Consider the following 128,602-nt stretch of genomic DNA (forward strand, 5'->3'; position numbering starts at 1 on the left):
CTCTTCACCAGCCAAACCTCGTTGCGATGTCCGTAGGGCTTCATGGGAGGGTCATACCCAGTGCAGAAGTAGAAGTCAGTCTGGTACTTGGCTGTGCTCTCCAGGGCGGACCGCAGCTGGATGGCTTGGGCAGCGTAATCAGCTGCCTTAGCATAACCACCAAACTGCGTGGAATAGACAGTGATGCCTTCCCTGTCTTCGATCTTAATGCTGTCATCGCTGGGAGCTGGTGGGTCGCTTTGAAACTTGTTTGGAATCCAGAACCAGACTTTTAATTTCTTCTGTAGGTCCCCATCGTCACTGGGGAACACAGCAAAGGAAATAGGAACTGTCATCCCCATTCCGAGTCCCTTATCATTGGAGCCTCCCACATACTTCATGACTTTCGGCATTGCCTCCCTCAGAGCCTCATCCACAGGCTTATCTGTCACTTCCACTGTGGCAAACTTCCCGCCTTCACAGGCCCTCTCCTCATAGAAGACATCTCCCTTGCTCCCTTTGCTCAGGACCTGCCAAGGCCAAGTCTCTACGCTCCCGAACAGCGAGTTCTTGATCATGCCCAACATGGTGTCGCCGTGGTGCTCAGGACACACGGGAAACACGGGGTAGGGGAAAAGGGTCCATGTCCAGTTCTAACTGTTGCTTTCTGACCTGCATACAGGTTTCTCAAGAGGCAGGTCAGGTGGTCTGGTATTCCCATCTCTTGAAGAATTTTCCACAGTTTATTGTCATCCACACAGTCAAAGGCTTTGGCATAGTCAATAAAGCAGAAATAGATGTTTTCCTGGAACTCTCTTGCTTTTTTGATGATCCAGTGAATGTTGGCAATTTGATCTCTGGTTCCTCTGCTTTTTCTAAAACCAGCTTGAACATCTGGAAGTTCATGGTTCACATATTGCTGAGGCCTGGCTTGGAGAATTTTGAGCATTACTTTACTAGCATGTGAGATGAGTGCAATAGTTTGAACATTCTTTGGCACTGCCTCTCTTTGGGATTGGAATGAAAACTGACCTTTATTAGTCTTGTGGCCACTGCTGAGTTTTCCAAATTTGCTGGCATACTGAGTGCAGCACTTTCACAGTATCATCTTTTAGGATTTGAAATAGCTCAACTGGAATTCAGTCACCTCCACTGGCTTTGTTCATAGTGATGCTTCCTAAGGCCCACTTGACTTCACACTCCAGGATGTCTGACTCTAGGTGAGTGATCACACCATGATTATCTGGGCCATGATTATTAATGTCTGTAGGTAATATAATTGTCCAGGACTAATAGAACAAATTCAGCTGAAGCAGTGCTGTATAAATTGGGCTTTATAGCTAAATCTTTTGTGTAAACCTATGGCAGTAGGAAATTTACTAAGAGAAAAGAATTACACTGTATTTTCCCCTATCTATAGAAAGAAACACTTCAGTTATCTTAAACGCTAATACACCTGTAGTTAATCAATAAATTAGTCCTTGAACAAAATACTTTTATTGTTTGCAAGGTTCCAAACACTGTGACGGGTGTGTCGTACAGGACACAGAGAAATCTGTGATCTAATCACAGTTCTCTAAGACCCAACAACATAGACAGGAGAAATAATCCCACAAATCTAAATACAATAAAGATTGGAAAAGCATGTAAGGCAGTAATAGAAATATGTGCTAATGTCATACTAGATAATTTGCAAAATGAATGGTTTAGTTTAAAATTTTTATAGAAAAAATAAATAATTTCTGGCTACAGCAGTAGTAGACATTTCTCAGAGAGGAAGAGGGGAGTGGGTAGAAACTGAAGGTAGAAATAAGTTAATTATATCATTACATATGATATATCTTAGATGATTACACATGTAGAAGAATGTGTATGTGAAAACTGTTAGTAAGAAGAGCTGGATAACTTAGAAAATGTAAACAGTGATTGTTGTTTTGTTCAGTCACTGAGTTGTGTCTGTCTCTTTGCAACACCATAGACTGCAGCCCACCAGGCTTTCCTGTCCTTCACTATTTCCTGGAATTTGCTCAAACTCATGTCCATTGAGTCCATGATGCCATCCAACCACCTCATCCTCTGTTGTCCCCTTATCCTCCTGCCCTCAATCTTTCCCAGCATTAGTCTTTTCCAATGAGTCAGCTCTTCGCATCAGGTGGCCAAAGTTTTCGAGTTTTAACTTCAGTATCAGTCCTTCCAATGAATATCCAGGTTTAATTTCCTTTAGGATTGATTCGTTTAATCTCCTGCAGTCCAAGGGACTCTCAGGGGTCTTCTCCAGCACCACAGTTAGAAAGCATCAATTCTTAGGCACTCAGCCTTTTTTCTGGTCCTACTCTCACATCTGTACATGACTACTGGAAAGACCATAGTTTTGACTATACAGACCTTTGTCAGCTAAGTGGTGTGTCTGCTTTTTACTATTCTGTCTAGTTTTGTCATAGCTTTTCTTCCAAAGAACAAGCGTCTTTTAATATGACTGCAGTCACCACCTGCAGTGATTTTGGAGCCTTAGAAAATGCAGATTTGGTAGTGTTTCACTATTTTTATGAAAGACTTTATATTTGAAATTATTTTTTTAATTGTTTACAGGAGTTGACACATAAAATCATCAGACTTGAAGATTTTTGTTGTTTGTTCTGTTTTGTAAGGGAAGATTTTTGATGACAATTTCAAGTTTTTTAAAAGATATAAGGCAATTTTCTGTGACATTTTAAATTGCAATTTCAAGGATTTTGGCCATTTCATTGGAATTGCTAAATTTGTTGGCTCATTAAATGTTTTTATTATCCTTTTCATGTCTACAAGATATGCAATAATAGTTACTCTTTCATTCCTGACATTGAAGACATGAGGGCAACCAGCAAAAAAGAGAAATAAATATGCAAATGTATATTATATTCTATAATATCTAACCTTTCACTTCTACTGAGATGAAGTGAATGTGATTTGTCAGTGGGAATTTGCTGGAAACTTGAGAGCATTTCTGTTTTCTCCACTCAGGCCATTGTTATTGGCATATCTTTTGAAATAACCTTCTCTTCTCTTCTTAGTTCTTACACTTCTTCCTGCCTGGAGATAACTCATGTTCTAGTTACTAGAGTATTTTTTTTCAGGTTCTTCAAAAATCTTTGGTAATTTGAATATTTTAGCCTAGATGTTGCATATCTCTGAGAAAGTCTATTCCAGATAATTTGGGCAATTCCTCTTTATCAGGGAGTATCAAATCTATACTAATTAAATTTTAGCAATTTTAACTGTACCTCAATTTTATTAACTTTACAATGAAATAATATTTATACTTATCACATAAAGTAGTTGCAAAAAAATAGCTTATACATGTAAAACACTTATAATAGTGCATGGCTTAAAGTTGGTGCTTAACAAATGTGAGCTGTTATACCTCACTGATCTTTTATAATCCAATTGCTGGCAAAGAACTGATATCATCATAATTATGGAGACCAGTTAGGATTTATTTTCTGAGTTAAAAAATGGTAGCCACTGCCTCCTGAAACACCAGGGCTACATGGAAGAGCCTATTGATTCTGATTGCTGTAAGGATGGATGAAGTGAGGAATTGTCTATGGGCTGGTAAACCATAACGATCTGAAGTGATTACTGCAAAATATTTATCAAAAAGAAATCTTTTCTGTTTATCTTCGTGTTCAAGTCTGGAACTTTACGTTCCTAGCTTACGTTTATCTTAGTTTCCTAACAGGAAATTTTAAAACCACACCAGGTAACTAGAAAAAAATTTAAAGCACTATTGTCCAAACACCATAGACATTTTCTATAGCAGAGAATTTAAGGAAATGGGTGGGGAGCAACAAAACCAGATAAAAGGAACCAAAATAAGGATAGTTCATATCAGTAATACAAGCCAGAAACTGAGAGGTTTAACATGTCTTGTGATACAAGTGGTAGACCCTTAGGTAGGAAATCACAAATGGATGATTCATTTAGCAAATATTTAATGAGCACCTACGTTATGCATAACACTGAAATAGGTCCTTGGGATACAGAATTGGCAAAGCAACCATGACACCTATGCTTATAAAGAGTACACAGACTGTCAAGTAAGGCAGATATTTAGTAATTTAGTTTTGTCTCTTTTACTCATTGTAGTCAAAGTTTTAATATGTTCCTGATTATAAAAGACCCTTCTGGTATCACTGATTTTTCTCTATTGTTTTCCTATTCTCCATTTCTTCTCATATTTCATTATTTCCTTCTATCATCTTGCTGTAGATTTGGTTGGCTGCTCTATTTCTAATATCTTCTGGGTGAAAGTTAGGTTATTGAGTTGGATCTCTCTTCTTTTTTTTACTATAGGTGTTTACATCACTACATTTCCCTCTCAGTTCAGTTCATTCAGTTCAGTCACTCAGTTGTGTCCGACTCTTTGCGACCGCATGAATCGCAGCACGCCAGGCCTCCCTGTCCATCACCACCTCCTGGAGTTCACTCAAACTCATGTCCATGGAGTCGGTGATCCCATCCAGCCATTTCATCTTCTGTTGTCCCCTTCTCTTCCTGGCCCCAATCCCTCCCAGCATCAGACTCTTTTCCAATGAGTCAACTCTTCGCATGAGGTGGCCAAAGTACTGGAGTTTCAGCTTTAGCATCATTCCTTCCAAAGAACACCCAGGGATGATCTCCCTTAGAATGGACTGGTTGGATCTCCTTGCAGTCCAAGGGATTCTCAAGAGTCTTCTCCAACACCACAGTTCAAAAGCATCAATTCTTCGGCGCTCAGCCTTCTTCACAGTCCAAGTTTCTCAAGAGGCAGGTCAGGTGGTCTGGATTGCCCATCTCTTGAAGAATTTTCCACAGTTTATTGTGATCCACACAGTCAAAGGCTTTGGCATAGTCAATAAAACAGAAATAGATGTTTTTCTGGAACTCTCTTGCTTTTTCCATGATCTAGTGGATGTTGGCAATTTGATCTCTGGTTCTTCAGCCTTTTCTAAAACCAGCTTGAACATCTGGAAGTTCACAGTTCACGTATTGCTGAGGCCTGGCTTGGAGAATTTTGAGCATTACTTTACTAGCGTGTGAGATGAGTGCAATTGTGTGGTAGTATGAGAATTCTTTGGCATTGCCTTTCTTTGGGATTGGGATGAAAATGGACCTTTTCCAGTCCTGTGGCCATTGCTGAGTTTTCCAAATTTGCTGGCATATTGAGTGAAGCACTTTCACAGCATCATCTTTCAGGACTGGAAATAGCTCAACTGGAATTCCATCACCTCCACTAGCTTTGTTCATAGTGATACTTTCTAAGGCCCACTTGACTTCACATTCCAGGATGTCTGGCTCTAGGTGAGTGATCATACCATCGTGATTATCTTGGTCATGAAAATCTTTTCTATACAGTTCTTCTGTGTATTCTTGCCACGTCTTGTTAATATCTCCTGCCTCTGTTAGGTCCATACCATTTCTGTTCTTTATTGAGCCCATATTTGCATGAAATGTCCCTTTGGTATTTCTAAAATGAAGAGATCTTTCTTGAAGAGATCTCTAGTCTTTCCCATTCTGTTGTTTTCCTCTATTTCTTTGCACTGATCACTGAGGAAGGCTTTCTTATCTCTTTTTGCTATTCTTTGGAACTCTACATTCAGATGCTTATATCTTTCCTTTTCTCCTTTGCTTTTTGCTTCTCTTCTTTTCACACCTATTTGTAAGGCCTCCCCAGACAACCATTTTGCTTTTTTGCATTTCTTTTCCATGGGGATGGTCTTGATCCCTGTCTCCTGTACAATGTCATGAACCTCAGTCCATAGTTCATCAAGCACTCTATCTATCAGGTCTACTCCCTTAAATCTATTTCTCACTTCCACTGTATAATCATAAGGGATTTGATTTAGGTCATACCTGAATGGTCTAGTGGGTTTTCCCTACTTTCTTCAATTTAAGTCTGAACTTGGCAATAAGGAGTTCATGATCTGAGCCACAGTCAGCTCCCAGTCTTGTTTTTGCTGACTGTATAGAGCTTCTCCATCTTTGGCTGCAAAGAATATAATCAATCTGATTTTGGTGTTGATCTGCCTCTTGAGAAATTTGTATGCAGGTCAGGAAGCAACAGTTAGAACTGGACATGGAACAACAGACTGGTTCCAAATAGGAAAAGGAGTTCATCAAGGCTGTATATTGTCACCCTGCTGATTTAACTTATATGCAGAGTACATCATGAGAAATGCTGGACTGGAAGAAACACAAGCTGGAATCAAGATTGCTGGGAGAAATATCAGTTACCTCAGATATGCAGATGACACCACCCTTATGGCAGAAAGTGAAGAGGAACTAAAAAGCCTCTTGATGAAAGTGAAAGAAGAAAGTGAAAAAGTTGGCTTAAAGTTCAACATTAAGAAAACGAAGATCATGGCATTTGGTCCCATCACTTCATGGGAAATAGATGGGGAAACAGTGGAAAGAGTGTCAGTCTTTGTTTTTCTGGGCTCCAAAATCACTACAGATTGTGAGTGCAGCCATGAAATTAAAAGATGCTTACTCCTTGGAAGGAAAGTTATGACCAACCTAGATAGCATATTGAAAAGCAAAGATACTACTTTGCCAAAAAAGGTTCATCTAGTCAAGGCTATGTTTTTTCCAGTGGTCATGTATGGATGTGAGAGTTGGACTGTGAAGAAGGTTGAGCGCTGAAGAATTGATACTTTTGAACTGTGGTGTTGGAGAAGACTCTTGAGAATCCCTTGGACTACAAGGAGATCCAACCAGTCCATTCTAAAGGAGATCAGCCCTGGGATTTCTTTGGAAGGAATGATGCTAATGCTGAAACTCCAGTACTTTGGCCACCTCATGCAAAGAGTTGATTCATTGGAAAAGACCTTGATGCTGGGAGGGATTGGGGGCAGGAGGAGAAGGGGATGACAGAGGATGAGATGGCTGGATGGCATCACTGACTCGATGGACGTGAGTCTCAGTGAACTCCGGGAGTTGATGATGGACAGGGAGGCCTGGCGTACTGCGATTCATGGGGTCACAAAGAGTCAGACACGACTGAGCCATTGATCTGATCTGATCTGATCTGGTGATGTCCATAACTTGTTCCAGTATATCCTGGTGAGTGGTGGCTGCACGGTGCTGGGGTGGCCAGTGGCTGAGAGGAGATACCCCATGTCCACGGTCAGGAGTGGCGGTTGTGAGAGATACCCCACATTCAAGGTAAGAGAAAGCCCGGTAAGACAGTAAGTGCTGAAAGAGGACATCAGGGGTCAGACAGGCTGAAACCACAATCACAAAAACTACCCAATCTGATCACATGGATCACAGCCTTGTCTAACTCAATGAAACTAAGCCATGCTGTTTAGGGGCACCCAAGATGGACAGGTCATAGTGGAGAGTTCTGACAAAATGTGGTCCACTGGGGAAGGGAATGGCAAGCCAATTCAGTATTCTTGCCTTGAGAACCCCATGAATAGTATGAAAATGCAAAAAGATAGGACACTTAAAGATGAACTCCCTGGTCAGTAAGTACCCGATATGCTACCAGAGATCAGTGGAGAAATAACTCCAGAAAGAATGAAAGGACAGAACCAAAGCAAAAATACCACCCAGTTGTGGATGTGACTGGTGAAAGAAGCAAGGTCCGATGTTGTAAAGAGCAATATTGCATAGAACCTGAAATGTTAGGTCCATGAATCAAAGCAAATTGGAAGTAATCAAACAGGAGATGGCAAGGGTAAATGTCGACACTCTAGGAATCAGCAAGTTAAAATGGACTGGAATGGGTGAATTTAACTTAGATGACCATTATATCTACTACTGTGGGCAGGGATCCCTTAGAAGAAATGGAGTAGCCATCATAGTCAACAAAAGAGTCCAATACTTGGATGCATTCTCTGTTTATTTTCAAGGCAAACCATTCAATATCATGGTAATCCAAATCTATGCCCAGATCACTAATGCTGAAGTGCAATGGTTCTATGAAGACCTACAAGACCTTTCAAAACTAACACCCAAAAAAGATGTCCTTTTCATTATAGGAGACTGGAATGCAAAAGTAGGAAGTCAAGAAACACCTGCAGTAATAGGCAAATTTGGCCTTGGAGTACAGAATGAAGCAGGGCAAAGGCTAATAGAGTTTTGTCAAGAGAACACACTGGTCATAGCAAACACCCTCTTCCAACAACACAAGAGAAGACTCTACACATGGACATCACCAGATGGTCAACACTGAAATCAGATTGATTATATTCTTTGCAGCCAAAGATGGAGAAGCTCTATACAGTCAGCAAAAACAAGACCAGGAGCTGACTGTGGCTCAGATCACGAGCTCCTTATTGCCAAATTCAGACTTAAATTGAAGGAAGTGGGAAAACCACTATACCATTCAGCTATGACCTAAATCATATCCCTTATGATTATACTGTGGAAGTGACAAATAGATTTAAAGGACTAGATCTGATAGACAGAGTGCCTGATTATCTACAGACAGAGGTTTGTGGCACTGTACAGGAGACAGGGATCAAGACAAATCCCAAGAAAAAGAAATTCCAAAAAGCAAAATGGCTGTCTGAGGAGGACTTACAAATATCTGTGAAAAGAAGAGAAGCAAAAAGCAAAGGAGAAAAGGAAAGATATACCAATTTTAATGCAGAGTTACAAAGAATAGCAAGGAGAGATAAGAAAGCTTTCCTCAGTGATCAGTGCAAAAAAATACAGGAAAACAATAGAGTGGGAAAGACTAGAGATCTATTCAAGAAAATTAGATACCATCATGTAAAGATGGGCTCAATAAAGGACAGAAATGGGATGGACCTAACAGAAGCAGAAGATAGTAAGAAGAGGTGGCAAGAATACACAGAAGAACTATACAAAAAAAGATCTTCACGACCCAGATAATCATGATGGTGTGACCACTCACCTAGAGCCAGACATACTGGAATGTGAAGTCAAGTGGGCCTTAGGAAGCATCACTATGAACAAAGCTAGTGGAGGTGATGGAATTGCAGTTGAGCTATTTCAAATCCTAAAAGATGATACTGTGAAAATGCTGCACTCAGTATGTCAGCAAATTTGGAAAACTCAGCAGTGGCCACAAGACTAATAAAGCTCAGTTTTCATTCCAATCCCAAAGAAAGACAATGCCCAAGAATGTTCAAACTACTGCACAGTTGCCCTCATCTTACATGCTAGCAAAGTAATGCTCAAAATTCTCCCAGCCAGGCTTCAACAATACATGAACCGTGAATTTACAGATGTTTAAGCTAGTTTTAAAAAAGGCAGAGGAACCAGAGATCAAATTGCCAACATCCACTGGATCATGGAAAAAGCAAGAGATTTCCAGAAAAATATCTATTTCTGCTTTATTGACTATGCTAAAGCCTTTGACTGTGTGGATCACAACAAACTGGAAAATTCTTCAAGAGATGGGAATACCAGACTACCTGACCTGCCTCTTGAGAAACCTGTATGCAGGTTAGGAAGCAACAGTTAGAACTGGACATGGAACAACAGACTGGTTCCAAATAGGAAAAGGAGTACATCAAGGCTGTATATTGTCACCTGCATATTTAACTTATATGCAGAGTACATCATGAGAAATGCCAGGCTGGATGAAGCACAAGCTGGAGAAAAGATTGCTGGGAGAAATATCAATGACCTCAGATATGCAGATGACACCACCCTTATGTCAGAAAGTGAAGAAGAACTAGAGAGCCCCTTCATGAAAGTGAAAGAGGATAGTGAAAAAGTTGGCTTAAAGCTCAACAGTCAGAAAACTAAGACCATGGCATCTGGTCCCATCACTTCATGGCAAATGGATTGTGAAACAGTGGAAACAGTAGCTGACTTTATTTTGGGGGCCTCCAAAATCACTGCAGATGGTGATTGCAGCCATGAAATCAAAAGACGCTTACTCCTTGGAAGGAAAGTTATGACCAACCTAGACAGCATATTAAAAAGCAGAGACAATACTTTGCCAATAAAGGTCTGTCTAGTCAGCGCTATTGTTTTTCCAGTAGTCATTTATGGATGTGAGATTTGGACTATAAAGAAAACTGAGCCCAGAAGAATTGATGCTTTTGAATTGTGGTGTTGGAGAAGACTCTTGAGAGTCCCTTGGACTGCAAGGAGATCCAACCAGTCCATCCGAAAGGAGATCAGTCCTGAGTGTTCATTGGAAGGACTGATGCTGAAGCTGAAAGTCCAATACTTTGGCCACCTGATGCGAAGAGCTGACTCATTTGAAAAGACCCTGATGCTGGGAAAGATTGAGGGCAGAAGGAGAAAGTGATGACAGAGCATGAGATGGTTGGATGGCATCACTGACTCAGTGGACATGGGTTTGGGTGGACTCCATGACGTGGGTTTGATGGACAGGGAGGCCTGGAATGCTGTGGTTCATGGGGCCGCAAAGAGTCAGACATGACTGAGCAATGCTATATATAGAAAAACCCTAAAAATTCCACCTCCAAATCCTGCTAGAAGTAGTAAGTGAATTTGGCAAAGTTACAGGATACAGAATCAATATATAGAAATGTCTGGCATTTTTACATACTAATAACAAGCTATCCAAAAGAGAAAATAAGTTCCATTTCAACTACCCAGAAAGAATAAAAGACCTAGGAACAAACTTATCCAAGTAGGTAAAAGGTTTGTACTTAAAGCTATAAGGTATTGGTGAAAGAAATTGAAGAAAACACAAATAAATGGAAAATATTCTGTGCTCATAGATTGGGAACTAATATTGTTAAAATGTCTGTAACCCAAAAAGTGAAGTCGCTCAGTCATGTCCAACTCTTTGTGACCCCATGGACTATAGCCTCCCAGGCTCCTCAGTCCATGGCATTTTCCAGGCAAGAGTGCTGGAGTGAGTTGCCATTTCCTTCTCCAGGGGATCTTCCCAACCCAGGGATCGAACCTGGGTCTCCAGCACTGCAGCCAGACGCTTTACCGTCTGAGCCACCAGGGAAGCCAAAAACAGACTACAACTACAATGCAGTGCTTATCAAGATACTCATGACATTTTTCACAAAACTGGAACAAATAATTCTAAAGTTTGTATGGAATCAAAAAGACCATGAATAGTCAAAGCAATCTTGAGAAAGAACAACAATGCTGAAAATATTACTCAGCCTGATGTTGAACCATACTACAAAACAATGAGAAACTGCTATATATACTATAGTTATATAGTGTGGTACCAACACAAAAAGAGACACAGAGATTGCCCAAACAGAACTGAGAGGCCAGAAATAAACATCTACATATGTGGGCATTAGCCTGAGTGAAACATTCAGAGGTAGAAAGACAAATATCATATGATTTCACTTATATGTGGAATCAAAAAAATTTAGCAACAAACAAAAATAAACAAAAACAAACTTATAGGTATAGCAGTCAGATTATTGGTTACCAGAGGGGAAGGTGATGGTGGGATGGGTTAAATGACTGAAGAAGGGCAACTGCATGATGATGGTTAGTATTTAGTGATCACTCTGTTGTGTACATATACATTGAATTATAATGCTGTACACCTGAAATTTATGTAATTATAATTAAAAACTTTCTACTCCTTTCCATCCCTCCCCCTCTGGTGCTCCTATATGCCTACATAGATTTGCTTGTTAGTGTTCCAAACCTCTGTGAGGTTTTTCTTCTTTTTTTTCTTCTCTTTCCCAGACTGGATACTCTCAGTCAATTTACTCTCAAGTTCATTGATTCTTTAGCCAAAACCACTGTTATGCCCTGCTAGTCAGTTTTTAGTTTCACTTCTTGTAATTTTCAACTCCAGAAATTCTATTTGTTTCTTTTGTGTATTTTTGTTTCTCTGTATCTTTACTGAGATTTTCTACTTGCTAAGACATTATTCTCATACATGCTTGAGAGCATGGTTGCCTTATTCCTTTGAAAATATTTAAAATAGCCAACTGAAAAGCTTTGTGTTAATATTTGTATAGAGCCTTGTCAGTCAGAAGTGAGAATTTAGTGCCTTATCACGTCTTTCTTGAACATGTTCACAGCCTTATACTTGAATGTCACTTTCCATATTTCTAAAAGCATGTTAAATTTTTCAAAGCCTTCTATGACAGTCGTATCCCCCAAGTTTCTCTCTTAAACTACCTTTATCAGACTTTTCTTTGCCCCAACACTTACTTCCACATCAGGAAGGTATAATTTTCAACAACTGGTACTGATAGTTTTTGACAAATGTCTTTGGGGAAAAAGCTGGCTTCACTGAGCAAGCTCTGTTTGACTGTTTCAGGTCAAGTAAAAATTTACCCTACAGGTGGGAATTACCAGGGAAGTGCCAGCTGGTTCAAATAATGACTACTCTGATAATCAGTTTTGAGGACCTCCAAATTGTTAATGTCCTTTCCAGTTCCTGTTCGGTCACTGGTTTTCACAGCTACTGTAGTTGCAAGACTGTTGGGTTCCAAGTCTACTATGTGGCTGAGAAGAAACGGATGACAAAGTGAAAACTCCCCTGAAGTCCCTGTTCTTAAGGAGATGCAGCTGTTTTCTTGAATAAGTTGTAGTAGATTTTTGCAAGTCTTTGTGAATTTCCAGTGTCCTAAGAAAATTCATTTTGATAATTTAGTTAATATTCTTGTTGACTTTATAAAGGGATAACTTTCTGTAGGTCATAACTCCATTTCCACTGATGTTTGGCCAGACAAACACATAATTAAAAATAAAGAGAGCTAACCAGTATTCCTACCTGGAGAATCTCCATGGACAGAAGAGCTTAGCAGGCTACAGTCCATGGGATCACAATGACTAAGCAACTAAGCACAGCACAGCACATAGAAACATATTGGGGAGTTTACTCAAGTATGAGGATAGCGTTATGTAAAAAGTAATATTTAATATGAGGAGTAAAAGTTCACTTCATATTTAATATGTGGTAAATAAGACAGGTCCAACAGAGGTCCATCTAGTCAAAGCTATGGCTTTTCCAGTAGTCATTTATGGATGTGAGAGTTGGACTATAAAGAAAGCTGAAAGCTGAAGAATTTATGCTTTTGAACTGTGATGTTGAAGAAGACTTGAGAATCCCTTGGACTGCAAGGAGATCCAGCCAGTCCATCCTAAAGGAGATCAGTCCTGGGTGTTCATTGGAAGGACTTATGTTGAATGAAATTCTAATATTTTGGCCACCTGATGGGAAGAACTGACTCATTTGAAAAGACCCTGACACTGGGAAAGATTGAGGGCCGGAGGAGAAGGGGACAACAGAGGATCAGATGGTTGGATGGCATCACCGACTCAATGGACGTGAGTTTGAGTAAACTCCAGGAGTCAATGATGGACAGGGAAGCCTGTCATGCTTCAGTCCATGTGGTTGCAAAGAGTTGGACATGATTGAGAAACTGAACTGAACTGAACTGAACTAAACTGAAGTAAGACAGGAGAAGAGCTTTTGATTGGGACAAATAGTACAAGTCTCAAAGATGGGAGGAGGAATAGTCAATTAGAGAGACTGAAAGAAATCCAAAGGGCTTTCCTGGTGGCTCAGATAGTAAAGAATTTGCCTGCAATGTGGAAGACCCAGATTTTATTCCAGGTCAGGAAGATCCCCTGGAGAATGAAATGGCAACCCACTTCAGTATTCTTGCCTGAAGAATTCTATGGATAGAGGTGTCTGGAGAGCCACAGTCTAAGGGGTCACAGAGAGTTGGACATGACTGAGCTATACACACACATACAAAGAAATCCAATAACCAGAATAAAGTGAGACTAGAGAGTGAAGCAAAAGTTAGAGCCAAATTACAAAGGGCCAAATAAATGTTGTTAAATGGTTTAGAATTATTCTAAGTACAGTGGTAAATCTCTGCAGTGTTCTAGGTTGGCTACTAACTGGGTTCAGATATTCATTTTTAGAGGGATCACTCAGACTGACTTGTATAGGATGTACTGGAACAAACAGTTGTCTTAAAGATGTGATTGTGTTCAAGTCTAAAGTGGTGGCAGTTGAAATGAAGGAAAGTTGTTGAATTAAAGACACAATTAGTAAAGAAGTCTTTGATTAACTTGATAAAGGAATTCAAGGAGAGGAGATGCAGAAATAGAAAGTCAGATATCGTCCTTGTGTTTTGATTCAGAAGTACATATATACAATGGAATATTACTCAGCCATTAAAAAGAATACATTTGAATCAGTTCTAATGAGGTGGATGAAAGTGGAGCCTATTATACAGAGTGAAGTAAGCCAGAAAGAAAAACAATACAGTATACTAATGCATATATATGGAATTTAGAAAGATGGTAACAATAACCCTGTATATGAGACAGCAAAAAGAAACACTGATATATAGAATAGTCTTTTGGACTCAGTGGGAGAGGGAGAGGGTAGGATGATTTGGGAGAATGGCATTGAAACATGAATAATATCATATATGAAATGAGTCACCAGTCCAGGTTCGATGCACGATACTGGATGCTTGGGGCTGGTGCACTGGGACAATTCAGAGGGATGGTATGGGGAGGGAGGAGGGAGGAGGGTTCAGGATGGGGAACACATGTATACCTGTGGCAGATTCACTTTGATATATGGCAAAACCAATACAATATTGTAAAGTTAAATAAAATAAAATTAAAAAACAAAAAAACAAAAAAGAAAATTGTGTGCAGCAGGCAGTGTTCCTTAAGTAACATAGAGAATAAGACTGGACTTGGAGAGAATCAACATGATGAGGTCAGTTTCTAGACCTTGTAGGGGAGTCAACTGGGTATTTTTAATAGACATTTTAATATATGATTCTAGTCCTAAGCAAAGGATTCTAATCAAGAAAATTATATATATATATATTCTTACTTTTATGTCTTTTGGTTTAGAAAATAATTTTCTATCTGTGTTAGACGCAGTGGCATGGCCCCATCCTTGACTGAAGAATTCATTCCCTCAGTTGATAGGAATTGGTGTTTCAAAGTTTTCAGCTGAATCTCTATGGTATGGCTTTCAGCCAAAACATACCACCTTCTCAAAGGCACATTCTCCCTCAGAAATAACTGCACCAAATGATTATTCCATGCAAGACTATAAACTTGCCTTATGCCAGACCTGCCTTAAGGACCACTCAGATTCAGAGCTCCCTATGGTGGCAACTAAATGTTTTGTTTGGACTGAGTCACACAGTTCAGTTTCTCTCTACCCGGACAGAAGTTTCTCTTTCTCTCCCACAGGTGTTGATTTTGGGGTACCTCCCTAGTTAACCACCTGTATGCAAAGCTCCACCTGAGAGTTTGTTTCCTGAGGAACCTGACCTAAAACACAGTCTAAAGAAACACTGGGGGCAAAAAAAAAAAAAAAAAAAAAAAAAAAAGTAGAGTTTCATCCTTGCTCTATTTATTTTTTGGATTATCCATGTAATCTTTTCTCCCTGAGAGCAGTACTACAGGAGGAATGAGCAAATGCATAATTTTTCGATAGCCTATGTCTTGGTAATACCTGCTTTTCCAACTCTCTTGCATCTGACGTTTCAGAAGGTACTTAAGATGAATGTTTTGATTCTCCAGGAAACACATGGAAGTGCATATTTTGCATGAACTGCCTCCCCCCCACATTTGTAGAAAACATAAAAATGACTCATACAAAAGCAAAGCATACATGATTTTATTTACAGAAGTGTTAAGGTGTACAGCACAGTGATTTGACCTACATACATCATGAAATGATTCCAACAACTGGTTGACTGAATATCAGTCATCTCATATAGATACAACATAAATGACCATCGAAGAATTGATGCTTTTGAACTGTGGTGTTGGAGAAGACTCTTGAGAGTCCCTTGGACATCAAGGAGATCCAACCAGTCCATTCTAAAGGAGATCAGTCCTGGGTGTTCTTTGGAAGGAATGATACTAAAGCTGAAACTCCAGTACTTTGGCCACTTCATGCAAAGAGTTGACTCACTGGGAAAGACTCTGATGCTGGGAGGGATTGGGGGCAGGAGGAGATGGGGATGACAGAGGATGAGATGGCTGGATGGCATCACCGACTCGAAGGATATGAGTTTGGGTGAACTCCAGGAGTTGGTGATGGACAGAGAGGCCTGGCATGCTGCAATTCATGGGGTCTCAAAGAGTCGGACACAACTGAGAGACTAAACTGAATTGAACTAAAATGAAATAGAAAAATAATTTTTTTATTGAGATGAGATCTTTTAAGATTAACTTTCCTAATACTTTTCACATATAATGTAGGGTAGTGTTAATTATCATATTGTACACTACATTCCTAGTACTTATTAATCTTGCAGCTAGAGTTTGTAACTTTTAATCACCTTAATCCAATTTCCTTTCTATCCCCTTTCCTCTACCTCTGATAGCCACTAATCTGATCTCTTTTTCTATGAGTTTGTTGGTTTTAGAAGTATGGTTGACTTACACTATATTAATTCCTAATACACAACATAGTGATTCAATATTCCTCTAAATTTCAAAACATAATAAATCTAGTTTTAATCTGTCACCAAACAAGATTTTACTTAATTATTAACTATATTCCCCAGATAGTACATTTCTTTTTTTTTTCCTAATTTATTTATTTTTTAACTTTACAATATTGTATTGGTTTTGCCATATATCAACATGAATCCGCCACAGGTATCCACGTGTTCCCCATCCTGAACCCTCCTCCCTCCTCCCTCCCTGTACCATCCCTCTGAGTCGTCCCAGTGCACCAGCCCCAAGCATCCAGTATCGTTCATCGAACCTGGACTGGTGACTTGTTTCATATATGATATTATTCATGTTTCAATGCCATTCTCCCAAATCATCCCACCCTCTCCCTCTCCCATAACTGTGACTCATTTATTTTTCAACTTAAAATTTGTATCTCTTTTTAAAATTATTTTTTATTGAAGTATGGTTGATTTACAATGTTGTGTTCTTTTCTACTGTATAAAAAAAAAAAAAAAAAAAAAAAAGAAAGAACACAGACAGCATCAAAAAAAAAAAAAAAAAAGAAGAAAAGAAAGAAAAAGAAAAGTGAGGGAACTTTGTTTCTCTTAATCTTCCTTACCTATGTCCCACCCCCAACCACTCTCCTTCCCTCTGGTAACCAACTGTTCTGTGCATATTACTTGGTTTCTGTTTCATTACTTTTGTTCATTTTTCTTTTAGATCCCATTATAAGAGAAATCATACAGTATTTGTCTTTGTGTGATCTTTCACTTAGCATAATACCTTCTAGATCCATCCATGTTGTTGCAGATGGCAAGATTTCATTCTCTTTTATGGCTGACTAATATTTTATTTCATCTTCTCTATCCATCCATCTACTGATGGGCACTTAGGTTGCTTCCATTTCTTGGCTATGGTAAATAATGCTGCTGTGAACATAGGGGTGCCTACGTCTTTTCAAATTAATGTTTTGATTTTCTTCAGATAAAATGGAATTGCTGGATCATATGATTCTTTTTTAATTTTTGGAGGACTCTCCATACTATTTCCACAATGACCACACCAATTTACATTCCGGACAATAGTGCAGCAGAGTTCTCTTTTTTCTGCATCCTCACCAACACTTATTTTTTTGTTTTCTTTTTGTAACTGTTTTGTCAGATGTGAGGTGATATTTAATTGTGATTCTGACTTACATTTTCCCTGATGATTAGTTGCTGTTGAGCATCTTTTCATGTGTCTATTGGTCAGCTGCCCATTTTTAAAGTAATCACTTTAACCAAGAGAATGGTACAATCAGGTTGACAATCTCCCAAGACCACATTATGTGAGCTGAAAATTTTTCCAAAGAAATAGGAAGGAAGATGCCGAGAAGACAAAATTTATATTTATAATTATCATTCCCCTGGAGAAGGAAATGGCAAAAACCTATATATATGTATACATTTTTTCAAAGGCCAATGACTAATGGGTTTGAATGACAGGTATACTGAATTGAAGACAATTTAATGCTAAACTCAATAAACATCTAATATTCAAAAATACAATATAGCTTCAGTTCAGTTCAGTTCAGTTGCTCAGTCGTGTCCCACTCTTTGTGACCCCATGAATTGCAGCACCCCATGCCTCCCTGTCCATCACCAACTCCCGGAGTTCACTCAAACTAACGTCCTTCAAGTCGGTGATGCCATCCAGCCATCTCATCCTCTGTTGCTTATCCAATATTAAATTGATTAATAAAATAGGAAAATCCTTATTTATTGAGACTTTTAACTGCAAAACACTAGAGTACCATGCTTCTCAATATATATCAAAAAGGTAAGAACCATGAGAAGTAAAATGATGAATGCCATGGTCCTTGCCTTGAATGTCTACAGCCCAATTTGAGATATAAACCTTATAAATAAATCATTTTACCTCACACGCTAGTAAAGTAATGCTCAAAATTCTGGAAGCCAGGCTTCAACAATACATGAACTGTGAAATTCCAGATGTTCAAGCTAGTTTTAGAAAAGACAGAGGAACCAGAGATCAAATTGCCAACATCCCCTGGATCATCGAAAAAGCAAAAGAGTTCCAGAAAAAAACATCTATTTCTGCTTTATTGACTATGCCAAAGCCTTTGACTGTGTGGATCACAATCAACTGTGGAAAATTCTGAAAGAGATGGGAATACCAGACTACCTGACCTGCCTCTTGAGAAATCTGTATGCAGGTCAGGAAGCAACAGTTAGAACTGGACATGTGGAATAAACTATGGAATAGTTTAATAGTAATGGAATACCTAACTGGTAAAATACTATGTAGCCAATAAAACTTAAGTAACAATGGGAAAAAAAAAAGGAACTGGACATGAAACAATAGACTGGTTACAAATAGGAAAAGGAGTACGTCAAGGCTGTATATCGTCACCCTGCTTATTTAACTTATATGCAGAGTACATCATGAGAAACGCTGGGCTGGATGAAGCACAACTGGAATCAAGATTGCTGGAAGAAATATCAATAACCTCAGATATGCAGATGACACCACCCTTATGGCAGAAAATGGAGAACTAAAGAGCCTTTTGATGAAAGTGAAAGAGGAGAGTGGAAAAGTTGGCTTAAAGGTCAATATTCAGAAAACTAAGATCATGGCATCTGGTCCCATCACTTCATGGCAAATAGATGGAGAAACAGTGTAAACAGTGGCAGACTTTATTTTTGGGGGCTCCAAGATCACAGCAGATGGTGACTGCAGCTATGAAACTAAAAGACGCTTGCTCCTTGGAAGGAAAGTTATGATCAACCTAGTTCAGTTGAGTTCAGTTCAGTCGCTCGGCCGTGTCCGACTCTTTGCGACCCAATTAATCGCAGCACGCCAAGTCTCCCTGTCCATCACCAACTCCTGGAGTTCACTCACTAGACAGCATATTAAAAAGCAGAGACATTACTTTGCCAACAAAGGTCCATCTAGTCAAGCCTATGGCTTTTCCAGTAGTCATGTGTGAATGTGAGAGTTGGACTATAAAGAAAGCTGAACACTGAAGAATTGATGCTTTTGAATTGCAGTTTTGGAGAAGACTCTTGAGGGTCCCTTGAACTGCAAGGAGATCCAACCAGTCCATCCTAAAGGAAATCAGTCCTGAATATTCATTGGAAGGACTCACGTTGAAGCTGAAACTCCAATACTTTGTCCACCTGATGTGAAGAGCTGACTCATTTGAAAGACCCTGATGCTGGGAAAGATTGAAGGTGGGAGGAGAAGGGGACAACAGAGGATGAGATGGTTGGATGGCATCGCCGACTCAATGGGCATGAGTCTGAGTAAACTCCAGGAGTTGGTGATGGACAGGGAGGCCTGGCATGCTGCGGCCCATGGGGTCACAAAGAGTCGGATATGGCTGAGCAACTGATCAGAACTGAACCTGCAAAAGTGTAATTCTAAAATGACACAATTACATAAGTTGGTTAAAAGGAGATATTTAATAATAAATCTTGTTCATGCTCATTCGCTCCAGTCTTGTCTGACTCTGTGTGACCCCACCGACTGTAGCTCACTAGGTTTCTCTATCCATGGGATTTCCCAGGCGAGAATCCTGGAGTGGATTGCCATTCCTTTCTCCAGAGGATCTTTCTGACCCAGGGGTCAAACCCACATTTCTTATGTTTCCTGCATTGCAGACGGTTTCTTTAACACTGGGCCACTGGGAAGCCCAATAAATCTTGCAAAGGGGCTGCATAATAAATAGACAATATAGGCAACATCTTACTTTCAATGTTGGAGTAACTTTTCAATTTGCCAGGTTTTAAGAAAACTCATTTTTCACTAAAATCTCAGAATTTTTTGTACTCAAATAAAGATGTAACTCCCACACATCTGTTTCCTGTACATGTTTCTCTTGATTTCATCACAAAAGCTATGCAATTTATAGGAAGTTAATTGAACTTCTTTTCTTAGAAACAGGAAGTTACACATTTCAAGGGTATTTTTTAAAGGTAATGGAAGTTTACAATTTCAATCAAATCTTAAGAAAAAGAGGTAACTAAGGTCATAGCTTGATACTCTAAATATAACTTATTATAATGAGTCTGGTTTATAACACTTCTATAGGAAAACCCTAATACAAAACATAGGTCAAAAAAGCAAACAACTGAGTTAATTGAAAAGGATAAAATGAGAATATTAATAAGGAGTAGAAATATAGAACCTGATGTACCTTTAAATTCAGTGATGCCTATATATATATATATATTTTTTTTTTTTTCTCTCTTTAAATGTTTGTTTCTGGAGGAGCACAAATGAGATTGTAAATTTCTTTTAGTAACAGCAGAATCACTATTTCATGTTTCTTGTCACAGCTATGTGAGTTAACAAATACAATTTGGTTATTCCTCTATAATTTAATCCACTTTTGTGTCTACCTTATATCTGAAACTGAATAGATCTATCTAGCTGGAGAATAACACAAAGATTTGTTTAAACGTCTTTTTTTAAAGTATATGTAACTCTAGATTTTTTTTCTTTCCCGCACTATGTGACATGTGGGATCTTAGTTCCTTGACCAGGGATTGAACCCACATCCCCCACATTGGAATGCAGAGTCTTGGCCATTGGACTGCCAGGGGGGTTCCTATAACTCTAGATTTCTTTATTTTTCCCTCCCTCCATCTCTCCTCTCTCTCTCACTCTCTTCTCACTTTCTCTCTCTATTTGACTTACATGAAACTCTTTCTCTTTCTAAGCCACTAGATATTCCTTCTGTCTGTAGAATCCTTTCTTTTTTCTTTTGTTTCTTATAATACTCTATCTATATCAGCTTCTCAGACAAGCCCATCCAGCTCCATGGTCTAAAAACTACCTATATTCTTTCAAAACTTATTTACTTTTATTGTAGGGTAATTGCTTTACAGTATTGTGTTGGTTTCTGCCATACAGCAACATGAATCAGCCATAGGTATACATATGTCCCTTCCCATCTCCCAACCCATCCAACCCATCTAGGTTGTCACAGACCACCTGATTTGAGCTTGCTGTGTCATACAGCAAATTCCCACTGGCAGTCTAATTTTACATATGGTACTGTATATGTTTCAGTATGGACCTAACAGAAGCAGAAGATATTAAGAAAAGGTAACAAGAATACACAGAAGAACTATACAAAAAAGATTTTACTGACCCAGATAACCACCATGATGTGATCATTAACCTAGAGCCAGACATCCTGGAATGTGAGATCAAGTGGGCCTTAGGAAGCATCACTACGCACAAAGCTAGTGGAGGTGATGGAATTCCAATGGAGCTATTTCAAATCCTGAAAGATGATACTGTGAAAGGGCTGAACTCAATATGCCAGCAAATTTGGAAACCTCAGCAGTGGCCACAGGACCGGAAAAGGTCGGTTTTCATTCCAACCCCAAAGAAAGGCAATGCCAAAGAATGCTCAAACTACTGCACATTTGCGATCATCTCACATGCTAGTAAAGTAATGCTCAAAATTCTCCAAGCCAGGGTTTAACAGTACGTGAACTGAGAACTTCCAGATATTCAAGTTGGATTTAGAAAAGGCAGAGGAACAAGAGATCAAATTGCCAATATCCATTGGATCACAGAAAAAGCAAGAGAATTCCAGAAAAACATCTACTTCTGCTTTATTGGCTATGCCAAAGCCTTTGACTGTGTGGATCACAACAAACTGTGGGAAATTCTTAAAAGCGATGGAAATACCAGACCACCTTACCTGCCTTCTGAGAAATGTGTATGCAGGTCAAGGAGCAACAGTTAGAACCAGACATGGAACAATGGACTGGTTCCAAATTGGGAAAGGAGTACAGAAAGGCTGTGTATTGTCACCCTGCTTATTTAACTTATATGCAGTGTATATCATGCAAAATGCCAGACTGGATGAAGCACAAGCTGTAATCAAGATTACTGGAAGAAATATCAATAACCTCAGATATGCAGATGACACGACCCTTATGGCAGAAAGTGAAGAGGAACTGAAAAGCCTCTTGATGAAAGTGAAAGAGGAGAGTGAAAAAGTTGGCCTAAAGCTCAACATTCAAAAAACAAAGATCATGGCATCCAGTCACATCACTTCATGGCAAATAGATGGGGAAACAATGGAAACAGTGACAGACTTTATTTTCTTGGCTCCAAAATCACTGCAGATGGTGACTGCAGCCATGAAATTAAAAGACGCTTGCTCCTTGGAAGAAAAGCTATGACCAACCTAGACAGCATATTAAAAAGCAGGGACATTACTTTGCTGACAAGGTCCATCTAGTCAAGATTCTGGTTTTCCAGTAGTCATGTATGGATGCGAAAGTTGGACTATAAAGAAAGCTGAGCACCTAATAATTGATGCTTTTGAACTGTGGTTTTGGAGAAGACTCTTGAGAGTCCCTTGGACTGCAAGGAGATCAACCCAGTCTATCCTAAAGGAAATCAGTCCTAAATATTTATTGGAAGGTCTGAGGCTTAAGGTGAAGTTCCAGTAATTTGGCCACCTGATGAGAAGAACTGACTCATTAGAAATGGCCTTGATGCTGGGAAACATTGAAGGCAGGAGTAGAAGGGTATGACGGAGGGTGAGATGGTTGGATGGAATCACCGGCTCAATAGACATGAGTTTAAGCAAGCTCTGGGAATTGGTGATGGTCCGTGGGAAGCTTGGCATGCTGTAGTCCATGGGGTATCAAAGAGTCTGATATGACTGAGTGACTGAACTGAACTGAATGCATACGTTTCAGTTCTACTCTCCCATTTCATCCCACCCTCTCCTTCCCATACTATGTCCACAAGTCTATTCTTTCCATACCTGTCCATCAACTGCTTACCCAACCTTCCTACTCCATAATTAAATAAGCACCTTGTTCTCAAAATGTTCAAAACTGATCTTCAAAATTTGCCTTTCATACAAGGTTATTTTCCACTCATTCACATCTCAATTAATGTTTTTTTGAAAAAGATTTTTTGATGTGGACCATTTTTGAAGTCTTTATTGAATTTGCTATAATATTGCTTCTGTTGTTTTGGTTGTTTGGCCACAAGGCGTGTGGGATCTTAGGTCCCAGATGAGGGATTGAACCCATGCTCCCTGAATTAGAAGTTAAAGTCCCAATCACTGGACCATCAGGGAAGTCCCTCAATTAATGGTATTTTCATCCCAGTAACTCAGGCCAAAAATACCCTGAAGCATCAGTAACTCCACTTTTTGTCATAGTTACTACATCTTATCCATCTGTGAATTATTTCTTGATACATATAAAGTTTCCACCTCCACTGCGACTGCTGTATTTCAACTGACTTTTGCCTATTATTTAATTGTGATTTTTCAACTTCTTACCTTGCAGAAATTTCAAATCAACCCCAACTTTTATGTTGGAAACTTGCTTTATTTTTCATCATTGATGAGAAAAACTTGCCATTTTCTCATCAACTAAATTATTACACAGTGTTTGTTTGTTTTCTTGATCATTTCATTATTATCTCCCTCCGTTTGCATGTAAGCAGGATGAGAGCATCAGTGTTGATGTTGAATACAACAGCATGTTCAATGGTCCATCCTCAGCACCTAGCACATTGCCAGGGAGTGGATACTCAGTAATTATTTTTTGAATGAATGAATAAATAGATAAATCTGTGCATGTGATAGCAACCAAATGAGTAGATTGAGGGTGGTTGTATTAGAACAGATGGTCAGAGAGGACTTCCCTGAATCATTCTGATTTCCTCTAGGTTTCACATTTCTGTCTACAGTAGTGCCCAGGCAAGAATTAGATCCTGGAAAAGTAATGTGCATATACCAACTCTAAGAATAAGAAACAGAAGTCTTATAATTTTGAGATACCACATATCCTTTCAGTTGTATCCTGGTTTGGAAGGTGCCATGACTCTCGCTCCCCCCAAACCTCCTTATGAATGGTTCATCGCTGGTGCCTCAGGTGGTAAGGAATCCTCCCATAATGCTGGAGAACTGGGTTTGATCCCTGAGTTGGGAAGATTCCTTGGAGAAGGAAATGTAACCCACTTCAGTATTCTTGCCTGGAGAACTCCCTGGCAGGCTACAGTCCACGGGGTCACAAAGAGTCAGACACAACTGAACAACTAAGCCCACCCAGCACCTTATATACCCAACTTGAGTTTGTGGAAAAATCTCCTGTTTTCCACACACCACCACCCCCGCCCCCATCTCTCCCCCCGGCCCCATCCCCGCTCCCCAGGCAGATGACATTGGTGGTATCTTGTTAAAGAATCTAGTCTGGGTAATCAAAGTTTTTCATACAGTTTGTATTGCACTGATTTCTCTTGTATCAGGTGATCATCAAACAGTTATTGTAATTTGTTTCCATCCTTGAGACTGTTCATATCTTTGTCATAGGAGAATGATGGAAATTCAAGGAATACTGGCGTGTAGACTGCGGACATATTGTGAGGATGAACTGGTTGGACTTTGCATGAGATTCTGACAGATCTACTTGATTGACGCCTAGTCTTTATATCTAGTCTGACTAATCAAAAATTAAAAATTGAGCTGAGACCTAATACAGTGATTGTGTTTTAGCTTGGGAAGACATTAATATTATTGTTGTTTTTATTTGTAATATCTGGTAGTTGAAGATACTATAGTGTTATTTCTTCAGAAGGCAAGTAATCTTGACTTTTCCGCTGTCTGTTTCTAGATAAATCTTTTTTAAAAAAACTTAATTTATTTTAATTGGAGGATAATTACAATATTGTGGTGGTTTTTGCCATACATCAACATGAATCAGGCATGGGTGCACATGTGTCCACCCATCCTGAACCTCCTTCCCACCTCCCTCCCTCCCCCATCCCTCTGGGTTGTCCCAAAGCACTGACTTTAAGTGCCCTGTTTCACACATCGAACTTTCACTGGTCATCTAGTTTACATTTGGTAATATACATGTTTCAATACTATTCTTTCAAATCATCCCACCCTTGCCTTCTCCCACATAGTCCAAAAGTCTGTTCTTTATATCTGCAGCTTTTTTGCTGCTTTGCATATAGGATCGTCATTACCATCTTTCTAAATTCCATATATATGTGTTAATATACTGTGTTGTTTCTTTTTCTGACTTACTTCACTCTGTATAATAGGCTTCAGTTTCATCCACCTCATTAGAACTGACTCAAATATGCCCTTTTTTCTAAAGCTGAATAATATTTCATTGTGTATATATACCACAACTTCCTTACCCATTCATCTGCTGATGGACATCTAGGTTGCTACCATGTCCTGGCTATTATAAACAGTGCTGCAGTGAACATTGGGGTACATGTGTCTCTTTCAATTCTGGTTTCCTTGGTGTGTATGCCCAACAGTGGGATTGCTGGGTCATATAGAAGTTCTATTTCCAGTTTTTTAAGGAATCTCCACACTGTTCTCCAAAGTGGCTGTACCAGTTTGGATTCCCACCAGCAGTGTAACAGGGTTCCCTTTTCTCCACACCCTCTTCAACATTTATCATTTGTAGACTTTTTAATGGTGGCCATTTTGACTGGTGTGAGATGATACATCATTGTGGTTTTGATTTGGATAAATCTTAAAATCATTTTTCCAATATTGTCAAGATCATTATTGACCTACTGCTATATTCTGTATTCAGTACTCAATTTTCTTATTACTGGAATTCTCAGAAGAATTTGATACAATTGATCTTATCCTTTCCTTTACAAACTTCATTTGACTTCTAGAGAGAATAATATCATTAATATCAAAATTACCATCTTCACTACCTTTAGCACTCCCGCTGACTTCACCACTATCATTTCTCTGATATGAAATATGCATAAAATTTGTTCTTTGTCCTATATTAACTTTCTTGGATGTTTTATTTAAATTAGTCATGTTTGTAACTAATATGCAGTTACTAATATGCAGTCTGCTACATGATCTAAAATGACAGTGGACGGTTTATGTGAGATGTTATTTTCATGAGCCTGCATGGAAATTTCATACTCACTGGTGAGATTTTTGATAATTTCCTCCCATAGATATATATGTATATTTTTATGTATGAGTGATGAAAAAGAAAAAGTCCATATCTAGTTCTAATTTATTCAGGATCACAGAGTTTTAAATGTTTATTTCATCTTTTGTTTAAAAGAACTAAAAATGAGGACTCTCCCAGTAAATGGAGAAATGGAAACATAACATTTTACAGTTACATTAGAGTCTTAAGGCCTATTGAGAAGAAGGATATTTGACACAGGCTTTCCTAAAGAGATTGAGGGTATTTGAATTTAAGTGTTTGTAAGTTACTTTTTGAAAGTTTTTTTTTATATAGTTTTTTTGGTAAATAGTATTCTGAAGCAGAAACTTGCTTATTAAGCAATAAAATTTATTTGTGGTGCATATATTTTTAAATAATAAAACTGAAAAAAGAAGCATTATTACTGATTTCAGGTGAGCTGACTTTAATACAATTGCACTATTAAATCAATAGCATAGATATTTATTATTTTCAGCCATATATTTCAAATGGATATTTAGCTATTTTGTATATTACTAAATAATGTAGAAAAACCCTAAATTTAAATTAATTCATTTCATTTAAATAATTTAAATATTTTGCTAAGGAAAGTAGTCCTAAAAATTAAATTTTAAAAGAATGATCTATTTTTCTATATAATAAACTTGGAAAATGAAGGCAGATATTCAGTTCAGTTCAGTCCCTCAGTCATGTCCAACCTTTTGAGGCCACGTGGACGACAGCACATCAGGCCTCCCTGTCCATCACCAACTCCCATAGTTTACCCAAACTCATGTCCATTGAGTCAGTGATGCCATCCAACCATCTCATTCCTTGTCGTCCCCTTCTCCTCCCTCCTTCAATCTTTCCCAGCATCAGGGTCTTTTCAAATGAGTCAGCTGTTCACATCAGGTGGCCAAAGTATTGGAGTTTCAGCTTCAACATCAGTCCTTCCAATGAACACCCAGGACTGATCTCCTTTAGGATGGACTGGTTGGATCTCCTTGCAGTCCAAGGGACTCTCAAGTGTCTTCTCCAATACCACAGTTCAAAAGCATCAATTATTAGGTGCTCAGCTTTCTTTACAGTCCAACTCTCACATCCATTACATAGCAGTACTGAGTACTGAACCCAAAGACCAGATCAGTGTAGATGATCACTGAACATTAAACAAAGATAACTAGATTGATTGTCTTTGTATGTCTCAGGAAAAGAATTATATTAATAGATGCCAGGGATTCAGTGAGTTAAACACACAGCTTGAAGATTTTGTGTTTTAAATTACTGCATAGGAGTAAGGGAAATCAACAGGCTAACTTGACAATGCTGCCTTCAGCCTCTTTTTTTTTTTTTTTTTAAATTTCAACAAGGACTGTTCCAGGCGTACCTCGGTTCCTCTTATGAGTTAGTGCCCTCTAGTGGTTATGTAAGACCTTACAGAAAGAGCCTGCTACCCTGTGATTGTGAGATAAACCCATCTGGGAGGAGACTGAAGTGGAGGTTCTCGTATTGTTCTCCCTGAAAATATCTTCCTTCACCAAACAGAATATTTTCACCAAATCTTATCTTCATATCCAGTCATTTCTTCATTTGTGAGCTTTGGAAGATTTTATCTTTCAATGGCTTGGCCTACCTAATTTAGGTAATCAAGTTTGTAATCTTAACGTTGTTCATACTACTCTTGTATCATCATTTGATGTCCATGGAATCTGTAGTGATGTCTCCTACTACATTTTTTATATTAGTATATTTTGTCTTCTTCTTTTTCATAGCCCTGGCAGAGGCTTATCAGTTTTATTGGTATTTCCAAAGAGCCAGCTCTTGGTTTCATTGTCTTTCTATATTCATGTCCTGTTTTTAATGTCATTGATTTCTGCTCTATTTCTTATTAATTCTTTTCTTCTGCTTGTTTTGAGTTTTCCTTTTTTCCCCCTAGTTTTCTAGGATGGAAACTTAGATTATTGATTTTAAATTTCTCTTCTTTTCTAATGTACATGCATGCTAAGTCGTTTCAGTCTTGTCTGACTCTTTGTGATCCTATGGACTGTTGACCACCAGGCTCCTCTGTATATGGGATTATCCAGACAAGAATACTGGAGTGGGTTGCCAAGACCTCCTCCAGGGAATCTTTCAGATGCAGGGATTGAACCCATGTCTCTTAGTATCCAAAATTGGCAGGCAGATTCTTTACCACTAGAATCACCTGGGAAACCCCTTCTTTTCTAATATAAACACTAAATTATATAAACTTCCTTCTAAGGACTGGTTTTGTTCACTTCAGTCATTCAGTCATGTCCAGCACTTTGAGACCCTATGGACTGCAGCACAGCAGCTTCCCAGTTCATCACCAACTCCCAGAGCTTGATCAAATTCATGGCCATTGAGTCAATGATGACATCCAGCCATCTCATCCTCTGTCATCCACTTTTACTCCTGCCTTCAATCTTTCCCAGCATCAGGGTCTTTTCAAATGAGTTAGTTCTTCACATCAAGTGGCCAAAGTATTGGAGTTTTAGCTTCAGCATTAGTCCTTCCAATGAATATTCAGGACTGATTTCCTTTAGGATTGACTGGTTTGATCCCCTTGCAGTCCAAGGGACTCTCGTCTTCTCCAACATCACAGTTCAAAAGCATCAATTCTTCAGCGCTCAGCTTTCTTTATAGTCCAAATCCCACATCCATACATAACTACTGGAAAAACCATAGCTTTGACTAGATGGACCTTTGTTGGCAAAGTAATGTCTCTGCTTTTTAATATTCTGTCTAGGTTGGTCATAGTTTTTCTTTCAAGGAGCAGGTGTCTTTAATTTCATGGCTGCAGTTACCATCTGCAGTGATATTGGAACCCCCAAAAATGTCTGTCACTGTTTCCATTGTTTCCCCATCTATTTGCCATGAAATGATGGGACCAGATGCCATGATCTTAGTTTTCTGAATGTTGGGCTTTAAGCCAGCTTTTTCACTCTCCTCTTTCACTTTCATCAAGAGGTTCTTTAGTTCTTCTTCACTTTCTGCCATAAGAGTGGTGTCATCTGTATATCTGAGGTTATTGATATTTCTTCTGGCAATCTTGATTCCAGCTTGTGCTTCATCCAGCCCAGCAAGTCACATGATATAATCTGCATATAAGTTAAAAAAGCAGGGTGACAATATACAGCCTAGGTGTACTCCTTTCCCAACTTGGAACCAGTCTGTTGTTCCATGTCCAGTTCTAACTGTTGCTTCCTGACCTGCATACAGATTTCTCAAGAGGCAGGTCAGGTAGTCAGGTACTCTCATCTCGAAGAATATTTCATAGTTTGTGGTGAGCCACATAGTCAAAGGCTTCGACATAGTCAATTAAGCAGAAGTAGATATTTTTATGGAACTCTCTTGGCTTTTTGATGATCCAGTGGATGTTGGCAATTTGATCTCTAGTTCCTCTGACTTTTCCAAATCCAGCTTGAACATCTGGAAGTTCACAGTTCACATACTGTTGAAGCCTGGCTTGGAGAATTTTGAGCATTACTTTGCTAGCGTATGAGATGAGTGCAATTGTGTAGTAGTTTGAACATTCTTTGGCATTGCTTTTATTAGGGGTTAGAATGAAAACTGACCTTTTCTAGTCCTGTGGCCACTGCTGAGTTTTCCAAATTTGCTGGCATATTGAGTGAAGCACTTTCACAGTATCATCTTTTAGAACTTGAAATAGCTCAACTGGAATTCTATCTCCTCCACTAACTTTGTTCATAGTGATGCTTCCTTCCTAAGGCCCACTTAACTTCACATTCCAGCATGTCTGGCTCTCGGTGAATGACCACACCATTGTGAATATCTGGGTGAGTAAGATCTTTTTTGTATAGTTCTTCTGTGTATTCTTGCCGCCTCTTCTTAATATCTTCTGCTTCTGTTAAGTCCATACCATTTCTCTCCTTTATTGTGCCCATCCTTGCCTGAAATGTTCCCTTGGTATCTCTAATTTTCTTGAAAAGATCTCTAGTCTTTCCCATTCTATTTTTTTCCCTATATTTCTTTGCCTTGTTCACTGAGGAAGGCTTTTTATCTCTCTTTCCTATTCTTCAGAACTCTGCATTCAAATGGGATGTCTTTCCTTTTCTTCTTTGCCTTTTGCTTTTCTTCTTTTCTCAGCTATTTTTAAGATCTACTCAGATGACTGTCTTGCCTTTTTGCATTTCTTTTTCTTGGGGATGGTCTTCATCACTGCCTCCTGTACAATGTCACAGACCTCCATCCATAGTTCTTCAGGGACTCTGTCTATCAGATCTAATCCCTTGAATCTATTTGTCACATCCACTGTATAATCATAAGGGCTTTGATTTAGGTCATACCTGAATGGTCTAGTGGTTTTCCCTACTTTCTTCAATTTAAGTCTGAATTTGGCAGTAAGGAGTTCATGATTTGAGCCACAGTCAGCTCCTGGTCTTGTTTTTGCTGACTATATAGAGCTGTCATACAGCCATCTTTGGCTGCGAAGAAAATCATCAGTCTCATTTTGATACTGACCATCTGATGATGTCCATGTGTAGTCTTCTCTTGTGTTGTTGAAAGAGGGTGTTTGCTATGACCAGTGTGTTCTCTTGGCAAAACTCTGTTAGCCTTTGCCCTGCTTCATTTTGTGCCCCAAGGTCAAATTTGCCTGTTACTCCAGGTATCTCTTGACTTCCTATCTTTATATTCCAGTCTACTATGATGAAAAGGACATCTTTTTTGGGTGTTAGCTCTAGAAGGTCTTGTAGTTCTTCATAGAATTGCTCAATCAGCTTCTTCAGCATTATGTGTTGGAACATAGACTTGAATTACTGTGATATTGAATGGTTTGTCTTGGAAACAAAGATCATCCATCCTGATTCATTTTGGTCATTCTGATCATTCAGAATCAGAGATGATTCTGATTTTGTTACATCTCACTAGTTTTGATAACGTCTCTTTTATTTTCATTTAGTTCAAATATTTTAAATTTCTCTTGAGAGTTTTCTTTGATTCAAGTGTTATTTAGAGAAAATTGAAGCCTCCTATACAGTTGATATGAATGTAAATTGTTACAACCACTATGGAGAACCGTATGGAGGGTCCTTAAAAAACTAAAAGTGGAACTACTATATGATCCAGCAATCCCATTCCTGGGTATATATCTGGATAAAACAATAATTTGAAAGATACATGTGCCCTAATGTTCATAGCAGCACTATTTACAATAGTCAGGACATGAAAGCAACCTTAATGTCCATTGACAGAGGATGGATAAAGAAGATGTGGTGCTATATTTACAGTGAAATATTACTCAGCCATAAAAAAGAATGAAATAATGCCATTTGCAGCAACATGAGTGAACCTAGAGATTATCATACTAAGTGAAGGAAGTCAGTTGGAGGAAGGCAAATATCATATGATATCACTCATATGTAGAATGCAATTTAAAAAAAAAGAAAAGAAACAAATTGGGACTTCCCTGGTGGTCCAGAAGTTAAGAATCCACCTTCCAATGCAGGGTATGCAGGTTTGATTCCTGGTCATGGAACTAAGATCTCATATGCCGCTGGGCAACTAAACCTGTATGCCACAACTAGAGAAGTCTGCATGATGAAAGAAAGAGCCTGCATGCCACACTGAAGGCCAGCATAGCCAAAAAAAAAAAAGAGAGAGAGAGAGTGAGCGAGCGAGAGAGAAAGAAACAAATGAACTTATTTGCAGAAAAGAATCAAACTTACAGATGTTGAAAACAAACTTATGGTTACCCAAGGGGAAACATGGGGAGGAGGGGATTAATCAGTAGCTGGAATGAACACACATGCCACAATATATTATATAAGATAGACAATCAACAAGGACAAGGAGTTCTACTCAATATTCTGGGATAATCTATATAAGAAAAGAGTCTTAAAAAGAATGAATATCTGCTACACATAACTGAATCAATTTTCTGTACACCTGAAACCAGCACAACATTGTAAATCAACTATATCCTTTTCTAGTTATCTTTTTAAATGACATCTAGTTTAATTCCATTGTAGACTAAAAGCAGATACTGGATGATTGTATTCTTTGAAATTAGATTTTTTCCTAAAAAAATTAAATTCTTATTTCAAAACTAATTATTATTTTAATCTAATATTTTAAATACAATGCAACTATTTACTTTCATTTGTTTTACGACCACTGTACTTGAAAAATATCAGTTGTTGCCAAGAGCTGTGAGACAGGGAATAGGAAGCTATTACTCAGCAGGTATAAAGCTTCAATTACCCAAAATAAACATTTTACAGGTGTGCTTCACAATAGTGTAGTGTAGTTAGTACTGTATTGTGTACTTAAAATTTTGTTGAGGATAGATCTCAAGTTAAGTTTCTTTCCTCGGGGGAAAAAAAAAGAAGAAGAAGAAAGGAAGTAAAGAAATCCAGAAAAAAAATGTTTATGAGTGTTCAGAAATCGAGAAGTGAGAATTATTTGGGGTGAGTAGTCAGTGTACTTCACATGCCACCCTGCTCCTGCCCACATCCTTCCGTGATTGAAAGCAGAAGAACTTATTTTTTGCCTTAAGCCAGGTGAGAATTCTGACATATGTAGGTAGTGTTATTAGAGATTTGGAAGATTCAGACACTGGTGATTTCAGTGTGAAAGGATGTGCGATTAGAACTACATATAACCACAGAGTAAAAGTGGATATGATGAGAGTAACCAGCCCTCCCACCAACAGTAAGATTGAATCTTTTTCTTGGGTGTGGATCTTATGAAAAGGAACCAGCCATTTAGAATTCAGAAATGAAATTCACTTTAAGGTGCTTCTTGCCATGGAAAGTCAACCTTAATGAGAAGATCATGAGAGTTCAGGGTAGGAAGCAGAAAGTGACATATAGGGAGTTGTGTGGATGCAGTACCATGATTCCCAGGTAGGACTGCCAAAGGAAACACCACGTAAGGAACTGAAGAAAAAGTTCCTCAGAAGCAGAACTTCTGAAAAGTCCCCAGAAGCAATCCAAGAGAAAGAAAGAGCATTTAGAGTATCAATGTATGAATCAAAAGGAAGCATTTGAAAAAAGGGGTGAAAATGGATCATTTGTAGATGTGGGTGGACCTAGAGACTGTCCTCCAGAGTGAAGTAAGTCAGAAACAGAAAAACAGATGTTGTATATTAATGCATATCTGAGGAATCTAGAAACAAATGATATAGATGATCTTAACTGCAAAACAGAAATGGAGATATAGACATAGAGAACAAACAAAAGGACACGAAGCAGGAAAGAGGGAGAAGTGGAATGAGCTTGGAGACTGGAATTGACACATACACACTACTATGTATAAAATAGATAACAAATGAGAACCTCCTGCATAGCTCAGGGAACTCTACTCAGTGCTCTGTGGTGCCCTAAATGGGAAGAAAATCCAAAAGGGAGGGGATTTATGTATACGAAGAGCTGATTCACTTTGCTGCACAGCAGAAACTAACACAACAGTTAAAGCAACTATACTCCAGTAAAAATTAATTAAAAAATAAAACACTGGTTACAAATAAGAGTATTTAAAGTGTCTGGTCCTGCAACACTTTCCCACATATTTATCTCTACTCCCCTCATTTTCACTCATTCCTGTGGCCCCAGGTTAAGAGATACTAGAGAGAGAAGCATATCAGGAAGAGCCCGTTAAACCTGCTGGTTTCTTTGTTGGCTCCAAACCCGGAGCAGGCTCAACCTAGGTTCCATGAACCAGATGTGGAACAACAGATTGGTTCAAAATTGGGAAAAGAGTATATCAAGCTTGCATACTGTCACCCTGTTTATTTAACATATATGCAGTGTACATCATGTGAAATGCCAGGCTGGATGAATCACAAGCTGGAATCAAGATTGCTGGGAGAAATATCAAAAAACCTCAGATATACAATGGCAGAAATGTGAAGAGGAACTGAAGAGCTTTTTGATGAAAGTGAAAGACGAGAGTGAAAAAGGTGGCTTAAAACTCAATATTCAAAAAATGAAGATCATGGCATCTGTCCCATCACTTCATGGAAATAAATGGGGGGGAAAATGGAAACAGTGACAGACTTTATTTTCCTAGGCTCCAAAACCACTGAAGAAAGTGACTGCAGTCATGAAATTAAAAGATGCTTGCTCCTTGGAAGAAAAGCTATGACAAACCTAGACAGCATATTAAAAATCAGAGACATCACTTTGCTGACAATGGTCTGTCTAGTCAAAGCTATGGTTTTTCCAGGAGTCATGTATGGATGTGAGAGTTGGACCATGAAGAAGGCTGAGTGCCAAATAATTGATACTTTCAAACTGTGGTGCTGGAGAAGACTTTTAAGAGTCTCTTGGACAGAAGGAGATCAAATCAGTCAATCCTAAAGGAAATCAGTCCTAAATATTCATTGGAAGGACTGATGCTGAAGCTGAAGCTCCAATACTTTGTCTACCTGATGTGAAGAACTGACTCATTGGAAAAGACTGTGATACTGGGAAAGACTGAGGACAGGAGGAGAAGGGGAAGACAGAAAATGAGATAGTTGGGTGGCATCACTGACTCAATGGACATGAGTTTGAGCAAGCTCCAGGAGATAGTGAAGGACAAGGAAGCCTGGCGTGCTGCAGTCCATGGGGCCACAGAGAGTCAGACATGACTTAGTGACTGAACAACAATATTAATGAACATTTAGATAGCTTCCAACCTTGTTGGTATTTTTTTATTTTTGTTTTTTGGAATTTTTTTTTTTTTTTGCTGTGTCAGGTCTTAATTGTGGCATGCAGTATCTTCATTGTGTCATGCAAGGTATTTTGTTGCAGCCCAAACTCTCCAGTTGTGTTGTGTGATCTTAGTTGCTCCACAGCACATGGGATCTTAGTTCTCCAACTAGGAATCAACCCATGTTCCCTGCATTGCAGGGTGGATTCTTAACCAGTGGATCACCAGTAAAGTCCCCATCCTTGGAGTTTTAGACAGTTTTTTAGGTGCCCATTTTATAGGTTACAGGATGGCTGAAGAAAGAAGCTGACTGACATCCAAAGGGTAGATCACTTTGCCTAATTACTGATAAACATACCACAAAATTGAAGACTCATGGTGGAAAAAATGTATAATAGAGAAGCAGTAACAAAAATAACCCTGCAGTAACTGTGAAAATATTGAATTCAATAACTATTAAGCTACTGCTAAATTGAAAACGGTGCTTCCCTGGTGGCTCAGATGGTAAAGAATCTGCTTGCAATGCAGGAGACCTGGGTTTAGTCCTGGGGTTGGGAAGATCTCCCAGAGGAGGCAATATTAAATAGCAACCCACTCCAGTATTCTTGCCTAGAGAATCCCCAGGGACAGAGGAGCCTGGCAGGCTACAGCCCATGGGGTCACAAAGAGTCAAATGTGACTGAGCGACTAAGCACAGACTTGAAAAGGAAGATCATAGCAAATGTTATACCATTGGTTCCCCCTCCAGCTCTGTTCTCAACCTTCTGTATCTTAGTTTTCATCTGAGGAGACTCATCTTAGGGACAGTGTCCTGTGCCTTCTACTTGCCTTTGCACAGTTGGTGCCCAGCAGGAAAAACAGACAAATGTGCTAGGAGTCATGGCTAATGGGCCCTGGGTCCTTCTGTGAGGCCAGGATTGGCTGTGCTCCTTTCAGGATGTCTGGTGTAGTCAGCTCTCTCTCCACAGTTTTCTGTCTCACCAGTGAAGCCTCTAGGTTAAAATCTCTGGGGTTCCATTCTAGATTTGCTATGATTGTCAGAGATTTGGAATTTAGTTGCCCACATTTTAAACTCTATCTCAACTTATTAAATTAGTGTTTCCGGAACTGTAGGACTCTTTTAAGTTTGAGCTTGAGGAATGTTTTTAGAGTGATATAAAAGTTCCAAAATTGGATTTGGTGATGGTTACACACATCTATGGGCTTCCCTGGTGGCTCAGATGGTAAAGAATCCACTTGTAATGCCTGAGACCTGGGTTCGATCCCTGGGTTGGGAAGATTCCCTGGAGGAGGGCATGGCAAGCCACTCCAGTATTTTGCCTGTAGAATCCCCATGGACAGAGGAGCCTGTTGGGCTACAGTCCGTGGGGTCACAAAGAGTCAGAAACACACATCTATATATTGGTTTAAAATCATCCAGTCATGTACCAACAATGGATGGATTTCACTGTAAGTAAATTAGACCTCGCTAAAGCTAAGAGAAAAAAAAACATCTCAAATACCTGCACTATCTCATGAATATTGGGCAACCTCTTTGAATACCAGGAAAGGTCATTGGATAATATGATTTGTTTCCTAAATTCTTCTTGAAAACTTAGAAGTTTCAAATTTGTAAATTTGTTTTTTACATAAGATGAGTCTTTCAGTTCAGTTCAGTTCAGTTGCTCAGTCGTGTCTGACTCTTTGCGACCGCATGAATCGCAGCTCGCCAGGCCTCCCTTTTCATCACCATCTCCCGGAGTTCACTCAGACTCACGTCCATCGAGTCAGTGATGCCATCCAGCCATTTTATCCTCGGTCGTCCCCTTCTCCTCCTGCCCCCATTCCCTCCCAGCATCAGAGTCTTTTCCAATGAGTCAACTCTTCGCATGAGGTGGCCAAAGTACTGGAGTTTCAGCTTCAGCATCATTCCTTCCAAAGAAATCCCAGGGCTGATCTCCTTCAGAATAGACTGGTTAGATCTCCTTGCAGTCCAAGGGATCCTCAAGAGTCTTCTCCAACACCACAGTTCAAAAGCATCAATTCTTCGGTGCTCAGCCTTCTTCACAGTCCAACTCTCACATTCATACATGACCACTGGAAAAAACATAGCCTTGACTAGACGGACCTTTGTTGGCAAAGTAATGTCTCTGCTTTTCAATATGCTATCTAGGTTGGTCATAACTTTCCTTCCAAGGAGTAATCGTCTTTTAATTTCATGGCTGCAGTCACCATCTGCAGTGATTTTGGAGCTCCGCCCCCCCCCAAAAAAAAAAAAAGTCTGACACTGTTTCCACTGTTTCCTCATCTATTTCCCATGAAGTGATGGAATCAGATGCCATGATCTTTGTTTTCTGAATTTTGAGTTTTAAGCCAACTTTTTCACTCTCACCTTTCACTTTCATCAAGAGGCTTTTTAGTTTCTCTTCACTTTCTTCCATAAGGGTCTTTAGAATGCCAAAAAATATTGCCAGTGTTTTTTTCTTTAAATTATACTATTAAATTACTGGTATAATTTATAATCAGTGTTGTTTTAAGATCAGGAAAGAATTTAACTGTTGAGTAATTGCAAGCTATTATAATAAATCAAACATCCATCTATTTGGGAATATAATTGAAAACTCACCTATTTAAGCTAATGCAAAAGACCAACTAGCTATTATTAATTTGGCTCTAAGGTCAGTTTTCATTCCAATCCCAAAGAAAGGCAACACCAAAGAATGCTCAAACTACCACACATTGCACTCATCTCACACGCTAGTAAAGTAATGCTCAAAATTCTCCAAGCCAGACTTCAGCAATACGTGAACCGTGAACTTCCAGATGTTCAAGCTGGTTTTAGAAAAGGCAGAGGAACCAGACATCAAATTGCCAACATCCATTGGATCATGGAAAAAGCAAGAGAGTTCCAGAAAAACATCTATTTCTGCTTTATTGACTATGCCAAAGCCTTTGACTGTGTGGATCACAATAAACTGGAAAATTCTTCAAGAGATGGGAATACCAGACCACGTGACCTGCCTCTTGAGAAACCTATATGCAGGTCAGGAAGCAACAATTAGAACTGGACATGGAACAACACACTGGTTCCAAACAGGAAAAGGAGTACGTCATGGCTGTATATTGTCACCCTGATTATTTAACTTATATGCAGAGTACATCATGAGAAACGCTGAACTGGAAGAAACACAAGCTGGAATCAAGATTGCTGGGAGAAATATCAATAACCTCAGATATGCAGATGACACCACCCTTATGGCAGAAAGTGAAGAGGAACTCAAAAGCCTCTTGATGAAAGTGAAAGAGGAGAGTTAAAAAGTTGGCTTAAAGCTCAACATTCAGGAAATGAAGATCATGGCATCTGGTCCCATCACTTCTTGGGAAATAGATGGAAACAGTGGAAACAGTGTCAGACTTTATTTTTCTGGGCTCCAAAATCACTGCAGATGGTGACTGCAGCCATGAAATTAAAAGACGATTACTCCTTGGAAGGAAAGTTATGACCAACCTAGATAGCATATTGAAAAGCAGAGACATTACTTTGCCAACAAAGGTCTGTCTAGTCAAGGCTATGTTTTTTCCAGTGGTCATGTATGGATGTTAGAGTTGGACTGTGAAGAAGGCTGAGCACCGAAGAATTGATGCTTTTGAACTGTAGTGTTTGAGAAGACTCTTGAGGATCCCTTGGACTGCAAGGAGATCTAACCAGTCTATTCTGAAGGAGATCAGCCCTGGGATTTCTTTGGAAGGAATGATGCTAAAGCTGAAACTCCAGTACTTTGGCCACCTCATGCGAAGAGTTGACTCATTGGAAAAGACTCTGATGCTGGGAGAGATTGAGGGCAGGAGGAGAAGGGGACGACCGAGGATGAGATGGCTGGATGGCATCACTGACTCGATGGACGTGAGTCTGAGTGAACTCCGGGAGTTGGTGATGGATAGAGAGGCCTGGTGAGCTGTGATTCATGGGGTCGCAGAGTTGGACATGACTGAGCGACTGAACTGAACTGAAGAAGTGTACAATTTTCATTTCCCTGACCTTACAAATTTATCAGGAGGAAGTTTTAAAAGAAAAAAAAACATTATATTAAGTTCAATGTGTGGTGGACGGTTGAGAAATTATGTGTTATCTTTGCTCGGAAATCAAAAATAGCATTTCCTTTGAGGTTTTCGACCAGTGGATGAAACTGTGAACCTGTTGTATGTACCTTGAGTGGACCATTTGAGGCCAGTTTCTGATTAGCAGTGGGTTTATTATTCTTCTCTTATTGCATATTTAAAAAAACAAAACATAAAATTTTACATACACATCCACCCACATTTGAAGATGCAAGATGAAGAAACATACATGACCTTGAACACACAGTTGAAGAAAAGGAGTTCTATCCAAACATTTCAATTTAAATGTCAAGGTATGGAATTCAGGTTTTTTTTTTTTTTAATTGTTGTGGATTAATATGCGTGAGGATTTACTATAAGTTGATATTCATGTGCCCTTTCTTGGATCACTGCCTTGTTATGGTGAAGGGGTTTGAGAAACTTCGTAAATCTATGAGCCCTGCCATAGACATGAAGTTAAGCAAATTCTGGGAGATGGTGTGAGACAGGAAGCCTGGCATGGTGCACTCCATGGGGTTGCAATGAGTTGGACGTGCCTTGGAGATTGAACAATAATATTCATATGAATATTAATGTGGATAGAAGTTTCCATTATTGTTTTTTGTTTTTCTGTTCTTGGACTGTTTCATTTTTGTGATATTTTTCCATTGTCTGTCTCTGCGTCTATCTTTTCTCTCTTTCTCTTTATCAATATGGGACTAACAGCTATTTGCTTTGAAGTAATATTTTGCCTCATATTATTAAGGATATACCTAGGAAATATACACATCTAGTTAAAATTAATAATTAAAAAGTGAATCTTTGGTGCCAGTCATTCACCTTTTTACCATTTATAAAATAATGACATTTTAAAGTATCAACTTTTAATTCAGCATGTCAAAAATTTTTAAATATGTTTTTCATCAGGTGAAAAAACTTGTTTGGACAATAGAGATATTAACACGAAAGACCACAAAATGTAGGGGCTCTTCCGTGAAAACGTTTCTCACATTCAGTTTGTAGATGGCATCTGTAAACCAAAATGTGTCTTAGCACAGAAAAAGAGGTCAGGAAAATGTAAAATAATAAATTTGCAACTCCTAGTAATTTAAGTGGCATGTGCTAATAATCATTATTTACTAATATGTTTTGCTGGTATTTAGTAAACTTTGGTAACATTTTGTAAAATTGGGAATTAGACATGACATTTTAATCTAATCAACAATTTTATATTTCCATCTTTTTCAGTGTTTACCTAACTGTTCTCACTTGTTTATTTTCCGAATAATTTTATAATACATTTTGCAGACACTTTCATTATAAACAACAAAATAAAAAATAAAAAAGAGATGTAGTTTTATGGTATATTAAATGCTTCCTAATTTATCAATCAACTTAAGGAACATTTATCTCTGACATTTAGCCTTCAAAGCACTCATGGCTGAATTTCCACTTGTTCAAGTCTGTATTCATGATATACTGACTGTTTTGTTTGTTTGCTTTTTATTTTGGTGATGTGTCTCTGTTAAGGATGATGTTAGCTTCATTAGGCAAAGAACTATTCTCTTTAAAAAGTGCCCATCAATTTCATCTTTAATTTTTAGCATAAAGTGGTGGATATTATTTGCTTTTTACTTCTGTAAGATGATGATATATTTTACCCAAGCTCTATGAATGTGAGATGAATGGATTTCTTACTATTGAACAGCTCTTGTATTCCTAGAATAAATTCAGCATAATCATGGTATGTTTTGACTACTACTAATATGTTTAAGATTTTTGTGTGAACACTCTTAAAAATCATTGGTTTTTGCTTGTTTAAAATACATTTGTTTTTGATGGTAAAGTGCTTGTGTTCTAAGCTTCTAAGTTAAATTATACCACTTCTCAGGGTAATGAAAATGTTAGTTTCTTCATAATGCTGAATTTAACATGCCTTAAATTCATATTTTGAAAGTTATCCCATGATACTTAGGAGAAATAATTAAGTCTGAGTTGAATTTGAATAGGCTTCTACACTCTTTATCCTAACATTTTCTGATAATCATTTGTTTGATTTTTAATATAATGGCATTTTATTACATGTGTTGAAATTTATTGACTATCATTAGTACTATATCAAAATATCCAAAAGCAATCTGGGAAATGTAAAATATTCCTTAATTGAACTCTGATAAAACTTATTTTACTATTTTTGTTAATATTACTATAAGAGAAAAGGTGTGCACTAATTCCCTGAGATACTGTTCTGTGTGATTTATTACACTCTTTCCTGACCAGGATTGGCAACTTCAAAGGTAGCTTTTCTCTTCCCACCATTCTGATCATCCGGAGTAGTATCATTGCTAAATAAGATAAATATGTATTTTTCTGTTTCCTTAGATTTTATGTTGCTATTGCCTAATATTCTATGATATTCAAAATCTATATTGTGTACAACCTTGTTATTACAATTGCCATCACTTCACAGGAATGCACTTTCCAAGCTAATTTATGTGATTAATCTGTTAGACTGTTCTGTGATGTCACACCGATATAAAATCTTATTGGGGATATCTGGAGGACTAAATGGCATTCTGGTTTTGACTTTGATCACCCTGAGTCTGTTAGGTAAGTTAAATGATCTTAATTAAATAAAAAAATGAAAAATGTTTACTTGTTTCTTATTACTCTTTTCATATTCATTCATTATTCTTTACACTAACAAAGATTTAACGAGATTAAATTTAAAGATTTAATGATTTAACTATGTATAAAGCAATATATTATGCCCCACAGTAACATATTGATTAAGTATTTGAATCAGGTACATATTTTGTCCTCAAGTGGCATACAGTTTACTAGGAGAAAAGTGTATGTAAGTGTGTGTGTATGTAATGTATTTGAAATCATACTTCAGGATTTCTTAGATATCTGTGAATAGATTGAATTACATTATTTTTCTTAAAAAATTATACATTATTATTTAAGGTTGAATTCACTTTACTCTTGATTTTGTCCAAATATTTGCTGAACAATCTTTAGACTCCAAACATTGCTACAAATCCTTCAAAAAAAAAAAAAAGGAATAGTCATGGTGAGAAATCCCATATTTTAGTGGAAAAAACATTAAAAAAATTTAGGGTAGACTGGGCTAAATACAACGTATAGACTGAAGTAAGTCAGAAAGAGAAAAACAAATATTGTATATTAACATATATATATATATGAAATCTAGAAAAATGGTACTGATGAACTTATTTGCAGAGCAGGAATAGAGATGCAGATGTAGAGAACGGACTTGTGAACACAGAGTGGGAAGAGAGGGTGTGACGAATTGAGAGAGTAGCACTGGCATATGTACATGACCATGTGTAAAATAGATTGCTAGTGGGAAGCTGCTGTACAGCACAGGGAGCTCAGCTCGGTGCTCTGTGATGACCTAGAGGGGTGGGATGGCTGTGGAGAGGCTCAAGAGAGAGAGAATATATGTGTATATATATAGCTAATTCACTATGCTGTACAACAGAAGCTAACACGACATTTGTAAAGCCACCATATTCCAATAATTAAATAATGAATGAATTAATTAATGAATGAAAATGCACCTGTTGGTGCACTTAAAAAATGCATGGAAAAAAAAAAAAAAAAGAAAGCATGGAAAGAGCATGCATAACCCCTAGAACTAGAACTTTGCTGTATTTATTATTGTATGACAAATTCTTAGGACAATACCTGGCACAGAATAGATCCTAAGCAAATACAGGTGCTATACATGAATTCATTGTGTAACACTTTAATTCACTTTTCATTAAACACAAACATGTTTTAAAAGAAAATTTATCATTATCCCTTCAGTTATTTCTTGTTCCAACCATCTGAATTGTTCTGAAGAATTTGTCTCTGAGACATTGCCTAGAGAAGATGTTTTCTCAACTTTAAAATAATCCTCTTTTCAAGTTTCTCAGGAAGTGCTGCCAAAATGCCTAAAACAGTATAATTCAAACATCACCCAGCATGATGATACTGGATACTTGGAAGTCAATAGTGACACAAGAGGCAATATACATAAGAAAGATGCAGACCACTGTGTTTCTAGAGCTACAGGTCATAAAGGTATTTCTCAAGGCTTTGGCCTCTATCACTTTTAATCATTTGGATTTTCTAAGTTTGAAAAAAAAAATCCCATTGAAGAGGTATGCAGTAGACTAAATTAATGAAGACTTGATATAAATCTGCTTTTTACTCAAAACTTGATTCACATATTTTTAAATTTTTTTTGTTGTTGTTGTGGAAGGACAGCTGTAAAACAACATAAAAAGGCCCTTCCCTCTAGGAATTTAAAATCATATTGAAATATATAAACATGAAAATTAATTGTGATCGTAAGGAATGATGTAAATAACTATTTTTTGTCTCATTTATCCTTTTTTCAAATACAAAATGGATAAAAGTAATTATATCTAACAGGCTATCTGTTATGATTTTAAAGTTAGAACTTCCAACCATCCAGACTTTTGGGAAACTGTTCTTCCTACTTTCAACTTTTCTTTTAGTTTAAATTTTTAACACTTATTCTTTGAACCTTTGACTTTTATTTGATAGTTTGATATGTGAAAAAGGTACAGTTGATTTATTCTATAATTACTTGTCAAAGAATTTTTCTGAAATCCACTAGTTTACAGTTTCCTTATCCCATGTAAAAATGTCGTATGTATTATATTTACTTATTAACACTCTTTTCTTTCAGATTACTTGTCTGTTTACATGTACAAGTCCTCATCCAATTGAAATATTATAATTTTACCGCTTTTTTATACTCTGGCTATCTAATTTCCCTTTATGTAATGAAACTTTTTCAGAAGTAAGAAAGCTTTGATGGGTAAACATGGAATCAAATAGACACCATTAAGCATTCATTAAAGTCAGTCTAAATACTGCATAATTAACTATAAGAAATTAATTTCCTGTTAATTTTCTTATTCAGGTAATGTTAACAAATATAATTATTTAAAATTAAACATCAATGGTGTTATGACATTCAAATGTGCAACTATCATATCTATCTACTTCCAAAACATTTTCATCACCCTAAAGAGAAATCCCACACTCCTCTTTTCATTTTGGGGTGAGAAAACTATTTTGGAGTTAGATAGGTGTGCATCATGTTTGTACATCTTTTGGATGTTATAAAACCCATGGCTTTTGTACTTTAAAATGGTTAGCATTGTGAATTTTATGTTACATAAATTTTGTCTCAGAAAATAAAGAGATTGTAAAGGCCAGAAGTTTGAACAGTTATGTTGATCCGTGCTTATATTTTTATATTATACTACATTTTTCTTCATTGTTATTCTGAAAGTCTCAGTTTCAATTTGAGAATGCCTTAATTTAAATTTAAGAAAATCAAAGGACCTGCAATTATAAAGAGGATAAAAAATTGTTATTCATCTCAATGTTACTTAATATCAAAAAGGAAATATTAAAAACAATTTACACACATAAAGCAATGAGAAAGATTTCTAAAACATTATGTGGATAAATGCTAAGCAAATGGTATGCTGCTGCTACTGCTAAGTCACTTCAGTTGTGTCCGACTCTGTGCGATCCCATAGACGGCAGCCCACCAGGCTCCCCGGTCCCTGGGATTCTCCAGGCAAGAACACTGGAGTGGGTTGCCATTTCCTTCTCCAATGCATGAAAGTGAAAAGTGAAAGTGAAGTCGCTCAGTCGTGTCCGACTCTTAGAGACCCCATGGACTGCAGCCTACCAGGCTCCTCCATCCATGGGATTTTCCATGCAAGAGTACTGGAGTGGGGTGCCATTGCCTTCTCCGGCAAATGGTATAGATAATAGTTAATCTCTCATAGCGTTAATGCTATGTATATCTTGACTGGTACATGTTATTTTAGTAATCATATTAGGTTATGACATGAAAAAAATCCCTTTATATCTGTCTAGGTTTTGCTTCAGACTTTCCACGTGGCAATAGTGGTAAAAATCTACTGACAATGCAGGAGACATAAGAGATGCAGGTTCTATCCCTGGGTGGGGAAGATCTCCTAGAGGAGGGCATGACCACCCACTCCAGTATTCTTGCCTGAAGAATCCCGTGGACAGAGGAGCCTGGTGGGTTTCAGTCCATAGGGTGGCAAAGAGTCAGACACAACTGAAGTGACTTAGCACACACACACACAGGTTTTGCTTCATCTTACTAAATTAATTTTCTTGGGACTTCCCCTGATGGTTCAGTGGTTAGGAATCTAAGTTCCAATGCAGGTGACCTGGTTTAGACCCTTGGTTGAGGAACTAGGATCCCAGATGCCCCAGGGCAACTAGTCCAGCATGCTATAACTACTGAGCTTGCCTGCTACAACTAGAGAGAAGCTTGCATGCTGCAATGAAGAGCTGACACAGACAAAAATATAAAAGAAATATTTTAAAATAAATCAGTTTTCTTAATTTTCATGGACTCTCATTTGTATTTTGGATAACTTGTCTGAGTCTGAACACTTTGTTATGATTTTATCATAGCTCTACTCTTTTTCATACAATATGCAAGTATTTTCACTGTCAATTTGTAGGAATGTGCTCATCAGAATGGCTGAAATATCAAGAAAAGTGCTATTGGTTCTCTAATGAGATGAAAAATTGGAGTGACAGTTATAAATATTGTTTGGGGGAAAAATCTCATCTACTAATTATTCAGAACCAACTTGAACTGGTAAGTGGTTTAGTATCAAGCTTATGATACTTGCTGCTTTGCCATTAAAATGGCTTATCTCAAATTTCTTCCCACCTTTTCATTAAATTATCTTTTATCTTGGCTACTGAACTTTTGGTGCCCTTTTAAATTCTGAGCTGGAATCCAGTGCTTCCCTTGACTTGGGGTAATTATGGTCTGAATATTGATGTTTAATTTATAGGTAGTGGCAGCTCAGCTGATAAAGAATCCTCCTGCAATGCAGGAGACCGTGGTTCGATTGCGTGGTTCTATCCCTGGAGAAGGGACAGGTACCCACTCCAGTATCTTTGCATGGAAAATTCCATGGGCAGAGGAGCCTGGTGTGCTACATGGGATCGCAAAGAGTCAAACACGACTGAGCCACTTTCACTTTCACTTCACAGCGTATGTCCTGGTACATGATATATAGTGAAAGCTGCTTGGTTGTGTCCGACTCTTTGCAACTTCATGGACTATACAGCCCATGAAATTTTCTAGGCCAAAATACTGGAGTGGGTAGCCTGTTCCCTTCTCCAGGGGATCTTCCCAACCTAGGGATCAAACCCAGGTCTCCTACATTGCAGGAGGATTCTTTACCAGCTGAGCCACCAGGGAAGTCCATATGATATATAATGTATGTGTAAATAAGATGATTGACTAGGATAAAAGCCTTCATGTAGAGTGTGAGTTGTCCAGTAGAATTCTAAAATCTTATTTAGTATGTCTAAATCATTAAGCTATCCTGTTCATTTAATTACTCATCACCCACTTTTTAGGCTTTTATACAGAAAACTCTAAAACAATCAAACTATGTGTGGATTGGGCTTAACTTTACTTCCCTGAAAAGAACATGGACCTGGGTGGATGATTCTCCTTTGGATTCAAAGATGTGAGTCTTTCCCAAAAGGCAGTATGATCTATTGTCTATCAGAGAATTTATCTCCTTAAAGCATCTATAAACATATCAAAATGAACTCAAATAGTTCTTGGTACTAAAGAATTTGAAAGGATGAAAATGAATGTTGGCTGGAGTAATGACAAATTTTGGCTTGGTTTTTAAAGCAAAAGGACTTGAAAACAATAATGATTGTTCACTTATTGATTTTAAAACTCCTCACACTTTATAAGGGAAAGGTACATTGAAACAATGTAGTCTTCTGCTTTCAAAGTTCTCAATACTTTTTTAATTTTTATCTTTAAAATTAATTTTATTGGACTATAGTTACTTTATAATAGTGTGTTAGTTTCTATTGTACACCTAAGTGAATCAGCTGTACATCCTTGTTTTTGGAGTTCCTTCCCATTTAAGTCACTTCAGAACCCTGAGTAGAGTTCCTGGAGCTATACAGTAGGTTCTCATTAGCTACCTTTTTTATACATTTTATGCATGGTATCAAATAGTATATGTATGTCAGTCCCAATCTCCCAATGTCATCCTCTCCCTTTTCCTCCTTGGTTCCTTCCCTGGTATCAATGATTCTTTTAGTCATTTTTAGTAATTAAAAAAAACCTCTACATGATTTTTTTATACTGTAAGATCATCACAATGCTAAAAAAACAAATAAGAAGTACAAGACAGAACAAAATAATCCTAAATGCTCTCAGCAGCTGCAGGAGATTATTGAGATTTTGAAAATTTTATGAATGCTTTTGTGCACTTGTATTAATTTATAAAACTATATTATACTATAGTAGGACCAGCAAACTCAAATATTATCCCTATGTTGGTAGGCAAAGTAATGGTGCCCCTAAATGTTCTAATCCCCAAATTCTGTGAATGTTACCTTAAGTCTAAAAGAGAGTTCATGAGTGTGATTAAATTAATAATCTTGAGATAGAAGTGTTATGCTGGATTATTCAGGTGGGCCCAATGTAATCACAAGTCCTTATGAGAGGGAGAAAGTAGGGGCAGGCTCAGAGGAGATTTGAAGATAAATGCAGAGGTCCAAGTTGTCTGATAGCCAAGGAGTGCAGGCAACCTCTAGTACCTGCAAAAGGCAATGAGCAAGTTTTTCCCCAGTGACTGCAGCAGACAGCTCCAAAGACACTTGATTGTAGTTCTTTAAGACCAGCTTTGAGCTTCTGATATCTAGAACTGTAAGATAAAAATTTGTGCTGCTTTAAGCCACCACATTTTTGACAATTTATTACAGCAGTGAAAAGAAACATTCACTATGGTAACCAGTACTATTGGTTAATGAATACTATCGTGTTATTGTCCTTATTACTTAAGTAAGAAGTAGTTACTTATATTGATTAAGCACTTAATCAGTTATTACTTAAGTTATTAAGTAATTAAGTTATTAGTTATTAAGTAATGAAGTTATTACTTATTAAGTTATTAAGTAATTACTTAAGTTATTAAGTAATCAGTTATTACTTACTCAGTTAATACTTAATAAGTTATTACTTAAGTAATAAAGGAGTGAAGTAATAAATATTACTTACTTTCTATCTCTGGAGAAGGGAATAGCAACCTACTCCAGTATTCTTGCCTGGAGAATTCCATGGACAGAGGAGCCTGGTGAGCTGCAGTCCATGTGGTCGCAAAGAGTCGAACACGACTGAACAACACACACATTTTCTATCTCACTGCACTAAATTAATAAATCTAAGGAAGTCAACTGAAGACATTATTTGGAATGGAGAATAAAATTATGGGTGAGATCTAAGTTGTATCAATGGACATGACCTGATTGGCTACTTATGAAGATGCTAACTTAGGTTTCTTCCTTATGCCAAATCCACTAAACACTACCTTTAGGATTGAGTTTTAACTCTGGACTATGCCTAGGGATTTTTGTTCACAAACATTCAATACAAAATTCAAGCATAAACATATATAAATTCAAATGTAGGTGTATTTTCCAATATGAAAATCCAACACTTACTTTTCCGCTATTATTCTGGAAGCCTTGAAAATCATGTATATCTTTTCTGTGACCCCTTCTTAAACCTTTTTTCTAAGTTTAAATAAATTCTTAACAGACTAAATCACTAACAGTACAATATTTTATATATAACTTCATTATTGTATTCAACACATCACTTTATGGATAAGTATTACAATAAGTGTATAATTTACTTAGGGCTTACATGGATCAGTTTGTGGCAGGTGAGTTCTACCACTGAACCACCAATGCAAGCGGGTCAGTTTGTGTACTAAGTTCTTTACAAACATATAGTCATTTAACCTCTGTAACAACATAATGAGGTAAATATTTGTATCACTATTGTACAAATGGATATGAAAAACCAGGAAAGATTTAATGAGCTACTCATGTGACACTCCCAGTTTTTAATCTAAATGGATGACATGGAACAATGGAAAGAAGACTAGGATAGAATGTGAGCACAGATATCTTCTTAGCTCTGTCATTTACAAACAGACTTTGGAATTCTCTATCACAGACAGTAATACTAAATTACAGAGGTATTGAAATGTTTCATGACTCTAAGTATTTGAAAATGCCTTAAATATTTGAATTATCTTTTAATTAAGGGAGGTTTTTAACTGAGAACAGAATGGGTGTCTTCAGCAATGATGATGAATAATATCTTTATCTTCTCCTTTTCAGATTTTTCATAAAAGGACCAGCTCAAGAAAATAGCTGTGCTGCTGTCAAAGAAAATGGAATTTACTCTGAAACTTGCAGCAGTGTTTTCAAATGGATTTGCCAATATTAAAATTTTAAAAGTGACAGTGAGTTATCAAGGATCAAAATTTTGATCTAACATGAATCTTTAGGAATAAGAATTTAAAATTGCAATTAAACACCCCCTGGCTTCTCTATTTTCCCTCAGTCATGTTCATGGGTCCTAGTCACAGAGTAACTCATGTTAACAATCTAAAATATACCCTCTGATTCTTTGTGTGATAATATAATCCAAAGTGAACCCATACATTTATATTCATGATGTAATTCATCTTTTCTTTTACAACAAATGTGAATAAATTACGTCTGCTTTTCTGTTATTTTGCTTTTTTTTTAATTGTTAACAATATCCTATGCAAATTTCATATAGTTCTGAGTTACATCATAGTGTGACTTCCTATGGGGCTTCCCAGGTGGCACTAGTGGTAAAGAACCTATGTGCCAATGTAAGAGAAGATGTAAGAGACACAGGTTCAATCTCTGGGTCTGGAAGATCCCCTAGAGGAGGGCATGGCAACCCACTTCAGTGTACTTGTCTGGAGAATCCCACGGACAGAGGAGCCTGGCAGGCTGTGTCCATAGCACAGAGTCAGATACAACTGAAGCGACTTAGCATACATGCACATGGCTTTATATTTTACATTCCTTTATTGATGAACATTAACTTTAACTTTTTTTTCAGATTTTTGCTTCTATAGACTATGATGCAGTATTCTGAATATGTTTAAATGGTAGCATTTTTATTTCTATGATATAAACTTTTAAACTGGATATTCTGGGTAAAAAAAGTGTTAATGTTTTTGGTTTACTGCTGACTTTATGCAATTTTTATCTAAATTTAGAAACTATCACAAACGTATAAGAATCCTATATGTACAGTGGAAAAAACTTACTTTTTCCCCAAACCTTTTGAGAATTAGTTGCCAATTTGATGAATTTCATTATAAAATTTCAAGTATCGTTGGATATTTTAATATGTATTTCCTACAAAATATATAACCTACTTAATTAAAGTATAATTATCAATCAACAAATTAATACTATCACAGTACTATCATCTCTAAGTCTCTATAACATTTGCCAATTGTCAAATACTGTTCTTTTGAGTTAAATATCCAGATCAGAAATATTTTCTGCATTTAGTTACTTTGACTAATCTCTCAACATCTAGAAGACTTCCTTAACCTTTGACATTCATAAGATGATGCTTTTAAATATTACAAGCTGGATATTCTGTAAAATGTTCAATTTAAATTTGTTTGATTATTTCTCATAGTTATATTCAAGTTATGTCTCCTTGGCAGGAATAGCAGAGCAATAATGTAGTGAAGCTTTGTTCATTCTTTCAGAGGATGAAGTTTTTTGTTCCATTGTTATGATGCTTACTTTGTTCACATGGCTAATATGGTGCCTATTAATGGCAACCCACTCAAGTACTCTTGCCTGGAGAATTCCACGGACAGAGGAGCCTGGCAGGCTACCATCCATGGGATCACCAAAGTCAGACATGACTGAGCGACTTTCACTTTCATTTTATCAGACTTCATTGTAAAGTTTCTCTCTTGTCTTTGTAATCAATTAATATTTTGTTGTTTTCTACCATTCCAACACTTCTTATTTATCTTAGCACCCATGGCCAGACCTCTAGAAATTCTGAGAGCCTGGATTATTACTAAAGCTCCTTTCCTTGTTGGAGATTGAATTTTTTCTCCTCAATGCTACGACTCTCAACACGCTACTCTGCTTTTCACATTTTTCTTGTTAGCCTCTTTCCCTATGAAGTTTAGTAATTTGGCAAGTAGCTTGAAGGAAAAATATTAAGCTAAATATCTTTGGCCCTCTTTTGTCTCAGGGCTTTTTCAAGTGAATTGACAGCAATTTTTATCTCAACTAGGACAGTGTCTGCTGGCCATGACTTTCTGCCCAGATTCTGAGCAGATGACTCTTCACCAAGATACTGCTAGGAGAAGAATAACTCCAAAATTATTTTTTTACATCTGAATCTTTCCTGTTTCTTCATTTATCTTGAAAACTTTCCAATGTTTTAAAAAAATTTTGTTTGTTTGGATCCTGCTCTTCTAATTTTTCTCAGCATCAGCTGGTCTGAATCCACTTGCATTATTAAAGACAGAAGTACATAAGAACTTTCAAGTTTATCCTTTTTACATCATTTCAAGATTTTGTTGTCAAAGAGAAAAGGAAGTAAACCTTAATAAATTTCATTTTATTGGAATTCCCAAACAGTTGACAGAGCTCATAATTATCATTATTATCATGGTGTGATAACAAAAAGCTACAGTTTATTATCACTTGCCATGATCCAGAAACATTGAAAAAAGATGTGAATGTGTCTCAAGTAATTGGTCCAACTACATAATGAAGCTGTTATTATTACTTTTATTTTAAGATGAGCTTTTTGACTGAGAGACCAAGTAAATTTGTTCTTAAATTGGTGACAGAATCCATGATTAAATGATCTCATTTGAAAGTTAGTTTGAAATTAAGGCAGCAAATAAATGTTAGTGTTGACTCATGGCATTTCTGGGTTAGTCACAGAGTTTGTGAATATAAAGTCCCTCAATTTCACATTGCTGTAACCACTCCTGATTCTTAGGAAAGTCATTAAAAAGTAATAGTCCATATCATTGATATGGTTATTCACTTACCAGTTAGAACATGTTTTTGAAGTTTAATATGTTTGTGTTACTGGGCTTCATGATGTGTTCTGAATGTATAATAATGAAGAGATGTGATTCCTTCATTTGAGCAACTTAATAGAAAACTGAAACATTTACTGGGTATATAAAATCACAAACTTTATATACAAATTACAAAAGGCAGTGGAGTAAGTTATTATGAGAGAACTTAATGTGATATCTAACTCAGGGAGATTTTCCCAAGGAAATGTCAAATAAATGTACAGACTGAAGACTTGAGTATACATTGGCTAAACTAAAAAGTAAGGCATTGAGTTTGAAGGGAGAAATGTTTCAGTTGAAGGGAACTGCAGAAGAGAAGAGAACGTATATAGCAGTTGGATAATCCTTTGAAATTTAAGATGGCTCAAGCAAAAATTGCTTTCCTGGTGGCTCAGAGGGTAAAGAATCTACCTGCAATGCAGGAGACCCAGGTTCAATCTCTGAGCCAGGAAGATCCCCTGGAGAAGTGAATGGCTACCCACTTCAGTATTCTTGCCCGGAGAACTCCATGGACAGAGGAGCCTGGCAGGCTGCAGTCCATAAGGTCACAAAGAGCTGGACATGACTGAGTGACTAACGCTTTCACTTTTGAGCACAAATGATGAAAGAGGAAGTATGAGAAAATACTCTCTTTAACACAAAAATCTCATTTTTAAACTGTGAATTTTATAATTCCTAAACTTTATCTTCCTGTTTACTTCCTTATGAAACCCTATGTGAAGTGAAGTGAAAGTCGCTCAGTCGTGTCTGACTCTTTGCAACCCTATGGACTGTAGCCTGCCATGCTCCTCTGTCCATGGAATTCTCCAGGCCAAAATACTGGAGTGGGTAGCCATTCCCCCTTCAGGGTATCTTCCCAACCCAGGTATCCCATATTACAGGTGGATTCTATGCCATCTGAGTACCAGGAAGGCCTCAGTTAGTAAAGAATTTGCCAGCAATGCAGGAGACAGGGTTCAATTCTTGAACTGGGAAGATCCTCTGGAGAAGGAAATGGCAACCCACTCCAGTATTCTTGCCTGGAGAATCCCATGGACACAGGAGCCTCATCAGCTAGAGTCCATGGGGTCCTAAGAGTCAGACACGACTTAGCGACTAAACCACCATGAAACCCTATACCTGATACCATACATAAGACACAGTGATGTTTTTTACATGGTTCCTAGGGAGCTGCAGTGTAAGGGGAGAAAGTACACAGTTGTTTTAATTTCACCGAGGAAAGAAGTTTTTCTGCAGGTACCAGACGAGGAGTTCAGGACAACTAGTGCTCAAAAACTCTAACTCCTCAATGGGTTTCAAGAAAGCATTTTTAAAGGCATGCTGGAGGAGGGGAGTGAGGGTGTGTGAGCCTCTCAGGGTGTGTGATCCTCTCATTTCTCTGATTGTCTGATGGTGATGAACCAGGGTGGCATCACAGGGGTTAACATTATCAATCCTTGGGCTCCAGTAGCTCTGAGGGCCACTGTTAATGGGCATCAAGCAGTTAACTTCTTCCATTTGGTAGAGGTTTAAGCATCTCTGGAAATGTGTGTCAGATAGTACTATCCTGGTAATTCAGAGAGGAGGTAAAGATTCTTTGACTGCTATATAGCTGATTACTGTAAAACTGTTATCAGTTTTCCTGGTCCCAGTTATTTTTGTCACTACATGTTTACAACTTTTTAATCATTAAGTCTTTTCTTTCTTTTTAAAAAAAGCTTTTTATTTTGGGGTGGAGTATAGAGAATTAACAATGTTGTGATAGTTTTTGGTAAACAGTAAAGGGATTCAGTCATACATATATATGTATCCATTCTCCCCCAAACTCCCCTCCTATTCAGCCTGCCATGTAACATAGAGCAGAGTTCCCTGTGTTGTATAGTAAGTATTTGTTGTCTATGTATTTTAAACATAGCAGTGTGTACATGTCCATCCCAACTCTCTATGTTGCAGTCAGATGCTCTGGAAAGCAAACTCACTCAGAATGACAATGTGGATAGTTGAGTGTGGTTTATTACACTGGCGGGTCCAAGGCAGAGTTTCCTCATTAGTCAGGGACCCTGACCAATTTCTGTGAAAACCTTCTATACCCTAAGTGTACGGGAATAAGCCCACATCACCAAATTCCCCAATCCTACTCTGGAAAATGTCAAAGGGAGATACAATCATGTTACAGCCATGATTCATAATCAGAAGGGTCCGCTGGTTATACATTGTAGCCTACACCAATGGGTAGCATAAAGATTACAGTGGTGACTGACTACATAGGGCATTATTACATTCTTTCTGGCAATGGGAAATCTTGGTATGGAATCTTGTATTTATCAGTCCAGGAGGCCTGTTAGGCTGTAGGTATGTTATCTCCATGGCTATAACATAGTTCAAAGTTTCACTGAGAACGTAAGATGAAGTTTCCTTCTTTTCCAAGATGGAGTCAGCTCAGCATGTTCCTTTCCTCCTTCATTCCCCTCTCTTGATGCTCTCAACTTCCAGTGTGAGCATCACTCATCAGGATGTACTGCATTTTAGGTTTCCTGGTATATATTTGGGTAAATGAAGTCAGCCTCTGTGATATAAAGTTAACAACACATTGGAGAATACAAGGTCGACATAACAGAATCAACAGAGCAACTATAACAATGGCTCATATAGTTTTCCACCAAACACCCTTCACCTGTGAGAGAACAGAAGCCCAAAAAGGAAGATTATCATCAGACATAGCTTTTACTTGACCTTTCATGCCATCTAGAGTGGCTGATATATTGTCAGATAAATCAGGAATATATACACAACATTCAGCTTTGATTATAGCACAGGTCCCTCCTTGAGTGGCTGTAAGTATGTCTAAAGCCATTCTATTTTGAATTACCACTTTCCTCATTTGTATTTGTTCAGTATTTAGAGCTTGAATCATTCTCAGGTTGTCATTTAGGGCTCTTTGGGTGAAATTGGCTAGAACTTCAACTCTGATCATTATGTCTGTAGTACCCAATGAGGGAACAAATATAGCAGACAAATAATCATACCAGTGGAAAACTGATCATGACCATCTAGCCTGCAGGAGGGTAAATTTAAAGGTTCTTGTATTGTTGACCTGATGTTTCCATGGGCAAAGGCTAGACCCAAAGTACACATCCCTATCCATCCTGGGGGCAGCCAAGGCCATAAATTAGTCCCACATAACCAGTGGGTGGTGATTACAGTTTCCATACTCGATTTTTGTTGTTTTGCCTGATGCAAAAAATCACATAAGCTAGGCATATCACCCCTCTGTAGAGGTGATATCCACCAAGGGAGTCCATCCATGACAGACATGGGCATGGCTTCACACACCCCGCAGTTAATTTTTTTTAATGAAGTCAGCATAGGAATGTGCCCATGAAATGAAAACATTGTCCTTTGCAGAAACTATGGCTAGTCTCAAGATGATACCAGAAAGTCCGTTGTAGAGTTCGCAGGAGTTCGTTGTAGAGTTTCATCTCTTTTTCTTCTATCTCAAGATGATCTTTTTTTTTTTTTTTCAAGATGATCTTGATTTCACATGGATCAGTGGGGTCCTTCTGTGCAGTCCACTCGGTGTTCTCCAGGTCTGTGTGGTATGCTGTCTTCACCCTCGTGTGGTGAATCAAGGGAGTGACACCTGCAACTTTAACTGCCATAGCGGTGGTTAGAACAACAGTATATGGACCCTGCCAATGTGGGGCCAAGGAATCTGTTTCCAGTCCTTGACCCACACCTGATTGCCGGGTACAAATTCGTAACTCTGTTCCCCAAGAAGGAATGGCACTCTTTCTTGTACAAACTTAGTTATTTGATGTATTACCTTACCCAATTGTTCTATCTGCTGTGAAATCCCATCCTCCTTTACCTGTAGCAAGTTTGTTGACACCTGTCTCACTATGGAAGGGGGTCTCCCATAGATAATTTCATAAGGCGGATAACTGTGGGAACACAGGGTCACCCTTAATTTTAGCAAGGCCACCAGAAGCAAGTTCATCCATAAACAGTCAGTCTCTATAATCCATTTGGTGTTTCTTTAAGAGTTCAGTTGGTTCTTTCTGCCATTCTGGAACTCTGGGACCTGTATGCTGTATGCAATTTCCATTTGACATTTAGAGTTTTGCAAACCTGTTGAATTAAGTCGGCTACGAAGGCAGAGCTGTTGTCTGATCCTATGCTGGTTGGGAACGTGAATCTGGGGATAATTCCTTGAAGCAGACAGTGAGCCACTTCGTTTGCTTTTCACTTCGGGTAGGGAAGGCCTCCATCCATCCTGAGAAGGTACATACCATGACCAGTAAATAGCGACCGTGTTGGCAGGTTTTCATTTCAGTAAAGTCCACTTCTATATGTTCAAAAGGCAGAGTGCCTTTTAGTTGTATCCCCGGGGATTTTTGTTTATGTCCAAGGGCAGCATTGACCTTCAAGCAAGCAGAATAGTTCTGGGATTCCATTCTACACAAGGAGGAAAGTCGTGGAATTAGGAAATATTTTTGAATTAATTCTTCTATTTTGTCATATCCCGAGTGAGTTATCTGGTGAACCTGAGATCCCAGTGTGGGGGCTAATGCCTCGGGTACCAGTAATCTGCCATCCAGCAGTTCCCACCAACCTTTTTCATTTTTGGTGGCCCTTTCTGCTTCAGCCAGCTGGTCTCGGGCTGGGGTATACTGTAGGAGAGTCAAAGTTAACAAAGGTTCTGATAGATCCCCCACCAGCAGCCCCAAATTCCTCAGCCGCATGTTTTGTGGCTTTATCTGCTAGTCGGTTCCCCCATGCTTGTGGGGTGTCTTCCTTTTGGTGACCCCAACAGCGCATCACTGCTACCTTTTCAGGTTCCCATACAGCATCTAATAGAGTCAAGATTTCTTCCTTGTTTTTAATGTCCTTTCAGTTGACTGTCAGAAGACCTCTCTCCTTAAATAAAGCCCCATGCACATGTAAAGTAGAAAAACCATACCTGCTGCTGCTGCTAAGTTGCTTCAGTCATGTCCAACTCTGTGACCCCATAGACGGCAGCCCACCAGGCTCCCCCATCCCTGGGATTCTCCAGGCAAGAACACTGGAGTGGGTTGCCATTTCCTTCTCCAATGCATGAAAGCAAAAAGTGAAATTGAAGTCACTCAGTCATGTCTGACTCTTTGTGACCCCATGGACTGCAGCCTACCAGGCTCCTCTGTCCACGGGATTTTCCAGGCAAGAGTACTGGAGTGGGGTGCCATAAAAACATACCTAGAGTCAGTGTAAATGTTTGTCTTCTTACCTTCTGACAGCTGGAGGGCCCAGATTAGAGCATATAGTTTGGCCTGTTGAGCAGACCAGTGTGATGGCAGGGAGCCAGCCTCGACAATGATTTCTTCTGTGACTACTGCATATCCCAACAGTTGTCCTTGTTTCACCAGGCTGGTGTGTACAGGACCCAATCTGGGTCCAGGATTGGCTGGTCTCTCAGGTCAGGTCTGCTAGCATAAACTTTCTCTAGGATTTCTTTGCAATCATGTGAGGGTCCACCTTCTGCTTGACAAGGCTCAATAGTGACATGGGGGTTCTCACATAAAAGTCCCTGATATTGAGTAATCTGAGATGTTGACAGCTATTTGTGTGGTCCTCTTATAGGAGAGTGTTGACCTCATGGGGGACTTTTATGGTTAAGTCCTGGCCCAAACTCAGCTTGGTTGTCTCTTGGACTAGTAAGGCAAATGAAGAAATCACCTGGAAGCATCCTGGCTACCCAGTGGCAATATTGTGCAGTCGTTTCAAGAGATAAGCCATGGGTCTGTCCCATGTCCCCATAGGCTGGGTCAACACTTCCATAGTCATCTTGTCTTTTTCATTTATGTAAAGAGTAAACGGTTTGGTAAGGTCTGGCAGGCCCAAGGCGGGTGCTGATGTACTTGCCAGCTTTAGTTCCTCAAAGGCCTGCTGCTGTCTCTCAATCCAATTCAGTGAATCTCCTTCTGGTCCAGTTAAGAGTTCATATAATGGCTGGACCATCTGGGAATAACCCAGAATTCAAATCCTACAAAACCCAATGGCTCCCAAGAACTCTTGGGCCTGTTGTCTGGTTTTTTGTTGTGCAATTCTCAAAATGATGTCTTTTCTGGACTTGTCTAACAGCCTTGTGCCTCCTCTCAACAAATCCCGAATACCTTATCTCCTCCTTGCAGATCTGTGCCTTCTTTTTCAAGACTCGGTAGCCGGACTCCATCAAGAGCTCCAGTAAAGCCTTGATCCCTTCCCAGCAGTCCTCTTTGTTCTTGGCAATCAGAAGCAAGTCATCCACATATTGTAGCAATCTGCATCTGAACCTCTCTGGCTGGAATGAGTCCAGGTCAGAAGCCAAGGCTTCCCCAAAGTTGGTTGGGGAATTCTTAAATCCATGTGGGAGCTGAGTCCACGTAAGCTGTTGTTTGGTGCCCCCTGCTGGGTCTTCCTTTTCAAAAGCAAAAGTGGGTTGAAATATCAGGTCAAGGCATATACAGAAGGCATCCTTGAGATCTAAACAAGTATAGATCTTAGCACTAGGTGGGAGGAGGCTAAGTAAAGTATAGGGGTTAGGAATGGTGGGATGTAGGGTCACAGTGGCTTGGTTGACCAGTCTAAGGTCCTGCACAGACCTGCAGTCTAGTTCCTCTTCTTAACAGGAAAGATTGGTGTGTTCCAGGCTAACTGACATTCAATCAGGGGGCCCACCTGTCATAGCCTATTTATATGTGGCAAAATGCCAACCCCCTTCAGCGGTAGTGGGTGCTGACATTTCCTGACTGTTATGGCACTGGGTTTGAGTTCTATTACCACCGGAGCTTGATATTTGGCGAGCCGGAAGAGGGGAGGTTATCTTCTACCCAAACCTCAGGGAACTGTTGGATCAACTCTCTTTCTCGATTATTTAACTCATCTGACTTCTCTCCTGGAGGGTCATACAACCTCCGTGTCTCTATTCCTGAATACCTTATCAGTGATCTCAATCAACTGTGAGTGAGTCATGGCCAGTAGTCTGTCTACCTTTTGAGGCTTGCGTCTGATATCGGGGTGGGCTTGAGACACAAGGCCTGTGTTTACCATCATCTGAAATCTAGCAGCCTCAAGATCTACTGGTGTATAGAGCCTATCAGCCTTGCACAATCTTTTGTAGAACTCAGAGGGTGATTCAGTTTCTTTTTGAATTATTTCGGTGGGCTTTGCCATATTCATGGGCTTTCAGGCCCCCCTCTTCAGGCCTTGTAAAATAGCCAGCCAATATCTCTCCAGGTGGCCCCTCCCTTCCTCTGTGTTATAGTCCCAATTGGGCCTCTCATCGGGGGTGGCTAGTTCTGTCCACTGCTGCAGGTTTGCGGTCAGGTGCCATTTCTCTTAGCCATTTTCTGGCCTCAGTTAGGATCCCGTGTCTTTCCTCAGTGCTGAAAAGGGAGACTAGTAGTTGGATTATGTCATCCCATGTAGAGCAGTGGGTTCGAAAAATAGTCTCCAACAGCCTGATCATGGCTTGTGGCTCCTCCAAGTATGATGGAGTGTGTTTCTGCCAATTTAATATGTCCATTGAGGAAAATGGCTTGTAATAATAGGCTATCGGAGGCTGGTGGTAATGTCTGTCTGCTCCCTGAACTGGGGGCTGTTGAAGCTCTCTGAGGGGCATTTGTAGTGGAGCCCTTTCCCCCAGCCTCCTTGGTGGAGTGCAGCCTCTGTTTAATTCCAGTGTCTCCTTCCCCCTTCCCATCAGTACTCACTGGGAGGGGTGGGTATAGCTTAGGAGGTTCTGCTGGGGCTGAATCCTGTGGGCATTGACTAGAGGCTCCTTATCCCAGGGATCAGAGCCTGCCAAGGTGGTAGCTCTACCTTCTCCAAAGGAGCTGGTGGGAGGGAAGCTGCAGGAGCCCCAGCAGGCCCTAGATTGTGTGAGGCGGACTCTGGTCCAGGTGGAGCATTAGATGGCAGGCGCCTCATTCAGTATGTGGGAAGAGGCAAATCATCCCTGTCCGAACCCCGCAGAATTTCTTTTTTGTTATCAGTCAATTCTTTTTTTACCATTATTTTCCCTTTCCCTTTCTGAATGTAAAGCCTTGCCCAAGGGGGAGGATCTCGAGCCAACCATAGCCATATATCAGTATATGGATATTGATCCGGGTGTCCCGGCTCTCCTGTGACCATTGTATAGACTGCCTCCACTATTTTTAAGTCCATGGTGCCCTCTTGTAACCATCCTACTCCCACAGAGGGCCGTTTGACCTCATAGAGTATGCAGAGGCGGTTAGGCATCATCTTCACCCCATAGTCTCTTCCTAATCCATTCTGAAAATTTTTAATCATGCACGCCAATACAGTTGCCTTAGATTCATTTCCCCATATCTTGCTTGCCTTCTCAGACCTTCTTTTTCCTTTGCTTTTTGTTCAGTCTACGAAGTTCTCAGTCCCCTATGTACTTCTGATATTTCCACTCAATGACACTTAAATTGACATTCCGCCTCCTTCCTAACTGGGGTGAGAAGAGCCTTACCTTCCAGATCCCAGAGAGAGAAGGGGGATCGGTATGTCTTCACCTGGATCCAAGGGACAATACCTGCAACTTTAACTGCAGTAGGGGTAGTTAGAATAACATAAGGGCCCTTTCACCAAGGGGCTAGCAAATCATGTTTCCAATCTTTGACCCATACTTGGTCACCAAGCGTAAACTCATGAATCTGTTCCCCAAGGGGGAATGGCACCCTTTCTTGTACAAATGTAGTTACCCGACTTATTACCTTACCCAGTTCCATCTGCTGTGAAATCCTATTCCCCCTTACCTGAGGCAAATTTGTTGACACCTGTTTTATTATGGGAGGGGGCCTCCCATACACAATTTCATATCTCCATATGCCTTGGGACTGTGGGATCATCCTGCGTCTGAGCAGAGCCGTTGGAAGCAAGTCCACCCAGGAGCAATGAGTCTCTATGATCCACTTGGAGAGTCTCTTTAATGTCCGGTTGGTTCATTTCACCATCTCAGGACTCTGGGCCTATATGCAGTGTGCAGTTTCCATTTGATGTTTAAAGTTTTGCTTACTTGTTGTACTGCCAGGAGCCAGCACGGGAGTTCCCATCCATGACAAAAGTCATGCGGAGAGGCCTGATATGCAAAGGCGAGTCAGGGCTCAAGGGGCCCCGCTGTACCTGCCCGAGCATCTACCCCAAAACCAAAATCTGTCTGTTTTACTATTTCACGACTTTCACCAACTCTTCTGACATTTAACGGGGGGCTATCCCCGACCACCTTTCTCTGTAAGAAAATCAACTTAAAACTTTAGTTAATAAGTCTCCTGGGCATAATAGATCAGTCGCTCAGTCGTGTCTGACTCTTTGTGACCACATGAATCGCAGTACGCCAGGCCTCCCTGTCTATCACAAACTCCCGGAGTTCACCCAGACTCAAATCCATTGAGTCAGTGATGCCATCCAGCCATCTCATCCTCTGTCGTCCCCTTCTCCTCTTGCCCCCAATCTCTCCCAGCATCAGAGTCTTTTCCAATGAGTCAACTCTTCGTATGAGGTGGCCAAAGTACTGGAGTTTCAGCTTTAGCATCATTCCTTCCAAAGAAACCCCAGGGCTGATCTCCTTCAGAATGGAGTGGTTGGATCTCCTTGCAGTCCAAGGGACTCTCAAGAGTCTTCTCCAACACCACAGTTCAAAAGCATCAATTCTTCAGTGCTCAGCCTTCTTCACAGTCCAACTCTCACATCCATACATGACCACAGGAAAAGCCATAGCCTTGACTAGACGAACTTTTGTTGGCAAAGTAATGTCTCTGCTTTTGAATATGCTATCTAGGTTGGTCATAACTTTCCTTCCAAGGAGTAAGCGTCTTTTAATTTCATGGCTGCAGTCACCATCTGTAGTGATTTTGGAGCCCAGAAAAATAAAGTCTGACACTGTTTCCACTGTTTCCCTATCTATTTCCCACTGCCAACTTTTTCACTCTTCACTTTCACTTTCATCAAGAGGCTTTTTAGTTCCTCTTCACTTTCTGCCATAACGGTGGTGTCATCTGTATATCTGAGGTTATTGATATTTCTCCCGGCAATCTTGATTCCAGCTTGTGTTTCTTCCAGTCCAGTGTTCTCATGATGTACTCTGCATATAATTTAAATAAGCAGGGTGACAATATACAGCCTTGACGTACTCCTTTTCCTATTTGGAACCAGTCTGTTGTTCCATGTCCAGTTCTAACTGTTGCTTCCTGACCTGCATATAGGTTTCTCAAGAGACAGGTCAGGTGGTCTGGTATTCCCATCTCTTTCAGAATTTTCCACAGTTTATTGTGATCCACACAGTCAAAGGCTTTGGCATAGTCAATAAAGCAGAAATAGATGTTTTTCTGGAACTCTCTTGCTTTTTCCATGATCCAGCATGTGTTGGCAATTTGATCTCTGGTTCCTCTGCCTTTTCTAAAACCAGCTTGAACATCAGGAAGTTCACGGTTCACATATTGCTGAAGCCTGGCTTGGAGAATTTTGAACATTACTTTACTAGTGTGTGAGATGAGTGCAATTGTGCTGTAGTTTGAGCATTCTTTGGCATTGCCTTTCTTTGGGATTGGAATGAAAACTGACCTTTTCCAGTCCTGTGGCCACTGCTGAGTTTTCCAAATTTGCTGGCATATTGAGTGCAGGTGGCTGTGACCGGCACGCTAAGCACAGGTGGCTGTGACCGGCGCGCTCAGTGCGGCCGAAAGGAGCCATCCCACGTCTGAAGTCAGGGCCACAAGCTGGGAGGACCCCATGCCCGAAGGCCGGAGGCCAAGAGGAGTTACCCCACGTCCGAAGTCAGGGGCAGCGGCCGAGAGTACCAGACTGCGACGGTGCAGGAATGGCTGTGAGGAGCCACCCCGCATCCAAGGTCGGGGGGGCGGCCAAGAGGAGTTACCCCATATCCGAGGTTAGGGGCGGTGGCCGGGAGGAGCTACCCTACGCCCCTAAGCCCGAGGCCAGGGGCAGCAGCCAGGAGGAGCAACCCCACACCCGAGGCCAGGGGCGGTGGCCGGGAGGACCAACCCCACGTCCAAGGAGCCGTAGCTGCGCGGGTGCAGGAGGGCCTAGAGGAGCTATCCCACATTGAAGGTCAGGAAGGGCAGCAGTGCGGAGATACCCCTCGTCCAAGGTAAGGAGCAATGGCTGTGCTTTGCTGGAGCAGCCGTGAAGAGATACCCCACGCCCAAGGTAAGAGAAACCCAAGTAAGATGGTAAGCGTTGCAAGAGGGCATCAGAGGGCAAACCTGTATGAAACCATACTCACAGAAAACTAGTCAATCTAATCACACTAGGACCACAGCCTTGTCTAACTCAATGAAACTAAGCCATGCCCTTGGGGCAACCCAAGATGGGCGGGTCATGGTGGAGAGATCTGACAGAATGTGGTCCACTGGAAAAGGGAATGGCAAACCACTTCAGTATTCTTGCCTTGAGAACCCCATGAACAGTATGAAAAGGGTATAATAGGAGTGTTTCAATTCAAACCCCTCTGATGACTTTCTAGCTTGCCTGACAGGTTTGTTCAGATTCATAGCCTCCCAACCATGAGAGGCACGGGAAGCATAGCTTCCGTGCAGAGCTTCTCAGAGAGTTAAAATTGTTAAAATAGAACTAGTAGATGATTTCTTTTTTGAGCTAATGCTTGCTGCCAAGTTTCCATATCCCTTACCTACTGTATCCCTGGGAGTGTATTGATTAATATAGTTGGTGTATAGAAATGTAAGTAGTAGCTTAAAGTTTGTAACCTTGGACCCTTGAGTTAATTCTTTTCTTGTTATAGCCCACCAAACTTTTGCCCTATAGGAATGCAACTTTATCTAATGTTTTCAGAGGGTGGCGCCTGACGTTAGAATAATCACCTTTAGAGAAAAATAAGTTTTCTAAAGAAAGGGTCATAAAATGTTAACAGGCCTTCTGGTCAGAAGATGATGTAAATCACCTAAAACTTGTGCATATGATAAGTTTGCAGAAAGAAAGCCTGGCTTTGATAAGGATCAAGGACTGCTGACCTTGCATGACTCTACCCCTTCCCCCATTAACCTCTATGCACAACTTAAGGTATAAAAACTACTTTGAAAAATAAAGTGTGGGCCTTGCTCATCAGGCTTGGTCTCCCCATGTTGTTCTTTCTCTTTCCTTTTCCTTTTCAGGCTGATCCCTTGGAGCTCAGGGGCCCTCTGCGTTCACTTTCCTGCCTGGGCTTCTAAGATCCACTTGAGAAGGTGCCTAAGGTGGGCACCTTCCATGATTCGAGAGCGCGCCTGCGGCCTACGTGAACAGAGCAAGTCTCGTGCTGGGGCTTTATTGGCTTTCTGCGTAAAACAAGGAATATCAGCCTCTTTTCTCTCCTCTATTTTCTTAACTGCAAAATTCTTTCATTATCTCTTATCTATCCTTTTAATCGCCGACGCTGTCCTCCCAAGGGAATCCCTGGATCCTACCGGGGCCGGACCCTGGTATTGTACTAAATCAGCTACAAAACCTGGGTCATTGTCTGAACCAACGTGGTAGGAAGTCCGAATCTGGGAACTATTACCCTAAGCAGGCAGCGGGCTACTTCTGATGTTCTTTCAGTCCAGGTAGAAAAAGCTTCTACCCATCCCAAGAATGTACATACCATGACCAGCAGGTAATGGTAGTGTTGGTGAGGTTTCATTTCAGTGAAGTCCACTCCCAGGTGTTCAAAGGGCAGCATGCCTTTCAGCTAAATACCTGGAGGTTTTGTCTGAATACCTGAGAGGCAGCATTAACCTGTGAGCAGGCAGCATGGCCTAGGTAGGTTGCTTGGTGTGTTTGGCTTAGTAGATTGTGTGCCAGCTCCTCCGGTACCAATAATTTGCCACTTGGCAATTCTCACCATGCCTTTTCAGTCTTGATGGCCCCTTCCACTTTGGCTAACCTGACAGCCATTTTATCAGGCTAGTGCCATCAGTATATAGGACCCAACTAGGGTCTGGAACCTTGTGTCCTTCTTTAAAACAAACCCCAGATACCTTACCTCCTCCTTGAAGATCTGTGCCTTCTTCTTTGACACCTGGTAATCTGCTTCCATCAGCAGCTGGAGCAGTGTTTTTGTCTCTTTCCAGCATTTTTCCTTGGTCTTGGCAGCCAGCAGCAGGTCATCTCCATATTGTAGGAGCCAACATCCATACTCTTCTAGATGGAATGAGTTCAGGTCAGAAGCCAAGGCTTCCCCAAATATGGCTGGGGAGTTCTTAAATCCTTGTGAGGGAGTCTAGATGAGCTGTTGTTTGGTGCCCCCAACTGGATCTTCCCATTCAAAGGCAAAGATGGGCTGTGACGCTGGGGCGAGGTGTACACAGAAGAAGGCATCCTTGAGATCTAGGTGAGTGTAAACTTTAGTCCTCAGTGGGAGGAGGCTAAGTAAGGTATAGGGGTTTGGAACAGTGGAGTGTAAAGTCACAGTAGCCTGGTTGACTAGCCTGAGATCATGTTCAGGCCTATAGGCCTGTCCTCCTTCCTTTTTGACTGGCAGGATCAGTGTATTCCAAGCCCACTGGCACTCTACTAGAATGCCCACTTATTTCAATCTATTGATGTGGGGCAGTATGCCAGCCCAGGCCTCTATCAGTAGCGAGTACTGGCACTTTCTAACCTGGATGGTGCCTGGTTTGAGTTCTATTATCACTGGGGCTATATGTTTAGCCAGCCTGTGGGGAAGGGGGTTTGTCTTCTGCCCAGACCTCAGGGAATAATTGAGTTAGCTCTCTCTTATGCTCTTCCGGCCCACCTGATTCTTCCTTTGGAGGCTTATGCAACCTCCACTCATCTTGGGGTGGTAATGACAGAGAGCAAATAAGTCATAGTATCCATCCAGAAGGTGGGCCTCTCTTCAGGGGAGAAAGTTACTTGTGCTCCTAGTTTGGAGAGCAAGTGTCTTCCCAACAGGGGTACTGGGCACTCAGGAATGTAGAAGAATTCATGAATCATTTGGTGCCCCGCCCCCAACACCCCATCTGACATTTTCTGGGCTGGCAAAATGATTTAATCATCTCTTCTCCTGATACCCTAGCTACAGTGGTAGTCTTTTTGGAAAGTGGTGCCACAGATTTTGTTACTACTGACAGTTCTGCTCCTGTATCCACCATGAAGTCAATGTTTTGGTCCCCCACTTTTAAGGTTATCATGGGCTCTCGGAGACCTGATATCTCTGAGCCCTGGAAGCCCTATTTAATTTCCAAGCCAACAAGCTCCACAACTGCAGGAGCTTCCTCTTCCTTCCTTGTCTTAGTGCATTCATTCTTCCAGTGGCCAAAAACTTGGTACCAGGCACACTGGTTTGGCTGTAACGGGGCCCGGAGCCTCCTTTGGGAATGGTTGAAGGACTGTCCTGTCCCTGGGGCAGATGAGGTTTTGTGAAGGGCCCGAGATAAGCTTTCCCAGAGCAGCAGCTAGCATTGTAAATCTCTTGTCTGTTCTCTTTCGTTCCCTCCAGCTCTCTGCCACAGCGCAGTCTCTGCTTAATTCCAACGTCTCCCTCCCCTTCTTGTCAGTACTCACCGGGAGAGGCGGGTATAGCTTGGGCGGTTCGGCTGGAGTCAGATCCTGGAAGTGCTGGCCAGAGGCTTCTGTCACTGGGATTGGAGCCTTCCGAGGTGGCGGCTGTACAACCTAGGGGAGAGCTGGTGGAGGAGCAGCGGCTGCTGCAGGACTTCACCTGGCCCTGGATTGGGCATTAAGGCGGCCTCCGGTCCTGGTGGAGCACTGGGAAGTAGACATGTCATTATCCAGTATGGAGCAGGGGTCACGTCATCCCGTCCAAATCCTGTAGAATTTCCTTTTTTATCATCAGTCAATTTTTGTGCCATTATTATTTATCCCTTTCCCTTCTGGATACAGAACCTTGTCCAAGTAGGCGGGTCTTGGGCTAACCCTAGCCATGAGATCAATATGGATATTGATCCAGGTGTTCTGGCTCTCCTGTGACTACTGTATAGACTGCTTTCACTATTTTTAAGTCCATGGTGCCCTCTGATGGCCATCCTACTCCCATAGGGGGCCATTCTACTTTACAGAGTATATGGAGGCGGTTAGGCTTCATCTTCACCACATAGTCTCCTCCTAATCCATTCTTAAAATTTTAAATCATGCGCTCCAATACAGTTGTCTTAGATTCACTTCCTCCCATCTCGCTTACCTTCTCAGACCTTCTTCTACTTTTCCTTTTCGTTCTGTCTACGAAGTTCTCAGTACCCTATGTACTTCTGATATTTCCACTCAATGACACTTAAATTGCCATTCTGCCTCCTTCCCAATTGGGGTGAGAAGAGCCTTACCTGCCAGATCCCAGAAGGAGAAGGGGGATCGGCGTGCCTTCACCTGCCGGTCAGCACAGCCAAACCAGAACACCACGTGATCCAAGACTGTTTTTCCCTTAAAGTCCGTTCTGCCTTGATGGGCTTGATCAGGTGCAGATGAAAACACAGATGGATTAAATATCCCACGTCCCAGCCATCTCTGGAAAAGCCAATTCATATTCATTTACGTATCCCCTTTCTTTTAGCCTAACAATTCCGAGGGGGTCAAGAATTTCACAGCAGACAGGACACCTTCTGGGGGAGTGCAGAATACGAGCATACAAGGACCAGTTTCCTATCCTAAAAATCCCCTGGCGATCGCTGGTAATAATTTTCCCTGAGACGGTGTGGACACACCTCCTAAATGACCTTCACAAATTTCCTTCCTAAACCCTAGCACGCTTGTCAACCTGTGTACCAAGCAATCGCTGCTGCTTGCCTATTCCAGGCCCCTATGGGTCCGTGCCCCTTCTAGTCCCTCCCAGGGGAGTGATCAGGCCCCCTCTTCCACCCTGCCAGGTGGGTTCCTCCTCACCTGAGTGCTCAGTTCCCTGGCTGCTGTTCACTACCTGCCAAAGCGAAGAAACCAGGCATTGAAAGGCTAAATTCTTTCAGAGGGGCGAGGCACCTTCACCCCTCCAGGAGATTCAAGCCACAAAGCCTTGGGGTGGCCTCAAATGAGACCTGTCTCCTCAATTTGAGGAGTTTCCTGGCCAATGCACCAAATGTTGTAGCCATGCATTCCAGGAAACAAACTCACTCAGAAGGACAATGCAGATAGTGGAGTGCAGTTTACTACACCAGCGAGCCCAAGGCAGAGTCTCATCTTAGCCAAGGACCCTGACCAGCATTTGTGAAAATCTTTTATACCCCAAGTGTGCATGTCTGAACCCACCACTCCAAATTCCTTGAGACTTACATAAACCAAGGAAAATACAATCCCAATAATCCCATCATTCACGTGCTATGTGCTCATGTGCTCAAACAGTCAAACAATTAGCCAATAATCAATAAACCCGAGGTTACACTCCTATACATACAGAAACATTTATGGCCTGTCTGGAGGAAGGGGTGATTAGTGTATGTTTTCTCTTAGGTGATGAATAACCTAGATATGATCTTCAAGGTTCCCCTGTCTGGAGGGGATCTTATCCTTCTGTTGTCATTTTCATAGACACTAAACACAGAGTTCAGAGTCTGTTGGAGAGGTGGCCGAGCATGATCAACATGAACAGGCCTAAGATGGAGTCCAGGCCCGATGAATTCCTTCTTCAAGATAAAGCTGTAACCCCCAAGTGTAGAACACTGACCATTGACTCTTCTAATTGGCCAGTGACTGAGTTTAAATATTCTGAATGCGACTGTTTCTTCAATGGTAGGAGAAAAGTATATTTTGTCCTTGTGCATCGTGAAAAATATCTGAGAGAAACGAGTGAAACCCAATAATCAAAGCAACTCCTGTTAGGTAGCTCAGCAGAGGAAAGTACCCTCTTCAAGAAGCAAGAATATAAAGTGTGCACAGTCAGTGGTGAATGGTAACTAAAAATGATTCTGTGTGCACCATCAGCTATGTGGACATGCAGACCATCTGGGAGCACACTTTTCCATTCTGAAAAGGGGCTTCATACTTGACTAAATGCCCTACCATTGATATCTTAAAATTATTAACAAATTTAAACAAAGCACTCCACCCTTTTTATTTTGCACTTGACTGTGCAAATGATGTAGTGGATTCTAACTCCATGTGCATGGAAGGGATGAATTGGTTTTTTCCTTCATCTAATCTAGCTTTTATTGTAAGCAGCTTTTGGCAGGAAAGAGTTCTTCGCAGGAAAGAGCTCTCTGCAAGTTACCAATTGAATTGGGCCCAGCTGCTCATGGCTTACCAAGTCAAACTTATGAACATTTGTGGAAAGACAAGCTGTCTTTAATCAGAAAGCCGGCAACCCAAGAAGATGGTAGACTCAATGTCCCCCCAGAACCACCTCCGAAGATTCTTATTGGCCCTGAAAGTTGTAAAGAAAAGGGAGGAAGTGATCTCAGTTCCTTGTTGAGACAGGGGAACCGCCACCCCCCACTGCATGCAGGCTTGTGGCCTCCTGGCAGTCTTCCTCTAGACTCCTTCCTCTATCTTGTTCACATGGCTTATCTGGGAGACTGAAACTCTTGGTTGGCATTTTGGGGGGGGGTGCTCTGAAGAACTCTGTTCATTTATGTTTAGGCACAGAAAAAATTCAGCGAGAGGCAAAGCGATAGATAAGAGGTGATTTCTTAGAACAGGACATTTGTGAGGCTTAGAAACAGGTGGGTGAGAGGATTCTGCAACAAGAACTAAATCAGCTACCGTTTTATAATCAAAGGGAAAGTGGGGAGGGGCAAAATCACTTTCTTCCTCATTTCTGAGTAGACATCATGCCTCCATTATCAGCATCTCCTTCAGGTTGGTCTGGGGAGTTTTCTTGTTCCTAAATGATCAAACCAGGATTGTCATGGCACTAAGGAACTATTTCAGGTCTCAATACAATAAGGATCTTTGCTTTGAAATGTCACCTTTACATAAATTATTGTTTTGTTTTTTTTTAATGTGTGTAGAAAGCATATTCTAGGAGTCATTAACTTAAGGAGTTCACTGGGCAGGATGTGGGTTTTGTGCCACCATTCTTTTATTGTTTCGGGGCATACTTCATGGTTTTGGTGCTAAGCAAACCTGCTGGTTTTCTGGTTGAGCAAATCTATTTTCTTAAATGATCCTTAACTTACAGGATCCTTCACACCATTAGCTTTAACTTACAGGGGTCTCTCATACTTTTTTTTTTTTTTTTTAATTTATAATCCCCTAGTGGGATTAGCTATTTACTCTGTCCCCATCAAGATCACTGAAGAAAAAGCTAGGGATGAGATCTGATCATCTGTTAATTACTTATTCTCAATTCCTACTTCTTTGATCTATGAAAAGAACTAGCAAGTTAGCCAAGTTGCTGTATGATTAAAATATTTGTAAGGTGTGCTCAAGGGTCAGAGATGAGTAGAGCATGGGGGTATCTGATTAAAAGTCATTTACAATACAGTTTTTCTAATGACAAGGGAAAGAGCCTCCTGCTGTCGACTTTAAAATATATTCACAACCTAAAAGTTGAGAGTTGTGTTTTATTTGATGGGAATTTTTAGGACTTTAGGCCTGGGAGGCAACTTCTCAAGTAGCCTTGAGAGAACTGCTCTGAGGAGGTGAAAGGGAAGAACCAGGTTATACAGAAGGTTTGCAACAAAGGGCAGGAAGTCTGAAATCAAAAGATTTTATTCATTAAAGAAAGCCATATATCCGATGTTAAGGGATTTAGCACTTTTCTACATATTGGAAGATGCAAGAGTTGGGCTCACTGAAATCATTCCTTTCCTATCCACCTCACCTATCTGGGGCCAATATTCTGTGTTTTCACATCTAAAGTTTCCCTCAGGGCTCACCATAGGGTAGTGGCTGTGGTCTGATGGTTGATAGATAGCAGGTATTCTTCTTCCTGTGTTTCCCTAGCTCTCACAGGCTAACATCAGAGGGCTGCAACTACTGAGGCCTGTGAGATCCTTGTTTACTGGCATGGCAGGAAATACTCCATTTCTCACTGCTGAGATCTGTTTTCTGCAAAGAGCACCTTGCATGCCTAAGGCCCCCTTGTTTTATCTCTGTCTTCAAACCATTAGCTTCCAATTAACAGATGATCTTACCTCTTTCCCTAGTTTCTGTAATCTCATGAAGAGTGTAAACAAGATATCTTAGAAAGAAAGGTCACAAGCAGCCAAGAAGCCAACAAGCCCACACACTGGAGGATAGTGATGACTCTGACCCCTTATTTCAAGGATTAACTGACATTACTTCCCTTTTCCCTTTAAAATATTTCAGAGCTGAGCAGAATCTTGGAGGTGGTTCTCAGGGACACTGAGTCTACCGTCTCTCCAGATTTCCAGCATTCTGATTAAAAGCAAATTTCCTTTCTACCAGTATTTGCTTCCCTCGAGTATTGATTTTTGGAGCAGTGAGCAGTTGAACCTCAGTTGTTTTTTATTATACCTACATTTTTTTAAATTAAGCTTCAAAAAAACTTTTCAGATCATTACAGACTCACACTCAGTTGTAAGAAATATTACAGAAAATATTAGGTCCCTTTTACCTAGTGGACCCCATGGTAGCATCTTAAAAACTAAAGTGTGAAATCACAGCTAAGATGTGGACACTGACATGGTGGAGATACAGAATGATTCCATCACCACATAGATACAGCCTGTAGCTCTTTCATCGCCACACTCCTCTTTCCTCTCTCATCATCGTCCTTAGCTGTTGTTCTTTATCTCTATAAATTTGTCATTGCAATAATGTTATAAAAAATGGAATCAAACAATGTGTAAAATTGTGTGACTAGCTTTTCTTTTTTCATTGCTTCAATCAAATTGTTCCATGTATCAACTGCCCATTCCTTTTGATTGCTGAGTTGTAAGCCTTTGTATGGCTGTTACAATGTTTGTCAGACTATTTTTCTGGGCTCCAAAATCACTGCAGATGGTCACTGCAGCCATGAAATTAAAAGACGCTTACTCCTTGGAAGGAAAGTTATGACCAACCTAGATAGCATATTCAAAAGCAGAGACATTACTTTGCCAACAAAGGCTTGTCTAGTCAAGGCTATGGTTTTTCCTGTGGTCATGTATGGATGTGAGAGTTGGACTGTGAAGAAGGCTGAGCGCCGAAGAATTGATGCTTTTGAACTGTGGTATTGGAGAAGACTCTTGAGAATCCCTTGGACTGCAAGGAGGTCCAACCAGTCCATTCTGAAGGAGATCAGCCCTGGGATTTCTTTGGAAGGAATGATGCTAAAGCTGAAACTCCAGTACTTTGGCCACCTCATGCGAAGAGCTGACTCATTGGAAAAGACTCTGATGCTGGGAGGGACTGGGGGCAGGAAGAGAAGGGGACGACAGAGGATAAGATGGCTGGATGGCATCAATGACTCGATGGGCGTGAGTCTGGGTGAACTCCGGGAGTTGGTGATGGACAGGGAGGCCTGGCGTGCTGCGAATCATGGGGTCGCAAAGAGTCGGACACGACTGAGTGACAGATCTGATCTGATACAATGTTTGTTTACACCCATCTTATGACTTCTGGTTCTTCATAGGTTTGACTATTACAAAGACGCATGCTTAGTATTAAAAGACACTGTGACCAACTTGATGGCAAAATAGGTTCTGGACTGTTTTTCCTACTAAAATACACAAGTTCAACAGTCACACATGGATGAATTCTTCTGTGAGAAATCCAGAAACTGTTCAAGAGGCAGAGTAATTGTGAAACTAACCACATCAAAACTAGTAGGAAAAGCTGACAACACTTTTCCACCACACTCCCCATCCCCTTCACCTCAACATAAAATCAGGAGAGTAAGTCCTGCTCCAAGATTCTCCCTGAGGAGCAAAAAGTTTGGACTCCATATCTAGTATCTCAGTTTTTCCAGGTGCTACCTAAGGGGCTAGGCATACCTCTTTTCCTGAGGACTACAAAGAATAACGGGCTTTTTTTTTTTTTTTTAAATTGAGGTATAGTTGATTTACAGTGTTGTGTTTTTTTTTAATTAAGATATAGTTGATTTACAACGCTGTGTGTGTACAGTATAGTGATTCAGTTATATATATATATATATCTAGTATACATATGCATATATATATATTAGATTCTTTTCTGTCATATGTTATCACAAAATATTAAGTACAGTTTCCTGTGCTATACAGTAGGTCCTTGATGATTATTTTATATTGAGCAATATGCATATATTAATCCCAATCTCTTAATTTATCCCTCCCTTAATCTCCCTTTTGGTAACCATATGTTTGTTTTCTGTGTCTATGGATCTATTTCTCTTTTGTATAATAAATAAATTCATTTTTAATTTTTTTTAAGATTCCACATATAAGTGATATCATATATTTGTTTCTCTCTGTCTGACTTACTTCACTTAGTATGACAATCTCTAAGTCCATCTGTTAGGTAGTTAGAATAGGAAAAGGGAGTCCAGAATGGAGGTGGCTAAAAGACAAGAAAGGGAAAAACCCTCAAAAATAGAACAAAGGAAGGTCCGAAGACCGGAGTGAGGACATCAGGTAGAAAAAACAGCACTCCTGGCTAGCCCAATTTACATAGGGCAGACCCAGGGTGGACAGGGGGTAGGAAAAACATATAAAAAAGAGGAGCTAAAGGGCATGGTGTCCCTTGCTCTCTTCTCTTTGCGTCTTTTGGGTTGGCATGCACTCACACCTCGAGGATGTATTTTTCTTTTATTTTCTAATAAAACTGAGCTGTAACATGGAGCTGTAACACTGATTCCTCTGAGATCTATAACATTGATCTGTCCAAGAGCTGTGACACGGTCTGTCCAAGGGCTTTAACATCCGTCACTTCAAATTTTTGTTGTGATGAGACAGAACCAAGGAAATTACACACTCCCATGACACACCCATGTTGCTGCAAAGGGCATTATTTCATTCCTTTTTATAGCTGAGTAATATTCCATTGTTAAGTATGTACCACATCTTCTTAATCCATTTGTCTGTTGCTGGACATTTAGATTGCTTCCATATTTTGAGTATTGTAAATAGCGCTGCTATGAACATTGGGATGCATGTATCTTTTCAAATTACTGCTTTCTTTGAACATATGCCCAGGTGTGGGATCACTGGCTCATATGGCAAAGGGGTGGTTTTAAATGAGCACTCTGAAAGCACTTTATATCACTCCTTCCTTCATTTCAGAGCAGAAAGAAGAGATGATAACGTCCACTTCCAGCTTCTCATTAGAAGAAGTTGGACCACACAACTTGCACCACAACTTTTTAGTCTGTTACCCAAGAATCTGGTTTCCAATTTGCCTGTCTCAGAGAACTAAGGAGGCCCAGCATATGATAATTCTGATTGGACCTAGTATCCTTCAAACTTCTGGGGCCACTAAGAACAAAGACAAAGGTTTTAATGAACAAAAGTTTAAAACACTGTGCATGCATACAATGGAATATTGATGATGTTCAATTACATGGGTGTTTTCTCAGCAGAAGCTCCTATATATTCTAGCTCCTGCCTTACAACTTACCCCTTGGGAACAGTCCCCTTAGCTATCTAAGTGGACGATAATCATGGGCTATGGACCTCGGTTAAGTCTGTTGAAGAAAACATAATTCTCAACTCATAGGTTGTGCATATTTTCAGTCAACAATAGTTTATGCTACTATGAGGGTAGTAATACCAGAAAGAAAAACCATGTGAGCACATGCGAGTAGAGAGTCATGACTTTGAGTTGCATTTGAGTAGCTTTCTGTCCAAGAATGTAAAGAGAATATCCCAGTCAATTGCCTTCTATCACACCAACATTGGCAAGCAAAATGTGGAATTAGGAACAAAATATCATTTATTTATACCAGTACTCTAAAAAAATGAAATGCTTAGGTACAAATCCAACAAAATGTGTACAAGTTCCATATGAAGAAAAGTACAGAACTCAGGTAAACAAAATCAAAGAATTTAAATCAGCTGATACACCATGTTTGTAGATAGGAAAACAGAATATTTTCAAGATGTCAGTTCTTTACAACATCATCTATAGGTTCAATATACTCACAATAAAAATGCAGCAAGTCATTTTATAGATTTTGGCAAAATAATTCCAAAGTTTATATGAAGAGTCATAATACCCAGAATAGCCAACCCAATATTGAAGAAGAAAATTGGGGAACGGACCCTATTCAATGTCAAGCCTTACTATCTAGCTACAGTAAGCAAGTTAGTGTGCTGAAATAAGACAAACAGATCAATGGGACAGAATAGAGAGACCAGAAATAGACCCTCATAAATGCAGTCAACTGAACTCGGACCAAAGAGCAAAGGCAATATGAAGGAGGAAACAGAACAGGCTCCATCTTGAAAGCAGGACTCCATCTTGGGCTGGACTGTGGACTTTGAGCTATATGCCCAGTATCTATGGAAACGATATACCGATGGAAAACCAGACTCCGGATGAAGGAGCCTCAGGACTTGTACCTAGACTTTCCATCATCTAAAAGACTATGCTAATTATCTCTGTAACAGAACAAAGTCATAAATCCTATTATGCTTATCGGGATACGACCACAGGCCTATTGATAAATGTTCACTGTTTAACTATCTAGGCTTATGACACATGAATCATGGGTTAACTTTGATCTTATCTCTCTTTTATCTTGTCCTGACTAGTTTCAAGGAATCTGGGGAGGTGGGTTTGAGCACGTACACTTAGGGTATATAAGGTTTTCACAAAAACTGATTGGGGTCCTTGGCTAAGAGGAGACTCTGCCTTGGGCCTGCAGGTGTAATAAACTGCACTCCACTATCTGCATTGTCCTTCTGAGTAAGTTTGTTTCCCAGACGCATGGCTATAACAAATACAACGGATATCAACATGAATCTGCCCAGGTATACACGTGTTCCCCATCCTGAACCCTCCTCCTTCATGTTGATATATGGCAAAACCAATACAATATTGTAAGGTTAAAAAATAAAATAAAATAAATAAAAATAAAATTAAAAAAAAAACAAAAACAAATACAACAGAGAAAAAGTAGTCTTTTTAAAAAAATGGTACTTGAACAATTGAACATACAAAACACACACACACATACACAAATTAAATGCTAATCTAACACCCATCACAAAAAAATAACACAAAATGCTATTGGAGCTATTTTTACTTTCACTTCCATAGAGCAATGATGAAAGAAAACTATGTATTAAATATTTAAAGAGTCAAATAGAGTAACAAGAGACTTTCAGCTGTTACCTCATTTGAATCTTTAAACTAGCCAGTGAAACTGGTGATCGATTTATTTTTCATGTGAAGTACCTCTGCTTTGAAGTAATTTATAAAGGTCACAATGAGAGGGTAGCAGGCAGGAAGGCCAGGGGTCTCCAAACAGAGGAAATAGGCTGCAAGTGTCAGACATTTTTTACCTCTCTCTTAAGCGGCAGGAGAAAACAAACAAGTGTTAGATTTCTTCCCCTTCTCTATATAAATTTAAAAGGAGGTTTCCTTAAAATTCTGTGTTGCCATGACAACACCTGGCTCCACCTGAACTTAACTTTTCTCAAACCTTGAGCTAACCAATGCATTTTTCTTATGGAAATGTTTGTCTTAAGCTATGTTAGTGTATTATGTACATTCTGCTTCTAAAACTCAATCATACATAAACATTTGTGAGACTGGGTATCACTTGGGTAATGAGTGGAGGTAATTCACTATTTGTGATTTAAATGGGGTGAAAGCAGGATTTTAAAAATCCAATAAAGTGTAAAAAACAGATTGGAATTTGTTTATAGGTATAATGTTTACTTAGCACACTGTAATTTAAAACAGAAACACTGAGAATTAAAGTGTAAAAGGCACCTTCACAGTATTTCTAATGCCTTAAAATACAGAGTTTAAAGTAAAATTAGTCTTAGTAATCTTTTAAATTTTTTGGCTGCCCCAGATCTTAGTTGCAGCATGTGGGATCTCTGATATTCATTTTCGTATGTAAAACCCAGTTGTTTTTTTTTTTTCCCCCAATTATATGATTTCTTTCTTTTCCTACTTATTGTAGTAAATGGATAATTTATTATTATTATTGGAGCAAAATCCCACATGCCACAACTAAAGATTCCACATGAGGTACATCTGATTCACTTTGTTGTTCAGCATGTGGAATCTTTAGTTGCCGCAAGTGGGACCTCTTGCCTGTGGGATGCAAGTTCTAGTTCCCTGACCAGGGATCCAGCAGTCCCCTTGCACTGGCAGCAGAGTCTCAGCCACTGGGCCACCAGGGAAGTCCCTAGTCTTAGTAGTGTTAAAAACTTCTCTATAGATTTGTTTTCTTAATTTATTTAATTAACTATTAGTTTTTGGCGGCACTGGGCCGTCACTGCAGTGTGTGTCTTTCTCACTGTGGTGCCGTCTCCTGCAGTGGAGCACAGGCTCTAGGCGTGAGGCTTCAGTAGCTGCAGCACTCGGGCTCATAGTTGTGGCTCACGGGCTCTGGAGAGCGGGCTCAGTAGCTGTGACACAAGAGCCTAGCTGCTCTGTGGTGCATAGAATCTTCCTGGAACAGGGTTGGAGCCCGTGTCCACTGCATTGGCAAGCAGATTTTTATCCACTGTGCCACCAGGGAAGTCCAAAAAAAGTGACCATGTACATTTGGAACTGACAGTAAGGGAATTTTGAATGTATTAACCAATGGTAACATTTCTCATTTGTTATTAAAATAATTGTGCATGGTTTCAGCTATCATAGTCATTTTTATAGTCTCACATGTGCTAATAAAGTGCTGTTTGTATGGAAAAAAGGGAATTCTTTCATATCTATGGGTTTAAAACATAAATATCAACTCATATTATTTAACACCTACTTAACTTAGAATCTCACTCTTCCAAATCCACATCTCATTCAAGTATAGCTTGCTTCTGTGTGGTTAACAAACACTATAAATATATATTGCTGATATTTCTGGCAGAGCAAGCAATAGAGCAACTGTTTATAATATATACATAAATATTTATAATAAAAATAATAAAATTTTATTATAAATGTTTATATACAAACAGTTTTTAATGCATCTCTTAGGGATGAAAGTGAAAGTGAAAGTGAAGTAGCTCAGTCGAGTCTGACTCTGTGACCCCATGGACTGTAGCCTACCAGGCTCCTTCCTCCATGGGATTCTCCAGGCAAGAATATTGGAGTGGGTTGCCATTTCCTTCTCCAGGGGATCTTCCCGATAACTTCTGAGCCAGCTCCCTAAAAATGCCTTGAAGAATTTAAGGACATGGAGACGTTATTTGTGTGCTGCAAATCCATTTTCTATCTGTATAGCTTCTGGCACTGCTAATTCCAAGGTCATTCAGGTAGCCACATTCCCCATCTCCTGTGATGATGAACCTAAAACCAAACATGAAAATGTTAAAAAAAACATAGGCTGGACATCTACATTTATTTCTCCTCTACAATCTTTAGCACCCCCACTCCAGGTATTTTTAATGTGGACAAGAGAAAAATGAAAATCTGATGTTCATAAGGCTTCTGAGTAAATATACACCATTTCTGTATTCAGTTCCTTTTATATTCTGAAAGTCGCTGCTGGAAAATTGGAAGATTATTATCATCCATTCCAAATTCAGTTATGCTGTTGACTAGGTATTTAACTAGGGCTCGCTGTTGTAGCCAAGTGAACTGCTGCCATGGGTGGTGATAAAAAAAACTGTCACATACTGAAATATCGGTAAGTCATTCTGGCTTATACATGACTTAACTTGAATTTTATGCTATAAAATAGTCTGTCTGTGCCATAATAAACATCCGCTGTACATCTACGTTAATTATTACACAAAAGGGCACACTGACCAGAAGTAAAGAATGTCCAAAGTAAAAATAAAGTTTAAATGTCCCTCTTCTTGAGACACCAACGCTGGTCCTGCTTCAATGATAAGACTCCCTTCCCAGGTGCCAATGCCATATTGACCCACCATGTACTTGCTGGTCTATTCTTTTTTTTTTTTTTTTTTTTTAAGCAAAACCTTGAAGGAATGTAACTCTGACTTGCTTAATGTTCTCTTTTCTGACCAGATATAAAACAGAGCCAGAAACCCTGTTTCTTTGAAGCAGTTTCTCAGAGTAAATCTGGGAAGTGGGCTTCTGGGCCAGTCCTCAACTTGGCTCAAATAAAACTCTTTTCTATTCTTATTTTTGATCGTTTACTGATTATTTTAATTAGCTTTCAGAGAACATGATTTTCAGTGTTCTCCTGACCTGTTTCATACATGTGTGAAAATAAACATATGTGCTTACTAGTAAGTTCTTAAATGGGCTTAGCTTTGATTGAGGGAAGTGATTGCCCCTTATATTCTATATGCTCCAAAGTAATGGTTACGTTTAACACATTCCCACTGAAGTGTTTACAACCCAAGATGTGTTCCTAAGTGCCTTCCAGGGATAAATTATCACAGGAGGGATTCCCACTGGTTCTCTGATGACCTTCCTTTCAGGAATGGACAGGGCAGCGGGCAGAGTGGACTGAGGGTCTGTGGGTACCAACTCTTCGGTGGCTTTCCAAGACAGGAGGATCCCAGAGTACCTCAGCTGCTCTCTCTACATTCTAAATACGGATTTCAGCACAGTTTAAGTCAGTGGGTGAAAGTGGAAGAACTATGTCCAGTGTCGTCATCATGCTAAAGATTTCAATTAAAAACATGATACATAAAGTTTTCCCAAAGGCACAGATAATAAACAGAAGAGCATACAAAGGATTTCTATTTTATACCTCATAGTGCAGCAAACTTTCCATGATATTAAATTTACCTCCCCATAAATACAACTCACACCCATAACCACATAGAATAGAAGGCAGTCTAAAAACTTACGAGGCATTATATTTAGAGTTGTCTGTCCACTTCCAAGCATGATGTGATGATTCTCTGCTAAGGCCAATCCAATGGTCAGAAGGGCCTTTGTATCTTTTGAGAAAGTTCTATTATAAAACACCAAAAGCAAAAACATATGTCTCCTTCATTTTACTCTTGAGACCTCTTCCCCCCAGCCTTCTCTCTTTGGATGACAGCCTGGTAAGATTGAGAAGCTTAGACATTGAAGGGAGAAGACTAGTCCCCAGTTCTCAGCTTAAGTCACTCAAATGTCTCTGATCCTAAATTACATTAAAGTGATCACACATCTCAATTTGACTGGGAAAGTCCCAGGTTATGCCTGTGGTTCCAACATAATATTGTCCCTTTCACTCCCCAAAATGTCCCAACTTGGATGATAAATTACATGATTACCATACTTCTTTTTTACAATGGGAACAATATATCTAATTTGAAGATTAACTATGAGGATTACATGAGAGAATGTGTCCAAATCGTCTCACAGAGTTCCAGGCAGAGAACATACCCAAGAAATATCAGGCACTAATATGCACTCTAGGCCCCCAAGTCTGCATGGAATGGGAGCCTTCCTCTTCTTTCAGCTGTCACCCTGTGCGGCCTATATCCTTCTCAGGGGCTAAGTATTTAACAAAGAATATGATCGAAAAATATTCCTTACCAGCTCCTCCTCAGTTTCAAACTGAGCAAGAACAGCTTCCAGTGAAGTACAGGATATCTGACTCAATGTCCAATTCTCTGACTCTTCAGAAAAATAAAAACACTTATTCCCAAATCCAATCCATCCTTTTGGGCAGGTGACATACAGAACTTGTAAGTCTGTCTCTCTGCTTCTCACTAAAAGTTGGACAGAGACAGTGAAGCATAACAAATAAATTTTCCCATCCATTTTATCTATTTTTACACTTACCACCCTGAGGTCAGTCTATTTTTACATATGTATATATACATAGATACACGGGTGTACATGTATATGTAGGTACAGTATAACTAAATTCCAAAATGAGGGGTTTGAAGAAAAGCATGCCAAAGAACAACTAGACTCTTGTACTTTTATGGCCTTGGCTAATAGCATTTTTTTTTTTCTCAAAATCTGAACAGGGGCTACTTTCTATAGGTAGACAGATTCTTAGAATGTCTTCCAAGTCTAAACTCCTTTGTTTTTCCCAAAGAATAGTTTTTCTTTATATGTACGTTGGTACCATTCATTACATATAGATTTGTGGAACCAGCTCTCTGCTTCTCACTAAAAGTTGGACAGACGCAGTGAAGCATAACAAACAAATTTCTCATCCCTTTTACCTATTACTCCACTTATCATTTTGAGGTTGGTCTTTTTTTTTTTTTAATATAACATATGTATGTTTGTACACATATACACACATGTATTCATATATGTAGGTACAACAAAACTAAAATCCAAAATGAGGAGTTTGAAGAAAAACATGGCCAAATATAAACTAGACTCTTGTACTTTTATGGCTGTGCAAACAGCATTTTGTTTTTCTTAAAATCTGAACAGGACCTACTTTCCATAGGCAGACAGATTGTTAGAAATGTCTTCCATGCCCAATGTGTTTGTGTATCAGAATGCACAGTTTTACTTTATATGTATTTTGGCACCATACATTACACAATTTCATATTATTTTGCTTCCAGAGTCATATTCTCAGGTGCTTGTCTATGTACTAAACACTCTCTATGGAGGCCACCCAACTCTGGGTTATATGCAGAATTGCTGAGCTGTAATGAACATTACTTTTCCAACAAAGGTCCATCTAGTCAAGGCTATGGTTTTTCCAGTGGTCATGTATGGATGTGAGAGTTGGACTGTGAAGAAAGCTGAGAGCCAAAGAATTGATGCTTTTGAACTGTGGTTTGGAGAAGACTCTTGAGAGTCCCTTGGACTGCAAGGAGATCCAACCAGTCCATCCTAAAGGGGATCAGTCCTGGGTGTTCTTTGGAAGGAATGATGCTGAAGCTGAAACTCCAGTAGTTTGGCCACCTCATGCGAAGAGTTGACTCATGGGAAAAGACTCTGATGCTGGGAGGGATTGGGGGCAGGAGGAGAAGGGGACAACAGAGGATGAGATGGCTGGATGGAATCACTGACTAGATGGACGTGAGTCTGAGTGAACTCCAGGAGTTGGTGATGGACAGGGAGGCCTGGCGTGCTGCGATTCATGGGCTCACAAAGAGTCGAACACGACTGAGTGACTGAACTGAACTGAACTGAATGAACTTCCAACTAATATTTCTAATGCCTCATGAAATGCTACCAGCTTTCACCATTTATAAAACACCGACTGCTACTTAGTGTGTGGAAAAGTGATTGTACTTTGCTGCTTGCCAAAAGAGCAGACTTTTCTGAGATCTTTTTTCTTTTTTTGGTTTCTTGGAAAATGCAATATTGAGATCTGTGGTCACTTGCTGAGTGTAGGAACCACTAGCTTAGTGTAGTAATCTAATAAATGATCTTATTAGATTGAGAATTTGCCTTTGAAAGAATGTTCTGTGAAAACTAACATATGAATATATGATATATATATATATTTTTTTTTTTTTTTTTTTTATGGTGACTTTTTTCCCTGAGGTCAGTCTTGAAGTACATATTTTACATTTGATTGTTGCCCCCAGAGTCATCACTAACAGACTTATCTCAGGCACAAAAGCTTGTGGTAGTTGTTTTTTCCTAAATGATTTTATTAGATTGAGAATTTGCCTTGGAAAGAATGTTCTGTGAAAACTAACATATGAATATATATTTTTTATATGGTGACTTTTTCCTTGAGGTCAGTCTTAAAGTACATATTGTATATTTGATTGTTGCCTCCCAGTCATCACTAACAGTCTTATCTCAGGCACAAAAGCCATCAGTCCACTGATCTTCAAGCACAGAATCTGTGCATCTCACTTCTCAGGGGTCCATGGAGAGTAGTGGTTTTAAGGAAATCAATATCTGTAGCATTTAATTCCTGTAGTACGCTTTCTTAGCATCATACAGATTTCCTTTTCCCCACATCTTCCTTAATATCAGTCCTTCTTACTCTTGACAAAAGAAGGGCAAACTCCTTACCTTTCCTAGATTTTACTATGCTACATCTCTTAGGGGTATAAAACCTTCTAGTAGACAAAACATGGCATAGTTCAACTATTGATTTTAGTACCAAAATATGATGTAGTATTTCCAGTGTCTCTGGAAATGCTCCTTTATATGTATTTCTGTTAAATATGTATAAAAATATTTGGGCCCTTGTTAGATGCTCTGAAACCAGCAAGATATCAGAGTATAGGCTATGGGAAGAATAAGTGTTTTTCCTTCATAACCTCACTTTTTCCTCCCTTATCCAATCTGATAGGAAATACTGTTGGTTCAACTTTCGAGATAGATTGTGCCACCAGGTCCCACCTCCACTGTTATCACCAGGGCCAAGCCATAGTCCCCTCTGGTGTGGATTTCTGTAAGGTTACTCTAGTAGGTGTTCCCAAAGTCTAACTTTTCTTCCAACAGTCAAAATGATTTTATTCTAATGAAATTTAGATCATGGCATTCCTCTCCTACAATTTCCCTTTTCTTGATACCCCCTACTGCACTCAGATTAAAAGCTCAAGTCTTTACCTGCCTCATTAGGCTGTGACCTCCCTGACCCCCAGCCCATTACTCTTCCTCATTCCTGCCTTGCTTCAGCTATAGAAGCCTCCATGCTGTTCCCCAAACCTACCAGGAGATTTTTCCTTTCATTCTACTTGTTTCATCATCTGGAATGCTTTCTCCACGTAGCCACATGGCTCCTTCATCTCCTTCAAGTTTGCTGAAAAGTCATCTTGTCAAGGAGGCTTATGCTGGACACTTATATTCATGTCAATCTGTTACCTTATATTAGAATATCTGCATCTTCCTGCTATTAATAGAATAGGAGTTCCCTGGGAATTTTTTATGTTTTCTTCACTGATATACCTCAAATATATCACACACCCTGACACATAATGGAGCTCAATAAATATTTATTGACAATGTGAATGTGCAAAGAACATGGTAAGGTTTGGAGAACAGGTAACTCACCTGCCAGAAGAGTGGAAAATGTCACCACATTTAGAGCTACAAGTATAAAAATAATCAGGATGCAGCAGCAAAGCTTGGTAGGTGTAACAGGAGATATAATTGCTAGGCATATCTTTCGGAGATCTTTATCTGTAAATAGAAATGTCATAATCTCAATTTCAAGGAAGCATTAAAAGAAAAACTTAAATTTATCACAGAATCAACATGTAAAATCCACTGTACCTCACCTCCCCTATTGCCAAAATCTCTCACAAAAGGTCCATGTCCAGGAGAGATGGCCATGGCCCAAAAGCCACCCAGAGATAAGAGAAACAGCATTTTTCACCTGGAGAGTCTTCCAGTTATTGTAAGAAGAGCTAATAAGAGAGTAAGAGACAGACAGACTAGAAATCAGAATGAAAACGAAACATGCAAACAATCCAGATTTACCTCCACAAATAACAAATTTGGTTAGAAGTTCTAAGAGGAGCATTAGAAAACTAATCAATGTAATTCATCACATTAACAGAACAAGAGAAGAGAAAGGATATGACCATCGATATAGACATAAAAGGAGAAGGAAATGGCAACCCACTCTAGTATTCTTGCCTAGAGAATCCCGTGCACAGAGGAGTCTGGTGGGCTGCTGTCCATAAGGTCGCCCAGAGTCGAACGTGACTGAAGCAACTTAGCATGCATGCATGCATGCATAAACATAAAATGTGGAGAAACGTGAGTCATCCCAAATAACAAAGCCCAGCAAATTATGAACTGAACTTTCACTTTTCATAGAAATAGTACAGCTAACATGATACTTAATGGTGAAAAAGTGAATGCCTTCCTCTAAAGGTCAGGAACAAGGCAAGGATGCCTGTTCTCACCAATCCAATTTAACATTTCCCTAGAGGTTCTATCAGTGCCAATAGGCAAGAAAAGTAAATAAAAGACATATAGAGATTAGGAAGAAGTGAAAGTGTTTCTAGACATGGTATCCACTCACCTCCCACTAGAAATAGTTATTTGAAAATTATCTGCACATGAAAATACCTTCCCAAGAGACAAGGATTCCAAGCACACCCACTCTCTGTCTCATCCCAGCTCCTTGCACTCCAGCAATTCTGGCACATAATGCAGTCTCAGACAGCTTCCACCCTGGGTTTCCTGTGGGCTCCTAGGAGCCAAGCTCCTGTCTCCCCGCTGCACCTGCCGATTCCAGCAGCCCCAGGTGGGGCTCCTGTAACAGTTGACTCCTGGTGAACTCCTGGGGACCAGGCCCCCCAAACCCTTCCCTCAGGACTCTGCAGTCCAGCACAGAGAGAGACCCTCTCCCTGTGGGAAAAAGAGAGTAAAACGGTGCTTGACTTCACTACAGATTCCAGGTCTACCTGCTCTAGAATCACATCAGTCTGACTCCTTCAGCCCTGGGTGACACCATGTAGACTCACTAACCAAGGTCCCCTCTCCCCACTGTCTGCCAGCTCCAGTGAGCCAAGTGACTACTGCGAGATTAGGCTCCTGGCAGGGTCCTGGTAACCCAGGCCACCTTTCACCCTAGGGACTGTGGACTTGTGTGGCCATAGGCAGCTCCTATCACTCCTGCTGGCTCCCATGAATCAAGAAACCAACATAGCCAGTCATTGTTGTGTTTAGTTTCTAAACCTTGTCTGACTGTTTTGCAACCTCATGGACTGTAGCCTGCCAGGCTCCCCTGTCTGTAGGATTTGGCTCCTATGTCCACGGGATTTCCCAAGCAAGAATTCTGGAATGGTTTGCCATTTCCTTCTCCAGGGCATCTTCCTAACCCAGGGATCAAACCTATGTCTCCTGCTTGGCAGGGGGATTCTTTATATCACTGAGCCACCTGGAAAGCTCCAACCAGTCACTAGGGAAACATGAAATCCAGTGAGCTGCCACAAGATGTGTATCAGAGTGGCAAATACAATAACAAAACTGAATGATGGTGAAGAAATGATACAAATGGAATTCTCATAAACTGTTGAAAATGCAACAGTACAGCCACTTTGGAAAACAGGTTGGCAGTGAGGTGTGGCAAACATAACCTCACCACATGCCCTAGCAATGCCATCCCTAGGTATCTATGCAAGAGGAATGGAAATTTCCATTTACACAAAAACCTATACTTGAACATTTATAATAACTTTATTTATTGTCACCAAAAACTGGCAACAATTCAATATCCTTCAGCTGGGAAAAAGGTAAATAAAGACCACTTTGTACTAAGAAAAAAGAAAAGCTTGACTCCATGCTTCAGTTCAGATCAGATCAGATCAGTCGCTCAGTCGTGTCCAACTCTTTGAGACCCCGTGATTTGCAGCACGCCAGGCCTCCCTGTCCATCACCAACTCCTGGAGTTCACTCAGACTCACATCCATTGAGTCAGTGATTGCATCCAGCCATCTCATCCTCTGTTGTCCCCTTCTGCTCCTGCCCCCAATCCCTCCCAGCATCACAGTCTTTTCCAAGGAGTCAACTCTTCGCATGAGGTGGCCAAACTACTGGAGTTTCAGCTTTAGCATCATTCCTTCCAAAGAAACCCCAGGGCTGATCTCCTTCAGAATGGACTGGTTGGATCTCCTTGCAGTCCAAGGGACTCTAAAGAGTCTTCTCCAATACCACAGTTCAAAAGCATCAATTCTTCAGTGCTCAGCCTTCTTCACAGTCCAACTCTCACATCCATACATGACCACAGGAAAAACCATAGCCTTGACTAGACAATCGCTCATTTACTATTTTGCTTTGACTCAGTAAATTTTACTGAGACTTTCTCTTCCCCAAAGACTCCGAAAACTCTGGATTGCCTGAAAATGTAAAAGGGCACTAAAGAAAGCAGTGAGATGCTTCCCAACTCATGTGTGATCACTACCTCATGTCCCTAGAACACAAGTGAGAAGTGTGACTTTGGAAATGCCACATGCTCTTCCACCTCGCTCTCCCTTCCAAACAGTGTTCTGTTCCCCTCCTTGCCTTACTTAAAAATGAGAATCTTTTTCACTGAGTGTTTCCTATTTTAAAATCCTTGTGAATAATGTCTCTCTTTATTAAGTCTACACTATTGATATACAGTACAATATAAATGAATTTCAAATGCATTATGCTGGTGAGAAAAGCCTGACTCTGTAGGCATTCTTATAATGCAAGAGTATCACAATAGAAAACAAATCATTGGTTGCCAAATGATGAGGAGAGAGGAAAGAAATATATACAGAGAGCATGTGTGTGTGTGTTAGGGGGTGTGGGGGGTACTCTTATTGTGCGGTGGCCACATGATTATATGTATTTGTCAAAACTCATAGAAATGTACACCAAAAGGTGAATTTTACTGAATGTTAATTATACTTTTAAGAAGTTCCTGCTAACTTTTTTAACTGCCACATTTCACTCATTGCACCTCTATCTCCTAGGATGTTCAGGACCCTCAGTTTAAATGCTAGGCAGGGAGAAAAAATATAGGAATGACTTCTTTAAATGCTATACAATGGCATTTGGATTTTGGCTCCATATGAAACTTTCCGTCTTCATTCTTTCCGGTTCTGCATTAAAGCAAAATTGTCTTGAAATTCCGTATGTTATGACTTCTGAGAAATGGAAGATTTCCGGCCATAACAGTAAGCAAAGGATGCCACAGTAATCAGCAATCGCAGTCATCATAGAATGGTGAGCTGGTGAGCCCTGAGGGAACTCAGGAAGAGGAGAAATCCCTCCTTCTAGTAGCCCTCAGACTGCAGCCACTCTCTATGCTGAGCCCTGAAGGAACTCAGAATATGAAAACACAGGATACTGGCCCCAGATAGTTGAGGTGCATATCAAAGGAATGATTTCAGTGAGACTAGACTTTTGCATTGGACACGACTGCGTGACTTCACTTTCACTTTCATGCACTGGCGAAGGAAATGGCAACCCACTCCTGCTGGGAGCGAGTTCCGCCCGTGGCAAAGGTCATGAGGAAGGAGGCTTGGCATAGGCAAAGGCAGGATCAAGCCTCAGGAGTCTCCCTGGAAATTCTCGAGCATCTACCCCCAAAACCAGAGTACCTACTTTCTGCTTCGTGCTTTCACCTACACCTCTGACTTTACGGGGGGCTGTCCCCCACTACCTCTCTCTGAAAAAAGAGTTAGCTTACAGCTCCAGTTAATAATTCCTGGGTGTGGCAGTGTTTCAACCTACAAACTCCTTTGGAAATCCTCTAGCATGCCTGAATAGGTTTTTCCTGCCACATGTGATTGTTCAGAGCCTCCCAACTGTGAGAGGCAAGAGATGTTCTAAACTGTCTAAACACAGATTCCTTTGAGTAGTTAAATTATTGATTAGAAATTGTATTGGTGAAGGGTTTTTCACTTGTTGGGCCAATGTTTGCTGCTAAGTCTCCATATCCCTTATCTACTGTGTCCTTGGCAGTGTATTGATTGATATAATGGGTGTATAGAAATGTAAGTAGTAGCCTCAGTGTTTGTAACCTTGGACCCTTGAGTTAATTCTTTTCTTGACTGAGCCCACCTCACCTTTGCCCTATAGGAATGCAACTGTATCCAATGCTTTTTGGAAGCTGGCTCCTGACTTTAGAATAATCACCTTTAGAGAAAAATAACTTTTCCGAAGAGTCTTAAAATGTTAACAGGCCTCCGGGCCAGAAGATGATGCAAATCACCTAAACTTTTGCATATGATAAGTCTGCAGTAAGAAAGCCTGGCTTACTGCATGACTCTATCCCTTCCCCCATTATTCTCTACGCATAACTTAAGGTATAAAAACTACTTTGGAAAATAAAGTGTGGGCCTTGTTCACCGAAACTGGTCTCCCCATGTGGTTCTTTCTTTCACCTTCTGGCTGAATTATTCAGCCTCTTTTCTCCACTGAATTTCCTCACTGAGCTATCCTTATTTCAGCCTCTTTTCTCCACTGAATTTCCTCACTGAGCTATTCTTATTCTATTACTCTTATATCCTTAATTAACATTTAATTAAGCAGTTGTTTCCTGATCTCGCCGACGCTGTCCCCGCTTCGAATTTCCTGGATCCACCGGGGCTTGAACCCCACACACTCCAGTGTTCTTGCCTGGAGAATCCCAGGGACAGGGGAGCCTGGTGGGCTGCCGTCTATGGGGTCGCACAAGGTCAGACACGACTGAAACGACTTAGCAGCAGCAGCATACATAGAAAAGTGCTAAATTCCTTAACCTGGGATATCTGGTTTTCTTTAATTTACAAAAAAATCTTTTGATATTCAAAGGCTACATGCTGTTTGTTGCAACCTTTCTATACCACCTGGCTCCTCTCTTGCCTCCTTGGAGCAGTTCTCTCAGGGTTATTTGAGATGCTCTCTCCCTGGCTTAAGTTCTAAAAGTTCCCACTGAATAAAACATAACTCTTGTAACCAGGAAGGGTTAATTTTGACTCCATACAGGATCTGTTTCTTCGACTTTAACTCTCATTTCACTGCTTTTGTTATTACAGGCATACACACTGGCCTGCCTCAGGGAGCCCTGCCTGCCCCACTTCTGCCTGCCTCTTGGGCTGGGGTGCCTTTGTTTGGCTCACAGGGAGAGAGCCTGATGTCTCTCATCTGTGAAGGACTATGACATTCTTGTTCTTTGTGTGGGAAATTGCACCCCTCCTCTGTTGATTACCAGCCTGACTGAGAAATTCATATTTGGCGGCCAGAACTGCAAAGAGCTGTTTCATCTTTGTTTATTGATATCACAGCAAATATTTCATGTCACACCACCCAAGATTGACGTAACGAAGTGAAATGAACACATCCCTCTGCGTGAGGCCTGCTATTCTAAGAGATACTGACAAAAATCAATTATTTTCTTTTTACTTTGATTCCTCATCTCCCCCCACCTCTGATCCATAAAATAACCTGTCATCCAGACCCCAACATGATGGTTATTTCAAGATGTTAGTCAGCCAACTTCATGGTCATCCAGCTCTTTGAATAAAGTCATATTCCTTGCCTTAACACCTTGTCTCTCAGATTCATTAGCCTATTGTCAGGGGTGAGCAGAGTGAACCTGGGCTCGGTAATACTCTCAACTTTTAGGTTGTGAATACTTTTTTAAGTTTATACTTCCACAATTTTTCTCATTGTTAGAAGAGTAAGATGTGAATCTCCACTTAACTCTATCCAACGAATCTCCTATTTGCCCCTTGTCACCCTGCTTATTTAACTTATATGCAGAGTACATCATGAGAAACGCTGGACTGGAAGAAACAAAAGCTGGAATCAAGATTTCCGGAAGAAATATCAATAACCTCAGATATGCAGATGACACCACCCTTATGGCAGAAAGTGACGAGGAATTAAAAAGCCTCTTGATGAAAGTGAAAGTGGAGAGTGAAAAAGTTGGCTTAAAGCTCAACATTCAGAAAACGAAGATCATGGCATCCAGTCTCATCACTTCATGGGAAATAGATGGGGAAACAGGGGAAACAGTGGAAATAGTGTCAGACTTTATTTTTCTGAGCTCCAAAATCACTGCAGATGGTGACTGCAGCCATGAAATTAAAAGATGCTTACTCCTTGGAAGGAAAGTTATGACCAACCTAGATAGCATATTCAAAAGCAGAGACATTACTTTGCCAACAAAGGTTCGTCTAGTCAAGTCTATGGTTTTTCTTGTGGTCATGTATGGATGTGAGAGTTGGACTGTGAAGAAGGCTGAGCACTGAAGAATTGATGCTTTTGAACTGTGGTGTTGGAGAAGACTCTTGAGAGTCCCTTGGACTGCAAGGAGATCCAACCAGTCCATTCTGAAGGAGATCAGCCCTGGGGTTTCTTTGGAAGGAATGATGCTGAAGCTGAAACTCCAGGACTTGGCCACCTCATGCGAAGAGTTGACTCATTGGAAAAGACTCTGATTCTGGGAGGCATTGGGGCAAGAGAAGAAGGGGATGACAGAGGATGAGATGGCTGAATGGCATCACTGACTCGATGGACATGAGTCTGGGAGAACCCTTGGAGTTGGTGATGGACAGGGAGGCCTGGCGTGCTGCGATTCATGGGGTTGCAAAGAGTCGGACACAACTGAGCGACTGAACTGAACTGAATATTCTAAAAGTGGCTTCCCTGGTAGCTCAGCTGTAAATAATTTGCCTGCAATGTAGGAGACCTGGTTTTGATCCCTGGGCTGGGAAGATCCCCTGGAGGAGGTCATGGTATTCTTGCCTGGAGAATCCCCATGGACAAAGGAGCCTGGGAGGCTACAGTCCATGGGGTCACAAAGAGGCAGACATGACTTGAGTAACTAAGTACAGTATTCTAAAAGTCCTCCTTTTTTCTTCTTATTTCTCTATATCTTTCTCCTAACACTCTCCCTTGTTTCATGTTTCATTTCTCTTTCTTGCTTACTTACTTCTGTTCTTTTTGTATGGAAATAAAATTTGCCACCCCAAAAATGTCTCTTCAGTATGTAGATTATTTCAACCTGGAAATCAGTAAGGCACCCAAAATCCAGGAAAAATGTTTGATCTTCGCCCTATCTGTCTTAATAAATTTAGATAGAGGGGCTGTTTAGAAGAGAGCTATCACCAGAAATATCTGCAAAGAATATGGGCCTGAGTGGGGTGGGGGAGACTGGACAGGGCCTAGAGATCAGAATCCACCGTGGCCCTAAAGATCTTTGTCTTTGCACAGCCCTGCAAACATTTATTCACCAAATTTTTGCTTTTCCATTTCCATTTCCTTCTCTCTGAAGTCCCAAATCACTACCCCCAACATCTTTTGTCTTTAGCTGAAGATGCTATTTAAGGTGAAGCTATTGGCCATTTTGGTGAGTTACTCAGTTTTCCTGGGTCTGTCTCATGTATACATATGATTCAACTTGAGATGTGGAATTTCTTGCCATATCAATAAACAAGGATGTCACAGCCATCAGCAGTTTTGACCCTCCAAATGTGAAATTCTGAGCCTTGAGTGTGCTTAGGAAGGAGAATGATACTTGCTATCTCGGAGTCATTAAGCTGCAGCCCTTCCTGCCGTGAGCACTAAGGAAAAGTGCAGGAGACCAGCCCCAGACAGCTGAGGTGCATATCAAGGGAATGATTTCAGTGAGCCCAGACTCTTGCATCTTCTAGTACAAAGAAATCACTACATTCCTTAACTTGGGATATCTGGTTTTCTTTAAATCACAATAATCTGGATGTTCAGATTACCTGCCCCTTGTTCCAAACTTCTACATAACCTGACTCCTCCCCGCTCTCCTCAGAGCAGTTTTTATGGGGTTACATGAGACATTGTCTTCCAGGCTTGAAGACCTAAAAATTCTCATCGAATAAAAGGTAACTCTCAACATTAAGGTGCATATATTTCATTAGTCTGCAAACTTTTGTTTGATTTTTGATATCTGTCTCATGTCAATTTAATTCTTTAACCAGAAGAGCAGAGGAAAATATCTTCTTCCCTTACACTCTCCTGTGGTGTGTCCTCTTACTGTCTCCCTTTAAATTCATATGGCTTTTATATTACACTCTGAATACAATAACCTTAAAATTTCTAGTTTGAAAAATGGTGTTAGAAATTATCTCACAGAAGAACAGAGAGGAGCTGATGATGGAAGCATGACATGTACTCAGGAAAGACAAAGAAGGTCTTCTCCACCACCTACTTTTCCTTTGACTGTAGCCCAGTAAGTTCTGCAGTGCAGGAAGACACTGCCCACCCACTCGAAAGCCTCACAATTGTTCCATTCTAATAAATCACTTCTTATCTATCACCAGGGCTTCCCTAGTGACTAAGATGGTAAAGAATCTGCCTGCAATATGGAAGATCTGGGTTCAGTCCCTGGGTTGGGAAGATCTTCTGGAGAAGAGATGGGCTACCTACTCCAGTGTTCTGGTCTGGAGAATTCCATGGGCAGAGGAGCCTGGCAGGCTACTGTCCACAGGGTCGCAAAGAGTTGGACACGACTGAGCGACTTTCACTTATTCATCACTTTGCCTCTCTGTGAATTCTTTCTAGGCTCAAAGATAAAAAACTGTGATACGGAGCTCTTTGGAGCTCCTGTAATGACACCAAACAGTTTCACCAATAGTCCTAGTTTTTGCAGTTTACCTTTTTTTGTGAATTATTAGTCATGGCTTTATTAAACAAAAGTCTCTTTAGAGAACAGTAAGAAATTAATTCTCAGCTGACTCAGGGGAAAGTGACAGGAGGTTACAATTTTTTTTTAATGCGGTGATATCGATAATAACATTAACCAGAGAGGTACTGTATTTCAACAAATACTTTTAATAATCAATCACTATGTTACATTAATACTCTGATGCTCTCATTAAATCAAAACTGTTGAACTAAAATGGTTATATTTAAAAGATGCTCATATTTTTATATCACTACTGACAATGTCTGGTAGTATATAAACTACTTTGTAATGTACTCTAAAAAGGATGATATAAAGCTTAGCCATTTAAGATCCTCTATGATCAAAGGACCAGATAACGAAAATTGTAGTATATTATAGTATGTAAACAATCATAGTATATATAATCTATAGAATCCCAGGGACGTAGGAGCCTGGTGGGCTGCCATCTATGGGGTCACACAGAGTCGGACATGACTGAAGCATCTTAGCAGCAGCAACATGAGCAGAGTATATAGTATATATACCATATATGTATGTGTGTACATATATGCATACATATATACATATGCATATATGTGAATGTATATGTATACATTATGTACGTGTATGTATATGTATATCGGTGTACATGTGTGTATGTATGCATATGTGTACATGTGCATGTATATGTGTACATGTATGCACATGTTCGTGTATATGCACATGTATACATGTACATGTATATGTATTCACGTGTGCATACACATATATGTATATACTATACACATATACCTGTACATATATGCATGTACGTATATGTATACATACATGTACATGTGTGTGTATATATACACATAGTATGCTATGTATACTATATATAGTATACTATATAGTATGTTATAGTATACATAGTATATATACATATAGCATGTATATATAGTATACATAGTATACTTAGATGTATGTATGTACATATATGTATGCATATATACATACATGTGTTTTATACATACACACATATACTATCTATATACTATATATACCATATATAATATGGTATATACAGAGAAGTATAATATACATAAACTATTATATACATTATATAATATAGTATATATTACAGTATATAAACTATTACAGTATATACATGAGTATATATACTATATATATGTGTGTGTATATATATAGTATACTTCTGTTATTATCTCTCTCTCTATTTTCATACTCTGGTCCTTTGATCATAGTGGATCTTAAATGGCTAATGCTTTTTCCAGTAGCCATGTGAGAGCTGGACTATAAGGAATGCTAAGCACAGAAGAATTGATGCTTTTGAACTGTGGTGCTGGAGAAGACTCTTGAGAATCCCTTGGACTTCAAGGAGATCCAACCAGTCCGTCCTAAAGGAGATCAGTCCTGGGTGTTCATTGGAAGGACTAATGCTGAAGCTGAAACTCCAATACTTTGGGCACCTGATGAGAAGAGCTGACATGACTTATTTGAAAAGACCCTATGGTGGAAAAGATTGAGGGCAGGAGGAGAAGGGGACGACAGAGGATGAGATGGCTGGGTGGCATCACCAACTCAATGGACATGAGTTTGGGTAAAGTCTGGGAGTTGGTGACGGACAGGGAGGCCTGGCGAGTTGCAGTTCATGGGGTCCCAAATAGTCAGACACAACTGAGCAACTGAACTGAACTGATATATATATATAAATAACACTATATATAAATACAGAAGTATACCAGACCTCGTGAGAGAGAGAAAGAGACATAAAGAGGGAAAGAGACAGAGGGAAAGACAAAGAAAATTATTTGGACACAAATAGGAGCCTTAGTAGATTTCAGCTGAAACACTTAATGATATTACTGAATCACATTTACCCTTAATTCCAAAAGGAAACTTCGCAGGGCACTTTTGTGCCCAATGGAAAGAAAACACAGTTTTGTATTTACTTAAAGTTAAAAAAAGAAAAAGAAATTGTGACTTTTACTCCTATTCCTCCAGAAAATGTGATACCATCATTCAAGGCCCAAGTCAAAAAAAACTTCAGAAGCAGCAGCCATCACCAACTCCCTAGGTTTCATTAAATGCATTGTAGCACAGATCACATCAAATGATAGTAAATTCATTTGTCTGTCCCTGAGACGATGAAGTCCTGAAAGCAGGGTCTAAATACAATCTGTCTTTGTAGCAAATAGCAAATAACAGGTTCTAAATACCTCACTACTACATTTAATCAGACTACAGAATAGGTGTCATGGTTAATTTTTTTAACATATAAATGAATCTATTTTTATTCAAATTCTTTTCCTATTTAGTTCGTTACATAATATTGAGCAGAGTACCCTGTGCTACACAGTAGATACGGGCAACTTTTATTAGTATATGTATTACAAAATTGTTGGTATCTGTTTGCCATCACCTCTGGAATATAAACATCTGTTATTTAATATCATAATGTAACTTGCCAGAGTGAAAATTGCCTGCAACATGGGAAAAATATGAGGACTAATAAAATAAATCCAGAGAACATTTTTCTCTTAAAATTCTGTAACCTAATCTGTGCAGAAATATTTAAGTAACATGCCAGTAACAAAACACCTGATGTGACAATTACACACCTGTCGTCTCACCCACCTCTAGACTCTCAAAACGTATCTCCTTCTGTGGAGGTTAACTGTGAAGTACTGATATTCCTAAAGTGCAATTTCTATCCTGTCAGTGGCTGGTGGTATAAGAGTTCCTCCTCCCTCAACTCTCATTTTGTTTTGTCCAAGTTTATCAATTTTCACTCACCAGATCTCCCCTCTTCCATACTTCCTCTGGAGGTAGGGTCACTCAGGAACATTTTCAAAGTCTCTGTCAGAGTAATGTTTCTAGTAAGCAAGAGTATTCGGCACTGCTTTTCACGTGGTTGCCAAAACAGGAACTGAGAAGTAAAGCAGGAAACTCTCATTCAATGAGTAAGCAGCAACAAGATAAGTGAAATTGACAAGACCTTTAAATTTAATGTTGACAAGATCTTAAATTTAAAATGCAAAGTGCTTTTAACTTAGAAAGATCTACTCCACAGACTTTTGTTCCCTATCACAATGGAGTAACAGGGACCAGATTTACTTTCCTGTCTGAATCAACTAAAAAGAAAAAACTAAAAATAAAAAAAACTGTTAGAAAAAATCCTTTTCAATCACTGCGCACCTTTCAATGAAGGACAGTGAGCCTTACACTTGCCCCAGCTTATAGCCCATAGACAACTTTGTAGGGGTGGGTTTTTGTTGTTCAGATGCTAAGTCGTCAGACTTTTTGCAACCCCATAACAGCAGCGCACCAGACTTCCCTATCCTTCACTATCTCCTGGAATTTGCTCAAACTCAAGTCCATTGAATTGGTGATGCCATCCAACCATTTCACCCTGTGTCCTTCCCATCTCCTGTTGCCCTCAATCCTTCCCAGTATCAGGATCTTTTCCAAAGCAGAGGGAAACCAACAAAATGCCAAGAGATTCCCTGAGGTGAACAGGAGAAGCACAGGGGTAAGACTACAGAGTATCAGAACAGAGAGAGACAAAAGGGAGAGAACTCGAGGGAGGTACAGTGTTCCCTTTGTATATCCAGCAGCTTACCGATCACGTGTATATGAGGATGGAGGGGGGAAAAAAAAAACAAACAAAACCCTGTCAACTACAAACTGGCACTTGCCATAGGCATTTGCCAATGGCAACCCACTCCAGTATTCTTGCCTGGAAAATCCCATGGACGGAGGAGCCTCGTAGGCTACAGTCTATGGGGTCGCAAAGAGTCAGACAGGACTGAGCACCTTCATTTCTACAAGGATTAAATCGTGTCCCGTGACTTTCAAGGGCAGCTGCCTCTGCTGGTGCCCATGACCCCAGGGTAGACTCGCAGCTGAGAGCCAAGCCAGGGAGGCTGCCTGAAGCCCTAGGGCCGCCTGCCACGCCTGGCTTCCGGCTGCTCCAAAGACTGGGCAGCTAGGCCAGCGACCCTGGAGGCCCGCCGCCCGCCTGCCCCTCGCAAACCTACCCTGGTGTGGCTGCCCGCCCCTGGGCCAGCTGCGCTCCTCCTTCTCCCGCAGCGACGTCAACCTCCTCTCCCGCTTGGCCACCCCCTCGGCCTCTGCCGACCCGCTGCCGCCTTGGCCTGGGCTTCTGTCCGCTGGATGCCACCTGGGCTTCCGCCCGCAGGATGCTGCCTGGGCTTCCGCCCGCCGGCCCCGCCTCCGCCTGCCTGGCCAGCCTCCCTTGAGCAACAGGGACTACAGGGGCTATGACGTACAGAGCCTTCCTACAGGGGCTAGGAAGTTTAGGAGCACTTACTGCGCCGAGGTAATCAAGATGATTACCAGCTGGGTCCCTTGGACAGCAAGGACACCTAACCAGTCAATCCTAAACTTAGGAAATCAACCCTGAATATTTATAGGAAGGACTGATGCTGAAGGTGAAACTCCAATAATTTGGCCACCTGATGGAAAGAACTGACTCACTCCCTGATAAGACTGAAGGCAGGAGGAGGAGGGAGTGGCAGAGGATGAGATGGTTGGATGGCATCATTGACTGGATGGACAGGAGTGTTAGCAAACTCTGGCAGATGGTGAAGGGCAGGGAAACCTGGCATGCTGCAGTTCATGGGGGTCACAGAGTCGGACACGACCAAGCAGCTGATCAACAAAAACCAGCTGGTTGGAAAACTTGGGTTGGGGAAATTATAGTGAAGTATTTGAGGCCGTTAACATCACCGATAGTGACAGAGTGATTTTAAAAATCCTTAAGCCAGGGAAGAAAAAAATGAGAAAACGAGAAGTTGACCATTCTGGAGGACTCTCCTGGTGGAACAACTATCATTTAGCTGGTTAACACCATGAAGGATTCTGTGTTGGAGAGACCAGCTCTGGTATTTGAATATATCAATAATACAGATTTTAAGATCTGTCCCATATCCTGACAGATTTTGATATCTGGTTTTACATGTCCTTAATAAAAAAAAAATACCCTTATTTTATAACTACTTAAAACTCTGAATTACTTGCCACATCAAGGGAATATGCACAGGAATATGAAACCTCACGATGTCATGAAAGAGCACCACAAGAAAAACTGTGACTGATATACTGGGGTCTGGAGGGGAACTTTATCATCCTGCCCAGGACTACAATGTCCAAGTGACCTCCAGGTACTTCATGGGACCAGAGCACTTTGTGGACTAGCAGATGTATGAGTACAGCTTGGATATGTGGAGTTTGGGCTGTATGTTAGCAAGCATGATCTTTCGAAAGGAACCCTGCTTTCAGGTGGCGCTAGTGGTAAAGAACCTGCCTGCCAATGTAAGAGATGTAAGAGACTCAGGTTTGATCTCTGGGTCAGGAAAGTCCCCTGGAGGGGCGCATGGCAACCCGCACCAGTATTTTTGCCTGGGAGAATCCCATGGACAGAGGAGCCTGGTGGACTACCGTCCATGGGGCTGCAAAGAGTCGGACATGACTGAAGTGACTTAGCACGCATGCACTTCTTTCATGGACAGGAGGACTATGACCAGCTTGTTCACATCGCCAAAGTTCTGGGTACAGAGGAGCTACGTGGGAATCGGAATAAGTATCACATAGACCTAGATCTACACTTCAACGATATTTTGGACAACATTCACGGAAACACTGGAAACATTTTATCCATAGTGAAAACAGAAGCCTTATCAGCCCTGAGGCCCTAGATCTTCTGGACAAACTTCTGCGATATGACAAACAACAGAGACTGACTGACAAAGAGGCCCCGTGGTGAAGAAGCGGTCCCAGCCTTGTGCAGATAATGCTGTGCTTTCCAGTGGTCTCACAGCAGCCAGATGAAGATTGGCAAATGATGGCCTCTCAAAGAAAGCTTCATTTCCCAGCACATCTCTCTGTACAAATGTATTTTAATGCACATCTCTGGATCAAAAACGTTTTATTCACAACCATAACAAAGGTGGAAAGTCAGTTTTCCGAGAGAGAGAGGGGCAAAAAAAGATGTAATATTAGAATTTATTCAGGAAGAACAAATTGGATGGAAGGGAAAGAAAGTTCTAGCCTCCCACCCTTTACCTCTTTTTATCCCCATGAGAAACAATTTTTCTCTATTAAGGTAATCTACATTTTTGAGCTCTGATAGGTATACATGGGGGCTTTCCTGGTAGCTCAGCTGGTAAAGAATCTGCCTGCAATGCAAGAGACCCCAGTTTGATTCCTAGGTTGGGAAGATCCCTGGAGAAGGGAGAGTCTACCCACTCCAGTATTCTTGGGCTTTCCTGGTAACTCAGCTGGTAAAGAATCCATCTGCAATGCAGGAGACCTGGGTTCAATCCCTGGATAGGGAAAATTCTCTGGAGGAGGGCATGGAAACTGACCCCAGTATTCTTGCCTGGAGAATCCCCATGGACAAAGGAGCCTGGCAGGCTACAGTCCATGGGGTCTCAAAGAGTCAGACAACACTGAGCGACTAAGCACAGCACACAGCAGAAAGAAAGAATGTGAAGTATACACAGCAGAGATATCCATGAATGTGTTGGCAAAGAAAAGTCTTTCTTGTGTGCAGGGACTGGCACTGTGTGGGCTCCTACCTTCAAGACCCTCCTAGATCTCACCCTGTATAATCTCTACATCTAGTGGTTTGTCTGTGTCCTTTATCACACCCGTTTATAAACTGGTAAGCACAAGTGTTCCCCTGGGCTCTATGAGCCACTCTGGCAAATTAATCAAAATCGAGAAGGGTTCATAATCTCTTTGATTTGTAGGCAAATTGAACAGGAGTTGTAACCTGGGTCCTGCCACTTGCATTGGCATCTTGAGGTAGGGGTGGGGGGGCAATCTTGTGGGGCTGAGCTCTTAACCTGTGGGATCTGATGCTATCTCCAGGTTGATAGTGTTAGAAGTGAGCTAAATTGTGGAACGCCAGGCTAGTGTCACAGACAGTCGTTTGTTTAGTAGGAAAGTCTTGTGCACTTGGTGTCCAGAAGTGTCAGAAGTGAAGAGGTCTGTGTGCATAATAACGGAGATTCACAGGAAAGAAAAGCCAGTGAGGAAGAACTGTGGATTTTTCCTTTACCCAAATCTTAAAAGGAAGACCCAAAAGGATAGAACTGCTTTCAAATAATTTAACTTCACTTGGAACAAATTCAAGAATATTTAGAGAAAGGCAAAAATACCCAACATCCAAAGGTAAAAACTCACAATCTCTGGAGTGCAAAGATTGCACAGAAGCAGAGAAGTATGACCCCTGATGTGGAGAAAGTGACCCCCCCCCAAAAAAAAAAACCGACCCAGGAATGAAACCGAGCAGGACCCTGTGGGGCTCCTGGGTAGGGAAGTCTTTCTGCCCCCCATTTCTTGTTTGTAGGTTAGAGACTCCAGCCCTAAGATCTTCCTTGTGTTCTTTTTTTTTTTTTAATAGTTTTTTACATTTTCCTATGGTATGTCTTTTTATTATTTATTTTTAATTGGAGGATACTTGTTTTACCATGTTGTGTTTGTTACTGCCATACAAGAATGGGAATCAGACATAACTATATATACTCCCTCTTGAGCTTCCCACCTCTCCTCCCCACATTACACCCCTCTAGGTCATTACAGAGCAAGAGGCTAGTCTCCCTGTTTTATATAGCAGATTCCCACTAGCTATCTGTTTTACACGTGGTAGTTTATATATATCAGTGTTACTTTCTCAAATTTTCCCTTGAGTTCTAAACAGCAGATTAGAACAGGTGCTAATCAGGGAAGGAAAGGGACACAAGACAAGGGAGGAGGAACAGCCAAGAAACAAAAGAGCAGGCTTGGGGAAGGATCCTGGTTCTACCTCGAGGCATATATATGTATAACAATATCTTTAAGCCCTTTATAGAACTAAATCCCCAACAGATGGAAGATCCCCAACAGAATGAAGATTCTTCATTCCAAATTAAAGGGACCAGAGAAGCTCCTCTAGAAGATCACCTCAGGCCAGTTTAACAGAACCACTCTCACAACACATTAACACTTAACCACACTCACAACACATAACACTTAACCACGCTCACTTAACCTGTATGACACCAAGAGGGGAACTTCTTTTAAAACACATTTATTTTGCCAGAGAGACCTTGAGGACATTCAAACCAAGCTTAAAGAGAAATCTCCCCAAAAACATTGGACATTTGTGTTCCTGGAAAAGAGGGGGATTCAGGCCAGTTCCAGAGGGATCTCTAGTTTCCAATTAAGATGCCATTCCTGGGGGGCAGGCTATATTGAGAAAAAAAAGGGGGGGCAATATCCTTAACCAGCTCACTAGGAACACTGGCCACCCTCTCCCAGCTTTTCAAAGCCCTTAATCCCCAGACCACAGGACCTGTCCTAAGGAATCTCCCAGTCATCTGCTAACATTCTGCAAACTCCCATGAAGAGGGCAGCTTAGGGGCACAGCTATCTGGGGAGAAATCAGGTTATATTTTCCCAAATTACCTGTCCAGGCCAGGTACTCATTCCTGCATAAGAGATAAGTAAATATATACTGTGCTATCAATGAAATTTAGGAGGTTATTTATTGCAGCAACTATGTTACATACCTAGTTAGTTACTAGGTAACTAGTTCAGATACTAGTTACTAGATCAGATACTCACATTGAAAACAAAGCCCTGGAGAGGTCATGTTGCCAAAACTTGGCCTCTGTTCACGGATGCCAAGGAGAAACATGGAGACCGTTTTGGGTGAAGTACAAAAGAATAGCCGTTAATTTCTTTTCCAGGCAAAGGGGACCAGAGCAGGCTAATGCCCTCAAGACTATGTGGTCATGAGGAGTTTTATAATGTTCAAGGAGCAGAGCAAGGACAATTCTCAGATTGGTTGGCATCCAGATGAAGTTTCAAGCATCTTCAGTCTTCTGGTCTCAACCAGTCTAGGATCAATGTTGTGATGGTCAGCAGTTTTCATCTGGAGAGGATCCACTTCTGTAAAAACACCTTAGGAATGTGTGTCATGCCTTTGTCTATATCTTTCAGGGAACTTGGAGTTCAGTGATTCAGCCATATGGCAGAATTATAATCTAAACTGCTACCGATTCCCGAGCCCAACAACTAGTATTTGTTTCTGCATCTTCATATTTCCTGATGACTGACTCTTGAGCTGGCATTCTACTTCAAAAGACAAGAACACAGGGAGTTGTACATGGGTTCAGTCATGGCCGAGTAAAAGCAGGGAAGGCAGTTTCTTCATCCTCTCCTTGGCGCTCCTGGTGGCAGATCCTCTTCACTGTGGGCTGCCGCTTGCCAAAGGGGTTGGCTGGTCTCAGGACTGCAAACACTGCTGCTACTGCCATGCCCTCCGGTTTCCTGGGTCCTCACACACACCCCTCACCATCCAAGGCCTCTCCTGGGTAGTCTCTCACTTCCAGGCCTCAGTCTTCTGCCCAGACATGGGGGAGGCACCAGATACAGGGACCAGAAAATAAGTCTGACGGTAGATCAGATTACACTAGGTATCCCTCAGTCTGGATGTCACATACTGGCTTTGTTTTATTTATTGATTTTTTTTTTTTTTTTACTGGCTTTGTTTCAACCCAGCTCTGCTTCCTGTGATTTGTTTCTCAGGGCTTCAAGCCAGAAGAGGAAGTCAGAACAGGAGGAAACAGGATGCCTGAAGGTTGCTGGTCTTGGGCTCCTCTTCAAACTGCCAAATGTCTGATGGGGGCTGGTGGACTACTGGTGGATCTAAGAGAATGAACCTCTGCTCAGGCTGTCTGCCACTCTGGGTGCCTTCCTGGCAGAGCAAAAAAAAGTCTGCAGAAGGTGTCACAGCCTGGAAATCACCTTGGCCTAGCAGAGATGCAGACAGGCTTTGTCTCTTTGAGGTTCAATCTGAGGTAACCAAGACTTCTTGGTTTTTCTGTCCTGAGGTGACCAGGACAAAAACTCTGGTTGGGGACACACATCCATATTCAGAAGGCCTTGATTTGTGGTTTGTTAGGAGTGTTATCTCTCAGGAGCCACAGATCAAAATCATTGAAACTACCCCTGGATTACAAAATAGGGGAAATGTATAAAAACCCAAACTACAATACTACATAAATTGTCAAGAATTAGGATTGGAGTTGGCAAGAAATAAAGGTGCTTCTTTAAGTAAGAATTGATTGGAGGTCAAAATGGTTACATAGTTGCATGTAGGGGAAGAGGGTACTTTGAAATTATGTTTGCAGCTGGCCTGCAGCTGCAGACATTGTTCTGAGAACCGTTGGGATCTTCCTGGTGGTCCAGTGGTTAAGATTCCAAGCTTCTACTTCATGGGGCACACATTCCATCTGCATGCTACAGGGCATGTCCAAAAAAAAAAAAAAAAAAAATGCTGGTGGTATTCTTGAGTTTGATATAGTCCCTAAAGTTCAAGTTCTCAGAGATTTAAGAATATGTCTGACACCACATCCATGGATGGCTACTTGGCTCCATTTTGAATGTGTGAACCATGGATATTTCTTTTTAATTTTTAAATGATCTTCAATATGTCATCACCTGTTTTCATCACCCTTTTTTGGGGTGATCAGATATCAAAGCTAAGAATCTGTCCACAGTGAGGTTGGTTCAGTTGGATTAGACTTTACAAACATATTCTTAAAACAAGACAGTAACTGCAGAAAGTGGCCTTTGAACAATTTTTTTTTCTAGTGAATTACTTTAGTCCTTGAAATGATTTAGAAGTTTCACCAAGTGTTGATAATAAAAAGCAGATGACTCTTTAGAAGACAGTTTGGCAGTTTCTTAAGACATTATTATACTCATCATATCCAAAAATCTCACTTTTTGATCATATGCTCATCATATGATCCAAAAATTACACAAATAATTTGAAAACGAATGTTTTTGCAAAATATGCACAGGTATGTTTCTAGCAGTTGTATTCATGATCGCCAAAACTTGAAAACAGCCAAGATGCCTGTCAATATATAAATGACTAAACACACTTTAGACTCTCCAAACAATGGCATAATATCCTGGGACTTAACAAAGAAGCACTTAATTCAAGAAAAACATGAAAGAACCTTTAATGCAGGCTACTAGGTGATAGAAGTCAATCTGAAAAGGCTACATACTGTAAATTTCAACAAGTAATCTTTCCAAATTCAGGAAAAGGCAAAACTATGGAGACAGTGAAAAGATCTGTCTGAAGGGCCAAGGTGGAGAGGTTGAAAGGAATGAAAAGGTGGAGCCCAGGGGACTATTAAGGCACTGAAACTATGCTATATGGTATTGCAATGATGGATTCAAGTCATTATGCATTTTTTAAGATCTGTAGCATACACAACACAAAGAGTGAACCCTAGACTATAGACTTCAGATAATAGTAATGTAGCAAAGAGCTAACATCCATCCTTCTCAAACTCTTCCAAAAAATTGCAGAGGGAGGAACACCATCAAGCTCATTGTAAGAAACCACCATCATCATGATGCCAAAACCAGACAAAGGTATTTCAAAAAAGAAAATTATAGGCCAATAACACTGATGATCATAGATGCTAAAATCCTCCATGAAATACTAGCAAACTGAATCCAGCAATGCACTAAAAGGGTCATACACCATGATCAAGTAGGATTTAGCTCAGGGAGGCAAGGATTCTTCAATATATGCAAATCAATTAATGTGATACATCATATTAACAAATTGAAGGATAAAAACCTTATGATCATCTCCAAAGATGCAGGAAAGCTTTTGACAAAATTTGATACCCATTTATGATTAAAGAAACGCTCCAGAAGATGGGCAGAGGAAACCTACCTCAATATAATAAAGGTCATATACAACAAACCCACAGCAAACGTCATTCTCAATAGTGAAAAACTGAAAGCCTTTCCTGTAAGATCAGGAACAAGACAAGGTATCCAAACTGGACGAGAAAGACAGCAGTCACTGTTTGCAGATGACATGATTGTATACATAGAAAATCCTAAAGATGCCACCAGAAAACCACTAGTGGTAATCAATGAATTTAGTAATGTTTCAGAATATATAATTAATACACAGACATCTCTTGCATTCATTTACACTAACAACATAAGATTATGAAAGAAAAATCCAAGAAATAATTCCATTTACCACTGCAGCAAAAAGAATAAAATACCTAGGAATAAATCTACCTAAGAGGCAAAAGGCCTGTCCTCAGAAAACTAATAGATACTAATGAAAGTAATCAAAGATGACACAAAGAGATGAAGAGATATAACATGTCCTTAAATTGGAAGAATCAATATTGTGAAAATGACAATACTACCCTAAACAAACGACAGATTTCATGTAATCATTATGAAATTGCCAAGGGCATTCTTCACAGAATTAGAACAAAAAGTTTTACAATTTGCTTGGAAACACAAAAGACCCTGAATAGCTAATCTTGAGAAAGAAAAACAGAGCTGGAAGAATCAGTCTCCTTAACTACAGACAATAGGGCAAAGCTATAGTCTTCAAAACAGTGTGATACTGGCACAAAAATAGACCTACAAATTAATGGAAGAGGATAGAAAGCCCATAAATAAACCCACTCACCTATGGTCAGTTAATCTATGACAAAAGAGGCAAGCCTACACAGTGGTGGAAAGACAGTATCTTCAACTGTTGAAAACATTGGGCAGCAACATGTTAAAAAAACATTTTTTTAAAAAAAATCTACATAGAAAGTAGATTATGCTCTAACACCATACACAAAAATAACCTCAAAATGCGTTAAAGACCTAATTGTGAAATGGGAAGCAATAAAACTCCTACAGGAAAACATAGGCTGAGCATTCTCTGACATAAATTGCAGCAATATCTCTTTCAAACCATCTTGCAGATTAATGGAAGCTAAAACCAAAATAAACAAATAATACCTCATTAAACTCCAAAGCTTTTGGACAGCAAAGAAAACCATAGACAAAATTTAGAAAGACTAGGAGAACTCACAGATTGGGAGAAAATATTCCCAGTGATATGAATGACAAGGAATTAAGTCTCCAAAAATTGCAAACAGCTTAATATCATCAAAATAACCTAATAGAAAAATCAGCAGAAGACCTAAATAGATATTTCTCCAAAGAAGACACACAGATAGCGAAGAGACACATGAAAAGATGTTCAACATCTCTAATTACTAGAGAAATGTAAAACAAACTACAATGAGATATCACCTCATACCAGTGAAAATAGCTATCATCAAAAACTCCAAACAATAAATGCTAGAGAGTGTTTGGAGAGAAGGGAATCCACCTACACTGTTGGTGAAAATGTAAATTGGTATAGCCACTATGGAGAACAGTATGGAGAGGCCTTAAAAAACAAAAAACAGAACTACCATATGATTCTGCAATTCCAGTCCTGGGCATGTATCCCGAGAAACACATGGTCTTAAAAGATGCATGCATCCCAATGTTCACTGCAGCACTGTTAACAATAGCCAAGATAAGGAAGCAACATAAGTGTACATTGACAGAGGAATGGATAAGGAGGATGCAGTACATATACACAGTGGGATATTACTTACTGTTAAGAAGAACAAGACACCATTTGCAGCAAAATGGATGGACCTAGAGATTGTGATACTGAGTGAAGTAAGTCAGACAGAGAAGGAGAAATACTGTTTGGCATCCCTTATATACAGAATCTAAATAGAAATGATATGAATGTACTTATTTACAAAACAGACCCACAGACCTAGAGAATAAATATATGGTTGCCATGGGGAAGGATGTGGGGAAGGATAGTTAGGGAGTTTGGGATAGATATGTACACACTGCTATTTTTAAAATGGATAACTGACAAGGACCTGCTGTATACTACAGTAAACGTTGCTCAATGTTATATGGTAGCCTGGAAGGGAGGGGAGTTTGGAAGGAAATGGATACATGTATGTGTATGGCTGAGTCCCTTTGCTGTGCATCTGAAACTATCAAAACATGGTCAGTTGGCTATACTGCAATATAAAATTAAAAAAAACAACATTGTAGATCTTTATAGCAATATTTGTAGCACTACATTATTGTTTTTAATGTCTGTATTGTTTTCTGTAGTATTGTTTAATAACCCCCCAGGCTCCTCTGTCCATGGGATTTTTCAGGTAAGAATACTGGACTGGGTTGCTGTTTCCTTTGCTAAGTGTATAGTATAAATGTACCATAATTTAACCTAGCTCATATATATAGACATTAAAGTTGTTTATAATTATTTTACTATTTTAAATATTTTTGAAATAAGTATCATATAGGAATCCATTTATTTCCTTATGATAAATTCTTTGAAGGAGATTTGCTTGGTCCAAAATTTCTTGATATATAAAATATTTTGAAATATTATTAAAAAGGTTTCTATATTAATAAAATGCATACTTATACTGAAATAGAGGAAAGCAGTAGAATGGGAAAGACTAAAGATCTCTTCAAGAAGATTGGAGCTATCAAGGGAACATTGTATGCAAGAATGGGCATGGTAAAGGACAGAAATAGCAAGGACCTAACAGAAACAGAAGAGATTAAGAAGAGGTGGCAAGAATACACAGAAGAACTGTACAAAAAAGTCTTAATGACCTGGATAACCACAACGATGTGGTCAGTCACCTAAAGCCAGGCATTCTTGAGTGTGAAGTGAAGTGGGCCTTAGGAAGCCCGAAACAAAGGTAGTGAAGGTGACAGAAGTCCAGTTGAGTTCTTTCAAATCCTAAAAGATGATGCTCTTAAACTGCTTCACTCACTATGTCAGCAGAAAACTCCGCAGTAGCCACAGACAGGACTGGAAAAGGTCAGTTTTCTTTCCACTCCCAAAGAAGGGCAGTGCCCTTCTTTTAGAATGTTCAAACTACTGTACAATAGAGCTCATTTCACATGCTAGCAAGGTAATGCTCAAAATTTTTCAAGCTAGGCTTCAGCAGAACATGAACGGAAAACTGCCAGATGTTCAAACTAGGTTTTGAAGAGGCAGAGGAAGACATCAAATTTCCAGTATCTGTTACATCGTGGACAAAGCAAGGGAGTTCCAGGAAAACGTCTACTTCTGCTTCATTGACTATGCTAAAGCCTTTGACTGTGTGAATCACAACAAACTGTGGAAAATTCTTAAAGAGGTGGAAGTACCAGACCACCTTACCTGCCTCCTGAGAAACTGGTCAAAAAGCAACAGTTAGAACTGGACATGGAATAATGGACTGGTTCAAAACTGGAAAAGGAATATGTCAAGGCTGTATGTTGACACCAGCTTATTTAACTTACATGCAGAGTACATCACACAAAACGATGGGCAGGATGAATATGTATGTATAATATGTTATTAATAAAATTGAAGATACCTTACCACAAGCTCTACTGTGATGCAGTCAAGACAGACATCATTATTTCCACTTTATATTTGACTTAAAAAGGTTCAGTTCAGTTCAGGTGCTCAGTCGTGTCCAACTCTTTGAGACCCCATGAATCGCAGCACGCCAGGCCTCCCTGTCCATCACCAACTCCTGGAGTCCACCCAAGCCCATGTCCATCGAGTCGGTGATGCTATACAGCCATCTCATCCTCTATCGTCCCCGTCTCCTCCTGCCCTCAATCTTTCCCAGAATCAGGGTCTTTTCCAATGAGTCAGCTCTTTGCATCAGGTGGCCAAAATATTGGAGTTTCAGCTTCAGCATCAGTCCCTCCAATGAACACCCAGAACTGATCTCCTTTAGGATGGACTGGGTGGATCTCCTTGCAGTCCAAGGGATTATCAAGAGTCTTCTCCAACACCACAGTTCAAAAGCATCAATTCTTCTGCACTCAGCTTTCTTTATAGTCCAACTCTCACATCCATACCTGACTACTGGAAAAATCATAGCCTTGACTAGATGGGCCTTTGTTGACAAAGTAATGTCTCTGCTTTTGAATATGCTGTCTAGGTTGGTCATAACTTTCCTTCCAAGGAGTAAGCGTCTTTTAATTTCATGGCTGCAATCACCATCTGCAGTGATTTTGGAGCCCTCCAAAATGAAGTCAGCCACTGTTTCCCTGTCTATTTGGCATGAAGTGATGGGACCGCATGCCATGATCTTAGTTTTCTGAGTGTTGAGCTTTAACAAGGTTACCATATCTGGAAAAAAAAAAAAAAAACAAATTACCTATCTGGTTGAATTCACAGAATCACTGAGTAAAATAGCTGAGATTGGTACACAAATTTGTTTCTGTCCTAAAAAGTGAAAGAAAGTGAAGGTAAAGTCGCTCAGTCACGTCCGACTCTTTGCCACCCCGTGGACTGTAGCCCACCATGGGATTCTCCAGGCAAGAAGACTGTTTCTGTGCTAAAGTCCTGTTTAATCTAATGTTATACTGCCTCCCAGTGGTATAAACTTATATTCACAGGCACTTGTAAATCAGTAGTTAACATATTTCCATTCTTATGCCTTGGGAAATAGTGGAGATCTATTTACTTGTTTACTAGCAAAGTAATTTTTCCTGCATACCAAAGATGCTCTTTTTTAAATATTTACATCTCTTGAATCTGTATATTCTATGCTTAAGACATACAACAAGCAGTTAATTATATGAAATTTAATATTGTCCAAGTCATTGTATCCTAAAAGTTATTAAACTATTATTATTATTCATTTTACTTTAGTAGTAAAATGAATGAATCTCACAGAGTCTATGTAACTTGGCAGTATCACACAGCTACCAGTGGCCAACCGATACTCACACTGTCTTGTTCATTCTCAAAGCCCATCTTTGTAACCATGAATTACGCTTCTACCGTAGTTCTTCCGCAATTAGAATTTTTGTCGAGGCTTTGATCTTGCACTGCATGTTTACGGCTTTCCCAACATAATATCTTCTGCATGACCACAAGCATCAGATCTTTTGAAATCAATCCTTGAGTAATACCTTGTTCAGGTACTCATTTGTGTACTTCTACTGCTACTGCTGCTGCTGCTGCTAAGTCGCCTCAGTCGTGTCCGACTCCATGCGACCCCATAGACGGCAGCCCACCAGGCTCCCCCGTCCCTGGGATTCTCCAGGAAAGAACACTGGAGTGGGTTGCCATTTCCTTTTCCAATGCATGAAAGTGAAAAGTGAAAGTGAAGTCGCTCAGTCGTGTCAGGCTCTTAGCGACCCCATGGACTGCAGCCTACCAGGCTCTTGCATCCATGGGATTTTCCAGGCAAGAGTATGGAGTGGGGTGCCATTGCCTTCTCCGACTCATTTGTGTAAACACAACAAATAAATATCTGTTCATTGTCTACCATCTATAACTGTACACTTTTTCACAAAACATAAACAAGAATTTGTGTTCAAATATGCGTTGATTTTTGCTACTCCACTCCTGACATTGGTGGTAAAAAACAGTGGTGAAAAAATTCTTCTCTAAGTGCTTTAAGGTCTAAATCCAAACCACACCTTTAGAAATGAAGTGATGTGAAAGTCACTCTATCGTGTTTGACTCTTCGTGTCCCCCTGGACTATATAGTCCATGCAGTTCTCTAGGCCAGAATACTGTAGTGGGCTGGCTTTCCCTTCTCCAGGGCTCTTCCCAACCCAGGGATTGAATCCAGGTCTCCTGCATTGCAGGCGGATTCTTTACCAGCTGAGCCACAAGGGAAGCCTTTAGAACTGCTGTGCAATAGGATGGTCATTAATCACATTTGAGTATTAAAATTTAAATCAATCATAATTAAATAAAAATTTAAAATCTAGCCACATTTCAAGTGCTCACAGCTCCATGTGGCTAGTGGCTACAATTGTGGTTGCACTGATGTGGAATATTTCCACCACTGTAGAAAGTTGATTCAAAAGTGCTGATCTAGAATAAAAACAATAGTTTTCTTCCAGATGTTGAACAAAAGGAACTCCAGCTAACTTGCTTTAAAATAATGAACCATATGTAGCTCAATACATTTTATAGTAATTAGAAACATTAGCCTTCTTCAGTATGTGTGCTTGTAAAATGTATAGACGTTAATATCGAAGTGAAGAAAGACTGTACAATGAGTCTGTTGGATTAATATTTTTCATAGTTTTCTTTCACCATCTTTTTGATGTCCAAAGACTCTGTAGTATTGTGTGTGTTAGTCGCTCAGTCCTGACAATTCTGCAATCCCACAGACTGTTAAGATCCAAGTGAAGCAAGACTGTACAATGACTTTGTAGAATTAAGAATTTTCAGAATTTTCTTTCACTATCTTTTTGATATCCAAGGATTCTGTAGTATTTTCCCTTTTTTAATTTCTAATATTATTGATTTGTATCTTCTCTCTGTTTTCCTCAGTTCACTTGAGGTTTATCAAATTTACTTATATCTTCTGAAGAACCAGCTCTGTTTTGTAGAGGCTTATCGATTTTATTGATCTTTTTCAAAGAACCAGCTTTCGATTCCATTGATCATCTCTATTGATTTCTGCTGTTTAATGTCATTTCTTTTCACTTTGCATTTTCCCTTCTTTTTCTAGTTTACTATGGTTAAAGCTTAGATATTTGTTTTTAGATATTTATTCTTTTTGAGTATGTGCATTCAATGTAGTAAACTTTCCACTAAACACTTATTTTACTCTATGTCACAAATTCTGAAGTTGTATTTTCATTTAGTTAAAATATTTTAAAATTTTTCTTGAAATGTCCTCTTTGACTCATGTATTGTTTAGAAATACATTGTTAAATCTCCTGTATTTAGAATTTTCTAGTTATATTTCTATGTAGCCATCTGATTCTAGTTTAATTCCACTATGGCCTGAGTGCATACATTATATGATTTCTATTCTTTTAATTTTTTAAGCTATAATTTTTCAGAATGTGGTCTAACATGGCAAATATTTAACATAACCTTGAGACAAATGTATATTCTGCTGTCGTTAAATAAAGTAGCTTATAAATATCAATTATTTTGTATACAGTTGATTGACGGTGCTGTTAGTACAACTGTGTTGTGATTTTCTGCCAGATGGGTCTGCCCATTTCTGACAGAGGGTTACAGAAGTCTTCAGCCATAATAGTGAATTCACCTGTCTCTCCTAGCAGTTCTATCAGGTTCTACCTTACATTTTGACACTGTTGTTAGGTTCACATACAAAAGAATTGGTATGTCTTCTTGGAGAAGTAATTGTTTTATGAGTATGTAATGTTCTTTTTTTTCCCCAGTAAGTTTTCTTGTTTAGAAGTTGCTCTGCATGAAATTAATATAGTGTAGCTACTCCAGCTTTCTTTTGATTAGTATTCACAAGGAATATCTTTCTCCATTCGTTTCCTTTTTCTTTTTTTGACTACATGTATCTTCATCTTTAAAGTGGATTTTTTATAAAAAATACAAAATTGGATCTTGTTTTTGTTTCACTCTGACAATTTCTTTTAGCTGGTATATTTAAACCATTGACATGAAGATGATTATTTAAACAGATGAATTAATATCTGCCATGTATGTTAATGTTTTCTATTTGTTGCTATTGTTCTTTGTTTCCATTTTGTCTTCTATTTTTTCAGCCTTATGTAGTTTTAGTTGGGTAGCTTAGATTATTGCATTTTCTCTCCTATCTTGTATCCATTGCACTTCTTTCTTTTAAAAAAAATATTTTTAGTGATTGCCCTGAAGCTTGTAATACAAAATTACAACTAGCTCAAATATGCTTTCAATTAATACTGTAAACCTCAAAAGAATAGTGCAATATCTTATAATAACAAAATAATCCTAATTATACTCTTGTCCCTTACATTGTTACTGTCATTCATTCCACTTATGCATAAACTACAAGAATCTAATACAGTCATTATTTTGAACAAGCTGTTACCAGTGTGATCAATTAAGAATAGGAAAGATACATTTTAAATTTTCTCATTTATTCCTCAAAGTAGGTCCTAGTTTTTGACCTATATTACTTTCCTTCCCTCTTTCTATTCTTTCCTTATTTTAACATTCTTACAAGGAAGGTCTCCTGGCTACAAATTCCCTGAAGGTTTTTTTCCAGGAAAAAATCTTTATTTCCCCTTCACTGTGAATGGGATTTCAGAGAATATATAATTTTATGTTGATAATTTCTTTTTCTCTCAACAATTTGAACATTTCACTCCACTCTGCTTGTTTACCTGGCTTCTTTGGAAACAAAAAGGTGGCAAGGTAATTTTTTTTCTTCTTGCTTCTTTCCAAATTTTTTCTCAATTTTTGTTTGGCTTTCTGCAATTTGACTATGATATACCCAGATGTATTTGATGTTGTGTGTGCGCGCAGTTTTGTGCTGCTTGGTTTTCTCTAAGCTTCCTAGATCTGTGCTTTAGAGTCTGATATTAATTTGGGGTAAATTCTCAGTCACCATTCCTTAAAATATTGCTTCTACTTCTTTCTTCTCCTTTTGGTGTGCCCATTACATGTTACACTTTTAGTAGTTATCCCACAGCTCTTGGATATTGTTTTGGGTATTCTTTTCTGTTTTTTCTGTTGTTTTGTTTTAACATTTCAGTTTTGGATGTTTCTGTTGCTATGACCTAAACTCAGAGATTCTCTCCTCAGCCATGTCTAATCTATTAATGAGATCATCAGACACTGTATTTTTGTAAGTGTTTTTGATTCTCTGACATTGCTTTTTTTCCTTTCTTATAATTTCTATGTTCTCCTTATACTACCTATTTATTCTTCATGGTGTCTATATTTTGCATTGGAGTCATTAGCATGTCAGTCAGAGTTTTAAAAAAGTTTCCAGTGTGATAATTCTAATACTTCTGCCATATCTAAGTTCTGATACTTTTCAAACTGTGCTTAACTTTTTGCTTTTGTTTTCTGTGCTTAATCATGTATGATCCTCTGCAGTGCTGTGGGCTATAGCCTACCAGGCTCCTCTACACATGGAATTTTTCAGGCAAGAATAGTGGGGCAGGGTGCCATTGCCTACCTCAGGGGATCTTCCCCACCCAGGGATCGAACCTGCATCTCTTGCATCTCCTGCATTGGCAGGGGGATTCTTTACCACTAGCACCACCTGGGTGACTGAAAACTGTGTTGCAATAGATATATTTGATCTTTACCTCTGATTCCTGGCAAGGAGCTTCAAAAATCATTATAATTTTGTCCATTTCTTGAGTCAAAGAAGAAGCAACTTTGTTATGCTACTGATCACTCATTGTGAAGGTTCTGTATAGTTTCAAGGGAGTGTCTGGTCACCAGAAAAAATGACCACCATGTGATTAGAGGGTAGCAAATTCCTGTATTTCCCCTGTCCTCAGACACATGAGCTGTGCATGCCTACACGTGGCTCTAACGTACCAAAGACACTGAGACCTAAACTCTTCATAGCAGAACATTGCCCACATTCCAGATTGGCCGTTGGTTGATTCACTTGCAACAAATATCCAAATAACACTACAAGGGCTCTGAAAACTGAACTGGAACCAGAGCCCACAGAAGGCCTGAACCTAGCCAAAGTGATTGTCTGCTCAAACCAAAAATTTGGATATGCGTCAGATATTTAAACAAAGAATCTCCTAACAAAATATTTATTAAAAATGTCCAGAAGACAATCCAAAACTATTCAGCATACGAATAGCCATGAGAATTTGGACTTGCATGGAGAAAGACAATCAACAGAAGCTGTGCTGACGTGACACAGATGTTGGAATTATCTAGCAAATATTTTAAGCAGCTATTATAAAGATACTCAAAATACCAAAGGAATGAAGAAATAAATGAAGTCATTTAACAAGAATTAGAAATCATCTTTTTACTCTTCTGAATTGCCTTCTATCTAAATTGATTGCTACTTTTATCAAGGATAAGGAAAATTTTCCATCCTAAATTATGACACCCCAATTTTTTCCAACAGGTAAAGGTCACTTTTATCACTTAGTAAGTCATCAAACAAAATCTTAATACATGATTATTAATTTCAATCTCATACATATGTGTGTATATGTATATACATATATATATATATATACACACACATTTTTCTTTCTATACGGCATCTAATGTAAGATATTTTATTTGAATGTTCTCCTAAATTTTTATCTGGAATTGTTCACTTTTTTAAATTAGTAAATATCTTTTACTTCCTTTTAATGTTTTCCCTCCTGTGAGCTTCCATGATAAGTTTTATACTTTATTTCACAATAATAATATGCTGCATCTGTGTAACACTTTACAGTATGTATTTTTCCCAGTGAAATTAATCATTCCATTGTCAGTCATAAATTTTACCTGTTTCCATTCTCTTACCTCTTTCTCTTAATAGTTCCCTTTCATTACCTGTGAGAACAAGAATTTCCATATCTGCTTATTCTTAAACAAATTATAAACACATTTACAATTTATAAATTATAGCACTCTTTCAAGGTCTCTCATCCTTGAAAACTCTGTAACTGTGAACCACTTTCCCTGTGGAGACACTAGAGTCTTATCAGTAGCATTATTTTATCACCTCAATCCTCACCCTCATTCCTTACAGCCCAAATTCTTACCTCGTTTCGCAATCCGCACAGTTGGAAAACATCTTTCTCTACCATATTTATATCAGGCATTTTACCTCCAGCTTTTATTAGAGAACTAAGACTACAGTCAACCGTTTGTGGCCGGAACTTCCTGAGTAACTGAAAATGTCAAGCTAAACTAATTTGGATAGTGAAAAATTCACACAGTGAACCACACATTTTTAGTCAGAAGGCCACTTGCTACAAACACACACAGAAGATTGGGCTTTGTATGAATGTTTAAAAAGACAATGAGCTATTTCATGAATAGTACTTTAATTGCAAGACAATGGATTTCAAACTAATCACCATGATAAGTCCAGTTACGACACGTCAGCTTGCAAATGTATTACCCAGTTATTGACTATATTCCCTGCACTGCACGTTTGATACTTATAACTCATTTATCTTGTAACTGGAGGTTTTGGTTCTCACTCTTCCTCACCTATTTCTTTCCCTCTGCTCCCCCGACTCCTTCCTGGCAAACACATATTTGATCTTCCCATCTATAACTATATATACACAGTATAAAAATTTTGAACTGCTATATTGTACATTCGAAGTTAATTTTGTAAATCTACTATTCTTTAGTAAGGAAGAAAAGGAAATGGTGCTCAAGAGGACATGGGAGTTATTTACTGAAGCAAGGTCACTGGATACAGCAATAAAGATAGGAGTGATGTGGTGAGGGCTGCTTTTATTCACTTTTGTCGAGTGATAGACAAAACTAGATTTGATGCATTTAAATGCTGAGAGAATGTATTTTCCTTTAAATACATTTCCTGAAAGAAGCAGTGGACATTCTAGGTTATGCTTGTATCTGAAAAAGATGAAACATAGAAATGAAAAGAAGCTGATATTGATAATGTTGCCAAAACCCTGCCTGTGTTCTCTGTTGCCGAATAGAAACATAGAGACAGGTTTTGCCTGAAGTAGAAAAGAGTAACTTTTATTGTGCTGCCAGGCAAAGGGGACCACAGAGGGCTAATGCACTCAAGACTGTGTGACCCACCCAGGAGTGGGATAGTGAGGAGTTTTATAGTGTTCAAGGAGCGGTGTGTCACCAACTCATGGACATTTTTGGATTGGTTGGCATCAAGGTGACGTTTCAAGCATCATTAATTTTCCGGGTTCAACCAGTCTAGAGTCTATGTTCTCATGGTCAGCAGTTTTCATTTGGAGTGGGTCTGCTTCTTGTAAAAATAACATAGCAACGTGTGTCATGCCTTCATGTATTTCAGAGAAATAGGAGTTCAGTGATTCTGCTATGTGGTTGAATTATAATCTAAATTGTTACCAGTTCCCCAGCCCAATAGCTAGTCTTTGTTTCTACATCTTCACATTTCTCTCTTCAACGACGGGTGCTGGGAAAACTGGTCAACTCCATGTAAAAGAGTGAAACTAGAACACTTCCTAACACCACACACAAAAATAAACTCAAAATGGATGAAAGACCTAAATGTAAGACAAAAAACTATAAAACTCTTAGAGGAAAACATGGATAGAACATTCTTCAACATAAATCACAGCAAGATCCTCTATGACCCACCTCCCAGAGTAATGGAAATAAAAACAAAAAATAAACAAATGGGATCTAATTAAACTTAAAAGCTTTGGCACAACAAAGGAAAGTATAAGCAAGGTGGAAAGACAGCCCTCATGAAACAACTGACAAAAAATGAATTAATCATGGATTCTTGAGTCAGTCTTTTATTTTAAAAACAAGGATGCAGGGGTTTTTACACTTCAGAAATACAATGTGTTAATGCTACTGCTGCCATAACAAAGTGCCATGCACTGCATGATTTAAAACACCAGGAACTGATTGTCTCAGTACTACAGCCTGGAAGGCCCAACATCAATATGTCCTCTGGGTCATGCTCTCTCAGACTGCTCTAGGAGACAGTCCTTTCTTGCCTCTTCCTGCTTCTGGTAATGGCTGGCCATGCCTAGCGCTCTTTGACTTATAGGTATATCACTTCAATCACAGGGCTGTCTTTTCCCTTTGTCTTCACGTTGTCTTCACTTTGTTAAGAGTTTTGTCTGACTCCAAATTTCCTCTTCTTATAACACCACTGGTGCTAAAGAGCTTGAGGCCTAAAGTAATGATGTCTTCACTATTACATTCAGCCCAGCCCTAATTTCCAAATAAGGTCACAGTCTGAGGTCCTGAGCATTAGAATATCAACACAACATTTTAGGCTCATAGTTCAACCTCATAAGATATGCTGCTGCTGCTGCTAAAGTTGCTTCAGTCGTGTCCGACTCTGCAGCCCCATAGATGGCAGCCCACCAGGCTTTCCCATCCCTGGGATTCTCCAGGCAAGAACACTGGATTGGTTTGCCATTTCCTTCTCCAATGCATGAAAGTGAAGTCGCTCAGTCATGCCCGACTCTTAGCGACCTCATGGACTGCCACCTACCAGGCTCCTCCGCCCATGGGATTTTCTAGGCAAGGGTACTCATAAGATACAGGAAGAGGAAATTTTTTGAATCTACACACAATATACATAACTCAGACGGTAAAGCGTCTGCCTACAATGTGGGATACCTGGGTTCGATCCCTGGGTCGGAAAGATCCCCTGGAGAAGGAAATGGCAACCCACTCCAGTATTCTTGCCTTGAAAATCCCATGGACCGAGGAGCCTGGTAGGCTATAGTCCATAAGGTCACAAAGAGTCAGACACAACTAAAGGACTCACTTTCACTTTTTGGTAGTTTACAAAAATAATTCTATCCCATGGGATAGATTGTGTAGTTTTTCATATTAAAATTCATAGATATTACATAAATTAAGTTACCCTCAACTGCAAAGACCCTGTGTAATCATTGATTACTGGATACTTTGTCTTATAAAGGCTTCCACCTGGGTCTGAGATCTAGGGCAAACATATATGATAGGATCTTTCTTCAAACAACACTTTGCTTAAAGTGCATCACAGAACTCATAAGCTCATGAAGAGCATTATTATTTAGCAAAAAATCTTCTGAATAGTGGCAAAAGGGAATTTGTTATACATTGGCTTATCCAGTGAGGGTGCATTCAGATTGTTTATGGTGTTCAGATGTTATTTCTTCTTGTTCAGGGCATGTGTGCTCAGTGGCTCAGTTGTGTCCAACTCTTTGCAACCCTGTGGACTGGAGCACACCAAGTTCCTCTGTCCATGGAATTCTCCAGTCAAGAATATGGGAGTGGGTTGCCATTTACTTCTCCAGAGGATCTTCCCAGCCCAAACCCATGTCTCCTGCAACTCTTGAATTGGCAGGTGGATTCTTTTTCCACTGAGCCACCTGGGAAGCCCCTTTCCTGTTGAGAGCCAGGGATAATATCAGATTTGTTATTGTCAAAAGTGTCTTTTCTAATTTTATTTCTCTATCAGGAGAAAATGAGTTTTGCTTTTTTTTTTTGTTTTTTTTTCATTGAAACAATATAAATCTTCTAGAGGCTGCAGCTCTCTAGTACCAGCATTCAACTTTGGTGACATCATTATGTCATGATGTCCGTGAATACTGTTTTCTAGCAGCTCCCTCAAAGGCTGCTACTGCTCTTCATTGAAGATCACAAGTGCATATCTACCGGGGTCCAGCCCCCGTTGGATCCAGGGATTCCCTCAGGAGGATGGCGTTGGCGATTAAAAGATAAATAAAAGGGAAAAGACAGAGGTGAACTATCTGGTTTACGTGGAAAGCCAATAAAACCTGTGACATCAAGTTTGCTCTGACCACGGAGGCCACAGGTGCCCTCTCAAATAGCAGAAGGTGCCCCACCTTAGGCACCTTCTCGAGTGGGTCTTAGATGCCCAGGCAAGTAAGTGGTCTCAGAGAGCCCCCACGCTCCAAGTCAGTCACCCCGAAGGAAGAACAGAGAAGAAAAGGAGAGAAAAGGAAGCAAGAAAGAACGACACGGGAGACCAAGATTTGAGCAAGGCCCGTAGCTTTATTTTCAAAGGGAGCTTATATACCTTAATTTGTGCATACAGGATAATAGGGGGTGTGAAATCATGCAAAGTCAGCAGTCTTTGATCTTTATCAAGACCAGGTTTTCTTTTCTGCAAACTTTTCATATACAAATGGTTTAGGTGATTCACATCATCTTTTGGCCAGAAGGTCTGTTAACATTTTATGACTCTGATAAAGGTTTATCAGCCATAAGACTTATTTTCTCTAAGAGTAATTATTTTAAAGTTTGGCACCATCCTCCGAAGGTGTTAGATAAAGTTGCATTCCTATAGGGCAAAGATGCAGTGGGCTTACAACAAAGGAAAGAATTTATTACCTTAAGGGTCTAAAATTGTTAACACCAAGGCCACTGCTTATTTTTTCTATATACCAACTATATTAATTAATACACTTCCAAGGATACAATACAAGGGATGTGGAAACTTGGCAGCAAGCATTGGCTCAACAATGAAATCTTCTACTAGTTCTATTCTAACAATTTTTAACTCTGAGAGAGGCTCTATACTATTTGAATATCTTAAGCTTCCTGTGCCTCTCGTGGATGGGAGACTGTAAACAATCCTATGCGTAGCTGTAGGAGTCCGGGTAAACCTGTCAAGCAAGTAAGAGAGCCCTCTGAGGGGTTTGGATTTAAACACTCCTATTATGCCCAGGAGGCTTATTAACTAGAACTTTAAGTTGATTTCCTTCAGAGAAAGGTGGTCGGGGATAGCCCCCCGTTAATGTCAGAGGAGTTGGTGAAAGTCATAAAACAGTAAAACAGACAGATTCTGGTTTTGGGGTAGACGCTCAGGCAGATCCAGTGGGGTTTGGGTGGGGGGTGGGTTCCTCTAGCCCTGACTGGCCTTGCCCATCAGGGTTCTCCCGCATGACCTTGTCATGGGTGGGAAATCCTGTGCTGGCTTCTGGTAGCTATCTTTAAAAAAATATGCAGAAAATGTGAGCAGGAATGAATTTTCAAGACATATGAAATTTATCATTCACATTTTTATAGCATAATTGTAAAGCAGCACATTTTTCAACCATGTCATCCCTGAATTATTCAAACTATAATCCCTGCCTTCCTAAGGAAAATTTTAGGGTAATCACACTCAAGAATGTTAAAAAATAAATATAAAAATGAATATATCTAAAATAAATAGGATATCATGTCATGACCAAACTGAATTTTATCTAGGAACATAAAGCAGTCTCTTAACATTAGAAAATTTAAAATGTCATTCACTACAGTAAAAGATTAAGGAACAGAAACCATGACAACGTCAAAACAGATACAGCAAACAAAAGCATACAAGAAAATGAAGTCTCTTCCTACAGAAAAAAAAATCTCTTAACAAAAATAGAAAAGAATCAACCTAACTTTTAAGAAAAGGATATAAAAAACTAGGTACAACACGACTAATGTTAACATATCAGAAGCATTTCCTTTAAAATGTGGAACAATTTTTACCATCAATATTGTCCTGGAAATTCCACCCATTTTAATTATACAAGAAATAACTAATTTTTACAATATAGGAAAAATAAAACTGTTACTACTAGATGCTATGTTTTCCAGTATTTAAATGAATCCACAAATTATTAGAAAATTATGAATTGTCAGAAAGCATGTTGAACAGAACAAGAATACCTAAAAGAATTATCTTGATAATAAAAACAACTATTTTAAAAGATAATAAAAGTATATAATTGCAAAAGCAATAGATACATACAATAGAGACACATATAATAAATACTATGCAGTAACTGTTTAGAAAAATTGTAAGTTATACAAGACAAAAATCAATACAAGAGATACATTGTAAATGAGTAAGAAAATAATATATAAATGCAACACTCCCAAAATTAACCTAGACATTCTGTTAAATTTCATGATTCTTCTCAAATTGATATAGATGAGCCAAGATCCAGACAATTTAAAAAGTATAAAACTAATAAGAAAATTGCTTTCAAAATCATTCCAGCTGTGTCATCAGGCTATAATATTAAAGCAGTGAAATGCTGAAATTTCAACGAAAGGAAAGGGGAAAAGTTGATAAATATTAAAACCATCTTACTCCTTGATGTTAAGTCCACTGTCGGAAACTGATTTAGTGCACTTTTTTTTCCTGCAAATCCATTTTTTCTCTGTGTAGCATCTAGTTGTTGCAACACCATCTTCACTAAGGTAAAAACATATTTCATTCACTGTCATATTAATCCTACAATAAAGGAATGAAACACTGTGCATTAGGGAGTCCTGTGACTTCTCTCTTGGTCAATGACACCTTTAAAAAAAAACATTATCTGTTTCAGTTCAGTTCAGTTCAGTCTCACAGTGATGTCTGACTCTTTGTGACCCCATGAACCACAGCACACCAGGCCTCCCTGTCCATCACCAACTCCTGGAGTCCACCCAAGCCCATGTCCATCGAGTCGGTGATGCTATACAGCCATCTCATCCTCTATCGTCCCCGTCTCCTCCTGCCCTCAATCTTTCCCAGAATCAGGGTCTTTTCCAATGAGTCAGCTCTTTGCATCAGGTGGCCAAAGTACAGGAGTTCCAGTTTCAATATCAGTCCTTCCAATGAACACCGAGGACTGATCTCCTTTAGGATGGACTGGGTGGATCTCCTTGCAGTCCAAGGGACTCTCAAGAGTCTTCTCCAACACCACAGTACAAAAGCGTCAGTCCTTAGGCGCTCAGCCTTCTTTACAGTTCAACTCTCACATCCATACATGACCACTGGAAAAACCATAGCCTTGACTAGATGGACCTTTGTTGACAAAGTAATGTCTCTGCTTTTGAATATGCTGTCTAGGTTGGTCATAACCTTCCTTCCAAGGAGTAAGCGTCTTTTAATTTCATGGCTGCAATCACCATCTGCAGTGATTTTGGAGCCCATAAAAATAAACTTAGCCACTGTTTCCACTGTTTCCCCATCTATTTGCCATGAAGTGATGGGACCGAATGCCATGGTCTTAGTTTTCTGAATGAATTATCTGTCTAGAATTCTGAAAAAGTATGCTGCTACACAGTCCTTTCTTGCTAAGGTTAAGATGTCTGTATCAAATTGGACCAAAGTTGTCTCCCTTCCAAGAATCTGTATTTGTTAAACTAAGTTACATGTTATTGGTAGAGTCATCAAATTGTAGAAATCAATGGTTCTTAACCGTGGGGTGAGTTTGCCTTCCACCAGACCTTGCAAGGGACACTTGGAAATATCTGAAGACATTTTTGGTTGCCTCAAGTGGAGTGGGGCAGGGGGAATTGCTACTGTCTCATGAGTAGAGGCCAGAGATGTTGCCAACATCCTATTGTGCACAGGAAAGTGCTCCCTCCACACAGGAAAGACCGATGTGGTCCAAAATGTCCAGTTTTTCTGCTATTGAGAAATTCTAGCATAAACTAAATGCCTAAGTGGCTGGCAGTCACAATTTGGGGTGTTTATATGGGTCATATATGCAGTGAACTCAATTTTTTAGGTCCAATTATCCATGTTGTAAAATAGAAGGTATGAATCCCAGGTTAAATTGCAACCATCAGTGCAAATAAAAGCAGGTTAAAATAAATTTACCTTGAACTGTGAAACTTGTCAGCAAACAGATAGCATGAAGCTTGTGAAAGAGATATAAGATTAGAGAAAATAGGGTAAAATCATGAAAAAGTCTACTTTTACTGTGTATGTGAATCTCAGGTGTTTACTTTCAAAGTAACCAACTAAGTATTTTCCCTTATATCTTTTTTTTCATTTTTTAAATTAGAATATAATTGCTTTGAAATGTTGTGTTATTTTTTGCTTTACTTTTTTAAAATATAAATTTATTTAATTGAAGTGTAATTACTTTACAATATTGTAGTGGTTTTGCCATACATTGACATGAATCTGCCACGGGTGTACATGTGTTCCCCATCCTGAACCCCCTCCCACCTCCCTCCCCATCCCATCCCTCTGGGTCATCCCAGTGCACCAGCCCCGAGCACCCTGTCTCATGCATCGAACCTGCACTGGCAGTTGGTTTCACATATGATAATATACATGTTTCAATGTCATTCTCCCAAATCATCCCACACTCGCCCTCTCCCACAGAGTCCAAAAGACTGTTCTATACATCTGTGTCTCTTTTGCTGTCTCGCATACAGGGTTATCGTTACCATCTTTCTAAATTCCATATATATGCATTAGTATACTGTATTGGTGTTTTTCTTTCTGGCTTATTTCACTCTGTATAATAGGCTCCAGTTTGATCCACTTCATTAGAACTGATTCAAATGTATTCTTTTTAATGGCTGAGTAATATTACATTGTGTATATATACCATTGCTTTCTTATCCATTCGTCTGCTGATGGACCTCTAGGTTGCTTCCATGTCCTGGCTATTATAAACAGTGCTGTGATGAACATTGAGGGTACGTGTGTCTCTTTCAATTCTGGTTTCCTCAGTGTGTATGCCCAGTAGTGGGATTGTTGGATCATATGGCAGTTCTATTTCCAGTTTTTTAAGGAGTCTCCACACTCTTCTCCATAGTGGCTGTACTAGTTGGCATTCCCACCAACAGTGTAAGAGGGTTCCTGTTTCTCCACACCCTCTCCAGGATTTATTGCTTGTAGACTTTTGGATAGCAGCCATTCTGACTGGCTTGAAATGGTACCTCATTGTGGTTTTGATTTGCATTTCTCTGATAATGAGTGATGTTGAGCATCTTTTCATATGTTTGTTAGCCAGCTGTATGTCTTCTTTGGAGAAATGTTTGTTTAGTTCTTTGGCCCAGTTTTTGATTGGGTCATTTATTTTTCTGGAATTGAGCTGCAGGAGTTGTTTGTATATTTTTGAGACTAATTCTTTGTCAGCTGCTTCATTTGCTATTATTTTTTCCCATTCTGAAGGCTGTCTTTTCACCTTGCTTATAGCTTTTTTGTTGTGCAAAAGCTTTTAAGTTTAATTAGGTCCCATTTGTTTATTTTTGCTTTTATTTCCAATATTCTGGGAGGTGGGTCATAGAGGATCCTGCTGTGATTTATGTCAGAGAGTGTTTTGCCTATGTTTTTCTCTAGGAGTTTTATAGTTTCTGGTCTTATGTTCAGATCGTTAATCCATTTTGAGTTTATTTTTGTGTATGGTGTTAGAAAGTCTTCTAGTTTCATTCTTTTACAAGTGGTTGACCAGTTTTCCCAGCACCACTTGTTAAAGAGATTGTCTCTTCTCCATTGTATATTCTTGCCTCCTTTGTCGTAGATAAAGTGTCCATAGGTGCTTGGATTTATCTCTGGGGTTTCTATTTTGTTCAATTAATCTATATTTCTGTCTTTGTGCCAGTACCATACTGTCTTGATGACTGTGGCTTTGTAGTAGAGCCTGAAGTCAGGCAGGTTGATTCCTCCAGTTCCATACTTCTTTCTTAAGATTGCTTTGGCTATTCAAGCCTTTTTGTATTTCCACACAAATTGTGAAATTATTTGTTCTAACTCTGTGAAAAATACTGTTGGTAGCTTGATAGGGATTGCATTGAATCTATAGATTGCTTTGGGTAGTATACTCATTTTCACTATATTCATTCTTCCAATCCATGAACATGGTACATTTCTCCATCTATTTGTGTCCTCTTTGATTTCTTTCACCAGTGTTTTATAGTTTTCTATATATAGGACTTTTGTTTTTTTCAGTTCAGTTCAGTTCAGTTCAGTCACTCAGTCGTGTCCAACTCTTTGTGACCCCATGAACCACCACACGCCAAGCTTTCCTGTCCATCACCAACTCCTGGAGTCCACCCAAAATCATGTCCACCAAGTCGGCAATGCCATCCAGCCATCTCATCCTCCGTTGTCCTCTTCTCCTCCTGCCCCAATCTTTCCCAGCAGCAGGGTCTTTTCCAAAGAGTCAGCTCTTCAGATCAGGTGACCAAAGTATTGGAGTTTCAGTTTCAATATCAGTCCTTCCAATGAACACCCAGGACTGATCTCTCCTAGGATGGACTGGTTGGATCTCCTTGCAGTCCAAGGGACTCTCAAGAGTCTTCTCCAACACCACAGTTCAAAAGCATCAATTCTTCGGCACTCAGCCTTCTTTATAGTCCAACTCTCACATACATACATGACCATTAAAAAAACCATAGCCTTGACTAGACGGGCCTTTGTTGACAAAGTAATGTCACAACTTACTTTGTTGTGACAAAGTAGGTTGGTCACAACTTTCCTTCCAAGGAGTAAGCGTCTTTTAATTTCATGGCTGCAATAACCATCTGCAGTGATTTTGGAACCCAGAAAAACTCAGCCACTGTTTCCACTGTTTCCCCATCTATTTCCCATAAAGTGATGGGACCGGATGCCATGATCTTAGTTTTCTGAATGTTGAGCTTTAAGCCAACTTTTCACTCTCCTCTTTCATTTTCATCAAGAAACTCTTTAGTTTTTCTTCACATTCTGCCATAAGGATGGTGTCATCTGCATATCTGAGGTTATTGTTATTTCTCACTGTAATCGATATATTCCTAAGTAGTTTATTCTTTTCTTTGTAATGGTGAATGGAATTGTTTCCTTAATTTCTCTTTGTTTTCTCATTGTTAGTGTATAGGAATGCAAAGGATTTCTGTGTGTTAATTTCATATCCTGAAACTTTGCTATATTCATTGATTAGCTCTAGTAATTTTCTGGTGGAGTCTTTAGGGTTTTTTATGTAGAGGATCATGTCATCTGCAAACAGTGCGAATTTTACTTCTTCTTTTCCAATATGGATTCCTTTTATTTCTTTTTCTGCTCTGATTGCTGTGGCCCAAACTTTCAAAACTATGTTGAATAGTAGTGGTGAGAGTGGGCAACCTTGTCTTGTTCCTGACTTCAGGGGAAATGCTTTCAATTTTTCACCATTGAGGAAAATGTTTGCTATGGGTTTGTCATATATAGCTTTTATTATGTTGAGGTATGTTCTTTCTATTTCTGCTTTCTTGAGGGTTTTTATCATAAATATATGTTGAATTTTGTCAAAGGCTTTCTCTGCATCTATTGAGATAATCATATGGTTTTTATTTTTCAATTGGTTAATGTAGTGTATTATGTTGATTAATTTGCAGATATTGAAGAATACCTGCATCCCTGGGATAAAGCCCACTTGGTCATGGTGTATGATCTTTTTAATGTGTTGTTGGATTCTGTTTGCTAGAATTTTGTTAAGGATTTTTGCATCTATGTTCATCAGTGATATTGGCCTGTAGTTTTCTTTTTTTGTGGCATCTTTGTCTGCTTTTGGTATTAAGGTGATGGTGGCCTCATAGAATGAGTTTGGAAGTTTACCTTCCTCTGCAATTTTCTGGAAGAGTTTGAGTAGGATAGGTGTTAGCTCTTCTCTAAATTTTTGGTAGAATTCATCTGTGAAGTCCTCTGATCCTTGGCTTTTGTTTGCTGGAAGATTTCTGATTACAGTTTCAATTTCTGTGCTTGTGATGGGTCTGTTAAGATTTTCTATTTCTTCCTCGTTCAGTTTTGGGAAGTTGTACTTTTCTAAGAATTTGTCCATTTCTTTCAAGTTGTCCATTTTATTGGCATATAGTTGCTGATAGTAGTCTCTTATGATCCTTTGTATTTCTGTGTTGTCTGTTGTGATCTTTCCATTTTCATTTCTAATTTTATTGATTTGGTTCTTCTCTCTTTATTTCTTGATGAGTCTGGCTAATGGTTTGTCAATTTTATTTATCTTGTCAAAGAACCAGCTTTTGCTTTTGTTGAGTTTTGCTATGGTCTCTTTTGTTTCTTTTGCATTTATTTCTGCCCTAATTTTTAAGATTTCTTTCCTTCTACTAACCCTGAGGTTCATAATTTCTTCCTTTTCAAGTTGCTTTAGTTGTAGAATTAGGTTATTTATTTGACTTTTTTCTTGTTTCTTGAGGTAAGCCTGTATTGTTACGAAACTTCCCCACTAGCACTGCTTTTACAGTGTCCCATAGGTTTTGGGTTGTTGTGTTTTCATTTTCATTCATTTCTATGCACATTTTGATTTCTTTTTTGATTTCTTCTGTGATTTGTTGGTTATTCAGCTGCATGTTGTTCAGCCTCCATATGTGGGAATTTTTAATAGTTGTTCTTCTGTCATTGACATCACGACTGAGTGACTTCACTTACCGCATTGTGGTCAGAAAAGACACTTGGAATGATTTCAATGTTTTTGAATTTACCAAGGCTAGATTTATGGCCCAGGATGTGATCTATCCTGGAGAAGGTTCCATGTGCACTTGAGAAAAAGGTGAAATTCATTGTTTTGGGATGAAATGTCTTATAGATATCAATTAGGTCTAACTGGTCTATTGTATTATTTAAAGTTTGTGTTTTCTTATTCATTTTCTATTTAGTTGATCTATCCATAGGTGTGAGTGGGGTATTAAAGTCTCCCACTATTATTGTGTTATTGTTAATTTCCCCTTTCATACTTGTTAGTATTTGTCTTACATATTGTGGTGCTCCTATGTTGGGTGCATATATATTTATAATTGTTATATCTTCTTCTTGGATTGATCCTTTGATCATTATGTAGTGTCTCTGTCTCTTTTCACAGCCTTTGTTTTAAAGTCTATTTTATCTGATATGAGTATTGCTACTCCTGCTTTCTTTTGGTCTCTATTTGTGTGGAATATCTTTTTCCAGCCCTTTACTTTCAGTCTGTATGTGTCCCTTGTTTTGTGGTGGGTCTCTTGTAGACAACATATATAGGGGTCTTGTTTTTGTATCCATTCAGCCAGTCTTTGTCTTTTGGTTGGGGCATTCAACCCATTAACATTTAAGGTAATTATTGATAAGTATGATTCTGTTGCCATTTACTTTGTTATTTTGGGTTCGAGTTTATACATCCTTTCTGTGTTTCCTGTCTAGAGAAGACCGTTTAGCAGTTGTTAGAGAGCTGGTTTGGTGGTGCTGAATTCTCTCAGCTTTTGCTTGGCTGTAAAGCTTTTGATTTCTACTTCGTATTTGAATGAGATCCTTGCTGGGTACAGTAATCTGGGCAGTAGGTTTTTTTTCTTTCATCACTTTATGTCCTACCATTCTCTTTTGTTTTGAAGAGTTTCTATTGAAAGATCAGCTGTTATCCTTATGGGAATCCCCTTGTGTGTTATTTGTTGTTTTTCCCTTGCTGCTTTTAATATTTGTTCTTTGTGTTTGATCTTTGTTTATTTGATTAACATATGTCTTGGGGTGTTTTGCCTTGGGTTTATCCTGTTTGGGACTCTCTGGATTTCT

The 128,602-nt window shown here is 39.6% G+C and overlaps 2 protein-coding genes and 2 pseudogenes across 7 annotated transcripts; 2 read left to right on the top strand and 2 right to left on the bottom strand.

The window, feature by feature from the left end:
- Window positions 1–593, bottom strand: part of LOC138987842 (heme-binding protein 1 pseudogene) — a 914-nt pseudogene extending 321 nt beyond the window's left edge.
- A 38,610-nt stretch (window positions 594–39,203) lies between these two features.
- KLRF1 (killer cell lectin like receptor F1) lies at window positions 39,204–51,558 on the top strand. 3 transcript variants are annotated; one of them, XM_005909447.2, is made up of 6 exons: window positions 39,204–39,388; window positions 41,586–41,684; window positions 43,014–43,169; window positions 45,638–45,777; window positions 46,554–46,666; window positions 49,356–51,558. In XM_005909447.2, exons 1-6 carry the CDS (start codon window positions 39,304–39,306, stop codon window positions 49,462–49,464), a joined length of 702 nt encoding a protein of 233 aa, XP_005909509.1. In that variant the 5' UTR covers window positions 39,204–39,303; the 3' UTR covers window positions 49,465–51,558. The 3 variants fall into 3 exon arrangements, with proteins under 3 accessions (XP_005909509.1, XP_070226124.1, XP_070226123.1); XM_070370022.1 differs by having other exon boundaries at window positions 39,253–39,388; window positions 41,545–41,684; XM_070370023.1 differs by lacking the exon at window positions 46,554–46,666.
- Window positions 51,559–74,846: 23,288 nt separating this feature from the next.
- On the bottom strand, window positions 74,847–115,564 carry LOC138987958 (C-type lectin domain family 2 member H-like). Of its 4 annotated transcripts, XM_070371058.1 has the most exons (7): window positions 115,431–115,564; window positions 108,331–109,095; window positions 95,814–95,946; window positions 83,960–84,088; window positions 80,558–80,733; window positions 79,879–79,985; window positions 74,847–78,400 (listed from the first exon to the last, which is right to left on the bottom strand). In XM_070371058.1, exons 3-7 carry the CDS (start codon window positions 95,863–95,865, stop codon window positions 78,280–78,282), a joined length of 585 nt encoding a protein of 194 aa, XP_070227159.1. In that variant the 5' UTR covers window positions 95,866–95,946; window positions 108,331–109,095; window positions 115,431–115,564; the 3' UTR covers window positions 74,847–78,279. The 4 variants fall into 4 exon arrangements, with proteins under 4 accessions (XP_070227159.1, XP_070227156.1, XP_070227158.1 ...); XM_070371055.1 differs by lacking the exons at window positions 108,331–109,095; window positions 115,431–115,564 and adding an exon at window positions 101,652–102,564; XM_070371057.1 differs by lacking the exons at window positions 108,331–109,095; window positions 115,431–115,564 and adding an exon at window positions 97,058–97,213.
- Window positions 97,301–98,525, top strand: LOC102279893 (casein kinase II subunit alpha' pseudogene; annotated as a pseudogene).
- Window positions 115,565–128,602: the final 13,038 nt, after the last annotated feature.

Source organism: Bos mutus, chromosome 5 (assembly GCF_027580195.1).
Source record: "Bos mutus isolate GX-2022 chromosome 5, NWIPB_WYAK_1.1, whole genome shotgun sequence".
NCBI lineage: Eukaryota > Metazoa > Chordata > Mammalia > Artiodactyla > Bovidae > Bos > Bos mutus.

Bases quoted from the DNA above. Each gene is read 5' to 3' on its own strand.
- KLRF1 (XM_005909447.2), top strand. From the start codon at position 39,304: ATGCAAGATGAAGAAACATACATGACCTTGAACACACAGTTGAAGAAA. The intron at 39,389-41,585 runs GTATGGAATTCA...TTAATCTGTTAG, and splicing joins ATTTCAATTTAAATGTCAAG to ACTGTTCTGTGATGTCACAC. The intron at 43,170-45,637 runs GTATTTCTCAAG...GTCAATTTGTAG, and splicing joins TAGAGCTACAGGTCATAAAG to GAATGTGCTCATCAGAATGG.
- LOC138987958 (XM_070371054.1), bottom strand. From the start codon at position 101,724: ATGTTTCTCCTTGGCATCCGTGAACAGAGGCCAAGTTTTGGCAACATG. The intron at 80,734-83,959 runs GTGAGTTACCTG...TCCAACTTTTAG, and splicing joins ATTTTCCACTCTTCTGGCAG to TGAGAAGCAGAGAGACAGAC. The intron at 79,986-80,557 runs GTAAGGAATATT...GTTTTATAATAG, and splicing joins TTGAAACTGAGGAGGAGCTG to AACTTTCTCAAAAGATACAA.